Source organism: Ranitomeya imitator, chromosome 1 (assembly GCF_032444005.1).
Source record: "Ranitomeya imitator isolate aRanImi1 chromosome 1, aRanImi1.pri, whole genome shotgun sequence".
Taxonomy (NCBI): Eukaryota; Metazoa; Chordata; class Amphibia; order Anura; family Dendrobatidae; genus Ranitomeya; species Ranitomeya imitator.
Window position 1 is genome coordinate 270,300,895 of NC_091282.1, and position 144,179 is coordinate 270,445,073.

Below are 144,179 nucleotides of genomic sequence, written 5' to 3' on the forward strand. Positions count from 1 at the left end.
AACATTAACAACTACTTAACGAGAGCCTGAAAATGGAATTTCAGGACAGGAAACCAGGAGAACAGCAAGGAGTGGCAGACACCGATAGTAGGCCCCAACCCAACTAGTACGCCAAATGCAGTTGTTCCATTTAACCACAATTTAATGAGAGCCTGAACATAGAAGCTCAGGAAAGGCAACCTGGAGAACACCTTGTAGTGTAACACACCATCTCTCTACACCCCATACCCAATTTGTAGGCCTAATGCAGCGTAGTTTGCAACAACCACTAAACGAGAGTCGGAAGACCGAAGCAATGTGGATGAAACCTGGGGAACACCTTGGAGTGTAACACACCATCTCTCTACACCCCATACCCAATTTGTAGGCCTAATGCAGCGTAGTTTCCAACAACTACTAAACGAGAGTCGGAAGACCGAAGCAATGTGGATGAAACCTGGGGAACACCTTGGAGTGTAACACACCATCTCTCTACACCCCATACCCAATTTGTAGGCCTAATGCAGCGTAGTTTCCAACAACTACTAAACGAGAGCAGGAAGATCGAAGCAATGGCGAGGAAACCTGGGGAACACCTTGGAGTGTAACACACCATCTCTCTACACCCCATACCCAATTTGTAGGCCTAATGCAGTGTAGTTTCCAACAACTACTAAACGAGAGCAGGAAGATCGAAGCAATGGCGAGGAAACCTGGGGAACACCTTGGAGTGGAACACACCATCTCTACACCCCATACCCAATTTGTAGGCCTAATGCAGTGTAGTTTCCAACAACTACTAAACGAGAGCCGGAAGATCGAAGCTCAGGAAAGGCAACCTGGAGAACACCTTGGAGTGGAACACACCATCTCTCTACACCCCATACCCAATTTGTAGGCCTAATGCAGTGTAGTTTCCAAAAACTACAAAACGAGAGCCGGAAGATCGAAGCTCAGGAAAGGCAACCTGGAGAACACCTTGGAGTGGAACACACCATCTCTCTACACCCCATACCCAATTTGTAGGCCTAATGCAGCGTAGTTTCCAACAACTACTAAACGAGAGTCGGAAGACCGAAGCAATGTGGATGAAACCTGGGGAACACCTTGGAGTGTAACACACCATCTCTCTACACCCCATACCCAATTTGTAGGCTTAATGCAGTGTAGTTTCCAACAACTACTAAACGAGAGCAGGAAGATTGAAGCAATGGCGGGGAAACCTGGGGAACACCTTGGAGTGGAACACACCATCTCTACACCCCATACCCAATTTGTAGGCCTAATGCAGTGTAGTTTCCAACAACTACTAAACGAGAGCAGGAAGATCGAAGCAATGGCGAGGAAACCTGGGGAACACCTTGGAGTGGAACACACCATCTCTCTACACCCCATACCCAATTTGTAGGCTTAATGCACTGTAGTTTCCAACAACTACAAAACGAGAGCATTAAGATCGCAGCAATGTGGATGAAACCTGGGGAACACCTTGGAGTGTAACACACCATCTCTCTACACCCCATACCCAATTTGTAGGCCTAATGCAGTGTAGTTTCCAACAACTACTAAACGAGAGCAGGAAGATCGAAGCAATGGCGAGGAAACCTGGGGAACACCTTAGAGTGGAACACACCATCTTTACACCCCATACCCAATTTGTAGGCCTAATGCAGTGTAGTTTCCAACAACTACTAAACGAGAGCAGGAAGATCGAAGCAATGGCGAGGAAACCTGGGGAACACCTTGGAGTGGAACACACCATCTCTCTACACCCCATCCCCAATTTGTAGGCCTAATGCAGTGTAGTTTCCAAGAACTACTAAACGAGAGCCGGAAGATCGAAGCTCAGGAAAGGCAACCTGGAGAACACCTTGGAGTGGAACACACCATCTCTCTACACCCCATACCCAATTTGTAGGCCTAATGCAGTGTAGTTTCCAACAACTACTAAACGAGAGCATGAAGATCGAAGCATTGGTGAGGAAACCTGGGGAACACCTTGGAGTGGAACACACCATCTCTCTACACCCCATACCCAATTTGTAGGCCTAATGCAGCGTAGTTTCCAACAACTACTAAACGAGAGCATGAAGATCGAAGCATTGGCGAGGAAACCTGGGGAACACCTTGGAGTGGAACACACCATCTCTCTACACCCCATACCCAATTTGTAGGCCTAATGCAGCGTAGTTTCCAACAACTACTAAACGAGAGCCGGAAGATCGAAGCTCAGGAAAGGCAACCTGGAGAACACCTTGGAGTGGAACACACCATCTCTCTACACCCCATACCCAATTTGTAGGCCTAATGCAGTGTAGTTTCCAACAACTACTAAACGAGAGTCGGAAGACCGAAGCAATGTGGATGAAACCTGGGGAACACCTTGGAGTGTAACACACCATCTCTCTACACCCCATACCCAATTTGTAGGCCTAATGCAGCGTAGTTTCCAACAACTACTAAACGAGAGTCGGAAGACTGAAGCAATGTGGATGAAACCTGGGGAACACCTTGGAGTGTAACACACCATCTCTCTACACCCCATACCCAATTTGTAGGCCTAATGCAGCGTAGTTTCCAACAACTACTAAACGAGAGCAGGAAGATCGAAGCTCAGGAAAGGCAACCTGGAGAACACCTTGGAGTGGAACACACCATCTCTCTACACCCCATACCCAATTTGTAGGCCTAATGCATAGTAGTTTCCAAGAACTACTAAACGAGAGCAGGAAGATCGAAGCAATGGCGAGGAAACCTGGGGAACACCTTGGAGTGTAACACACCATCTCTCTACACCCCATACCCAATTTGTAGGCCTAATGCAGTGTAGTTTCCAACAACTACAAAATGAGAGCAGGAAGATCGAAGCAATGGCGAGGAAACCTGGGGAACACCTTGGAGTGGAACACACCATCTCTACACCCCATACCCAATTTGTAGGCCTAATGCAGTGTAGTTTCCAAGAACTACTAAACGAGAGTCGGAAGATCGAAGCTCAGGAAAGGCAACCTGGAGAACACCTTGGAGTGGAACACACCATCTCTCTACACCCCATACCCAATTTGTAGGCCTAATGCAGTGTAGTTTCCAAGAACTACTAAACGAGAGCATGAAGATCGAAGCATTGGCGAGGAAACCTGGGGAACACCTTGGAGTGGAACACACCAACTCTCTACACCCCATACCCAATTTGTAGGCCTAATGCAGCGTAGTTTCCAACAACTACTAAACGAGAGCCGGAAGATCGAAGCTCAGGAAAGGCAACCTGGAGAACACCTTGGAGTGGAACACACCATCTCTCTACATCCCATACCCAATTTGTAGGCCTAATGCAGTGTAGTTTCCAACAACTACTAAACGAGAGCCGGAAGATCGAAGCTCAGGAAAGGCAACCTGGGGAACACCTTGGAGTGTAACACACCATCTCTCTCCACCCGATACCCATTTTGTAGGCCTAATGCAGTGTAGTTTTCTACAACTACTAAACGAGAGTCGGAAGACCGAAGCAATGGCAAGGAAACCTGGGGAACACCTTGGAGTGTAACACACCATCTCTCTCCACCCCATACCCAATTTGTAGGCCTAATGCAGCCTACTTTCCGACAACTACTAAACGAGAGCATGAAGATCGAAGCTCAGGAAAGGCAACCTGGGGAACACCTTGGAGTGTAACAAACCCTCTCTCTACACCACGGAAGGGCTGATTCTTAGGAAGGAAGGCTGTCGGAAAGAAGCAGGGCGCGTCCGAGGGTGATTATATTCTTATTAGGTATATACTCACCCTCGGACGCGCCCTGCTTCTTTATTTGTAATGAATGTTTATTTGCAATGTGGTTTTGACTTACTCTATTTTTTTGGTAAATAATGATTTTATTATTTTCATTGTTTTGCATCTTCTTGGCAATAATATAAAGAAGACGTGACAGGACAACACTCGGTGGATGCCATATCTGTGTTTTAAATTGAAAAAAACTTTCAGTTAACTACTTGCAGGAGAAAGTTATTGTAGCTGGTGGCCATTTTTAGTACTGTACCAGATTTTTGTTGTATGTGTTTGTTTTTAATGTTAAAATGTCTGCATTTGATATCTCTCCAGTATTTTCTTTTTTATAAGCAAAATACTTATTTTTATATTTTCTGATGTTGGTTCAAGGGGTACACGGGCAGCAGTAGACAGGTCAGTGGAGGCCTAGTGGAAGGAGGGACCGCAGACAGGCTTCGAAGCCCTAACATAATAAATTGGGCTGGCTGTAGGCAATTTAAAATTGGTTCCAGGGGAACACGGGCGGCAGTAGCCAGGTCAGTGTAGTAGTAGTGGAAAGAACGGGCCGCAGACAGGCTTCGAAGGCCTAACATAACAAAAATTGGACTGTAGGCAATTTAAAATTGGATCCAGGGGAACACGGGCGGCAGTAGACAGGTCAGTGGAGGCCTAGTGGAAGGAGGGACCGCAGACAGGCTTCGAAGCCCTAACATAATAAATTGGGCTGGCTGTAGGCAATTTAAAATTGGTTCCAGGGGAACACGGGCGGCAGTAGACAGGTCAGTGGAGGCCTGGTGGAAGGAGGGACCGCAGACAGGCTTCGAAGCCCTAACATAATAAATTGGGCTGGCTGTAGGCAATTTAAAATTGGTTCCAGGGGAACACGGGCAGCAGTAGACAGGTCAGTGGAGGCCTAGTGGAAGGAGGGACCGCAGACAGGCTTCGAAGCCCTAACATAATAAACTGGGCTGGCTGTAGGCAATTTAAAATTGGTTCCAGGGGAACACGGGCAGCAGTAGACAGGTCAGTGGAGGCCTAGTGGAAGGAGTGACCGCAGACAGGCTTCGAAGGCCTAACATAAGAAAAATGTCAATACAATGGTATTGACAGTGCCAGGCATTGAAGGATGTCAGCGCATAGACTAAACATTGGTGGAGCTGTGAGAGAAAATTTTGCAAGTCGTAGAGCACTGTTTGACCTGGGGGGGGGGACTGTCTTGTGGCCGGCGGTACAGGCCCAGGGCCCCTCATATTACAACGGTGTGTCTGACGTTGGGTGCCAGACACTTTATTGTACTATGAGGGACCTAGTGGCAGTGCCGTCGACCAAAAGCGGGCACACCCACCTCTTCAGACAAACAGTACTCTCACGGGTGCTGGCGCCAAGTGGCGATACCACGGCCCCGTGTGGGGACTTTGGCCATTTAGGGAGGTGTTAACATGTCGGATGCTGGACAATCAGGTGCTGCAAATTACGAGATTGGAAAAGTCGTTCAGAATAGTCCACAGGCAAGACCTTTACATAGGAAAGCTAGGTGTCAGCCGGGCAAGGTGGGGCAAAAGATTTCGAAATCCAGTTGTGGTTCATTTTAATGAAGGTTAGATCATCTACATTTTGGGTAGCCAGACGAGTCCTTTTTTCTGTTAGTATTGAACCTGCAGCACTGAATACTCTTTCTGATAGGACACTAGCTGCCGGGCAAGCAAGCTCCTGCAATGCATATTCTGCCAATTCTGGCCAGGTGTCTAATTTTGATGCCCAGTAATCAAATGGGAATGACGGTTGAGGGAGAAGATCGATAAGGGATGAAAAATAGTTTGTAACCATACTGGACAAATGTTGTCTCCTGTCACTTTGAATTGATGCTGCAGTACCTGTCCTGTCTGCGGTCATAGCAAAATCACTCCACAACCTGGTCAGAAAACCCCTCTGGCCAACGCCACTTCTGATTTCTGCCCCTCTAACTCCTCTGGTCTGCTGGCCCCTGCAGCTCGTGTGAGAACGATCACGGGCGCTGTGTGCAGGGAATGCCAGAAGCAAACGGTCAACAAGAGTTGATTGTTTGGTTGCTAATATTAGTTCCAAGTTCTCATGTGGCATTATATTTTGCAATTTGCCTTTATAGCGAGGATCAAGGAGGCAGGCCAACCAGTAATCGTCATCGTTCATCATTTTAGTTATGCGTGTGTCCCTTTTGAGGATACGTAAGGCATAATCCGCCATGTGGGCCAAAGTTCCAGTTCTCAAATCTGCGGTTGTGCTTGGTTGAGGGGCAGTTTCAGGCAAATCCACGTCACTTGTGTCCCTCCAAAAACCAGAACCCGGCCTTGCCGCGCCACCAATTTCCAGTGGCCCCGGAAAAGCTTCCTCATTAAAAATATAATCATCCCCATCATCCTCCTCGTCCTCCTCCTCCTCTTCGCCCGCTAACTCGTCCTGTACACTGCCCTGGCCAGACAATGGCTGACTGTCATCAAGGCTTTCCTCTTCCTCAGCTGCAGACGCCTGATCCTTTATGTGCGTCAAACTTTGCACCAGCAGACGCATTAGGGGGATGCTCATGCTTATTATGGCGTTGTCTGCACTAACCAGCCGTGTGCATTCCTCAAAACACTGAAGGACTTGACACATGTCTTGAATCTTCGACCACTGCACACCTGACAACTCCATGTCTGCCATCCTACTGCCTGCCCGTGTATGTGTATCCTCCCACAAAAACATAACAGCCCGCCTCTGTTCGCACAGTCTCTGAAGCATGTGCAGTGTTGAGTTCCACCTTGTTGCAACGTCTATGATTAGGCGATGCTGGGGAAGGTTCAAAGAACGCTGATAGGTCTGCATACGGCTGGAGTGTATGGGCGAACGGCGGATATGTGAGCAAAGTCCACGCACTTTGAGGAGCAGGTCGGATAACCCCGGATAACTTTTCAGGAAGCACTGCACCACCAGGTTTAAGGTGTGAGCCAGGCAAGGAATGTGTTTCAGTTGGGAAAGGGAGATGGCAGCCATGAAATTCCTTCCGTTATCACTCACTACCTTGCCTGCCTCAAGATCTACAGTGCCCAGCCACGACTGCGTTTCTTTCTGCAAGAACTCGGACAGAACTTCCGCGGTGTGTCTGTTGTCGCCCAAACACTTCATAGCCAATACAGCCTGCTGACGTTTGCCAGTAGCTGCCCCATAATGGGAGACCTGGTGTGCAACAGTGGCAGCTGCGGATGGAGTGGTTGTGCGACTGCGGTCTGTGGACGAGCTCTCACTTCTGCAGGAGGACGAAGAGGAGGAGGAGGGGGTGCGAACGGATACAGCCAACTGTTTCCTAGACCATGGGCTAGGCAGAACTGTCCCAAACTACTTGCTGTCCCCTGTGGACCCTGCATCCACCACATTTACCCAGTGTGCCGTGATGGACACGTAACGTCCCTGGCCATGCCTACTGGTCCATGCATCTGTTGTCAGGTGCACCTTTGTGCTCACAGATTGCCTGAGTGCATGGACGATGCGCTCTTTAACATGCTGGTGGAGGGCTGGGATGGCTTTTCTGGAAAAAAGTGTCGACTGGGTAGCTCGTAGCGTGGTACAGCGTAGTCCATCAGGGCTTTGAAAGCTTCGCTTTCAACTAACCGGTAGGGCATCATCTCTAACGAGATTAGTCTAGCTATGTGGGCGTTCAAACCCTGTGTACGCGGATGCGAGGCTAAGTACTTCCTTTTTTTAACCATAGTCTCATGTAGGGTGAGCTGGACTGGAGAGCTGGAGATCGTGGAACTAGCGGGGGTGCCGGTGGACATGGCAGACTGAGAGACGGGAGGTGGGAGATGGTATTGTTGCCGCCGGTGCCCTGGATGCAGTGTTTCCTACTACGAAACTGGTGATTCCCTGACCCTGACTGCTTTGGCCTGGCAAAGAAACCTGCACAGCCGGAAGGGATGTTGCGTTGCTGACTAGCTTCATTGGCCGAGGGTGCTACAACCTTAAGGGACGTTTGGTAGTTAGTCCAGGCTTGCAAATGCATGGTGGTTAAATGTCTATGCATGCAACTTGTATTGAGACTTTTCAGATTCTGTCCTCTGCTTAAGGTAGTTGAACATTTTTGACAGATGACTTTGCGCTGATCAATTGGATGTTGTTTAAAAAAATGCCAGACTGCACTCTTTCTAGCATCGGATACCTTTTCAGGCATTGCAGACTGAGCTTTAACCGGATGGCCACGCTGTCCTCCAACAGGTTTTGGCTTTGCCACGCGTTTTGGGCAAGATACGGGCCCAGCAGATGGAACCTGTTGCGATGTTGATGCCTGCTGCGGCCCCTCCTCCTCCGCTTCAGAACTGCTGCCGCCTGCACCCTGTTCCCCCAATGGCTGCCAATCGGGGTCAAGAACTGGGTCATCTATTACCTCTTCTTGTAGCTCGTGTGCAACTTCGTCTGTGTCACCGTGTCGGTCGGTGGTATAGTGTTCGTGATGGGGCAACATAGTCTCATCAGGGTCTGATTCTTGATCATTACCCTGCGAGGGCAATGTTGTGGTCTGAGTCAAAGGACCAGCATAGTAGTCTGGCTGTGGCTGTGCATCAGTGCACTCCATGTCAGATTCAACTTGTAATGGGCATGGACTGTTAACTGCTTCACTTTCTAAGCCAGGGACGGTATGTGTAAAGAGCTCCATGGAGTAACCCGTTGTGTCGCCTGCTGCATTCTTCTCTGTTGTTGTTTTTGCTGAAGAGGACAAGGAAGCGACTTGTCCCTGACCGTGAACATCCACTAACGACGCGCTGCTTTGACATTTACCAGTTTCACAAGAGGAGGCAAAAGAGCTAGAGGCTGAGTCAGCAAGATAAGCCAAAACTTGCTCTTGCTGCTCCGGCTTTAAAAGCGGTTTTCCTACTCCCAGAAAAGGGAGCGTTCGAGGCCTTGTGTAGCCAGACGACGAACCTGGCTCCACAGCTCCAGACTTAGGTGCAATATTTTTTTTCCCACGACCAGCTGATGCTCCACCACTACCACTACCCTCATTACCAGCTGACAATGAACGCCCCCGGCCACGACCTCTTCCACCAGACTTCCTCATTGTTTTAAAAACGTAAACAAACTAACGGTATTTGTTGCTGTCACACAAATTACACGGTGAGGTATAACTTCAGTATGATTTAGCTACCCCTTTACAGGTGAGTGAGACCACAACGAAAATCAGGCACAATGTTACACACTCTGTAGTTGGTGGCAACAAATGAGAGAGATGCCACACACACAGGACTGTCACTGAAGCACAAATGTAAATATTAATCTCCCACTGATTTGATTTTTTTTTTTTTTTTTTTTCAGGGAGACTTTAGGAAAAAAAAATAATAGAATAAAATGATTTTTTCAGGAAGAATTTAGAAACCAAATAAAATAAAATGATTTTTTCAGGGAGAATTTAGAAAACAAATAAAACAAAAAAAGGCTTTCTATGGCCCACTGAGTGAGAGATGACGCACACAGGAGTCAGGAGTGGCACACAAGCCCAGAGGCCAATATTTATCTCCCACTGATTGATGTAGTGATTTTTTCAGGTAGATTTTGGAACCCAAATCAAGCTAAAAAAATAATAGGCTTTCTATGGCCCACAATTGGAGAGAGAGAGAGAGAGATGGCACACCCAGGAGTCAAGACTGGCACACAAGCAGAAAGGGCAATATTAATCTCCCACTGATTTTTTTTTTTTTTTTTTTCAGGGAGACTTTAGGAAAAAAAAATAATAGAATAAAATGATTTTTTCAGGAAGAATTTAGAAACCAAATAAAATAAAATGATTTTTTCAGGGAGAATTTAGAAAACAAATAAAACAAAAAAAGGCTTTCTATGGCCCACTGAGTGAGAGATGACGCACACAGGAGTCAGGAGTGGCACACAAGCCCAGAGGCCAATATTTATCTCCCACTGATTGATGTAGTGATTTTTTCAGGTAGATTTTGGAACCCAAATCAAGCTAAAAAAATAATAGGCTTTCTATGGCCCACAATTGGAGAGAGAGAGAGAGAGATGGCACACCCAGGAGTCAAGACTGGCACACAAGCAGAAAGGGCAATATTAATCTCCCACTGATTTTTTTTTTTTTTTTTTTTCAGGGAGACTTTAGGAAAATAAAATAATAGAATAAAATGATTTTTTCAGGAAGAATTTAGAAACCAAATAAAATAAAATGATTTTTTCAGGGAGAATTTAGAAAACAAATAAAACAAAAAAAGGCTTTCTATGGCCCACTGAGTGAGAGATGACGCACACAGGAGTCAGGAGTGGCACACAAGCCCAGAAGCCAATATTTATCTCCCACTTTTTTTTTTTTTGTTCCAGGGAAAATTTATAAACCCAATAAAAAAAATAATAAATAGGCTTTCTATGGCCCACTATCTGAGAGAGAGAGAGAGATGGCACGCTTAGGACTGGCACACAAGCCCAAAGGCCAATATTAATCTCCCTTTTTTTTTTCAGGGAGAATTTATAAAACCAAAAAAAAATAAATAAATAGGCTTTCTATGGCCCACTATTTGTGAGAGAGATGGCACGCTCAGGACTGGCACACAAGCCCAGAGGCCAATATTAATCTCCCACTTTTTTTTTTTTGTTCCAGGGAAAATTTATAAACCCAATAAAAAAAATAATAAATGGGCTTTCTATGGCCCACTATCTGAGAGAGAGAGAGATGGCACGCTTAGGACTGGCACACAAGCCCAAAGGCCAATATTAATCTCCCACTGATTGATTTATTGATTTTTTCAGGTAGAATTTAGAACCCAAATAAAGCAAAAAAAAAAAAAAAAGGGCTTTCTATGGCCCACTGAGTGAGTGATGATGCACACAGGAGTCAGGAGTGGCACACAAGCCCTGAGGCCAATATTTTTCTCCCACTGATTGATGTAGTGATTTTTTCAGGTAGATTTTATAACCCAAATCAAGCAAAAAAATAAATAGGCTTTCTATGGCCCACTGAGTGAGAGATGGCACACACAGGGATGGCACTCTAGCAGAAATGTCAATCTTAATCTCCCACAAAAAAAAAAAAAAAAACAGGGAGTGTCCTTCAATTACTATCTCCCTGCAGTAATCTCAGCCAGGTATGGCAGGCAGCAATAAGGAGTGGACTGATGCACAAATTAAATAAAAAGTGTGGACAAACAAACAAGATAGCTGTGCAGAAAGGAAGGAACAAGAGGATTTGTGATTTGAAAAAAGCAGTTGGTTTGCACAGCGGCGTACACACAGCAATGCAGCTATCAGGGAGCCTTCTAGGGCAGCCCAATGAGCTACAGCGCTGAGGGGAAAAAAAAAAAATGTAGCTTCCACTGTCCCTGCACACCGAAGGTGGTGTTGGGCAGTGGAAATCGCTACAGCACAACCGGTTTGGTGGTTAATGGACCCTGCCTAACACTATCCCTGCTTCTGACGAAGCGGCAGCAACCTCTCCCTAAGCTCAGATCAGCAGCAGTAACATGGCGGTCGGCGGGAACGCCCCTTTATAGCCCCTGTGACGCCGCAGACAGCAAGCCAATCACTGAAATGCCCTTCTCTAAGATGGTGGGGACCAGGACCTATGTCATCACGCTGCCCACACTCTGCGTTTACCTTCATTGGCTGAGAAATGGCGCTTTTCGCGTCATTGAAACGCGACTTTGGCGCGAAAGTCGCGTACTGCATGGCCGACCCCGCACAGGGGTCGGATCGGGTTTCATGAAACCCGACTTTGCCAAAAGTCGGCAACTTTTGAAAATGAACGACCCGTTTCGCTCAACCCTACCTGACACATGTTTCGATCTTGTACCTTCCTCAGAAGGGCTACATAAAGGGTCATACAGTAGGGGACCTGACTTTCAAATAGTTTGCAGCATATAGTGTGTTATAGAGGCCTGATACAGAAATAATCATTCTGTTCCTAGCGTCATACAGTAGGTGACCTGACTTTTAAATAGTTTGTAGCATCTAATGTGCTATAGAGGTCTCATACACAGGCCACAAACAAAATCTTCTGTTCCTTGTATCATAGAGTAGGGGACCTGACTTTTAAATAGTTTGCAGCATCTACTACTAATAATAATAAATCTACTGTGTTATAGAGGCCTGATCCAGAGGCCACCATAAAATCCTTCGGGTTACCCTCATTGTTACCCAGCCACCAACACAGCATGGGCTTGGACCTCATGGAGTCCGACATATGAGTGCCTTTTTGCTGCATTATCTGCAACATGATCCCCTTATAGTTATGATTAGCAATACTGCTGATTACTGGATTGCCACTCTGTTACATACATGAAATTTTGCCTGATGATCCCTGCCCTGGGAAGGGACCCGCAAACGCTGGAGTATCAAAACACGCTTTTACACAACAATAAGAGAGATATTGCCCAAGACAGCAATGAAGCACACAGTTCGCATCGCAGCTCTGGACTACCATTACCCCAACCCCCAGCAAGTCAATTCAGCAACGCCAAAACATTAGTAGTAGCAGCAGTGGTGGAAGTGGAACAAGCAATTTCTGTGTGTCATTTGAGGCTTTTTTTATACCGACTCTTGGACAGCATGACAGAGTCCATCTTTAGTGTGGCTTCTGTTCCTGCTGTGGCTGCTGCTGATGTTAACACAAATTAGTAGAAGTGTGAACAGTCATGGTTGGTCTATGTCTGCTGGGTTAGCTGTAGTGGAAGATGTTTTGGTCCCAATTATCCTATTTCTAATAGGCTGTAAGCCAGATGCTCTGCATTACCTGTATGTGAATAACGCCGCATACAGATTAGTATCTTTTGTGCACTAATATACCAAACAGCCACCCCCTCCATGGATTGGAAGGTTGACAGTGGCTGTTTCATCGGTATTGCTGCACCTGTGTTGCTGCCGTCTCACTCATGCACTCATGCTGCCCTCATGAGAACTTACTCATTTCACCTCAGTTCACAGTGGCTTTTTCTCATGAGGGAAGGGTGAGTACCAGACTGATGACTGGTGACATCACCGCTCATTAGTATGGCACTTGCGCTGCTCTAGTGAGAACTGCCTGCTGTGAACTGAAGTAAACCTACTGACATTAATTTGTTCACAGCGGACAGGTCTTGTGGAGTACAGCAAGAAAGAGGGCAGTGGTTGCTGCTTCAGTGTATAGAGCTTCATTCTCTGAATGGAGCTCATTATGGGACCTCTATTTGGAATACATGCGGCCCAATGAAATACTTTTTGGGGTCGGAATAAATGGGTAAAAGAGGCTAATTGTCATGGAGTGCTTTTTAGAAATAAAGGACTTTTGTGTGTTTCTTTCTTTTGACTACGAGGTTAGTAATGGGGTTGTCTGACAAATGCCTCTCCATTACTAACCCCTGGTCTTGATGACATGATACCAAAACCATTACCTTGATTGCCACTGCACCAGGGCAATTTGGAAGAGCCAAGTCTAAGCGCCAGAACTGGCATATCTAATGGATGAGGGGACCCTAATGGATGCGCCAGTTCTGGGGTGGATGAAGGCTGGTCTTATTAGGCAGGGAAGGGGCCAATATCCACATTCCTTTCCAGCCTATTAATATCAGCTCCCAGCTGTCTGTTTTGCCTTAGCTGGCTAATAAAAGTAGGGGGGACCCAATGTCATTTTTTTAGGGTCCCCTCATTTTTAAAAACCAGCAAGGGCAAATTAGATGGTGGAGGGCTGATATTAATAGGCTAGAAATATCAATGGATATTGGCTCCTTCCTAGCATAATAAGACTTGTTCACAGCTGTATGCTTTCCCTTGACTGGTAATAAAAACACTGGGACCACACGCAGATTTTAAAATTATTTATTTATTTAGTTCGCAACATTAGGCCCGGTCCTCTGCTGAGCCGGCCAATCACAGCCATCTCACTACTTGCCATGTCTGTCATAGGGCCAAAAGTGCCCATAGTCTTAAAGCTTGCTGATTGGCTGTGCTGCAGACTTTCAACAAGCTTTATTATGTTGCTGAACCAGAACAATTACATGGACATACAGTAGGAAATCCATGTTCGGGGTTCATGTTGGAACGTCCAAATACGTCCCATGCGCATCTTCCGGGCTGATGAGTGCAAATTTGCCTCCAGAATTTTCTGATAACGTGCTGCATTCATCTTTCTTTCAACTTTGGCCAAGTTCCCTGTGCCTTTGTAGCTCTCACATCCCAAAACATCAGAGACCCACCTCTGTGCTTTACAGTAGGAATGGTATTCCTGTCATCATAGGCCTTGTTGACCTCTCTCCAAATGTAACATTTATGGTTGTGGCCAAAAGTTCAATTTTGGTCTCATCACTCCAAATTACCTTGTTCCAGAAGTTTTGAGGATTGTCCCTGTGCTGTTTTGTGCATTGTAGGCAAGATACTTTGTGGCATTTGCGCAATAATGGCTTTCTTCTGGCGACTCGACCATGCAGCCAATTTTTCTTGAAGTGCCTTCTTATGGTGCATCTTGAAAAAGCCACACCACTGGTTTTCAGAGAGTCCAGTATTTCAGCTGATGTCACTTGTGGGTTTTTCTTTCCATATCGAACAATTTTCCTGGCAGTTGTGGACGACATTTTTGTTGGTCTACCTGACCGTGGTTTTGTTTGTTCAGAGCTCCTGATTTTCCATTTGTTAATCACAGTTTGAATGCTTTTTTTCTTTTTGTATCCCTTTCTTGTTTTATACAGTTCAACTACCTTTTCCTATAGATCTGTTGACAATTATTTTGCTTTCCCCATGACTCACAATCCAGAAACGTCAGTGCCTGAATGAAAGATGCAAGAGTCTGCCTGGATCCCAGAAACTCACTCTGCTTTTATGCACACACACCGATTGCAAGCAAACAGGTGACAGGTGAAGATGTTACTTTTAGTAGCAATACAAAACCATTTGTGTCAACTTCTGTGCATATTATCAGGCCAAAATCACAAGGGTATGTGAACTTTGATCAGGGTCATTTGGATGTTTTGGGTTGTCATTATGATTTAAAAAGAGAAAACACAGCAGTTTGACAATAAATGGCTTCACCCAACCACTATCCATGAGTGGAGAAAAGGTTCTGGTGTTATCATTCATATTTTCTGAAAAAAGGCAAAGAAAGCAAAAATTCTGCCAGGGTATGTAAACTTTTGAGCACAACTGTAAATATGGTATTGCTGTAATTGTCCTGAACAGAAGAATAAAGCAGTCTTACCACTTTTATCACACAATGAACAGCATAAAAAAATCAATTCCTGAATTGCTGTTTTTTCTTCATTTTGCCTTTCTTAAGGTGGAATAGAAAGTGAACAAAAATGTTATGTGCCTTAAAATGATATCAATCAAAACTCTGATGCCTCAGATGACTTTGTCGGCAAAGATATAGAAATATTATAGCTCTCAAAGTAGGGCGATGCACAAGTTTTTGCAGAAAAAAATGTGTTAGTGTGTGACAGGAGCCAAACAGAAAAAAACTGTATGTCTGGCATTGCTGTAATTGCACTGACCTAAAGAATAAAGCTATCTAGTAACTTATACTGCCAAAGAAATGGCATAAAAAAAAATAAAACTAATTATTGACCTGCAGTTGATTTGCTCATATTGCCTCCCATAGATCGCAGTAAGGCTCGGTTAACATTTATCCTGTGCACTTACATCCGAGTTTTCATGTAAATCTTTGAAATACGTGATTCAGACAGAACAGCCTCTGAAAGATTCCCTATAATGAGTCATATGAAGACACTGTTAAAGACATCTAACTTATAATCCGGTGGTGTCCACAGTTTTGATCACCGCTGAACAGAGGCCAGATAGTCAAGAGCAACTCTGCTGCTTCATTATGGTGATTCAATCTATCAGGAGATTCATCTGTATCATGTCATTCGGTGATTTACAGTAGATGAAAATATGGTTGTAAGCGCTCAGTGTAGAGCGCAGGATAAATGTGATCCAAAATGATATGTAAAGTGTTCCGAATAAACGCTGCAACTCAATCTACAAGGAAAGCAAGTCCCCACTCAGGTTTGTCAACAGTAAACTAAAATAAAGGGGACTTCCACATGGCTGGTAACACAAAGGCTATGATGAAGCTAAATGGCTTGCCCCAACAATAAATTCAGCAAATCTTGCCCTCGAAAATCCAAATACCCCTCCCTCCCTTCTGAGTCCCAGTGTTCTTAAACCACATTTAGTATCCACATGATTATCAGTACTGTACCGATGAGAGCGCACTTAATTATGGAATGCACGTCTTCAGAAGCATGAGCTGGGCACAATGTACAGGCACTACAATGTATTGGCCACTACAGTGTAACATGCACTACAATGGTAGATTTGCAGTTGTCATTCAAAACATCTACTGATATTTGATTCTGGCAAACACCCACGGAGTCAAAATCATCACTACACATTGTTATGGTTGGCGGTACGCACTAAATAAATATGAAAATAAAGTGCATTCGCAGCTAGGAGACAATGGCGAATACAAGCAGCAAGCAAAAGTGACTCGCACTGAGTTAATGTCACTCAGTGGAGAAACACGTGGCTATGCCAATTACGCACAGCGATGGAAAAGGAACTCTGCTTTAGCACTGTGTTTATTGGCACACAGCCACAGAAAAATAAAGCGCTAAACGCGCACCCTGTTAACTCCACAGGAGTGCTCAAGCCCCACTGGGGCAAGCTGACTCCAATCACTCACAGAACTCCTCTCCGGAGGAGCCAGAATTCTAAAGGCACTAGCACCTGCCCTGAATTCAACCACGCAATCTCCTCTCTGGAGAAGCCGGAATTCTAAAGGCACTGAGCCTGCCCTGAGCACCAGCAGCAGAGTCCACACTACTGTTAGGTTCCTCACACACCAAACATAAATGATCTTAGCGCACCAATGGGCACAACAAAGATCCTTTTATAGTTTCTGTCAGTCTGACAGGACCTTGCTTACTGGCCAAACCAGAGCCGGACCAGGACCTAAGCATGTGACGGGCGAGCACCAACGAGTCGTCCCATGAGCATGCTCAGTAGAGCGAAACCAGGACTTGGACTCAGGAGTAATCGCTCACCGCAGCCTATTATGTGCTACTAAAGCAGATCTTGGGAAGGTAGTGGTAACCATGCTCGCAGACTGAGTCTGAGCAATATGCCAAGATTGATGCCTTTGCTAAGCAGCATCCATTGCGGTTGGAACTGAATGGGAGACTGCAGAGGAAGATACATCCTGTGCAGATGGAGAATCCTGGCACCTGGCACACATGTAAATAAATTCAAAAAGGTGTGTAGTTTCCAAAATGGGGAATCTGAATCTGAATGGGTGATTCTGCTGTTCTGGAACATAAGGGCCCTGCATATGGAGTCCTAGTTACATAGGTTGAAAAAAAGTCCTAGATCTATCAAGTTCAAACTTTCTCCACCAATTAGATATTTTTTTCACTAAATTATTTATAACCCACAGTGCTATATGTACTGAGGAAATCATCCAGCCCTTTTTTAAAAAGTTTTTATAGTATCAGCCATTACTACCTCTTGTGGTAGGGCAATACGCAGTTTGACTCCTCTAACTGTAAAGAACCCTTTCCTATTTATCTGCTGGAATCAACTATCTTACACCGTAATGAGTGCCCCTTGGTCCTTAGTATGGTGTTTGGAAGAAATTATTCATGAGATGAGATGTCCTCTGAGACATCTTTTTTCTAAACTAAACAAGCCCAACTTTTGCATCCTCTTATTATAAAGGATGCCTTCCATCCCTCATAATAATCTAACTTTTGAATATCTTTTTTAACATGTGGAGCACAAAACTAGATCCCATATTCTAGATGTGGCCTTACAAGTGAATTATAGAGGAGTAACAATACATTGGGATCACAGATTGTATCTCTTTTTATACACACTAAAATCTTGTTTTCTTTTGCAGCTACTGCTTGACATTGAGAACAGATGCTTAGTTTACTTGTAACCAGAATACTCAAGTCCTTTTCCTGTTCTGTAGTCCCAAGTATACTCCTATTTAATGTAAATTCAGCAATAGGATTACTCCATCCTAGATCTGCAAACAATTCTAGGAAAATCTGTGTTCCAAGAGTCAAATGGCGCTTCTTCCCTCCTGAGACTCTCCATGTGGCTAAGCAGTACTGCACAGACGCATATGGGGTATTGCCACGTTCAGCAGAAATTGAGTGAAAAATATTTGTGTAATTTTTGCTGATTTTTCTGCATGAAAAGTGTGAAATTTGGGGCTTGTGTCGTAATGTAATTATTTTTTCTTCACCGTCCAATGGTATAAGGTTCTGTGACACAGCTGCAGTGTGATTTTGATCACTGCACCCTTATATGACTTCATGGAGGAATATAGTTTTTAAAATGTGGTTATTTATGGATTTGTTCTGCTGTTCTGGAACCTCTGGAGCTCTGCCAAGGTGACATGACACCCGCAAACCATAACAGCAAAATCTGCATTATAATATGGTGCTACTTCCCTTCAGAGCTTTGTACTGTGCCTCAAAAGTAGTGTTTGACCACATATGTGGTACTGGCATGCACAGGAGAAATCATGCAACAAATAGTACAATTTCTTATGTTTACCTTTGAAGAAATGGAAAATGCTAAATTTGAAGGTAAAGCAACATTTCGTAGCTCAACAATATTAAATTCTTTAAAGCATCTGTGAGTTCAAGGTGCTTAACACACCTCTAAATAAATTCCTTAAGGGGCGTAGTTTCCAAAAAGTGGTCATTTGTTGGGAGTATCTGCTGTTTAGGCACATCAGGGGCTCTACAAATGTGACATGATGTCCACGAACTATTCTAGCCAATTTTGCTCTCCAAAGGTCAAATGGTGCTCCTTCCTTTCTGAGCCCTGCCGTATACACAAATATTAGTTTTCCACCAAAAATGGGCAAATGGTGTACTCATGATTAATTGCACAACAAATTTTGGGGGTCCATTTTCTCCTGTTACCGTTGTTAACATTAAAAATTTGGGGCTAAAACAGCATTTTTATGGGGAAAAGTCTTAATTTTCATTTTGACAGCTCAATGTTATCAAATTCTGAGAAGCACGTGTGGGTTCAAAGTGCTCATAACACATCTAGTTAAATTCCTTGAAGGATCTAGTTTCCAAATTGAGGCTATTTGTGTGGAATTTCCACTGATAAGGCACAATAAGGACTCTGCAAACACAAAATGATGTCCGCTAACTGTTCCAGCCAATTTTGCGCTCTAAAAGTGAAATGGTGCTCCTTCCCTTCAAAACCTTGTCATGCACCCGAACAGTGGTTTTCCCCCACATAGGGGATATTAGTATACTCAGGAGCAAATACACAACACAATTTGGTGTCCAAATACTCATTTCACCCTGGTGAAAATGAAACATTTTGGTGACAAAATTTTAAAGTTTCATTTTTTCCTTCCACATTGCTTTCATTCCTGTGAAGCACTTGAAGGGTTAATAAGCTTACTTAATGTGGTTTTGCGCACATGGAGGCATGCAGTTTTGAAAATGGTGTCACTTTTGAGTATTTTCTGTCACATAGGGCCCTCAAAGTCACTTCAAACATGATATGGTTCCTAAAAAAATGGTTTTGTCAATTTTGTTGGAAAAATGAGAAATTGCTGATGGACTTCTAATCCTTTGAACTTCTTAATAAAAAAAATGTTTAAAAAATTATGCGGATGTAAAGTAGACATGTGGTAAATACACTGCACAAATAAATAAATGGAACACTACAATCCCATATCCTAGATATCACTGAATGAAATATTCCAGTTGTAAATCTTTATTCATTACATTATGGAATGTGTTGAGAACTATAAAACCTAAAAATTATCAACGTAAATCACAACAAATATCCCACGGAGGTCTGGAGTCTGGGGAATGAGCGAGCCAGTCCATGCCATCATCTTGCAGGAACTGCTGACACACTCCAGCCACATGAGGTGTGGCATTGTCCTACATTAGGAGGAACCCAGGACCAACCGCACCAGCATATGGTCTCACAAGGGGTCTGAGGATCTCATCTCGGTACCTATTGGCAGTCAGACAACCTTTGGCGAGGACATGGAGGCCTGTGCGGCCCTCCAAAGAATTCCCACCCCACACTGACTCACGGCCAACCCGGTCATGCTGAAGGATGTTGCAGGCAGCAGATCGCTCTCCACAGCGTCTCCAAACTCTGTCATGTCTGACATATGTGCTCAGTGTGAACCTGCTTTCATCTGTGAAGAGCACAGGGTGCCAGTGGCGAATTTTCCAATCCTGGTGTTCTGTGGCAAATGCCAAGTGCCCTGCACTGTGTTTGGGCATTGAGCACAACCCTCATCTGTGGACGTCGGGCACTCAGATCATCCTCATGGAGCCGGTTTCTAACCATTTGTGCAGACACATGCACATTTGTGGCCTGCTGGATATCATTTTGCAGGGCTCTGGCAGTGCTCCTCCGGTTCCTCCTTGCACAAACACTGAGGTAGTGATCCTGCTGCTGGGTTGTTGCCCTCCTACGGCCCCCTCCACATCTCCTGGTGTACTGGCTTGTCTCCTGGTAGCACATCCAGCCTCTGGACACTACGCTGACAGACGCACCAAACCTTCTTGCCACAGCTCACATTGATGTGCCATCCTAGATGAGCTGCACTACCTGAGCCACTTGTTTTGGTTGTAGAGTCCGTCTCATGCAACCAGGAGAGTGAAAACACAACCAACATTCAAAAGTGACCAAAACATCAGCCAGAAAGCATTGGTACTGAGATGTGGTCTGTGGTCCCCACCTGCAGAACCACTCCTTTTATTGAGTGTTTCTTGATAATTGCCAATAATTTCCATCTGTTGTTTATTCCATTTGCACAACAGCATGTGAAATTGATTGTCAAACAATGTTGCTTCCTAAGTGGACAGTTTGATTTCACAGAAGTTTGATTTACTTGGAGTTATATTCTGTTGTTTAAGTGTTCCCTTTATTTTTTTGAGCAATGTATTATATATTTACTGTGATATAACTCTCTGTTTTAAGGGCATTAGAATTTAAAGTTTGAAAATTGCTACATTTTCAACATTTTCCAATATTTTCACAAATAAACACAAAACATATCGACCTAAACTTACCACTACCATAAAGTACAATGTGTTGCATAAAAACAGTCTCAGAATCACTGGAATATGTTGATATGAAAATTGCCTCTTCAGAGAAAAAAGAGGACTTAAACTCTATAGCGCCACCTGTTGGAAGTAGCGATCCTACAAGTCACAATCAACCCTTTAACGAGTCGTGCAATATGACTCAGGATAAAAGCCAAATCAGTATCTCAATTCTCAGACACAGTGTTTCGGGCTGTTGGCCCTCGTCAGTGCGAAGCATGAGAACTAATTTGGCTAGGTGAGAGGCTCTGGACTGGGGTTAAAAGGGTAAGGTTTCTCCTTGTGGAGAGTGACATGGAATATGCTGAAGCATTTCAGACTTATTACCATATTACCACATAAAGAGACACTTTAAAATAAAATATACTATATTTTTAATACTATAAAAATATGAAAATTTGGAGTAGTAAAGAAGGTGAAAACAGGTTCATGGGTGAAGGGGTTAAAGAGTAGCCATCGCATTCATTTTTTTATTTCATAAATCAATAGTACACATTAAATTAAGATACTTTGTAATATGTTGTATCTGAGAAATTTGCTATTTTCTCTGCCAGAATTGGACATTCATGATCAAAATTCTCAATGCTGATCTGTATTCAGTGAAGATAGACTTCCGATTACTGAGATAGATGGCACTTGGTATGTATAGAATTAGATATATAATTGCCTAGAATACTACTTCCTGCAATTTGTGCCAACTTCCGTGGCTTTGTCCGGAGCTAATGTCCGGAGCTAATGTCCGGAGCTAATGTCCGGAGATAATGTCCGGAGCTAATGTCCGGAGCTAATGTCCGGAGATAAGTGACGTCAACAGTGTCCAGTGTCTGATTGGTTGCCGCCTGCTGCGAGCGACCAATCAGAAACGTGCCGTACTGTGACACACTCCGCCCGCCATTTTGGTGTGATTTTTGAATTTTTACCTCACAGCAAGTTTCTACTGCGTGGAGGCGGGCCCAGTGACGTTGCTCTTCAAGCTCCTGCCGAATTTCGTCAAAAAAATGATAATACCATATACCAAAACTATATATATTTAGTTGTGAAGTGGTTCAGTGACATTTTCACACCAATTTTGAACTTTTGTTTGGTGTTTTCTCCATATACTGCCTATTATTTTTGTTCTTTCTTACTATTATTTATTAATTGTATTATTCTTACATTTGAATAAATAAAGTATATATGGATTCTAGACTCCCGATTCTTTAGAATCGGGCTGCCATCTAGTTTTATATAAATAGGAGTGGTAGAAGGACAGAAGAGCTCTGTTACTTCCTACTACATAGAATTTTACCAGTACCATTGCCATCTCCTATCTCAGTAATGGGAAATTTATCTTGACACATCTTACCACAGTACTGAAAATTTTGATAATGAATGAACATTCCAGAAGAAGATAATTTCTCTGGTAACATATATTACAGAGTTGCATATTTTCATGTATACTATTGATTTATGAAATAAAAATCCCTTTATCTTCCCCTTTTTACCTCTGTATTCCCCCTTTCCTTCTCCTTTCTAGCTTCATATCTCCTTTCGATCAATTTTATCCATCTATACTGCACCTTTAACTTCACATTCGGTCCATGTTTCTCCTCTTCTTTATTTACAGTACTCTGTTGCAATGTGTCTACTGCGTACAGTATGTCCATGTTGTGCTCAGCCTTCTCTGTCTTTTTCCACCCAACCTCATCATGGGTGCAAATGCAGTAGGTATTCCCCCTCACTTACAGTGATACTGTGATGCGATCTTAGCGTTGCCAGGTTTTTATATAAGGCGTTGTTTCCTGACCCATAATTTTTACATCAGTGCAACTACTGTAGCTCTGCTTTGTCCATTATGCAACCTCTCTACATACAGGTACTATCTTCCCTGCCACAATCCCTCCATTCTCCTCCATGTTTGCCACTACTACTGATTATGCTCTATGTCTACTAATACTACTTAAAATATTCTCAGCACCAATCCTCATGCCACTTCCAACCCTTTACATGAATCCTATTACCCTTCTTCATGCCACTACCAACCGTTTATTACTTAAACTCCCCATGCCTTATATAATATATTTTACATTAGCTTCTCATATTCCTTACTCCACTCTCTTTTACATTGATTGATATCATTTCTTTGCAGGACTTTTCCTTACACCTGTTTATTTAGGACTCATGATCTCAGAAATATCTCCTTTATAAACATAACGAAAATTCCATATTTTTTAAAATATATTCAATCAAACCTCATTAATTATCTTCTATAACCTTCATAATTTTCTTGGCATATTTTTTTCTGTGCATCTACTATATAATTGTCTAAGGGTCACTTCCGTCTTTCTGTCCTTCTATCTGTCTGTCTCTCTGTCTGTCACTGATATTCATTTGTTGCGGCCTCTGTCTGTCATGAAATCCAAGTCGTTGATTGGTTGCGGCAAAACAGCCACGACCAATAAGCGACGGGCACAGTCCGGAAGAAAATGGCTGCTCCTTCATCCCTGCAGTCACTGCCCAGTGCCCTACGCCCGCATACTCCCCTCTGGTCACCGCTCACACAGGGTTAATGCCGGCAGTAACGAACCACGATATGCCATGGGTAACGCACTCCGTTACCCCCGCTATTAACCCTGTGTGTCCCCAACTTTTTACTATTGATGCTGCCTATGCGGCATCAATAGTAAAAAAATGTAATGTTAAAAATAATAAAAAAACATAAAACCTGCTATACTCACCCTCCGTAGTCCGCCGAGCCGCTCGCGCCTGCTGCCATCTTCCGTTCCCAGCGATGCATTGCAAAATTACCCAGAAGACTTAGCGGTCTCACGAGACCGCTAAGTCATTTGGGTAATTTCGCAATGCATCCTGGGAACGGAAGATGGCGGCTGCCACGCGCTCATCGTCTGTGTCAGAGCCTCGCTGGATTCGATCCCGGCAGGTGAGTATATAACTATTTTTTATTTCAATTATTTTTTTTAACAGGGATATGGTGCCCACACTGCTGTATACAACGTGGGCTGTGTTAGATATCTTGTGGCTCTGTGCTGTATACTACATAGGCAGTGTTATATACTGCGTGGGCTGTGTGATATACTCCGTGAGCTGTGCTAGATATATTGGCCATTGTTATATACTGCGTAGGCAGTGTTATATACTACGTGACTGGACAATATACTATGTGGCTCTGTGCTGTATACTACGTGGCTCTGTGCTGTATACTACGTTGCTGGGCAATATACTACGTGACTGGGCAATATACTATGTAGCTGGGCAATATACTACATCACTGGGGAATATACTACGTGACTGGGCAATATACTACGTGTTTGTGCTGTATACGACGTGGCTCTGTGCTGTATACTATGTCGCTGTGCAATATACTACGGAGCTGGACAATATACTATGTGACTGGGCAATATACTATGTGACTGGGCAATATACTACGTGGCTGGGGAATATACTACGTGACTGGGCAATATACTACGTGGCTGGGGAATATACTACGTGGCTGGGCAATATACTACGTGGCTGGGCAATATACTACGTGGGTGGGCAATATACTACATGGCTGGGCAATATACTGCGTGGCTGGGCAATATACTACGTGACTGGGCAATATACTACGTGACTGGGCAATATGCTATGTGGCTGGGCAATATACTACGTGGCTGGGCAATATACTACGTGACTGGGCAATATACTACGTGACTGGGCAATATACTATGTGACTGGGCAATATGCTATGTGGCTGGGCAATATACTACGTGGCTGGGCAATATACTACGTGGCTGGGCAATATACTACGTGGCTGGGCAATATACTACGTGGCTGGGCAATATACTACGTGGCTGGGCAATATACTATGTAGCTGGGCAATATACCACGTGACTGGGCAATATACTATGTGGGCTGTGCAATATACTACGTGGACATGCATATTCTAGAATACCCGATTCGTTAGAATCGGCCACCATCTAGTAATTGTATAAATGTATATGCAAATATTTTGTTTGACGTTTTACGCGGACACAAGTTCAGTTATTGTCTTATTATTCATATCTAGATAAACTGAATAAAGACCAGAAATGGTCAAAACATGGAACCTTACATCTGAAATCACCTGTTGGATCTAATAAAACATCACTTAGTTCATTTCCTACCATTTTAGGCTTCTAAAGGAAGACTTGATATTTCAATGTATTGTCCCTATGCCCAGCCACACAAGAGTTATCTTTCCACCTCCTCGGATATTGCATCGCATGTTAGATTTCTATATCATTGTTCACTCTCACCATCAAATGCACTTCCTTCAGCTCTAAAAACCTTTTCTATATATAAGATATTTAAGAGTTGCTCCCCCACTCCTTCATTATTTTTACTGTAGAACTAAAAGCATTTTTATTAAAACTGATAATCGTATTTACGGTAGACCTACCATCTTCATTATTTCTTATCAGTTAACTGTGTGTAATATAAGAAGTTGTCACATTGCCAAACCAATTTCTTCCATAACTTGAACAAATGGCTTTAATTTCTTCATCTGATGTGACATAAATTATAGTAGCTGATCTATAAAGAAACCACCAATAAATAATATTTTAACAGGACACATTAAGTGCTAGCAGTGTACTATTTGCCCACTTTCGTTAAAGGACATGTGGGAAAGAAACATTTACCAGCCGCTCTGTGTATTGCTCTCTCCACATATCACCAGACAACACATCCATTAATCCATTATGTTTTTTTCTGTTCTCTTTATAAATGTAACATTGCTTTTTAACTCTGAAGTGAAAATGTATTAAGACATTTTCTGTATAATTTATGTGTTTAATGTTTTGTTCTCTCCTTTATGTTGCTTGAAAGAAGCAATGAAATTCTTACACATTACAGATACATTGAGAATCAATGTGAATGGAAAATTAGACAAAGGTCTTGCAATTCATTCATAGTATGTTACCTCTGGTTCATTGTTCTGCTTGGTTAGACTTAGCCCTTAGAGAGAGATAGGAATAAATATTAGATTCTTTCCTTGCACTGCTCTATCACTATTGTCATTGTCAATTTTCATCTATCCCCTATGCACGTGATATATCGAAACATCAATATTGCCTTGTGCTATTAAATATATAAACAGCTTTTAGATTGTACCCATTCTTACAACACTGCAATTTAGCTGATAAACTATGTAACGTTTTCACCATAGAGACATCTTTTCTGACCCAGGTCTTCTGTACAATGTGTTCTGTGTTTAATGATCTGCTCATATCACCTACAAAGGGAACATGCCTTCAGGGCATGCAACATGTTGAAAGTATGATTACACCCTCAAAGCAACATATAGCCATTAACTAAAGTATATTTGGATGGCTGAATATGTTCATATTAAGAATATGTATGTACAGTAGATGTTTCTGCAGGCAAAGTTGCAATATCTGATAGTTTATTTGCTGATATACCTAGATGGAATCAGCACAGTCGAAAAACACTTTTCAAGAGTGTACTGTACAATCGCGCACATACAATACAGTAATGCATGAATGATGTCTACATATGAACTCCTTTTGAAACCACAGCATAGCGATGAAACGCGCGTCGAGGTTGTGTTTACACCACATACAGAATAAGATGTCTCAAGGTATATTTAGGAGGTTTTTATTATTTTGATTGATGCATAGACATATAAAATGTATTCCTATTACAGTGACTTGAAAAAATTTTGATACCCCTTCCATTTCTCCACATTTTTCCATGTTACACACACAAACTTAAATGTTTTTCATTCGGATTTTACGTGATATAAGAACACAAAGTAGAAAGTATTTGTGAAATGTAAAGCAAATATATACAGTAGAGACCAAAAGTTTGGACCCAACGACTCATTTAAAGATTTTTCTGCATTTTCATGACTATGAAAATTGTACATTCACACTGATGGCATCAAAACTATGAATTAACACAAGTGGAATTATATACTTAACAAAAAAGTGTGAAACAACCGAAAATATGTCTTATATTCTGGGTTCTTCAAAGTTGCCACCTTTTGCTTTGATGACTGCTTTGCACACTCTTGGCATTCTCTTGATGAGCTTCAAGAGTTAGTCACCGGGAATGGTCTTCCAACAATCTTGAAGGAGTTCCCAGAGATGGTTAGCACTTGTTGGCCCTTTTGCCTTCACTCTGCGGTCCAGCTCACCTCAAACCATCTCGATTGGGTTCAGGTCTGGTGATGGTGGAGACCAGGTCATCTGGCGTAGCACCCCATCACTCTCCTTCTTGGTCACATAGCCCTTACACAGCCTGGAGGTGTGTTTGGGGTCATTGTCCTGTTGAAAAATAAATGATGGTCCAACTAAACGCAAACCGGATGGAATAGCATGCCGCTGCAAGATGCTGTGGTAGCCATGCTGGTTCAGTATGCCTTCAATTTTGAATAAATCCCCAACAGTGTCTCCAGCAAAGCACCCCCACACCATCACACCCCCTCCTCCATGCTTCACGGTGGGAACCAGGCATGTAGAGTCCATCCGTTCACCTTTTCTGCATCACACAAAGACTCGGTGGTTGGAACCAAAGATCTCAAATTTGGACTCATCAGACCAAAGCACAGATTTCCACTGGTCTAATATCCATTCCTTGTGTTCTTTAGCCCAAACAGGTCTCTTCTGCTTGTTGCCTGTCCTTAGCAGTGGTTTCCTAGTAGCTATTTTACCATGAAGGCCTGCTGCACAAAGTCTCCTATTAACAGTTGTTGTAGAGATGTGTGTGCTGCTAGAACTATGTGTGGCATTGACCTGGTCTCTAATCTGAGCTGCTGCTAACCTGCGATTTCTGAGGCTGGTGACTCGGATAAACTTATCCTCAGAAGCAGAGGTGACTCTTGGTCCTCCTTTCCTGGGGCGGTCCTCATGTGAGCCAGTTTCTTTGTAGCGCTTGATGGTTTTTGCCACTGTACTTGGGGACACTTTCAAAGTTTTCCCAATTTTTCGGACTGACTGACCTTAGTTTCTTAAAGTAATGATGGCCACTCGTTTTTCTTTACTTAGCTGCTTTTTTCTTGCCATAATACAAATTCTAACAGTCTATTCAGTAGGACTATCAGCTGTGTATCCACCAGACTTCTGCACAACACAACTGATAGTCCCAACCCCATTTATAAGGCAAGAAATCCCACTTATTAAACCTGACAGGGCACACCTGTGAAGTGAAAACTATTCCCAGTGACTGCCTCTTGAAGCTCATCAAGAGAATGCCAAGAGTGTGCAAAGCAGTCATCAAAGCAAAAGGTGGCTACTTTGAAGAACCTAGAATATAAGGCATAATTTCAGTTGTTTCATACTTTTTTGTTAAGTATATAATTCCACATGTGTTAATTCATAGTTTTGATGCCTTCAGTGTGAATGTACAATTTTCATAGTCATGAAAATACAGAAAAATCTTTACATGAGAAGGTGTGTCCAAACTTTTGGTCTGTACTGTATATATTTTAATTATTTAAAAAATATAATTCTGAAAATTATGACATGCATTTGTATTCAGCCCCCATGAGTCAATACTTTGAATGACTACCATTGGCTGCAATTATTGCTTCAAGTCTTTTGGGGTAGCTCTACCAGCTTAGCACTTCAAAAGGCTGAAATTTTGACCATTCTTCATTGCAAACTAGCTCTGGCTCAGAAAGATTGAATAGAGAGTGTGTGTTAACCTTAATTTTCAAGTCTTGCCACATATTCTCAATTTGATTTAGGTCTGGCCTTTGACTAGGCCATTCAAACACATGAATATGTTTGACTGAAGCCATGTAATTCTGGCAGGATGTATAAGGACATTATCCTGCTGGAAGGTGAATCGATGCCCCAATCTCAAGTTTCTTGCAGCCTCTAAATGATTTGCCTTCAGCACTGTGTTTTATCAAGACCAAAGTCAGCACAGCTGTCAACCAGGGAATTTTAAAGCACTTCATGCTTCCCTCTGCTGACAAGCTTTTTGGGGATGAAATGTCATTTTCCAGCAGGACTTGGCACCTGTCCACACTGCCAAAAGTACCAATACCTGGTTTTTAAACAACATTATCACTGTGCTTGATTGGCCAGCAAACTCATCTGACCTTAATCTCATAAAGAATCTATGGGATATTGTCAAGAGGAAGATGAGAAACACCAGATCCAAAAGTGCACATGAGCTGAAGGCCGCTATCAAAGCAACCTGGGCTTCCATAGCATATCAACAGTGCAACAGGCTGATCGCCTCCATGCCACACTGCATTGATGCAGTAATTCATGCAAAAGTAGCTCTGACCAAGCATTTAGTGCATTTATTGAACATACATTTCAGTAGGCCAACATTTTAAGGGTAGGTTAATTTTAACATTTAGAGATAGAATATCAAAAATAAAATCCAGAAAATCACATTGTATAAATTATATAAATTTATTTGTATTTTGCATTGAGAAATAAGTATTTGATCCCCTACTAACCATTAAGAGTTCTGTTTCCTACAGACCAGTTAGACGCTCCTAATCAACTTGTTACCTGAATTAAAGACAGCTGTCTTACATAGTCACCTTTATAAAAGACTCCTGTCCACAGACTCAATTAATCAATCAGACTCTAATCTCTACAACATGGGCAAGACCAAAGAGCTTTATAAGGATGCCAGGGACAAGATCATAAACCTACACAAAGCTGGAATGGGCAACAAAACCATAAGTAAGATGCTGGGTGAAAAGGAGACAACTGTTGGTGCAATGGTGAGAAAATGGAAGAAATATAAAATGACTGTCAATCGACATCGATCTGTGGCAGCAAGCAAAATCTCACCTCGTGGGGTATCCTTGATCATGAGGAAGGTGAGAGATCAGCCTAACACTACACAGGAGAACTTGTTAATGAACTCAAGGTAGTTGGGACTACAGTCACCAAGAAAACCATTGGTAACACATTACGCTGTAAAGGTTTATAATCCTGCAGTGCCCACAAGGTCCCCCTGCTCAAGAAGGCACATGTGCAGGCCCATCTGAAGTTTGCGAATGAACACCTGGATGATTCTGTGAGTGATTGGGAGAAGGTGCTGTGGTCATATGAGACAAAAATTGAGGTCTTTGGCATTAACGCAACTCGCCATGTTTGGAGGAAGAGAAATGCTGCCTTTGACTCAAAGAACACCATCCCCACTGTCAAGCATGGCAGTGGAAGTATTATGTTTTAGGGGTGTTTTTCTGCTAAGAGCACAGGACTACTTCACCGCATCAATGGGAGAATGGATAGAGTCATTTACCGTAAAATCCTGAGTGACAACTAGTGTCGAGCCACCTCCCTAGTGTACGGGTTTGGTTCGGTTCGTCGAACAGGGACTTGTTCGTCGAACTGTTCGCCGAATGTTCGACAAACACCATCAAACCCCATTGAAACCAATGGCAGGCAAACACAAACACATACAAACACATGGAAAACTGTTATGAACAGGTAATTCAGAACCACAATGGACCTTGAAGTTCAGAGCACACAAGGTGACCTGACATTTACCAAAAACATAGGACAAGCTCTGAGACGTGGAAACTCTGCTGACCGCAATCCCTAATCCTAACACACCACACTAGAGGTAGCCGTGGATAGCGCCTAACGCTCCCTATGCAACTCGGCACAGCCTGAGAAACTAACTAGCCCTGAAGATAGAAAAATAACCCTACCTTGCCTCAGAGAAATTCCCCAAAGGAAAAGGCAGCCCCCCACATATAATGACTGTGAGTAAAGATGAAATACAAACACAGAGATGAAATAGATTTAGCAAAGTGAGGCCCGACTTACTGAATAGACCAAGGATAGGAAAGATAGCTTTGTGGTCAACACAAAAACCTACAAACAACCACGCAGAGGGGAAAAAAGACCCTCCGCACCGACTAACGGTACGGAGGTGCTCCCTCTGCGTCTCAGAGCTTCCAGCAAGCAAGAAAAAACCAATATAGCAAGCTGGACAGAAAATATAGCAAACAAAAATAACACAAGCAGAACTTAGCTTATGCAGGATAGAGAGGCCACAGGAACGATCCAGGAGGAAGCAAGACCAATACTAGAACATTGACTGGAGGCCAGGATCAAAGCACCAGGTGGAGTTAAATAGAGCAGCACCTAACGACTTAACCTCATCACCCGAGGAAGGAAACTCAGAAGCTGCAGTACCACTCTCATCCACCAAAGGAAGCTTATAGACAGAACCAGCCGCAGTACCACTCACGACCACAGGAGGGAGCTTGGCCACAGAATTCACAACAGTACCCCCCACTTGAGGAGGGGTCACTGAACCCTCACCAGAGCCCCCAGGCCGACCAGGATGAGCCACATGAAAGGCACGAACCAGATCGGCAGCATGGACATCAGAGGCAAAGACCCAGAAATTATCTTCCTGACCATAACCTTTCCACTTAACCAGATACTGGAGTTTCCGTCTCGAAACACGAGAATCCAAAATCTTCTCCACAATATACTCCAATTCCCCTTCAACCAAAACCGGAGCAGGAGGATCAATAGATGGAACCACAGGTGCCACGTATCTCCGCAACAATGACCTATGGAACACGTTATGGATGGAAAAAGAAGCCGGAAGAGTCAAACGAAAAGACACAGGATTAAGAACCTCAGAAATCAGGTCCAATGAAATACATGGACCAATGAAACGAGGCTTAAATTTAGGAGAGGAAACCTTCATAGGAATATAACGAGATGACAACCAAACCAAATCCCCAACACGAAGTCGGGGACCCACACAGCGCCTGCGGTTAGCGAAACGTTGAGCCTTCTCCTGGGACAAAGTCAAATTGTCCACTACATGAGTCCAAATCTGCTGCAACCTATCCACCACAGTATCCACACCAGGACAGTCCGAAGACTCAACCTGCCCTGAAGAGAAACAAGGATGGAACCCAGAATTGCATAAAAACGGCGAAACCAAAGTAGCCGAGCTGGCCCGATTATTAACTCAGCCAAAGGCAAAAAGGACACCCAATCATCCTGATCAGCAGAAACAAAACATCTCAGATATGTTTCCAAGGTCTGATTGGTTCGTTCAGTCTGGCCATTTGTCTGGGGATGGAAAGCCGAGGAAAAAGACAAATCAATGCCCATCCTAGCACAAAAGGCTCGCCAAAACCTCGAAACAAACTGGGAACCTCTGTCAGAAACAATGTTCTCTGGAATGCCATGTAAACGAACCACATGCTGAAAAAACAATGGCACCAAATCAGAGGAGGAAGGCAATTTAGACAAGGGCACCAAATGGACCATCTTAGAGAAGCGATCACAAACCACCCAAATGACCGACATTCTTTGAGAGACGGGGAGATCCAAAATAAAATCCATAGAGATATGTGTCCAAGGCCTCTTCGGGACCGGCAAGGGCAAAAGCAACCCACTGGCACGAGAACAGCAGGGCTTAGCCCGAGCACAAATCCCACAGGACTGCACAAAAGAACGCACATCCCGCGACAGAGACGGCCACCAAAAGGATCTAGCCACCAAATCTCTGGTACCAAAGATTCCAGGATGACCAGCCAACACCGAACAATGAACCTCAGAGATAACTCTACTAGTCCATCTATCAGGGACAAACAGTTTCTCCACTGGGCAACGGTCAGGTCTATTAGCCTGAAATTTTTGCAGCACCCGCCGCAAATCAAGGGAGATGTCAGACAAAATTACCCCCTCTTTGAGAATACCCGCTGGCTCAGACAAACCCGGAGAATCAGGCACAAAACTCCTAGACAGGGCATCCGCCTTCACATTTTTAGAGCCCGGAAGGTACGAAACCACAAAGTCAAAACGGGAGAAAAACAGCGACCAACGAGCCTGTCTAGGATTCAACCGTTTGGCAGACTCGAGATAAGTCAAGTTTTTGTGATCAGTCAAGACCACCACGCGATGCTTAGCTCCTTCAAGCCAATGACGCCACTCCTCGAATGCCCACTTCATGGCTAGCAACTCTCGATTGCCAACATCATAATTTCGCTCAGCAGGCGAAAATTTCCTGGAAAAGAAGGCGCATGGTTTCATCACCGAGCAATCAGAACTTCTCTGCGACAAAACAGCCCCTGCTCCAATTTCGGAAGCATCAACCTCGACCTGGAACAGAAGCGAAACATCTGGTTGGCACAACACAGGGGCAGAAGAAAAACAACGCTTCAACTCCTGAAAAGCTTCCACAGCAGCAGAAGACCAATTGACCACATCAGCACCCTTCTTGGTCAAATCAGTCAACGGTTTAGCAATGCTAGAAAAATTAACGATGAAGCGACGATAAAAATTAGCAAAGCCCAGGAACTTCTGCAGACTCTTCAGAGATGTTGGCTGAGTCCAATCATAAATGGCCTGAACTTTAACAGGGTCCATCTCGATAGTAGAAGGAGAAAAAATGAACCCCAAAAATGAAATCTTCTGAACACCAAAGAGACACTTTGACCCCTTCACAAACAAAGAATTAGCACGCAGGACCTGGAACACCATTCTGACCTGCTTCACATGAGACTCCCAATCATCCGAGAAGACCAAAATATCATCCAAGTATACAATCAGGAATTTATCCAGGTACTCTCGGAAGATGTCATGCATAAATGACTGAAACACTGATGGAGCATTAGAAAGTCCGAATGGCATAACCAGGTACTCAAAATGGCCTTCAGGCGTATTAAATGCTGTTTTCCATTCATCGCCCCATTTGATACGCACAAGATTATACTCACCACGAAGATCTATCTTGGTGAACCAACTAGCCCCCTTAATCCGAGCAAACAAATCAGACAGCAGCGGCAAGGGGTACTGAAATTTGACTGTAATTTTATTTAGAAGGCGGTAATCAATACAAGGTCTCAGCGAACCATCCTTCTTGGCCACAAAAAAGAAACCCGCTCCCAATGGCGACGATGACGGGCGAATATGACCCTTCTCCAAAGACTCCTTCACGTAACTCTGCATAGCGGCGAGCTCAGGTACAGATAAATTAAACAGTCGACCCTTAGGAAACTTACTACCAGGAATCAAATCGATAGCACAATCACAATCCCTATGCGGAGGTAGGGCATTGGACTTGGGCTCATCGAATACATCCCGGTAATCAGACAAGAACTCTGGGACCTCAGAAGGGGTGGATGATGAGATAGACAGAAATGGAACATCACCATGTACCCCCTGACAACCCCAGCTGGACATAGACATTGATTTCCAATCTAATACTGGGTTATGGACTTGTAGCCATGGCAACCCCAACACGACCACATCATGCAGATTATGCAACACCAGAAAGCGAATATCCTCCTGGTGCGCAGGAGCCATGCACATGGTCAGCTGGGTCCAATACTGAGGCTTATTCTTGGCCAAAGGCGTAGCATCAATTCCTCTCAATGGAATAGGACACTGCAAGGACTCCAAGACAAACCCACAGCGCCTAGCATACTCCAAGTCCATCAAATTCAGGGCAGCGCCTGAATCCACAAATGCCATGACAGAATAGGAAGACAAAGAGCAGATCAAAGTAACGGACAAAAGAAATTTCGACTGTACAGTACCAATGGTGGCAGACCTAGCGAACCGCTTAGTGCGCTTAGGACAATCGGAGATAGCATGAGTGGAATCACCACAGTAGAAACACAGCCCATTCTGACGTCTGTGTTCTTGCCTTTCAGCTCTGGTCAAAGTCCTATCGCACTGCATAGGCTCAAGTTTATGCTCAGATAATACCGCCAAATGGTGCACAGATTTACGCTCGCGCAAGCGTCGACCGATCTGAATGGCCAAAGACATAGACTCATTCAGACCAGCAGGCATAGGAAATCCCACCATGACATCCTTAAGGGCTTCAGAGAGACCCTTTCTGAAAATAGCTGCCAGTGCACATTCATTCCATTGAGTGAGCACGGACCACTTTCTAAACTTCTGACAATAAATCTCTATCTCATCCTGACCCTGACACAGAGCCAGCAAATTTTTCTCTGCCTGATCCACTGAATTAGGTTCGTCGTACAGCAATCCGAGCGCCAGAAAAAACGCATCAATATTACATAATGCAGGATCTCCTGGCGCAAGGGAAAATGCCCAGTCTTGAGGGTCGCCACGTAATAAAGAAATAATGATTTTAACTTGTTGAACTGGGTCACCAGAGGAGCGGGGTTTCAAAGCCAGAAACAGTTTACAATTATTTTTAAAATTCAAAAACTTAGCTCTATCTCCAGAAAATAACCCAGGAATAGGAATTTTAGGCTCTAACATAGGATTCTGAACCACTAAATCTTGAATGTTCTGTACTCTTATAGTGAGATTATCCATCAAAGAGGACAGACCCTGAATATCCATGTCCACACCTGTGTTCTGAACCACCCTGATGTAAAGGGGAAAAGAAAGACAGAACACAGTGCAAAGAAAAAAAATGGTCTCAGAACTTCTCTTTTCCCTCTATTGAGAAGCATTAGTACTTTGGGCCTCCAGTACTGTTATGAACAGGTAATTCAGAACCACAATGGACCTTGAAGTTCAGAGCACACAAGGTGACCTGACACTTACCAAAAACATAGGACAAGCTCTGAGACGTGGAAACTCTGCTGACCGCAATCCCTAATCCTAACACACCACACTAGAGGTAGCCGTGGATAGCACCTAACGCTCCCTATGCAACTCGGCACAGCCTGAAAAACTAACTAGCCCTGAAGATAGAAAAATAAGCCTACCTTGCCTCAGAGAAATTCCCCAATGGAAAAGGCAGCCCCCCACATATAATGACTGTGAGTAAAGATGAAATACAAACACAGAGATGAAATAGATTTAGCAAAGTGAGGCCCGACTTACTGAATAGACCGAGGATAGGAAAGATAGCTTTGCGGTCAACACAAAAACCTACAAACAACCACGACTAACGGTACGGAGGTGCTCCCTCTGCGTCCCAGAGCTTCCAGCAAGCAAGAAAAAACCAATATAGCAAGCTGGACAGAAAATATAGCAAACAAAAATAACACAAGCAGAACTTAGCTTATGCAGGATAGAGAGGCCACAGGAACGATCCAGGAGGAAGCAAGACAAATACTAGAACATTGACTGAAGGCCAGGATCAAAGCACCAGGTGGAGTTAAATAGAGCAGCACCTAACGACTTAACCTCATCACCTGAGGAAGGAAACTCAGAAGCCGCAGTACCACTCTCATCCACCAAAGGAAGCATATAGACAGAACCAGCCGCAGTACCACTCACGACCACAGGAGGGAGCTTGGCCACAGAATTCACAACAGAAAACACATAGATAACACTTTAAAAGGTGTCCAAAAGCTGACAAACTGCTCAGAAGACACAACAAACACATGGAAAAATCACAACTACATATAGTCAAGCAAAAAGAAAAGAGGTGGAGGAGTAAAAGGAGGAGGAGACACAGATATAGGCATGTCATGTCCTTCTAAAATCTGTACTTAGGTAAACAGGTGGTGTAGCTTGCTTCATGGGTGGGGTACACTGCTGAATAGCACTAAATTCTACTATGCTCAAAAGGATTTCCTGGGCTAGATGCCATTAAAAAATAGTACTTAGATAAACAGGTGGTGCAGCTTGCTTCATGGGTGGGGTACGCTGCTGAGTAGCACCAAATTCTACTAGGCCCAAAAGGATTTTCCTGGGCTAGATGCCGTTACAAAATAGCAGTTAGGTAAACATGTGATGTAGCTTGCTTCATGGGTGAAGTACGCTGCTGAGTAGCACCAAATTCTACTAGGCCCAAAAGGATTTCCTGGGCCAGATGCCATTAAAAAATAGTACTTAGGTAAACAGGCGGTGTAGCTTGCTTCATGGGTGGGGTACGCTGCTGAGTAGCACTAAATTCTACTAGGCCCAAAAGGATTTCCTGGGCTAGATGCCGTTAAAAAATAGTACTTAGGTAAACAGGCGGTGTAGCTTGCTTCATGGGTGGGGTACGCTGCTGAGTAGCACCAAATTCTACTAGGCCCAAAAGGATTTCCTGGGCCAGATGTCGTTAAAAAATAGTACTTAGGTAAACAGTTGGTGTCACTTGCTTCATCGGTGGGGTACTGTGCTGAGTAGCACAAAATGCTATTAGGTACAAAACGATTTCCTTGGCTAGATGCAGTTAAAAATTAGTAATTAGATCAACAGGCGGTGTAGCTTGCTTCATGGGTGGGGTACACTGCTGAATAGCACTAAATTCTACTAGGCCCAAAAGGATTTCCTGGGCTAGATGCCATTAAAAAATAGTACTTAGGTAAACAGGTTGTGCAGCTTGCTTCATGGGTGGGGTACGCTGCTGAGTAGCACCAAATTCTACTAGGCCCAAAAGGATTTCCCGGGCCATATGCCGTTAAAAATAGTACTTAGGTAAACAGGCGGTGTATCTTGCTTCATGGGTGGGGTACGCTGCTGAGTAGCACCAAATTCTTCTAGGCCCAAAAGGATTTCCCGGGCCATATGCCGTTAAAAATAGTACTTAGGTAAACAGGCGGTGTATCTTGCTTCATGGGTGAAGTACGCTGCTGAGTAGCACCAAATTCTACTAGGCCCAAAAGGATTTCCCGGGCCATATGCCGTTAAAAATAGTACTTAGGTAAACAGGCGGTGTATCTTGCTTCATGGGTGGGGTACGCTGCTGAGTAGCACCAAATTCTACTAGACCCAAAAGGATTTCCCGGGCCATATGCCGTTAAAAATAGTACTTAGGTAAACAGGCGGTGTATCTTGCTTCATGGGTGAAGTACGCTGCTGAGTAGCACCAAATTCTACTAGGCCCAAAAGGATTTCCCGGGCCATATGCCGTTAAAAATAGTACTTAGGTAAACAGGCGGTGTATCTTGCTTCATGGGTGGGGTACGCTGCTGAGTAGCACAAAATTCTACTAGGCCCAAAAGGATTTCCTGGACCAGATGCCATTAAAAAATAGTACTTAGGTAAACAGGCGGTGTAGGGTGTAGCTTGCTTCATGGGTTGGGTACGCTGCTGAGTAGCACCAAATTCTACTAGGCCCAAAAGGATTTCCTGGGCCAGATGCCGTTAAAAAATAGTACTTAGGTAAACAGGTGGTATAGCTTGCTTCATGGGTGGGGTACTGTGCTGGAGATACTCTTGTGCCATCCTCTCTAGGCGTTGGCTGTGCGTCAGAATTCTTGTCTCCTGTGGCCTTGCAAAGGATGGTCTAAAAAAATCTTGAAACAATTGGAAAAAATTGCTGTTACTACCAGATACGATGTTACTGTTACGGTTTGAGTGATGACTCGATAGTCCCACGGTTGGCAAGTTAGAACTCAGAGATTGACTACGTGCACCACTTTGTGGAAAAGTAGATGTTACATTCTGTAACAGACTCTGCTGATACTCCTGCATGTGTGAATCCCTTTCTATGGCAGGAATTATTTTGCCAAATTTGCTTTTGCACCGGGGATCTAATAGTGTGGCAACCGAGTAGTCGGCATTACTTCGGATTCTGACAAACCGAGGGTCATGTTGCAGGCAGTGCAGCAAGAAGGCACTCATGTGTCTTGCGCATCCAGGAGGACCAAGTCCTTGTTGTCTTGGTGGTGGCGAGGTGAGAATCATGCTTCCTTAGTCTGCCCTCTCCCCCCAACCTCGCACAACAGAAATTTAAGCAAGGTCTCCCTCATCTGATGAGTCTTCCATGCCCAGCGCCAGTTCGTCCTCCACTTCTTCCTCGCCTCCTGCACCTTCCTCAACAGTTTGGCTGCTACCATGCGCCCTTGGTAATCCCTCTACCCCAGCCTCCAATGCCAGCCGCCTTGGTGCTGCCAACCTTCTTGGTGTTGGAGATATGATCCCTTCCGCATAAGACTCCTCCTGTTCCTCCTCCTCCTCTTGTTCCACCACCTGACTCCGAACACTGTGTAAGGTGTGTTCCAGCATGTAAATCACTGGAATGGTCATGCTGATAATGGCATCGTCAGCACTAAACATCTTCGTTGCTATTTCAAAACGGTGCAGAAGGGTGCATAGGTCCCTGATCTGAGACCACTCCTGCAGTGTGATTTGCCCCACCTCTTGATCTCGTAGGCCCAGGCTATACATCATAAGGTATTGCATCAGGGCTTGTCGGTGCTGCCACAGTCGCTGCAACAAGTGCAGAGTTGAATTCCACCATGTGGGCACATCGCATTTCAGCTGCTGAACTGGCAGGCCCAAAGACTTCTGTAGAAATGTAAGTCGTTAAGCTGTGGGATGCGAACGGCGGAAGTGAGCACACAGCGACCGTGCCCTCTGCAGAAGCCCATCTAGTCTGGGATAGTGGGATAAAAATTGCTGGACAACCAGGTTCAAAACGTGAGCCATTCAAGGCACGTGTGTGACATTGCCCCAGCGAAGGGCCGCACCCAGGTTTGCAGCATTGTCGCACACAGCCTTCCCTGGCTGCAGGTTGAGTGGAGACAACCATTGATGGAACTCAATCTCCACAGCTGACCACAACTCCTCAGCTGTGTGACTCACATTTCCCAGACATTTCAATGTAAACACTGCCTGATGCCATTGAGCCCTGGTGACAGCATAGTGAGGAGGTGTGAACACACTCACAGAAATAACATGGATCCCACATAACACATCCAAAAATTTAGATAGATGTCCGGTTCTATCCATGTAAATACTTGGGGACAATAACGTATACTCCCAATACTTGAAACAACAAAGAAAAAAATGGAGTTCCATGCAAAAGTAATAAATATAAATATATTTTTTATTAAAGTTACATAGAAAAAATATATAATAAAGATAACAAAAGGAAGCAAGGAGACCCTAGTAAAAAGACATCCTGATCCCAGGTACAGACATAGGTACAGTCACCATGGTATTAGTAGCAAAAGCACCTATATTAATATATAAAATGAGATATGGTGTATTTCCATATATATCTGGCTAGCAATAGCATATAGTGTGGAACACCCTATCACAATAAGCAGCAATTGTTTCCATGTGGACAAGTGTCACCATAAACAAAGGAAACAAAAACCATTTAAGATACATATAGGAGGCACACTGTCTTACCCATGGTGTAAGTAATCAGCGCCTGGGACCCTGGAGCGGCCCCCTAACGCGCGTTTCGCGTAGCTTTCTCAAAGAGGGAATAGAGGAGTTTCCCAAAGTGAGCGTTTTTATAGTGGCACCTATTTGCCAGCGTCTCTAAGGTGTGCAAGCGCGCCACAACCCCTACCGGAAGTGATAATCGATCACCGGGCATTCACCAGGAGCCCACGTCAAGGGGAAATCCCCAGTTGACGTCACAGACATGCGCACCTGGAGGTCTGAAGCCGGGGATGCGAGGACACCCAGGTAGGTGTGGAGCGCGTGCGCATGAGAACAGTCCGGCGTACCGCACATAGTATGCCCCGCAGTAGCGATAGCCCTGCCTACTTCTAAGTCTAGAGCCGCAGATGAAAAGGACTCAAGCAGGTTCTAAAGCACATGTGCAAAAGGGACATAAGATCCGCAGCGCTATACTACGACCAGGGGGCATACAAATTAAGGAAATATACAATAACAAACTGATGAGCGAGTCATTAACCCCATAGTGCCCAGCATAATGCTAAAATGTGAGTAATACCAGATGACTCACTAAATATATATGAAGAGATATAAAAAACTGAGTGCTCACAAATATGTGATACATACATGAGTTATGTGTAAAAATAAAAAATAAAAATAAAAAATACATATAAATATCATGATTGCTGTGAATGATACAATAGTGTATGATAACATTGAATTTTCATGAAAAGTGCATACATATATACAAAAAATAAATAAAAAGAAAAGAAAAAACAAAGAAAAAAACTCCAGAAGAAGCTTCTTCAATGTAGTGATGTATCATCTTCAATTAAGAGCCGCCAATACAGTTTGATGGTGTTATTATCCTCATTTTCCATTATTTTATACCACTAAAGATGACCACAACGCACAGAATTTGGGAAAACAATTCTAGGGATGTAAAAGATGAAGAACGTAAATTAACAGAAAAAAACATGCAAATACTAACTATTTAAAAAAAAAAATAAAAGCAAGATTGTTTATCCCCGTCTGCACACAGCGAGAGGACGTGGGGAAGAGGACTCTCATAGGAAAGGGGCAAAACTAATTTTCTCATTTAATCCCACAGGGGACATGGAATCCAATTTCACGATCCATTTACATTCCACCTGTGCTAACAAGCGTTTGATGTTTCCACCTCTATTACCACCATGTACCTGATCGATCCCAATGATCCGTAGACCAGTGGGATCACATCCATGAAAAACATGGAAGTGTTTGGGGATGGTCTTTAGGGCACTCACGTCCTCAGCTTTATGTGCATTTTTGATGTCTCTTACGTGCTCTCTCACACGGACATGAAGCTGACGAGACGTGAGCCCAACATATATTTTGGAGCAAGGACATGTGGCCAGATATATGACAAAAGTACTGCTACAGCTAATATGATGTCGAATCTGGAATTTTTTCCTTGCTCCTGACTAGGGTTGAGCGAAACGGATCGTTCATTTTTAAAAGTCGCCGACTTTTGGCAAAGTCGGGTTTCATGAAACCCGACCCGACCCCTGTGTGGGGTCGGCCATGCGGTACGCGACTTTCGCGCCAAAGTCGCGTTTCAATGACGCGAAAAGCGCCATTTCTCAGCCAATGAAGGTGGACGCAGAGTGTGGGCAGCGTGATGACATAGGTCCTGGTCCCCACCATCTTAGAGAAGGGCATTGCAGTGTTTGGCTTGCTGTCTGCGGCGTCACAGGGGCTATAAAGAGGCGTTCCCGCCGACCGCCATCTTACTGCTGCTGATCTGAGCCTAGGGAGAGGTTGCTGCCGCTTCGTCAGAAGCAGGGATAGCGTTAGGCAGGGTCCATTAACCACCAAACCTCTTGTGCTGTAGCGATTTCCACTGTCCAACACCACCTTTTGTTTGCAGGGACAGTGGAAGCTACATTTTTTTTTCCTCAGCGCTGTAGCTCATTGGGCTGCCCTAGAAGGCTCCCTGATAGCTGCATTGCTGTGTGTACGCCGCTGTGCAAACCAACTGCTTTTTTCAAAGCACAAATCCTGTTGTTCCTTCCTTTCTGCACAGCTATCTTGTTTGTTTGTCCACACTTTTTATTTAATTTGTTCATCAGTCCACTCCTTATTGCTGCCTGCCATACCTGGCAGAGATTACTGCAGGGAGATAGTAATTGTAGGACAGTCCCTGTTTTTTTTTTTTTTTTTCCCTAAAAAAATAAGTTGTAGGAGATTAAGATTGGCATTTCTGCCAGAGTGCCATCCCTGTGTGTGCCATCTCTCTCACATAGTGGGCCATAGAAAGCCTTTTTATTTTTCTGTTTTTTTTGTGGGGTTTATAAATTCTCCCTGAAAAAAAAAAAAACAGTGGGAGATTAATATTATCCTTTGGGCTTGTGTGCCAGTCCTGAGTATGCCATCTCTCTCTCAAATAGTGGGCCATAGAAAGCCTACTAATTTATTTTTTTTTTTTGGTTTCTAAATTCTCCCTGAAAAAATAAGAAAAAATCAGTGGGAGATTAATATTGCCCTTTCTGCTTGTGTGCCACTCCTGACTCCTGGGTGTGCCATCTCTCTCTCTCAAATAGTGGGCCATAGAAAGCCTATTTTTTTTTTATTGGGTTTCTAAATTCTCCCTGAAAAAATAAAAAAAAAATCAGTGGGAGACTAATATTGCCCTTTCTGCTTGTGTGCCACTCCTGATTCCTGGGTGTGCCATCTCTCTCTCTCAAATAGTGGGCCATAGAAAGCCTATTTTTTTTTTATTGGGTTTCTAAATTCTCCCTGAAAAAATAAAAAAAAATCAGTGGGAGATTAATATTGCCCTTTCTGCTTGTGTGCCACTCCTGACTCCCGGGTGTGCCATCTCTCTCTCTCAAATAGTGGGCCATAGAAAGCCTATTTTTTTTTTATTGGGTTTCTAAATTCTCCCTGAAAAAAAAAAAAAATCAGTGGGAGATTAATATTGCCCTTTCTGCTTGTGTGCCACTCCTGACTCCTGGGTGTGCCATCTCTCTCTCTCTCAAATAGTGGGCCATAGAAAGCCTTTTTTTTTTATTGGGTTTCTAAATTCTCCCTGAAAAAATAAAAAAAATCAGTGGGAGAATAATATTGCCCTTTCTGCTTGTGTGCCACTCCTGACTCCTGGGTGTGCCATCCCTCTCTCTCAAATAGTGGGCCATAGAAAGCCTATTTTTTTTTATTGGGTTTCTAAATTCTCCCTGAAAAATTAAAAAAAATTCAGTGGGAGATTAATATTGCCCTTTCTGCTTGTGTGCCATTCCTGACTCCTGGGTGTGCCATCTCTCTCTCTCAAATAGTGGGCCATAGAAAGCCTATTAATTATTTTTTTTTTGGTTTCTAAATTCTCCCTGAAAAAATAAAAAAAAATCAGTGGGAGATTAATATTGCCCTTTCTGCTTGTGTGCTACTCCTGACTCCTGGGTGTGCCATCTCTCTCTCTCAAATAGTGGGCCATAGAAAGCCTATTTTTTTGTTTTTTAATTGGTTTCTAAATTCTCCCTGAAAAAATCATTTTTTTTTATTTGGTTTCTAAATTCTTCCTGAAAAAATCATTTTTTTTTATTTTGTTTCTAAAGTCTCCCTGAAAAAATAAAAAAAATCAGTGGGAGATTAATATTGCCCTTTCTGCTTGTGTGCCAGTCTTGACTCCTGGGTGTGCCATCTCTCTCTCTCAAATAGTGGGCCATAGAAAGCCTATTAATTTTTTTTTTTTTTTTTGGTTTCTAAATTCTCCATGAAAAAATAAAAAAAAATCAGTGGGAGATTAATATTGCCCTTTCTGCTTGTGTGCCACTCCTGACTCCTGGGTGTGCCATCTCTCTCTCTCAAATAGTGGGCCATAGAAAGCCTATTTTTTTTGTTTTTTATTTGGTTTCTACATTCTCCCTGAAAAAATCATTTTTTTTTATTTGGTTTCTAAATTCTTCCTGAAAAAAAATCATTTTTTTTAAATTTTGTTTCTAAAGTCTCCCTGAAAAAATAAAAAAAAATCAGTGGGAGATTAATATTGCCCTTTCTGCTTGTGTGCCAGTCTTGACTCCTGGGTGTGCCATCTCTCTCTCTCAAATAGTGGGCCATAGAAAGCCTATTTTTTTTTTATTTGGTTTCTAAATTCTCCCTGAAAAAATAAAAAAAAATCAGTGGGAGATTAATATTGCCCTTTCTGCTTGTGTGCCAGTCTTGACTCCAGGGTGTGCCATCTCTCTCTCTCAAATAGTGGGCCATAGAAAGCCTATTAATTTTTTTTTTTTTGGTTTCTAAATTCTCCCTGAAAAAATAAAAAAAAATCAGTGGGAGATTAATATTGCCCTTTCTGCTTGTGTGCTACTCCTGACTCCTGGGTGTGCCATCTCTCTCTCTCAAATAGTGGGCCATAGAAAGCCTATTTTTTTGTTTTTTAATTGGTTTCTAAATTCTCCCTGAAAAAATCATTTTTTTTTATTTGGTTTCTAAATTCTTCCTGAAAAAATCATTTTTTTTAATTTTGTTTCTAAAGTCTCCCTTAAAAAATAAAAAAAATCAGTGGGAGATTAATATTGCCCTTTCTGCTTGTGTGCCAGTCTTGACTCCTGGGTGTGCCATCTCTCTCTCTCAAATAGTGGGCCATAGAAAGCCTATTAATTTTTTTTTTTTTTTTTTGGTTTCTAAATTCTCCATGAAAAAATAAAAAAAAATCAGTGGGAGATTAATATTGCCCTTTCTGCTTGTGTGCCACTCCTGACTCCTGGGTGTGCCATCTCTCTCTCTCAAATAGTGGGCCATAGAAAGCCTATTTTTTTTGTTTTTTATTTGGTTTCTAAATTCTCCCTGAAAAAATCATTTTTTTTTATTTGGTTTCTAAATTCTTCCTGAAAAAAAATCATTTTTTTTAAATTTTGTTTCTAAAGTCTCCCTGAAAAAATAAAAAAAAATCAGTGGGAGATTAATATTGCCCTTTCTGCTTGTGTGCCAGTCTTGACTCCTGGGTGTGCCATCTCTCTCTCTCAAATAGTGGGCCATAGAAAGCCTATTTTTTTTTTATTTGGTTTCTAAATTCTCCCTGAAAAAATAAAAAAAAATCAGTGGGAGATTAATATTGCCCTTTCTGCTTGTGTGCCACTCCTGACTCCTGGGTGTGCCATCTCTCTCTCTCAAATAGTGGGCCATAGAAAGCCTATTTTTTTTGTTTTTTATTTGGTTTCTAAATTCTCCCTGAAAAAATCATTTTTTTTTTATTTGGTTTCTAAATTCTTCCTGAAAAAAAATCATTTTTTTTTATTTTGTTTCTAAAGTCTCCCTGAAAAAATAAAAAAAATCAGTGGGAGATTAATATTGCCCTTTCTGCTTGTGTGCCAGTCTTGACTCCTGGGTGTGTCATCTCTCTCTCTCAAATAGTGGGCCATAGAAAGCCTAATTATTTTTTTTTATTGGGTTTCTAAATTCTCCCTGAAAAAATAAAAAAATATCAGTGGGAGATTAATATTGCCCTTTCTGCTTGTGTGCCAGTCTTGACTCCAGGGTGTGCCATCTCTCTCTCTCAAATAGTGGGCCATAGAAAGCCTATTTTTTTGTTTTTTATTTGGTTTCTAAATTCTCCCTGAAAAAATTATTTTTTTTTATTTGGTTTCTAAATTCTTCCTGAAAAAATCATTTTTTTTAATTTTGTTTCTAAAGTCTCCCTGAAAAAAAAAAAAATAAAGTGGGAGATCAATATTGACATTTCTGCTTGAGTGACAGTCCTGCGTGTGTGGCATCTCTCTCATTTGGTGCCACCGAAAACAGAGTGTGTAACATTGTGCCTGATTTTCCTTGCGGTCTCACCCACCTGTAAAGGGATATCTAAATCATACTGAAGTTATAGCTCACCGTGTAAGTTGTTTGACAGCAACAAATACCGTTACTTTGGTTACGTTTTTAAAACAATGAGGAAGTCTGGTGGAAGAGGTCGTGGCCGTGGGCGTTCATTGTCAGCTGGTAATGATGGTAGTGGAGCATCAGGTGCTCGTGGAAAAAAAATATTGCACCTAAGTCTGGAGCTGTGGAGCCAGGTTCGTCGTCTGGCTACAGAAGGCCTCGAACGCTCCCTTTTCTGGGAGTAGGAAAACCGCTTTTAAAGCCGGAGCAGCAAGAGCAAGTTTTGGCTTACCTTGCTGACTCAGCCTCTAGCTCTTTTGCCTCCTCTTTTGAAACTGGTAAATGTAAAAGCAGCGCGTCGTTAGTGGATGTTCACGGTCAGGCACAAGTCTCTTCCTTGTCCTCTTCAGCAAAAACAACAACAGAGAAGGATGCAGCAGGCGACACAACGGGTTACTCCATTGAGCTCTTTACACATACCGTCCCTGGCTTAGAAAGTGAAGCAGTTAACAGGCCATGCCCATTACAAGTTGAATCTGACATGGAGTGCACTGATGCACAGCCACAGCCAGACTACTATGCTGGTCCTTTGACTCAGACCACAACATTGCCCTCGCAGGGTACTGATCCAGAATCAGACCCTGATGAGACTATGTTGCCCTGTCACGAACGCTCTACCACTGACTTACACGGTGACACAGACGAAGTTGCACACGAGCTAGAAGAGGAGGTTATAGATGACCCAGTTGTTGACCCCGATTGGCAGCCTTTGGGGGAACAGGGTGCAGGCGGCAGTAGTTCTGAAGCGGAGGAGGAGGGGCCGCAGCAGGCATCAACATCGCAACAGGTTCCATCTGCCGGGCCCGTAGATGGGACAAAACGCGTGGCAAAGCCAAAAACTGTTGGAGGACAGCGTGGCCATCCGGTTAAAGCTCAGTCTGCAATGCCTGAAAAGGGATCCGAGGCTCGAAAGAGTGCAGTCTGGCATTTTTTTAAACAACATCCAATTGATCCGCACAAAGTCATCTGTCAAAAATGTTCAACTACCTTAAGCAGAGGTCAGAATCTGAAAAGTCTCAGTACAAGTTGCATGCATAGACATTTAACCACCATGCATTTGCAAGCCTGGACTAACTACCAAACGTCCCTTAAGGTTGTAGCACCCTCGGCCAATGAAGCTAGTCACCAACGCTACATCCCTGCCGTCACTGTAAGGCCACCATTTTCCGCACCACCTGCAGTATCTGTGCAGGTTTCTTTGCCAGGCCAAATCAGTCAGGGTCAGGGAATCACCAGTTTCGTAGTAGGAAACACTGCATCTAGGGCACAGGTGGAAACAATACCGTCTCCAACCGTCTCTCAGTCTGCCATGTCCACCGGCACAACCGCTAGTTCCACGATCTCCAGCTCTCCAGTCCAGCTCACCCTACATGAGACTCTGGTTAGAAAAAGGAAGCACTTATCCTCGCATCTGCGTACACAGGGTTTGAACGCCCACATAGCTAGACTAATCTCGTTAGAGATGATGCCCTACCGGTTAGTTGAAAGCAAAGCTTTCAAAGCCCTGATGGACTACGCTGTACCACGCTACGAGCTACCCAGTCAACACTTCTTTTCGAGAAAAGCCATCCCAGCCCTCCACCAGCATGTTAAAGAGCGCATCGTCCATGCACTCAGGCAATCTGTGAGTACAAAGGTGCACCTGACAACAGATGCATGGACCAGTAGGCATGGCCAGGGACGTTACGTGTCCATCTCGGCACACTGGGTGAATGTGGTGGATGCAGGGTCCACAGGGGACAGCAATTTCGGGACAGTTCTGCCTAGCCCACGGTCTAGGAAACAGTTGGCTGTAGGTGTTCGCACCCCCTCCTCCTCATCCTCCTCTTCGTCCTTCTGCAGAAGCGAGAGCTCGTCCACAGACCGCAGTCGCCAAACCACTCCATCCGCAGCTGGCACTGTTGCACACCAGTTGTCCCATTATGGGGCAGCTACTGGCAAGCGTCAGCAGGCTGTATTGGCTATGAAGTGTTTGGGCGACAACAGACACACCGTGGAAGTTCTGTCCGAGTTCTTGCAGACAGAAACGCAGTCGTGGCTGGGCACAGTAGATCTTGAGGCAGGCAAGGTAGTGAGTGATAACGGAAGGAATTTCATGGCTGCCATCTCCCTTTCCCAACTGAAACACATTCCTTGCCTGGCTCACACCTTAAACCTGGTGGTGCAGTGCTTCCTGAAAAGTTATCCGGGGTTATCCAGCCTGCTCCTCAAAGTGCGCAGACTTTGCTCACATATTCGCCGTTCGCCCGTACACTCCAGCCGTATGCAGACCTATCAGCGGTCTTTGAACCTTCCCAAGCATCGCCTAATCATAGACGTTGCAACAAGGTGGAACTCAACACTGCACATGCTTCAGAGACTGTGCCAACAGAGGCGGGCTGTTATGTTTTTGTGGGAGGATACACATACACGGGCAGGCAGTAGGATAGCAGACATGGAGTTGTCAGTGTGCAGTGGTCGAAGATACAAGACATGTGTCAAGTCCTTCAGTGTTCTGAGGAATGCACACGGCTGGTTAGTGCAGACAACGCCATAATAAGCATGAGCATCCCCCTAATGCGTCTGCTGATGCAAAGTTTGACGCACATAAAGGAGCAGGCATCTGCAGCCGAGGAAGAGGAAAGCCTTGACGACAGTCAGCCATTGTCTGGTCAGGGCAGTGTACAGGACGAGGTAGCGGGCGAACAGGAGGAGGAGGACGAGGAGGAAGATGGGGATGAGTATTTTTTTAATGAGGACGCTTCTTCGGGGCCACTGGAAATTGGTGGCGTGGCAAGGCCGGGTTCTGGGTTTCTGAGGGACACAAGTGACGTAGATTTGCCTGAAACTGCCCCTCAACCAAGCACAACCGCAGATTTGACAACTGGAACTTTGGCACACATGGCGGATTATGCCTTACGTATCCTCAAAAGGGACACACGCATTACGAAAATGATGAACGATGACGATTACTGGTTGGCCTGCCTCCTTGATCCTCGCTATAAAGGCAAATAGCAAAATATTATGCCACATGACAACTTGGAACTAATATTAGCAACCAAACAATCATCTCTTCTTGACCGTTTGCTTCAGGCATTCCCAGCACACAGCGCCCGTGATCGTTCTCACACGAGCTGCAGGGGGCAGCAGACCAGAAGTGTTAGAGGTGCAGAAATCCGAAGTGGCGTTGGACAGAGGGGTTTTCTGACCAGGTTGTGGAGTGATTTTGCTATGACCGCAGACAGGACAGGTACTGCTGCATCAATTCAAAGTGACAGGAGACAACATTTGTCCAGTATGGTTACTAACTATTTTTCATCCCTTATCGATGTTCTACCTCAACCGTCATTCCCATTTGATTACTGGGCATCCAAATTAGACACCTGGCCAGAAGTGGCAGAATATGCATTGCAGGAGCTTGCTTGCCCGGCAGCTAGTGTCCTATCAGAAAGAGTATTCAGTGCTGCAGGTTCAATATTAACCGAAAAAAGGACTCGTCTGGCCACCCAAAATGTTGATGATCTAACCTTCATTAAAATGAACCACAACTGGATTTCGAATTCTTTTGCCCCACCTTGCCCGGCTGACACCTAACTTTCCTATGAAAAGGTCTTGCCTGTGGACTACTCTGAATGACTTTACCAATCTCGTAATTTGCAGCAGCTGATTGTCCAGCATACGACATGTTTACACCTCCCTAAATGGCCAAACTCCCCACACGGGGCCGTGGTATCGCCACTTGGCGCCAGCACCCGTGAGAGTGCTGTTTGTCTGAAGAGGTGGGTGTGCCCGCTTTTGGTCGACGGCACTGCCACTGAGTCCCTCATAGTACAATAAAGTGTCTCTGGTGGTGGTGGTGCGCACCCAACGTCAGACACACTGTTGTAACATGAGGGGCCCTGGGCATGTACCGCCGGCCACAAGAGAGTTCCCCCACCCCCAGCTGAAACATTGCTCTACCACTTGCACAATTATCTCTCACAGTTCCACCTATGTTTAGTAGTGTTGAGCGATACCGTCCGATACTTGAAAGTATCGGTATCGGATAGTATCGGCCGATACCCGAAAAATATCGGATATCGCCGATACCGATATCCGATACCAATACAAGTCAATGGGACATCAAGTATCGGAATGTATCCTCATGGATCCCAGGGTCTGAAGGAGAGGAAACTCTCCTTCAGGCCCTGGGATCCATATTAAAGTGTAAAATAAAGAATTAAAATAAAAAATATTGTTATATTCACCTCTCCGGCGGCCCCTGGACATCAGCGGGAGGATCCGGCGTCCGGCACGGCTTCTTTCTTCAAAATGCGCGCCTTTAGGACCTGTGGAATGACATCCCGGCTTCTGATTGGTCGCGTGCCGCCCATGTGACCGCCACGCGACCAATCAGAAGCCGCGACGTCATTCCTCAGGTCCTAAAAGGCGCTCATTCTAGGACTTTAGCTGAGGAATGACGTCGCGGCTTCTGATTGGTCGCGTGGCGGTCACATGGGCGGCACGCGACCAATCAGAAGCCGGGACGTCATACCACAGGTCCTAAAGGCGCGCATTTTGAAGAAAGAAGCCGTGTCGGACGCCGGTTCCTCGCGCAGATGTCCAGGGGCCGCCGGAGAGGTGAATATAACAATATTTTTTATTTTAATTCTTTATTTTACACTTCCGATACCGATACCCGATATCACAAAAATATCGGATCTCGGTATCGGAATTCCGATACCGCAAGTATCGGCTGATACCCGATACTTGCGGTATCGGAATGCTCAACACTAATGTTTAGTCTATGCGCTGACATCTGTAAATTCCTGCCACTGACAATACCATTGTGTTGACATGTATGATGGTACTTAACATAGTCAGGGGCAGTGTCCTATATTTACCCAAGTAAATACTTTGTGCCAAATTACTAGGTCTGAAATTACGCAGAGGAGCCCACCCCTGTACCTAATGATTGCACCCTTTTGGTTTTTCTTTTTGTTGTAATGCGAGACATAAACATGTATTTATTTTTGGGACTACTAACTGACAGACACTTATTACAATCGGCCGCCGCTGACAACACCAATGGTGCCCAACACCAATGGTGCCCACTGCCTGTGTACCCCTGCAAGAGAATTAAAAGTGCCTACAGCCCAATTTTATTATGTTAGGCCTTCGAAGCCTGTCTGCGGTCCCTCCTTCCACTAGGCCTCCACTGACCTGTCTACTGCTGCCCGTGTTCCCCTGGAACCAATGTTAAAATGCCTACAGCCCAAATTTATTATGTTAGGCCTTCGAAGCCTGTCTGCGGTCCCTCCTTCCACTAGGCCTCCACTGACCTGTCTACTGCTGCCCGTGTTCCCCTGGAACCAATTTTAAAGTGCCTACAGCCCTAATTTATTATGTTAGGCCTTCGAAGCCTGTCTGCGGTCCCTCCTTCCACTAGGCCTCCACTGACCTGTCTACTGCTGCCCGTGTTCCCCTGGAACCAATTTTAAAGTCCCTACAGCCAAATTTTATTATGTTAGGCCTTCGAAGCCTGTCTGCGGTCCCTCCTTCCACTAGGCCTCCACTGACCTGTCTACTGCTGCCCGTGTTCCCCTGGAACCAATTTTAAAGTGCCTACAGCCCTAATTTATTATGTTAGGCCTTCGAAGCCTGTCTGCGGTCCCTCCTTCCACTAGGCCTCCACTGACCTGTCTACTGCTGCCCGTGTTCCCCTGGAACCAATTTTAAAGTGCCTACAGCCAAATTTTATTATGTTAGGCCTTCGAAGCCTGTCTGCGGTCCCTCCTTCCACTAGGCCTCCACTGACCTGTCTACTGCTGCCCGTGTACCCCTGGAACCAATGTTAAAATGCCTACAGCCCTAATTTATTATGTTAGGCCTTCGAAGCCTGTCTGCGGTCCCTCCTTCCACTAGGCCTCCACTGACCTGTCTACTGCTGCCCGTGTACTCCTGGAACCAATTCTAAAGTGCCTACAGCCATATTTTATTATGTTAGGCCTTCGAAGCCTGTCTGCAGTCCCTCCTTCCAATAGTTCTCCACTGACCAGACCAATGCTGGCCGTGTACCCCTGGAACCCAGCTGAAAGTGCATGGAGCCTCCTTTTTTTCTTTGTTTTATATTTAGAAAGCCCAGATGAACTACGCTGTACCACAGTTCAAGCTACCCAGTCGACATTTCTTTTGCGAGAAAAGCCATCCCAGCCCTCCACCGGCATGAAAAAGTCTGCATTGTCATAGCACTCAGGCAATCAAACAGTAGAAAGGTGCACCTGACAAGAGACGCATGGACCAGTAGGCATGTCCACAAATAGTTACGTGTCCATTACGGCGCACTGGGTTAATGTGTTGGATGCATGGTCCACAGGGGACAGCCTACAAAGTCTGTTTGCAGTCCCTAATTCAAATTGTCCTCCGCTGACCACACCACTGCTGCACGTGTACCCCTGGAACCAATTTTAAAGTGCCTACAACCAAATTTTGTTATGTTAGGCCTACTACGCCTGTCTGCGGTCCCTCCTTCCAATACTCGTCCACTGACAACAACACTGCTGCCCGTGGACCCCTGGAACCTATTTTTAATTGCATAGAGCATCCTTTTTTTAATAGTAGGCGTACAAAGTCTGTCTGCGGTCCACTATTGAAATTTTCCTCCACTGACCAGAGCAATGCTGCCTGTGTACCCCTGTAACCTTTTTTAAAATGCAGTGAGCCACATTTTTGGTTTAAGGCCTACTACCTGTGTCTGTCTGCGCCACTCAATACAGCTGTCCTCCTTTGAAAAAAGCAGAGCGTCAATAGTCTTGTTTTCAGCCTCTAGGAATTTGAAAACTGCATTGGGGCTACTACTTTGGTAGGGCCTACTAACGGTGTCTGCCGCTCCAAGGTGTTCCCCAGGTTTCCTCTCCATTGCTTCGATCTTCCGACTCTCGTGTAGTAGTTGTTGAAAACTACACTGCATTAGGCCTACAAATTGGGTATGGGGTGTAGAGACGGTGTGTTCCACTCCAAGGTGTTCCCCAGGTTTCCTCTCCATTGCTTCGATCTTCCGACTCTCGTTTAGTAGTTGTTGAAAACTACACTGCATTAGGCCTACAAATTGGGTATGGGGTGTAGAGAGACGGTGTGTTACACTCCAAGTGTTCCCCAGGTTTCCTCTCCATTGCTTCGATCTTCCGACTCTCGTTTAGTAGTTGTTGAAAACTACACTGCATTAGGCCTACAAATTGGGTATGGGGTGTAGAGAGACGGTGTGTTACACTCCAACGTGTTCCCCAGGTTTCGTCCACATTGCTTCGATCTTCCGACTCTCGTTTAGTAGTTGTTGAAAACTACACTGCATTAGGCCTACAAATTGGGTATGGGGTGTAGAGACGGTGTGTTCCACTCCAAGGTGTTCCCCAGGTTTCCTCTCCATTGCTTCGATCTTCCGACTCTCGTTTAGTAGTTGTTGAAAACTACACTGCATTAGGCCTACAAATTGGGTATGGGGTGTAGAGACGGTGTGTTCCACTCCAAGGTGTTCCCCAGGTTTCCTCTCCATTGCTTCGATCTTCCGACTCTCGTTTAGTAGTTGTTGAAAACTACACTGCATTAGGCCTACAAATTGGGTATGGGGTGTAGAGACGGTGTCTTCCGCTCCAAGGTGTTCTCCAGGTTTCCTCTCCATTGCTTCAATCTTAAAGCTCTTGTTTAGTAGATGTTGAAAACAACACTGCATTCGGCCTACAAGTTGGGTCTGGGTTGTAGAGACGGTGTCTTCCACTCCAAGGTGTTCTCCATGTTTCCTCTCCATTGCTTCAATCTTCATGCTCGTCTTAAGTAGTTGTTGAAACAACACTACATTAGGCCTACAAGTTGGGTCTGGGTCGTAGAGACGGTGTCTGCCGCTCCAAGGTGTTCTCCAGGTTGCCACATAATCGAAACTGCATAGAGCCTATTTTGTAATTTTACGCCTACAAAGTCTTTCTGCGGTCCCTCCCTCCAATTGTCCTCCACTGAGCACAACAATGCAGAACGTGTACCCATGTAACCTTTTTTAAACCAGCGTCGAGCCAACTTTGTGGTTTAAGGCCTACTTGTAGTGTCTGGCTGCGCCACTCAATACAGCTGTCCTCTTTACAAAAAATGACCTACAATTATCTGGTTTTCAGCCTATCGGAATTTTAAAACTGCAGTGGGCCTACTAGTTGGGTTGGGGCCTTCTATCTGTGTCTGCCGCTCCTTGCTGTTCTCCTACAGTGAACAAAGCTGTGCCGCCTGTTTACTACTCTTGCCAATTTTGAACTGCATTTAGACTACTTACAGATTTGGGCCTACTCTCTGTGTCAGCCTCTCATTCCAGTTGTCCTCCACTGAACAAAACAATGCCCCCTGGTTAGTCCTGTTACCAATTTTGAACTGCATTTAGCCCACTTTATTCTTTGGGCCTATATCTGTGTTTCCTCCTCATCCTGCCCATTGCCCAGCCAGTGATAGATGAGTCTGCTGGTACATTGACCCATAACGTAACATTCCCCGTGCACGCTACACTGCAAGATTGTGACCCTGCTGAAAGTCAGGTCCCCCTTCCCGCATACCATACCACCTTACACGGGGACAAAGAGGAAGGTGCAGATGAAGGTGTAGGTTCCTTCATCAGGTGGGGGGAGGAATACTCGTTGCTGGCGACGTCACTGGCACTGGGCCCCTCATAGTACGCAAAAGTGTTGCTGCCGGTGGGAGGCGCCCCCGCCATGCAAACACACCGCTGTACTTTGAGGGGCCCTGTGCCAGTGCCAATGCCAACGAGTGGGCCCCCCCTGCTTGCTCAGGATCACAGCACTTGCAAAGTTGAAATACTTACCTCTCCCTGCTCCACTGCCGTGACGTGGTCCAGATTTACTGGGCCCACTAATTACTTGAACCAGCCCTACCCCCCACAACTTTAGCCAAATGACCCCCAATTTCAAATGCCTTCCAATTATTATAAGCTAAATTACGATTGACAAGCTTCTGTAACAAGAATGGATGTTTTTGCCATTAAAATGGGCAGTGTAGGTGTTTTCCTGGCCTCCACTCACTGCCGACTATGCTCCCCCATTGACTTGCATTGGGTTTCGTGTTTCGGTCGATCCCCGACTTTTCGCGATAATCGGCCGATTCCACTCGACTCGACTTTTAAGATAGTCGGGATTCGCGAAACACGGCTCGACTCTAAAAAGGTCAAGGTCGCTCAACCCTACTCCTGACGACGCAAAATGAGTGCCCCTTATCAAATTCTTTTCCCTGCAGGCCAAGCAATCGCCACAAGGATAGCAACCCCAAGTTGGACCTCTATTGGTTGGGTTAAGGGGATTCGTAGTTTTTGCCACATAGTGACTTTTTGCAAGTAAGTCTTTCAGACTTTTACCCCGTTTTGATGTAAAGCATGGTTTTTGAGGGATGCTTGATGCCAAAACAGAGTCAGTGAGAAGTACTGGCCAGTGTGTATTAATTATCTCCTGCATACGTTTCCAGTAGCAGTTATACGTTGAGATAAATCTGATATTGTTGTCAGATGTACTCTTCTTCTCCTTTTTATATAACAACTGGTATCTCTCTGTTTTTTGGCTCTACTGTATCCTTGTTTAATACAGCGATTGCTATAGCCGCGGACTTTGAATCTATTCTTAAAATCTTCAGATTGAGCCTCAAACTTCTGCTCTGTAGAGCAGATCCGCTTCATCCTGAGGAATTGGCCAACTGGGATGGCTTTAATAGTATGTGTGGTATGAGAGGAGGATGCATGCAGCAGGGAATTAACCGAAGTGGCCTTTCTAAATACATCTGTATGCAGCATCCCCGCCTCATCCACCTCTATACAGATGTCCAAAAAATCAATTTTCTGTTTATGTGCCTTGTATGTTAGCTTAATGTTGATAACTTGATTATTTTGAAAGTCCATTACGTCTCTTTGAAACTTTTTTGTCTTGGTTACCTTAATGTCTTCTTCCCATTTAAAGAAATCCTTTTCCAAATCCTCATTTACTTTTTTAATGGCTTCAGATGTTAAATCTTTTTTCAAAGAGAAAGATTTAACATCTGAAGCCATTAAAAAAGTAAATGAGGATTTAGAAAAGGATTTCCTTAAATGGGAAGAAGACATTAAGGTAACCAAGACAAAAAAGTGGAACATTTTTTTCTTTGTTGTTTATAGTGAGGAGGTGTGCAGGATTCCTTCTGCGCAATTACAACACGGGTGGCATTACCAGACAGACTTTGGGAGCAGGTGGAGGTCCGAGAGGAGGTTGAGGAGGCAGAAGCAGTGGAGGAACTTCTAGAGGATCAACGAGCAACTCGTGGGGATGGCAAGACTTGGACAGCAGCCCCTTCTCCTGATGTCGCCGTAGTTACCCAGTGCCCGACATGTAATGCCCCCGTGTATGTCTGCTCGTCCAAGTGTCTGTGGTGAAATGCACCCTGTCACACACAGAGTTTCTCAAGGAAGCGGGGATGTTGTGTGCGACATGCTGGTGTAGCGCAGGCACAGCTTTCTTTGAGAAGTAGTGGTGACTAGGCATCTGGTACTAGGGCACTGTGACGGACATAAGGTCTCAAAAATCCTCTGTGTCCACCAGGCGGAAAGGCAGCATTTCTGTAGCCAACAGCTTGCAGATGGAGAAATTCAACCTCTTAGCTTTGTCATGGCAAGGAGGAAATGGTCTTTTACTTGTCCACATCTGAGGGACTGAGGGCTGGCTGCCGTGCTTAGACGGAGTTGAGTAGGGTGTCCCCGGCAAACTGCTGGTCTGTGAGGAAGGTGCAGGCAGAGATGTTATGTTGCCCTGATCAAAATGTGGTGTCAATGTCGGAGAGTGCTCAACACCAGCAGGTGTTTCCACTTGCACATGTCCTGATGACCTGCCAATCACACTGGCTGTGGAAGAGGTGGAAGGTCTGAATCCAAAATCATGTGCGACTGCTGTCCCCACAGTCACAGAGGATGAAGAGGATGTGAATGCACTTGATGGGGCAGACGGTGGTTGACCCGGCCCACTAGGCCGCATTGTAGCACAGTGAGCTTCCCACTGCAACTTATGCCTCATATCCATGTGATGGTTCATGCATGAAGTACTCAAGCTAGTGATTTTTTGGCCTCTACTGAGATTTTGTTGAAAAATCTTACAGACAACATGAGTTGGGTCATCCTTTGCGATGTCAAAAAATGCCCAGGCTATGCAAGGCTTAGAGCCCGTGCGACCTGACCTGAAGAGCCACCACGACTTCTGCTCTGAGGCACAGTTGGGGTTGAGGATGCAGTTGTTGACGTGCTTCCAGTACTCCGTTTCTGTCCAGGAAGGTGCACCGTTACCTCATCGTCAGACTCGTCACTAGCATCCTCCTCAACCTCCTCTGCTGACCTCATGGACTGGTGGACTGGGGGTTGACAGTAAGTGGGGTCTACAACCTCGTCATCATCATCCTGTGTGTTCTCACACCCGTCGTCCTCAGAGCCAACCTCTTCCTGCCCCGACCGAAAAGTCAAGTTTTCGTTCCAATCAGGTATCTCAGTCTCATCATCATCTTCCTCATTGTCTCCACCAACAGGAGTTACAGTTTAGGAAAGAGGGTCTACATTATTTTCAGAACTTTCTTCATCTGGGCCTGGATCCGACTCACAAAGATTCTGGGCATCAGTGCAGATCATTTCCTGGTCTGGATTCACAGAAGCTCTGGAGCAGACCTCTGATTCCCAGGCTATAGTATGCTTAAACAGCTCTACAGACTCAACCATGTGTGTTACCCCATGCTCAGACGGGCAGCTTGAGACTTGGGAGCTGTGAGGAAGCAAGAGCGATTGGGGTGACAACTCTGAGGACTGGAGTAGTTGTGATGTTGAAGTTGACATGGAGGAGAGCCCGCTTGAACGAGCACTTGATATCCATTCAAGCACCTGCTGTTTTTGCGCCTCATCTGGAATTTTTGGCGATGCTTGTAGTGATTGTCGTAAGAAAGGGCTTATATCAGATTGTCCACAAAAAGAAGTAGACATCTTACTTTGGCTGGAAGATGGTCTTTCTTCTGCAGATGTTACTGTTGCTTTACCACCTACCCCACAGACACAACCTTTTTTTCCCTTTCCAACACGCCTATTCCCCTTTCTACCAGCAGCAGGCCTTTTGCCACTCATTTTAGTGCTTAACTAATTGGCAACTCTGTATCTGTAGTTGTTGGAACAACAACCGATGGATGAAAACCGAGCAGAACTGAGTGGCCAAACTGTGGTACTAGGCCCAAAACTATTAACTGGATTAGATGCAGTGATAATTGATATACACAGGCGGTGTAGTTAGTTTCACAGGCGGGCTACTCTGCTGATGTGCAGACACTGCTCCTACGCCCTAAACTATTAACTGGATTAGATGCAGTAAAAATAGAGATACACAGGCGGTGTAGTTAGTTTCACAGGCAAGCTACTCTGCTGACGTGCAGCCACTGCTCCTAGGCCCAAAATTAATAACTGGATTAGATGCAGTGAAAATTGAGATTCACAGGCGGTGTAGTTAATTTCACGGGCAGGCTACTCTGCTGATGTGCAGAAACTGCTCCTAGGCCCTAAACTATTAACTGGATTAGATGCAGTGAAAATAGAGATACACAGGCAGTGTAGTTAGTTTCACAGACGAGCTACTCTGCTGACGTGCAGACACTGCTCCTAGGCCCTAAACTATTAACTGGATTAGACGCAGTGAAAATATAGATACACCGGCGGTATAGTTAGTTTCACAGGCGGGCTACTCTGCTGATGTGCAGACACTGCTCCTACGCCCTAAACTATTAACTGGATTAGATGCAGTGAAAATTGAGATACACAGGCGGTGTAGTTAGTTTCACAGGCGGGCTACTCTGCTGACGTGCAGACACTGCTCCTAAGCCCAAAACTAATAACTGGATTAGATGCAGTGAAAATTGAGATACACAGGCGATATAGTTTGTTTCACAGGCGGGCTACTCTGCTGACGTGCAGACTCTGCTCTTAGGCCCTAAACTATTAACTGGATTAGATGCAGTAAAAAATGAGATACACAGGCGGTATAGTTTGTTTCACAGGTGGGCTACTCTGCTGACGTGCAGACACTTCTCCTAGGTCCTAAACTAATAACTGGATTAGATGCAGCAAAAATTGAGATACACAGGCGGTGTAGCTAGCTTCACAGGCGGGCTACTCAGATGACTATCAGACAATGCTACTAGCCCAAAAGGATTGACTATGCTAGATTACACCAAATGCTGTGACAAACACTTGCACAGCACTGGCACAGACCTGCCTGGCAAACAGTGCTATGAACTGCTGTAACCTACCCTGAAAAGGGCTTATATTAGAACTAGTCCCATCTCCTCCCGACTACCTAATTCTATCTCTCTGACAATTTGCTCCAAAAAAACACTCTTAGTCTGCATAGCGCCCACAGCAGCAGCGGTGCCGTCTAACACTAAGCTTCAGCAGTGAGGAAATGGTGGTGATGGGGCAAATGGCTGGTTCTTATAGGGCAAGAAAATGTGACATACACAGACATTGACACATGCCCTTGCTTGTGTGCATCACATGCACATTGCTGTGTGTGTGCACACTGCGGATAGGCTGAGAGACTGCACCGCCCCACTGTAAATGCAGGAAAGAAAAAAAAATGGAGATTGGCGTCATTTCAGCACAGATCTATCCCCCCCCCGCCCACTATACACTGAAACAGTCTATTAACAATGATAAACTGTTTTAATGTGCAAATCAAGCTAGGCTTTTGGTGAACGAACAGTTATCGAACAGAAACTTGAACAGCCGAATTTTAAGCAAATTGTTCGGGTTCGTCGAACGACTCAAACACTGCCCAAAACAGCTTGAATTTGAAATTGGCGAACAGTTCGACTCGAACACTGCTCACCTCTAGTGACAGCCTCCTTTCCTCTGCCAGGACATTAAAAATGGGTGGTGGCAGGGTCTTCCAGCAAGACAATGACCCAAAACATACAGCCAAGGCAACAAAGGAGAGGCCAAAAAGAAGCACATTAAGGTCATGGAGTGACTTAGTCAGTCTCCAGACCCTAATCCCATAGAAAACTTATGGAAGGAGTTGAAGCTCGGAGTTACAAAGCAACAGCCTCAAAATCTTAATGATTTAGAGCAGGGGTCCCCAACTCCAGTCCTCAAGGCCCACCAACATGTCATGTTTTCAGGATTTCCTTAGTCTTGCCCAGGTAATAATTGCATCACCTGTGCAATGCAAAGGAAATCCTGAAAACATGACCTGTTGGTGGGCCTTGAGGACTGGAGTTGGGGACCTCTGATTTAGAGAACATCTGCAGAGAGGAGTGGACCAAACCTCATCATCAACTACACAAAATGTCTGACTGATGTGCTTGCCAACAAGGGTTTTGCCACCAAGCATCAAGTCTTGTTTACCAGAAGGATCAAACACTTATTTCTCACTGCAAAATGAAAATAAATGTATATAATTTACACAATGTGATTTCTAGATTTTATTTTTGATATTCTATCTCACAATGTTAAAATTAACCTACTCTTTAAATTATAGACTGTTCATGTCTTTGTCAGTAGGCAAACTTACAAAATCATCAAGGGATCAAATAATTATTTCCTTCATTGTATGAGTTTCACTTTTTGTTTTGAAGAACTGAAATAAATTAACTTATTCTAATTTTGTGAGACGCTCCTGTATTATATGTACTGAAATTTACATAAATGGAAGACAAGTGAGAAAAAGAAAATTTTGTGCCATGGATTTGTTTAAACTGGGATTTTTTAGTGTCTGTCATAGGCTGTAGTCTCAAAAAGGCTACCTCAAACAGACTTGGCACTGGTCATTCCATTTGACAGATTCCAGAGGAATCCTGATCTTCACTCTTTAGCCTCTGTACAGGAATCTAGTCTTACAACAGGCTCTATTTGATTGGAAGGGCTGCTGGATGGAGGAGTGAACCAGAAGCAAGGTAGCCTTATCAGATCCAAGAGGGAAGTCCAGGTATAAAATCAGAAGACAAAGAAGGTCAGAAAATAGGCTGCAGTCAGACAATAGAAATTCAATAAGCAAAGCAGGAATATATAGAACATGACAAAAATTGAGGAAAACTTTAACTGGCAGTGAGATTCTGAGGTTTCAATGATTTAAATAGATGACAGCCCAGCCAAAGGCTCACTTAAATGAGCTTCATGGCACCCAGACTGAGCAGCACGAACAGACCTAGGAATTAAATGGAACTGCTGCACCGCCACTCCATGTCACCTGCAACAAAAGTGCGCCACCTCTCAGTGACCGAAGAGGAAACAGAGGGGACAGCCATTCACCTGAATGTTACAGGTTACACTAAAGGAAGGAGACAGCCTATCTAACGCATGGAAAGATTTTGTTTTGTCAGTGGGTCATTTTCTTATTACTTATCAGACATTTCAATCAACAGCAGTTTTCCTATATGAAATATGGTTTAATCAAAATTTACAGCTTGTCAATAAACCAAAAAAATGTTTTGCACTCACCCATATGTTCTTCAAAAGACATTAGGTGAATCTGAATTAAAAAAAAAACTGTTTATGCTGGCTCTTATTCTGATTGCTTTGTTCATTGTTCCAGCTCTTAGTCACAGACTTTACATACTTGGATGACTTGGTAATATATTTTAGAGTCTGATGGAATTTAATTAAATTTAGCACTGAGATTGCATCCATGTGTACAGTCTATGAAGTGGACACAAAAATCTTTTTAAAGTATCGGTTTAAAACTTCAGATTTTCTATATTTTGACAACTTTTTCTCTATTTTCCATTGGTTTACTATTTTTCTGTTACAATTGGCACAACTATATGCAGTAATATGCTAATACAATTATTAATTGTGTATTTGATGTGTAATTAAGGTTGAGTTTTATTAATTCACTGATTGGTTTGAATTTTTTCACAAATGTAATTCTGGGATCTGTAATTGCAGTAAGATTCTTAAATAGCAACTTCACTTTTTATTTCAAAGATCAATAGTACAAGCAAAGATAAGACACTATGTAATTAGTGATGATAGAATAGTGAAATATTCGGATTCGGGAAAATTGACACAAATAGTTTCTAATATCTGTGTATTCGTACCGAATAACGAATCCATTGCAAGTCAATGGGAAAGCCGAATATTTTTCTGCTGGACCCAACAAACAGGTCTGGAGACATGGGAAAAAAACTGAAATGGATGGGAAAAAGCTAAAACTAAATGGGAACAGCATGAAGAAGATGCCTGCCTGTCTTTCTGACTCACATATGGTATCTGGGAATAATGTTAGACTATTGCACCGGTTTTACAGATTTTTAAAAAGACCTACCAAACCAAAACATTTTTTTAAAGGGAAAAATGCTAGGGAACATTTTTTCCTTCATAATTACATGTATATAATGCTAATTAAAAAAAAAAAAATCTTCACCTCCTCTTTAGCATATGTTCACACAGAGCATTGTGGCTTTAGTTCTTCCTTTAACATTTGTCAGGGCTCTCACGCCTATATTTGAAAGGTCCCTTCTTCATGCCAAGTAGTTAGAAAGATAGTGGAAAACATATTCCCCATCCCTTTACAATGCCATTTCAAACATGCCCATTTCAATTTTGGTCTTTTCCTGCCACCACCACCATGTCCACCGCCATGTCATTATGCGGCCCTCGCTTACAATTTGCAGAATGCCAGCAGGTACTTTGAAACCTGAGTTTGGTAAGGACCCTCAGGTGGCCCTGTATCATACATTTGGGAGAGCTCTCACTCCTACATTTGGGAGGTCTCTCCCTCATGCCAAATAGATAGCAAAATAGTGGAATACATATTCCCCAGCCCCTCACAATGTCATTTCAAACATGCCCATTTGAATTTTGGGCTTTGCCCATCACCACCATGTCCACTGCCATGTCATTATGTGGCCCTCGCTTTTAATTTTCAGAGGGCCACCAGGTGCTGTGAAACCTGCATTTTGCAATGTCCACAGTTCATTTTTGCCACCGGATCCCAATAGAACCATTGTCATAGTGGTGAAGTCACTATAAGGTGAATATAATGCAGGAGTTGAGGGAGCTGTGTGATCAATGTCAGGAAATGGGATTCTACCAGACAACAAAAGCATTAGAATTAAATTCTGAATACAGTGTATGCAAGCAAGTGTTGTGACCTGGTGGTTAAGAGACCACACTGAAATGACCTGGTGGCTAAAACGCAACATGGAACATGCTCTGAGAAGGTGGTATCTCTACTGACCGCAGTCCCTAATCCTAACAACACAACTAGAAATAGCCGTGGGATGTTCCTGACACTCCCTAGACACCTCATCACAGCCTAAGATATAACTACCCCTAAAGAAGGAAATAGAAAGCTATCTTGCCTCAGAGAAAGCCTCAAAAGGAAAGATAGCCCCCCACAAATATTGACTGTGAAAGGAGAGGGAAATGATGAACACAGAAATGAAATTAGAATTCAGCAAAGGGGAGGCCAATACTAAACTAGATAGACAGAGAGCAAAGGATAATGTGCGGTCAGTATTAAAAACTACAAAATCCACGCAGAGTTTACAAAAATGAACTCCACACCGACTCATGGTGTGGAGGGGCAAATCTGCTTTCCCAGAGCTTCCAGCTAGCCTAAATAAGACATAGTGACAAGCTGGACAAAAGAGACAAAATGCAAAGCAATAGAGTCCAAACAAATGGACAAACAAACTAGCAAAACTTATCTTTTGCAGACAAGGACTGGCCATATGAGAAATCCAAGGGAAGAATCAAATCCAACCAAGAACATTGACAGCAGGCATGGACTAAAGCCCAGAGCAGGTTTAAATAACAAACCCAGGCAAGGCGATTAGTGAAGGCAGCTGCTACAGCTACCTAACGGAGCAGCAGTTCCACTTGAAACCACCAGAGGGAGCCCAAGGGCAGAACTCGCAAACATACCATTAGCAACCACAGGAGGGAGCATATTAACCCAGTCTCTTAGATGTACTTAAGATATACAGAAACAGGCCAATACCCCATCACCATTTTTTATAGGACCCAAATGTAGAAAATGTAAGGGAATGTGATGCGCCCCCTGCTGGATGTCCTCATATGACCTCGAGCCTGGGAACTTTTCCCACGCTCCAGGGACATCCAGCAGGGGGGGCATCACCGCGAATGAAGGTAACTACAGGTCATTGACCTACATTACCTTCATTTGCTGGGGTTTACAGCCACGAGCAGCGCTGCATTAGCAGAACTCCTGGCTGTAAAATATTTTAACCCCTTCAGATGGATTTACAACGTGGGACGTTACAGATCTACGGAAGGTATGTATATTGTTGGTTTATTATTTTTTATTTGTTACAGAACGAGGGTCTTCAGCCAGTGGATTGAGCGTACAATAAAATATTAAAACAAACGGTGTGTTTATTTCATTAAAATACTTTTTAATAATGTGTTTGTGTTTTTTTTTAACTCTTTCATACAATTGGATTAATAATGGATAGGTGTCAGAATTGACGCCTCTCCATTATTAATCTGGCTTAATGTCACCTTACAATAGCAAGGTGGCATTAACCCTTCATTACCCCATATCCCACCGCTACACGGGAATGGGAAGAGAGTGACCAAGTGCCAGAATAGGTGCATCTTACAGATGAGCCTTTTCTGGGGTGGCTGGGGGCAGATGTTTTTGGCCAGGGGGGGCCAATAACCGTGGACCCTCTCCAGGCTATTAATATCTGCCCTCAGTCACTGGCTTTACCACTCTGGCGAAGAAAACTGCGCGGGAGCCCACGCCAATTTTTTCCGCGATTTAACCCTTAAATTTAAGAGCTAGAGCGCCGAAATTTTGCATATACACACAACTAACATTAGTTTTGTGGAATATGCAAAAAAAAATGGGGATATGACATGGTTTACTGTATGTAAACCATGTCTCATATCATGTCGGGTTTTGGCAGGAGAAATGAAAGGCCGGTAATTGAATTACCGGCTTTTCTGCTATATCGCCCTGAAGAAAATATTAAAAAAAAAAAAAACAGACTTTCATTGGGTTTTGAGTTTCGGCCGATCCCCGACCCCGACTTTTCAATAGGATCGGACGATTTCACTCGACCCGACTTTTGAGAAAGTCGGGTTTTGTGAAACCCGACTCGACCCTAAAAAACTAAAAGTCGCTCAACCCTACTAACTACTATACAACACAGTGGAAAATAGCAGAGATCTGCAGCATGTACTTGCAATGATGAGAACACCCAGGTGCCTATCTTTCACCCTACCTCCTATTAAATCTGTCCCTACTTAAATCCCCACCTAACAAAGTGATCTCTTCACAATCTTCAGCTCTTAAAAGAGCTTTTGGAATAAATAACACTCACCATATCCTCCTATCACTCTCACTACGCTTGTTTCACTCTCCAAAAGATGAAACTATGCTCTACCTATGCTGTTTCCAGCTGCAATGCGCGCAAGATGATGCTGGCAGCCTTTAAATAGTCCATATGATGCTGGAAGGCCAGCCAATCACAGTAATGCCACACCAAAGATGGTTCATGTTCATTGGCTACAAATAAAGCACCAAACATGCTGGACGGGTCACTGGAATATTCCGAGGCGAATACATAATTACTCTTCTAGTAAGAAATAGCCTGAATACTGTACTATTCGTGCGAGTAATGAATAGTACCGAATGTATTCGCTCATCACTATTTGTAATGCCTTTTACTATAGAAAACAGCTCTTTTCCCACTTAACTGTCACAAAGTTGTCTTACACTGATCATTTACTCTTAAAAATTGCTCCAATATGTCTACAAATTACACCAGATGTTCATAGAGGTCTATGAATATGGGTGAGTTTGAGCTGAAAAGAGACAGAAGCTGATAGAAGCAAAGTCAAAATGTTGCATCTTCAAGTGACTAGAGCCTACAGAGGGGAACACTGGTAAAAAATGCAGGATATATATTACAGAATGAAGGGGCAGACACAGACAGGAGAGGGATCCTGAGCGAGAACAGGACCCTTTGTAGTCCAATAGTTCATCTTAATGGATGCTATACATATTTATGACCAGAGCTGCTTGCAGCTTTGGAAGTATAAGTGGGTCCCCTTACCACTTTGGCCCCTGTACAACTTCACATGTTGCACTATTGGTATGTCCACCATGGCTAAAAATAGTTTTATTCTTCGTTATAGCTTATTTTGGAAAATTAAATAAAATGTTACACTTTAACTGTGCCATTTTTGAAGTAAAACAAATGATGTTTGGAATGAACCATTTTGGATTTCTATGGTGGTGCCTAGAAAGTTGATTTTTGTTTTTGAGTGGTGCAATGTCAAGTTTATGGTAGGATGAAATTTGTTGAATTTGTCATGGAAATGTAGAAGTTCTTGGGCGGACTCAGTCCAGATTATTAAGTTGTCATAGATGTAATGGAAATAGGCAATGGGGTTTGATGGAGCAGGATGTTAAAAAGTCATTTTTCAGTTTAGCCATGAAGAGGTTGGCGTACTGGGGTGCCATTTTACTTCTCATAGCAGTGGCGGTTACTTGTAGATATAGCTCCTCACCAAAAGAGAAAAAGTTGTGTGTGAGGATGAATCTGGTAAGTGTTATTACAGACTTGGAAGAGATCCCATTGGCCTCAAGCAAAATTCGACAGGCGGTTAGTCCATTTCTGTGTGGGATGTTAGAATATAAGGATTCGACATGCATGGTGGCTAAGATGGTGCTGTCAGGGAGTGGACCTATCATGGATAGCTTATTCAACAGGTCTGTAGTGTCCTATATATAGCTGGCTGCATTCCTTACCAGTGGCTTAAGGATGTTTTCTACCCACCTTGAGATTTTTTCAGTGAGTGCTCCCACCCCTGAGATGATTGGCCTCCCTGGGTTGCCTGGCTTATGAATCTTGGGAAGCATATAGAAAGTTCCCATTCTTGGATTCTCAGGTATTAAGTCCATAAGGTTTATGGAGCCTGTACACAGACATTTGATGACTCTTTTCAACTCCCTCAGATATTTTGGAATTGGGCCATCATCCATTTTGGTGTAGTACTGTATATCCATCATTTGTCTGTGTGCCTCTTTGATGTAGTAGGTTGTATTAACCCATTCATGACCTTGGGATTTTCCGTTTTTCAGTGTTCGTTTTTTGCTCCCCTCCTTCCCAGAGCCATAACTTTTTTATTTTTCTGTCAATTTGGCCATGTGAGGGCTTATTTTTTGTGGGACGAGTTGTACTTTTGAACGACATCATTTGTTTTACCATGTTGTGTACTAGAAAACGGGAAAAAAATTCCAAGTCTGGTGAAATTGCAAAAAAGTGCAATCCCACACTTGTTTTTTGCTTGGCTTTTTTGCTAGGTTCAATAAATGCTAAAACTGACCTGCCATTATGATTCTCCATGTCATTACGAGTCCATAGACACCTAACATGACTAGGTTATTTTTTATTTAAGTGGTGAAACAAAATTCCAAACTTTGCTAAAAAAAAAAAATGGTGCCATTTTCCGATACTAGTAGCGTCTCCATTTTTCGTGATCTGGGGTCGGGTGAGGGCTTATTTTATGCGTTTTGAGCTGGTGTTTTTAATGACAGCATTTTGGTGCAGATACGTTCTTTTGATCGCCCGTTATTGCATTTTAATTCAATGTCACGGCGACTAAAAAAACGTAACTCTGGCGTTTTGAATTTTTTTCTCGCTACGCCGTTTAGCGATCAGGTTAATGCTTTTTTTTGATAGATCGGGCAATTCTGAACGCGGCGATACCAAATATGTGTAGGTTTGAATTTTTTTTTTATTGATTTATTTTGAATGGGGCGAAAGGGGGGTGCTTTAAACTTTTATATTTTTTTTATTTTTTTCACAGTTTTTTTTACTTTTTTTTTACTTTTGCCATGCTTCAATAGCCTCCATGGGAGGCTAGAAGCAGGCACAACGCGATCTCCTCTGCTACATAGCAGCGATCTTATGTTCGCTGCTACAGTGGGGCAAAAAAGTATTTAGTCAGTCAGCAATAGTGCAAGTTCCACCACTTAAAAAGATGAGAGGCGTCTGTAATTTACATCATAGGTAGACCTCAACTATGGGAGACAAACTGAGAAAAAAAAGTCCAGAAAATCACATTGTCTGTTTTTTTAACAATTTATTTGCATATTATGGTGGAAAATAAGTATTTGGTCAGAAACAAAATTTCATCTCAATACTTTGTAATATATCTTTTGTTGGCAGTGACAGAGGTCAAGCGTTTTCTGTAAGTCTTCACAAGGTTGCCACACACTGTTGTTGGTATGTTGGCCCATTCCTCCATGCAGATCTCCTCTAGAGCAGTGATGTTTTTGGCTTTTTGCTTGGCAACACGGACTTTCAACTCCCTCCAAAGGTTTTCTATAGGGTTGAGATCTGGAGACTGGCTAGGCCACTCCAGGACCTTGAAATGCTTCTTACGAAGCCACTCCTTCGTTGCCCTGGCGGTGTGCTTTGGATCATTGTCATGTTGAAAGACCCAGCCACGTTTCATCTTCAATGCCCTTGCTGATGGAAGGAGGTTTGCACTCAAAATCTCACGATACATGGCCCCATTCATTCTTTCATGTACCCGGATCAGTTGTCCTGGCCCCTTTGCAGAGAAACAGCCCCAAAGCATGATGTTTCCACCACCATGCTTTACAGTAGGTATGGTGTTTGATGGATGCAACTCAGTATTGTTTTTCCTCCAAACACGACAAGTTGTGTTTCTACCAAACAGTTCCAGTTTGGTTTCATCAGACCATAGGGCATTCTCCCAAAACTCCTCTGGATCATCCAAATGCTCTCTAGCAAACTTCAGACGGACCCGGACATGTACTGGCTTAAGCAGTGGGACACGTCTGGCACTTCAGGATCTGAGTCCATGGTGGCGTAGTGTGTTACTTATGGTAGGCCTTGTTACATTGGTCCCAGCTCTATGCAGTTCATTCACTAGGTCCCCCCGCGTGGTTCTGGGATTTTTGCTCACCGTTCTTGTGATCATTCTGACCCCACGGGGTGGGATTTTGCGTGGAGCCCCAGATCGAGGGAGATTATCAGTGGTCTTGTATGTCTTCCATTTTCTAATTATTGCTCCCACTGTTGATTTCTTCACTCCAAGCTGGTTGGCTATTGCAGATTCAGTCTTCCCAGCCTGGTGCAGGGCTACAATTTTGTTTCTGGTGTCCTTTGACAGCTCTTTGGTCTTCACCATAGTGGAGTTTGGAGTCAGACTGTTTGAGGGTCTGCACAGGTGTCTTTTTATACTGATAACAAGTTTAAACAGGTGCCATTACTACAGGTAATGAGTGGAGGAAAGAGGAGACTCTTAAAGAAGAAGTTACAGGTCTGTGAGAGCCAGAAATCTTGATTGTTTGTTTCTGACCAAATACTTATTTTCCACCATAATATGCAAATAAATTGTTAAAAAAACAGACAATGTGACTTTCTGGATTTTTTTTTCTCAGTTTGTCTCACATAGTTGAGGTCTACCTATGATGTAAATTACAGACGCCTCTCATCTTTTTAAGTGGTGGAACTTGCACTATTTCTGACTGACTAAATACTTTTTTGCCCCACTGTATGTAGCAGAAAATCAGGTGTGCTATGAGCGCCGACCACATGGAGCCCGCATCAAAGCAGGGCTTCTGACCTCGGACGTACTATCCCATCCGAGGTCAGAAAGGGGTTAAGGAGAACTATGGCACCACCTTTATCTGCAGGCCTAATAGTGATCTCCCTTTCTCTACTGCAAGCTGATATTATATGCTTCCTTTGCTTTTTTATCCCTTATCGTGGACTGCACTGAATGTCTAAATGAGTCAATATATTGGTCCAAAATGGTCCAAAATCATTAGAGATTCATTCTCACACACAACTTTTTCTCTTTCGATGAGGAGCTATATCTACAATGCACCAGCACTGCTATGGGAAGTAAAATGGCACCCCAGTATGCCAACCTCTTCATGGATAAACTGGAAAATGACTTTTTAACATCCTGCTCCATCAAATCCTTTGCCGATTTCCATTACCTTGATGGCATCTTAATAATCTGGACTGAGTCCGAACAAGACTTTCTAAATTTCCATGACAAATTCAAAAAATTTCATCCTACCATAAACTTGAAATTGCACCACTCAAAAACAAAAATCAACTTTTTAGACACTATGGGGACTGGCAGAATGCACAGAGTGAATATGGACGTTGTAATTGGTGCGTTCGCAGCCTAGGGTCCACCATGCAGGAGACAACCTGCTGCTAGAAAATGACAGCACTATATGGCGGTATAAGAGAACTCAGTTGCTTCACTGAGTCACACAGAAAAGAACACGCTGTGCCCTGTTAGCGTTACAGGGGAACACAGCTAACTGCTGAGCTGATGGCAGTCAGTGGTCACGCACACAGAGAAGCACACAAAAGCTCCTCACCGGAGGTGCCGGTATTCTAGGGGCTTATTTCAGTCGGGTCCCAGAATACAATCATACAAACTCCTCACCGGAGGTGCCGCTATTCTAGGGGCTTATTTCAGCCGGGTCCCTGAATACAATCATACAGGCGTGACCACAATTAGCAAGCTCATAACATGAAGTGATACTAGCGCATGGCCGTGCAGCCATGCAAATCTTTTATAGCTGCAACAGCTTCAGGACCTTCCTAGAGCACCAATGGAAGCTGCTACAATACCAGAGCAACTTCAAGACCTTCCTAGAGGACCAATGGGAGCTGCAGCAGTACCTGAGCATGTGACACCTGACCTCCAATGAGAGGTCTTACCTTGAGCATGCTCAGAAGGGAAAAAGCAGGACTTAGTCCCAGAGACATCTGCTCACCGCTGACCAGTACTGGCTACAATGGCTGAGCCTGGGAAAGCAGCAGAAACCATCCGCACAGTATCAGGCTGAGCCAGATGCTGGGACCGACGTCTCCGCTGAGCAGGCTCCACTGCAGCTGGAGAGGAATGGGAGACCGCAGAGGAGATGGCACGAGATTCCCCCTGTGCAGAGGCGGGAACTCGACCCCTAACAGACACCACCATAAAAGTCCAAAATGGTTCGTTCCAAATATCAGTGTATCAGAAATCAATTGACCATCCCACATACCTCAGATGGGACAGCTTCCATCCTAAACACATTAAAAAATCAATTATCTACAGACAGGTCCTCAGATACAATCGTATCTGTTCCAGTCTTAAGGACAGGGATGAACACCTAACCCAGCTTAAAATGTCATTTTTAAATCAAGGTTACCATCCCACCTCCATTGTTGATCAGATCAATAGGGCCACAATGATCCCAAGAAGTCAAATACTTCAATACAGAAAAAAAGAGGAAAATCATCATGTACCTCTGGTAGTGACCTACAACCCACAGTCTGAAATACTGAGGAAAACAGCTAACTTCACCATATCCTACACAAGGATGAGTGGTTAAAAATATTATTCAAATACCCCCCATTGCTATGTTTGTTATGATCTGGTGGTCTAGGAGCAACATGGGACGAGCTCTGAAGGAGGTGGTACCTGTACTGACCGCAGTCCCTAAGCTCAACACAACACTAGAAGTAGCCGTGGGATGCTCCTGTCACTCCCTAGGCACCTCGTCACAGCCTGAGAACTAACTACCCCTAAAGATAGAAACAGGAAAACTATCTTGCCTCAGAGAAAATCCCCAAAGGATAGATAGCCCCCCACAAGTAATGACTGTGAGTGGAGAGGGAAAAGACATACACAGAATGAAACCAGGATGTAGCACAGGAGGCCAGTCTAGCTAGATAGATAGGACAGGATAGAATACTGTGCGGTCAGTATTAAAAACTACAAAAATCCACACAGAGTTTACAAAAATCTCCACACCTGACTAAAGGTGTGGAGGGTAAATCTGCTTCCCAGAGCTTCCAGCTTAACTGAATTAATTCATACTGACAAGCTGGACAAAACATAGAATGCACAGAACGAATAAGTCCACAACATGTGGACAGAAAAGAGCAAAGCAAGGACTTATCTTTGCTGAACTGGTCAGGATATCAGGGAAATCCAAGAGAGATGTCAATCCAACCAGGAACCATTGACAAGTGGCACTGGCTGAAGGGAAGAGCCAGGCATAAATAGCCGAGCAGAGAGACAATCAGTGGAAGCAGCTGCAGACTGCTAAATCCAAGGAGCAGCCATACCACTTAAAACCACCGGAGGGAGCCCAAGAGCAGAACTCACAAAAGTGCCACTTGCAACCACCGGAGGGAGCCCAAGATGGAATTCACAACATATGTTACAGGCAACCTCCTAATTTAAGAAACAACATGATGACAAGTTCAATGCCCTCAGATTCACCAAGAGGGACACATTCTTGCAATGGGAGGAGATGCAAAACCTGCATTCATATAGAGACCAATGACAAGATCCAAATCCCCAACACACAGCAGGACCATAAGATCCCTAGGACATTCACATGTTCCTCTTCCAATGTGGTAATTAATTCCATGCAATATACGTCCTGTGGGTGGCCTCTATGTTGGAGAAACAGGACAGAGACTGAGAGCAAGGACGTCATTTGCAGACAAAAAAAAACATTTACCTGTGCCCAAACATTTCTGTGGTCCAGGACACAACATAGACAATATGAAAGTTGTCATTTTGAAAGGCAATTTCAAATCACAGAAACATTGCAGGGTCTGGGAATACAAATTCATTACCATCTTTGATTCTGTTCACAAAGGAAATCAATTTGTCAGGAGTAGAGTTGAGCGACTTTTACTTTTTTTGGATCGAGACGGGTTTCGCGAAACCCGACTTTGCCAAAAGTCGGGTCGGGTGAAATCGGCCGATTATTTCGAAAAGTCGGGGGCCGACTGAAACAAGAAACCCAATGCAAGTCAATAGGGAATCAAAGTCGGCAGTGAGTGGAGGACAGGAAAACACCTACAGTGCCCATTTTTATGCCAAAAACATCAATTCTTATTACCTAAGCTTGTCAATCTTAATTTACTTTATAATAATAGTTAGACACTGAAAACTGGGGGTCATTTGGCTAAAGTTGTGGGGGGTAGGGCTGGCTCAAGATTTTCGTGGGCCCAGAAAATGCAGAATACATCCCGGCGGTGGAGCAGGGAGAGGTAAGTATTTGAACTTTGCAAGTGCTGTGATCCTGAGCAAGCGGGGAGGGGGGCACTCGTTGGCACTGGCACATGGCCCCTCATAGTACGGCGGTGTGTTTGACGGCGGGTGGCGCCTCCCACTGGCAGAGACACTTTTGCATACTATGAGGGGCCCTGTGCCAGTGATGTCGCCAACGAGTATGCCCCCCTCCATCTGATGAAGGAACCTGCACTTTCATCTGCACCTTCCTCTTTGTCCCCGTTTAAGGTGGCATAGTGTGCGGGAAGGGGACTTTCAGCAGGGCCAGATTCTGGCTGTGTAGAGTGCAAGGGAAATGTAGTGGTCTGGGTCAATGTACCAGCAGACTCATCTAGCAGTGGCTGGGCAATGGGCAGGATGAGGAGGAAGCACAGATATAGGCCCAAATAATAAAATAGGCTAAATGCAGTTCAAAATTGGTAACAGGACTAAACAGGCGGCATTTCTTTGTTCAGTGGCGGACAACTGTAATGAGTGGCAGACACAGTTAGTAGGCCCAAATAATAAAGTAGGCTAAATGCAGTCCAAAATTGGTAACAGGACTAAACATGCGACATTGCTTTGTTCAGTGGAGGACAACTCTAATGAGTGGCATACACAGTTAGTAGGACCAAATAATAAAGTAGACTAAATGCAGTTCAAAATTGGTAACAGGACTAAACAGGCAGCATAGCTTTGCTCAGTGGAGGACAACTGTAATGAGTGGCAGACACAGTTAGTAAGCCCAAATAATAAAGTAGGCTAAATGCAGTTCAAAATTGGTAACAGGACTAAACAGGCGGCATTGCTTTGTTCAGTGGAGGACAACTGTAATGAGTGGCAGACACAATTAGTAGGCCCAAATAATAAAGTAGGCTAAATGCAGTTCAAAACTGGTAACAGGACTAAACAGGTGGCATAGCTAGGTACAGGGGTGGGCTCCTGTGCTGAGTAGCAGACAGTGGTAGTAGGCGCAAAGTATTAACTGGTCTAAATGGAGGCCAGGGCCCCTGTATATTTTAACTATCATCTATCATTTCAACAAATTTGTATTGGCAGTGCCATTGAAGGATTTAACAGCACAGACTACACAGTGGTGGAGCAGGGAGAGGTAAGTATTGCAAGTGGTAGAGCACTGTTCGAGCTGGGGGGGAACACTCTCTCGTGGGCGGCGGTACTGGCACAGGGCCCCTCATATTATGACAGTGTGTCTGACGTTGGTTGTGCACCACCTCCGTCAGGGACACTTCATTGTACTATGAGGGACCCTGTGCCAGTGCCGTCGCCCAAGAGTGGACACACCCACCTGTCCAGGCAAACAGCACTCACACGGGTGCTTGCGCCAGGTGATGACCACGGCCCTGTGGGGGGAGTCAGCCCATTTAGGGAGGTATAAAAATGGCCTATGGTGGACATTCAGCAGCTGCAAATGAAGGAATTGGAGAAGTCAGTAAGAGGACGCCAAAAGCAAGACATTTTTCAGGCAAGCTACGTGTCAGCAGGGGAAGGTGGGGCAAAATAATTTGAAATCCATGATTGGTTCATTTTAATGAAGGTTAGATCATCCAGCTTTAAAAGCCGTTTTCCTACTCCCAGATAAGGGAGTCTTCGAGGCCTTGTGTAGCCAGACGATGACGCTGGCTCAACACCTCCAGCCTTAGGTGCTATTGTGCTTTTGCCACTACCACCAGATGCACCACCACCACCAACAGTACCAGCTGGCAACCACCGCCCACGGGCTCTTCCACCAGACTTCCTCTTTTTGGAAAATCTAACCAAAATAACAACCGTTATATGGTACTGTAAAACAAGGTAGAAGGTGTATATAAACTTGTTGAGAATTTAAATCTCCCTTTTTTGGGGGGGAGACTGAACCAAAACTCAGGCCCAGTGTATAAAACAACGCAATCTAAGTGGCAGAAAGTGGCTGGCTGATATACGACAAGCTAACAGGACTGAAGTATATCCACTTTGTGAGGATTTGAATCTCACTTTATTGGGGGGAGACTGAACCAAAACTCAGGCCCAGTGTACAAAACAACGCAATGTAAGTGGCAGAAAGCGGCTGGCTGATATACGACAAGCTAACAGGACTGAAGTATATCCACTTTGTGAGAATTTGAATCTCCCTTTTTTTGGGAGACTGAACCAAAACTCAGGCCCAATGTATATAACAATGCATGTATGTTATCAAGGCCAGCGGCATTTAAAGGTATAGTCACCATTTTTAATTTACTCTTGGGAACATCTATATATATTTAGCACCAGCACTTTGTGTACTATTGAACTCGCAAGCACATGTCACTTTTTTAATGTATGAATTGGTTTGCACTTGCACCTTATTTGTATATTACCCCTTCTCTATATACATCTACTAATACAGCAAGATGTAAATTGATCTATTTACACTAGTGCAGTTTTAATCTGTTACACATTTGTCACATATTGTTAGAAATTATATTTTTTTAACTAAATTAATTTTTTGGTGCTTTTAATTTCTAAATATATATATGGATTTGTGATATTACCTTATCCGTTGAATGCAAATTGGTTTCTTATACATTCATTTTTTTTAATATATTATTAATTATTTACCCTTTGCAAATTTTACCTTGACACACGCACATCAATTATATGTTGTTTTTGTCAATTTAATTATAAATAAAGTGATATTACCTTTTACATTTCCTGCCTTGGTGATCTCTTACCTTTTAACCAGTTTGGTGCATGGATTAGTTCTCTATTTTGAATGGGTTCCACTTGTCCTTCTTTACAAACTGGTGTCTCCTTGGTATTTATTGATATTTGAAAATAGGCTTTAATTTCCTGTTATTATTTTTTATTTTTTACTTTTACCTTGGATAATATCCTTTGTGTTACTTACTGTGCTCTATACTGTATATAATTGGGTTTCTTCAAATATTTTGTTATGCCAGCCTGATGAAGAGACGTAAGCAGTCTCGAAAGCTTGCTTTGTAACATCATTCACTATATTTTGTTAGCCATTAAAAGGTATCACACCCACAAGATTCCTATTCTGGTTCTCCCACTGAGAGCACTCTATACCATTTGTGAAGTAAAAACATCGTGTGATCTAGTTGACTAAACAGAAACAGAAAAGTGTTTTTTTATCCCCTCTTTTGACATGTTCGGGATCACATAATTCTACAGGTTAGTCTAACTCTAAACTTAATAGGTTTCTCAAAGTGAGAGGTACGCAAGATTCTGTCAATGCTCTTGTACCAATGCTTCATTTGCATCCCATATAGCTAAAACGCTGACTAAAACACCATAGGGTATAAAGTATAATTCTTACAAAATACTGAACTCAATCTAGCAATGGGATTCATTTTGATAAAATCAGTATTTAGATCTACATTCCAATTTCTTGTACTTGGTACAAGAAACCAATTTATTGAAAGAGCTCAAAAGTGCAGAATGCATTATGAATGTTCATAGCATGATGAGATAAGTGAAGAGCCTTACTGTTAGTAATAATGTATTTTAAATAGAACAAGATATTGAGAATCGTCGCCGCTTTTCTTGGCAAACGATGTTCTTGGCGAATCGGTCTGCTCCATCGGGACACATTTAACCACGTGGATGGAAAAACCTGCACTTAGTCCTATGAACTTGTAATAGTCACTGAGATCTGGAGGAAATCTCAAGGGTGCTATTAGCAGTACAGTGATTTATGAATAAAGAATTGCCTACTTTATAAATCCTGGAACAATCCCATCTATGCAAAAAAGTCACAGACATTAATATTTTCTTTTTACGGGAATTAAGACAAGGCTACAATCTTGGAGATGACAATATGAAAATAACGTCAAAACTGCTTAGGTAAAATAGAATGTCTTAAGTTCATATATGTCTACCTAATTCAGAAACTGGGCATGGGGTGATTTAATAAAATTAATGTAAAAGTAATGTTATCTATAACAACCAATCAGATTGCAGCTCTCATTTCATAAATTATATTTATAAAGGCTCCTCTATTTTTCCTTCCTTGTATTAAAAATCCTACTATGTCTGTGCTACTTTCCTCAAATTTTGACAAAGTCTTCAATTTCTGAAGATAAAAATTTTGTAAACTATTGAAAAATCATCTTTATACAGTTTTCAAGTGCAATAAACATCAAATCACTGGTTTGCTACATATAAACATATATAACATAAACAACACCCAACAGAATATACCTAAATCCTGCTTATTTTTCAAAGCTAGTCTTATCCAACCACTCAGCACAGATATGTTGAGTGAGGAGGAAAGGTACAGAAGGACACATTGATAGAAAGATAGATAGATAGATAGATAGATAGATAGATAGATACCACTCAGTGATGCAAGTGAATCATTTGTTCTTAAACCAATGGGAGAGATTACTCCATATCTATAGCTTCTATTTCAGCTGTTTAGCCATATAAACTGAGGATCTCTGACATAAACGTGAGGGAACGGTTTCCCTGAAGAATAATGGTGACCATACACATAGTGTGCTTATTGCGCATGCGCAAATCCCTTTGGGAGCTCTGGACAAAGGGATTGGCTAGACGATTGTGACATTGTGGACATGCCCAGTAACGCAGTTCCGGACGCGGATGTGCGGCACTTGTATACTATACAGTAGAATGGTTTAACATAAGTGGGTGAATCAATATCTCTATTAAAAGCACATGTTTTTAATACACTGTAGCATTATGCACTTTATGCACAAGCACTAATGAATTAAATTAATTGTAATAAGGTTCATGTTGTAATAATATGTACATACACTAGTATGAACCATAAATGAGTAACGTAATTATGCACTTGTATTTTATATGTAAAATTTCACTAATGAATTTATCACTTGATGATGATGTGATTTACCATATATATATATGATATTTATATCTATTCACTGCTTGAGAAAGGCTGGTCACAGCCTAAACGTTGCCACCCCATATGGGCTAATAAAGTCCACTTTTTTCATCATTTATTGGCATGACATCTTCTTTTCTCCTTTATATTATTTCTAAAAATGGATATTTGTGTGGAGGGCTCTGCACACTAAATTCCCTTTAACAGTGCTGTTCCACTTTTTCTCCTAGATGATAGATAGATAGAATTAAATATTGTTTACAATTCCTCAAGGATAGGATAATCAATTATTTTCTGCTTCTAATCAACAATCACCCTAGCATACAATAAATAATCAGTCTCTCCTTTCTTCCTCCTCTTCTCTCTCTATGGCTGGAGTCACACTAGAGAGGAATACAGATGAGTGCTATGCGAGAAAAAATCACATTACACTCGGACCAATGTTAATCTATGGGGCAGCTCCCATCATCGTTTTTTTTCTCTGCCATATTATACGTGCAAGTGAAATTGCACTCGCCAATGAAAGTCTATGGGTGCGAGAAAAATTCGCACACCACATGGACCATCAGTGTGACTTGCGAGAAATACGCACCAGTGTCCTTTAGAAAAGCCGGCAATTCAGTGCGGTGTACAGTAAAATCGCACTGACAGGTTAAAATAGAATAGATCGAATAAATGTCTACACATAGTATAGGCATATATATATATATATATATATTTATATATATATATATATATATCATTGACACACATACAGTATATATATATATCTTTATATTTCATGGAGAGATAGATAGCAGAAAAGCTGGTAATTCAATTGTCGGGTTCTGTAAAATCATTACAGAACCCGACAGGATATGAGAAATGGTTTACATACAGTAAACCATTGTATATCTGTTAGTTTTTTTATATGATTCTCACTAATAATGTTAGTAGTGTGTGTGTGTGTGTGTGTGTGTGTGTGTGTGTGTGTGTGTGTGTAAAATTTTGGAGCTATAGGTGTTAAATTAAAGGATTAATTCACGGAAAAAACTGGCATGGACTCCCACGCAATTTTCTCTGCCAGAGAGGGAAAGCCAGTGACTGAGTACAGATATTAATAGCCTAGAGAAGGACCATGGTTATTGGCCCTCCCCTGACTAAAAAAAACTGCCCCCAGCCAACCCGGCACTTAGCCTCTCTCTTCCCATTGCCCTGTAGTGGTGGCATATGGGGTAATAAGGGGTTAATGTCACCTTGCTATTGTAAGGTGGTATTAAAGGGAACCTGTCACCCCGTTTTTTGAGATTGAGCTATAAATACTGTTAAATAGGGCCTGCGCTGTGTGTTCCTATAGTGTATGTAGTGTACCCCGATTCCCCATGTATGCTGAGAAATAGCTTACCAAAGTCGCCGTTTTCGCCTGTCAATCAGGCTGGTCAGGTCGGGAGGGCGTGGTGACATCGCTGGTTCTTCCTCAGCTTTACGTTGGTGGCGTAGTGGCGTAGTGGTGAAGACACAGCGCGCGATCTGCGCTGTCATCCCTTTCGTCGGTGGGGGCGGCCATCTTCCTGGGGCCGCGCGTGCGCAGATCGAGTGCTCTGCTGCACGGGGCTTCAGGAAAATGGCCGCGGGATGCCGCGCGTGCGCATTAGAGATCGCGGCGGCCATTTTCCCAAAGCCGAGTTTGCATCTCGGCTTTGGGAAAATGGCCGCCGCGATCTCTAATGCGCACGCGCGGCATCCCGCGGCCATTTTCCTGAAGCCCCGTGCAGCAGAGCACTCGATCTGCGCACGCGCGGCCCCAGGAAGATGGCCGCCCCCACCGACGAAAGGGATGACAGCGCAGATCGCGCGCTGTGTCTTCACCACTACGCCACTACGCCACCAACGTAAAGCTGAGGAAGAACCAGCGATGTCACCACGCCCTCCCGACCTGACCAGCCTGATTGACAGGCGAAAACGGCGACTTTGGTAAGTTATTTCTCAGCATAGGTGGGGAATCGGGGTACACTACATACACTATAGGAACACACAGCGCAGGCCCTATTTAACAGTATTTATAGCTCAATCTCAAAAAACGGGGTGACAGGTTCCCTTTAAGCCTGGTTAATAATGGAGAGGTGTCAATAAGACACCTATCCATTATTAATCCAATAGTATGAATGGGTTAAAAAATACACACGCATTAAGAATAAAGTCTTTTAATGAAATAATTAAGCACACAGGTTTACCATCTTTATTACACTTTCAATCCAAGCGAAGCCCTTGTTCTTCTGTAAAAAAAATCCAAAATAAAAAAGCAACATTATCCCATACCTGTCCACCATACAGTCAACTCTCACGCTGCAATCCATGTCAAGGAGTTAAATCGTTTACAACCCGGAGCCGTACTAATGCTACCGGCCTCGTTGTAAACCATGGTGGAATGAATGAAAAGCTGCCTGTGCAGCCTCCCCGCCTGACCGGACATGAACTCATTAGTGTGGAAAAGTTTTTGAACATTTTCCCATGCTGTCAAGTTCACCTCCGGTCAGGCGGGGCCGACTACCGCTGATGTCACTGAGCATGCGCATACTCACAGCCTGACTTGAAGGGAACCTGGCAGCGTGGGAAAATGTTCAGAAATAATAAGTTGTTTTTGTGGCCTGATCATATTTTTAATCATGTTGTGTTAGGGCTTGTGCTGACGCTGTATTATTGGTCTGAGTGCGATCCGTGAGAAAAAACATTGGATCTCACTCGAACCAATGTTTGTATAAGGGGGCCCTGCACATGCTCAATATTTTCCTCAGACAGACGAAGCCAGTCTGAGGAAACCATTGCTGTATGCCCGAGTCTGATCCGATATTCCGATCACACTCGGTCATGCAATTCAATGAGTGCGTGGAAAACATCGGACTGCGCTTTGATGACACAATGGAGAATATTTTGTTATCCATCTTTTCCTCAGTGTTCTCTGATTCTCTCATCCTAGACCGGCGGACCACACTATGCTGACACTCAGGTCAGAGCTTGATCCAAGTGTTAGCTGTACAGTATAATTGGCCGATTCTCTGAAGTGAGAGAATATATAAGGCCGTCTGCACCGGCCCTTAGAATGATTCTCGTACTCAGCGTTTGCAGGGTGCGGTAGCCTAGTGTTCGTATCTGTGGTATGTGCACACAATGTTTTATTTCAGGTGGCAGAGCTGCTTCAGGAAAGCGTCTTAAGTCTTTTTCCTGAAGGCGCCATTTTTTTTGTGCCACCATCATCTTTTTCTTGATAGTTTCTATTATACAGTAGTTGCAAGTGACAGAATGTGCTACTTCTTTTAATGGCTTCAGTTTCAGAACACTGAAGCAGTTAAAAGAAGTAACAACAGATGGAGCAGGTACAGCAATGTCGTTTTACATTGTTGTGCACTAAGTTCATGTTTAGTGGCAGGTTTATGGTGCTTTATCACGTGGGGGGTGCCTAAAAAAGTGTGCACATACCCTTACCTTGGTTCTGCAGCCACAAAATACATGCATCCCAGCATGAAAACAATATGTCCAGTCTTGCTTTTTAGAAGCTACCTCTGCTGCTTCTGTAAGGAAGGGAAGGCAGCGGTAAACTAGTTAATGAGTTACTACACATGGGCCAGTAATGTGTGCTTGCCCCCAAACTGAAACTTGCCAGCAAGTACCTGGTTTTTGTCATCAGTATTTAATTTATGATTTTCATGTATGATAAAAATAAATGAATGAAAATCTTCTCCTATACATTACAATGTTATTCATGAACCACGCCGAGTGTGCACTGGTGCTATCTGTGCTGTCTGTGATTATCAAAGGTTCATAAATAGAAGAACCTGGCACTCAACTTAATGCTTTGTGAAAAGTTTATTTGTAGTACCAACAAACGTTTTGGTCCCCAAGTAAGCTGGAAAAATGTAAGAGACTGTTCCGATCCGTGCTCTTTGTATAGAGGTCAGTTGAGAGGGACCCATTGGGACTGAGTATGACCATGGTGTCAAGGAAACTTATTTGATGACTGTCATGTGACATGGTGAAAGAGATACCTGGCCATTAGGAATTAAAAAATTCAAAAAACAACGCCAGGGACTCCAATGTGCCCCCCAAATGCAAAAGATGTCATCTATGCCTATTGTACATAGGTGAAACCACACAACCTATACGCGATCGGATCTCAAAACACAAGTCTACAATCCGTTGCAAAACTCTCCTCCTACCCATCCCTTTTCATTTTGTCAACAGGGGACATAATTTCACCCACCTGAAATTTCAGGTTATCAATCACGTTCCTTCTCTGAGACGAGGTGGGGGGGTGGGGGGGTGATAGGATAACACTTTTTAAATGCTGGGAAGCATTCTGGATTCACACGTTGGAAACTCTCCATCCAAAAGGCCTGAATAGGGACTATGATCTAGCATCATTTATATGAGGCCCTTGTCATCTTGCATATTGGTGTTTTGCCTCCTGTGATACTATGACATTTTGTTACCTAGTTATTATTTCAAATCTATACATTATTTGTATATGTTTCACATGATATCTTTGTGCATCTAATATACCTCTCTTTCCCTGCAGAGTCCATTATATTGATGCTACAATATCTCTGGATTAATGGGCACAACAGTCTCCCACTGGAACTACATCACCGGACTTTATCACTTTCCTCTGTAATAATTCACTATTCATATAATCTGCCTCCACACCCCAGTACCTCCCCCTCTCCTCCCACAAACATGTGACCGCACTGTTTCTCAAGCCATGGGCCCCATATACTTTGACATTGGGTGAAACGCACGGTCATACTGCTTCCTGCCGATGTCACTTACGGTCTCCGGACACCGCACTCCTCGGATTAACCCCTTCATGACCCAGCCTATTTTGACCTTAATGACCTGGCCGTTTTTTGCAATTCTGACCAGTGTCCCTTTATGAGGTAATAACTCAGGAACGCTTCAACGGATCCTAGCGGTTCTGAGATTGTTTTTTCAAGACATATTGGGCTTCATGATAGTGGTAAATTTAGGTCAATAAATTCTGCGTTTATTTGTGATAAAAATGGAAATTTGGCGAAAATTTTGAAAATTTCGCAATTTTCACATTTTGAATTTTTATTCTGTTAAACCAGAGAGTTATGTGACACAAAATAGTTAATAAATAACATTTCCCACATGTCTACTTTACATCAACACAATTTTGGAAACAAAATTTTTTTTTTGCTAGGAAGTTATAAGGGTTAAAATTTGACCAGCGATTTCTCATTTTTACAACGAAATTTACAAAACCATTTTTTTTAGGGACCACCTCACATTTGAAGTCAGTTTGAGGGGTCTATATGGCTGAAAATACCCAAAATTGACACCATTCTAAAAACTGCACCCCTCAAGGTGCACAAAACCACATTCAAGAAGTTTATTAACCCTTCAGGTGCTTCACAGCAGCAGAAGCAACATGGAAGGAAAAAATGAACATTTAACTTTTTAGTCACAAAAATGAACTTTTAGCAACAATTTTTTATTTTCCCAATGGTAAAAGGAGAAAATGAACACGAAAGTTGTTGTCCAATTTGTCCTGAGTACGCTGATACATCATATGTGGGGGTAAACCACTGTTTGGGCGCACGGCAGGACTTGGAAGGGAAGGAGCGCCATTTGACTTTTTGAATGAAAAATTGGCTCCACTCTTTAGCGGACACCATGTCGCGTTTGGAGAGCCTCCATGTGCCTAAAAATTGCAGCTCCCCCACAAGTGACCCCATTTTGGAAACTAGACGCCCCAAGGAACTTATCTAGATGCATAGTGAGCACTTTAAACCCTCAGGTGCTTCACAAATTGATCCGTAAAAATGAAAAAGTATTTTTTTTTCACAAAAAAATTATTTTAGCCTCAATTTTTTCATTTTCACATGGGCAACAGGATAAAATGGATCCTAAAATTTGTTGGGCAATTTCTCCTGAGTACACCGATACCTCAAATGTGGGGGTAAACCACTGTTTGGGCACATGGTAAGGCTCAAAATGGAAGGAGCACCATTTGACTTTTTGAATGAAAAATTATCTCCATCGTTAGCGGACACCATGTCACGTTTGGAGAGCCCCTGTGTGCCTAAACATTGGAGCTCCCCAACAAGTGACCCCATTTTGGAAACTGGACCCCCCCCAAGGAACTTATCTAGGTGCGTAGTGAGCACTTTAAACCCTCAGGTGCTTCAAAAATTGATCCGTAAAATGAAAAAGTACTTTCTTTTCACAAAAAATTTCTTTTCGCCTCAATTTTTTCATTTTCACATAGGCAATAGGATAAAATGGATCCTAAAATTTGTTGGGCAATTTCTCCCGAGTACGCCAATACCTCATATGTGGGGGTAAACCACTGTTTGGGCACACGGCAGGGCTCGGAAGGAAAGGCGCGCCATTTGACTTTTTGAATGGAAAATTAGCTCCAATTGTTAGCGGACACCATGTCACGTTTGGAGAGCCTCTGTGTGCCTAAACATTGGAGCTCCCCCACAAGTGACCCCATTTTGGAAACTAGATTCCCCAAGGAACTTATCTAGATGCATATTGAGCACTTTAAACCCCCAGGTGCTTCACAGAAGTTTATAATGCAGAGCCATGAAAATAAAAAATAATTTTTCTTTCCTCAAAAATTATTTTTTAGCCTGGAATTTCCTATTTTGCCAAAAGTAACAGGAGAAATTGGACCCCAAATGTTGTTGTCCAGTTTGTCCTGAGTACGGTGATACCCCATATGTGGGGATAAACCACTGTTTGGGTGCATGGCAGGGCTCGGAAGGGAAGGCACGCCATTTGGCTTTTTAAATGGAAAATTAGTTCCAATCATTAGCGGACACCATGTCACGTTTGGAGAGCCCCTGTGTGCCTAAACATTGCAGATCCCCCACAAATGACCCCATTTTGGAAACTAGACCCCCAAAGGAACTAATCTAGATGTGTGGTGAGCACTTTGAACCCCAAGTGCTTCACAGAAGTTTATAACGCAAAGCCTTGAAAATAATAAATAAGTTTTCTTTCCTCAAAAATAATTTTTTAGCCCAGAATTTTTTAATTTTCCCAAGGGTGACAGGAGAAATTTGACCGCAATAGTTGTTGTCCATTTTTTCCTGAGTATGGTGATACCCCATATGTGGGGGTAAACTACTGTTTGGGCACATGCTGGGGCTCGAAAGTGAAATAGTGACGTTTTGAAATGCAGACTTTGATGGAATGCTCTGCAGGCATCACGTTGCATTTGCAGAGCCCCTGATGTGGCTAAACAGTAGAAACCCCCCACAAGTGACCCCATTTTGGAAACTAGACCCTGAATGGAACTTATCTAGATGTGTGGTGAGCACTTTGAACCCCCAAGTGCTTCACAGAAGTTTATAACGCAGAGCCGTGAAAATAATAAATACGTTTCATTTCCTCAAAAATAATTTTTTAGCCCAGAATTTTTTATTTTCCCAAGGGTTACATGAGAAATTGGACCCCAAAAGTTGTTGTCCAGTTTCTTCTAAGTGCGCCGATACCCCATGTGTGGGGGTAAACCACTGTCTGGGCACACGTCGGGGCTCAGAAGGGAAGTAGTGACTTTTGAAATGCAGACTTTGATGGAATGGTCTGCGGGCGTCACGTTGCGTTTGCAGAGCCCCTGATGTGCCTAAACAGTAGAAACCCCCCACAAGTGACCCCATTTTGGAAACTAGACCCCCCAAGGAATTTATCTAGATATGTGGTGAGCACTTTGAACCCCCAAGTGCTTCACAGACGTTTACAACGCAGAGCCGTGAAAATAAAAAAACATTTTTCTTTCCTCAAAAATAATGTTTTAGCAAGCAATTTTTTATTTTCACAAGGGTATCTGGAGAAATTGGACCCCAGTAATTGTTGCGCAGTTTGTCCTGAGTATGCTGGTACCCCATATGTGGGGGTAAACCACTGTTTGGGCACACGTCGGGGCTCGGAAGTGAGGGAACACCATTTGACTTTTTGAATACAAGATTGGCTGGAATCAATGGTGGCGCCATGTTGCGTTTGGAGACCCCTGATGTGCCTAAACAGTGGAAACCCCTCAATTCTACCTCCAACACTAACCTCAACACACCCCTAACCCTAATCCCAACTGTAGCCATAACCCTAATCACAACCCTAACCCCAACACACCCCTAACCACAACCCTAACCCTAACCCTAACCACAACCCTAATTCCAAACCTAACCCACGTTGCGGATTCGTGTGAGATTTTTCAGCACCATTTTTGAAAAATCCGTGGGTAAAAGGCACTGCATTTTACCTGCGGATTTACCGCGGATTTCCAGTGTTTTTTTGTGCGGATTTCACCTGCAGATTCCTATTGAGGAAAAGGTCTAAAACGCTGCGGAATCCGCACAAAGAATTGACATGCTGCGGAAAATACAACTCAGCGTTTCCATGCGGTATTTTCCGCACCATGGGCACAGCGGATTTGGTTTTCCATAGGTTTACATGGAACTGTAAACCTGATGGAACACTGCTGCGAATCCGCAGTGGCCAATCCGCTGCGGATCTGCAGCCAAATCCGCACAGTGTGCACATAGCCTAATTCTAAATGTATGTGCACACACTGCGGAAAACGCTGTGGATCCGCAGCAGGTTCCCATGAGTTTACAGTTCAATGTAAACCTATGGGAAGCAAAAATCGCTGTACACATGCTGTAGAAAAACTGCACGGAAACGCAGCATGTCACTTCTTTCTGCGGATTCCGCAGCGGTTTTACAACTGCTTCAATAGTAAACTGCAGTTGTAAAACCGCAGCGAAATGCACAGAAAAACCGCGGTAAATCCGCGATAAATCCTCAGCGGTTTAGCACTGTGGATTTATCAAATCCGCTGCGGAAAAATCCGCAGAGGACCAGAATACGTGTGCACATACCGAAACCCTAACCCTAACCCTTAGTGGAAGAAAAAAAATTTTTTATTTTATTATTGTCCCTAACTATGGGGGTGACAAAGGGGGGGGGTCATTTAGTATTTTTTTATTTTGATCACTGTGAAAGGTTTTATCACAGTGATCAAAATGCACTTGAAACGAATCTGCCGGCTGGCAGATTCGGCGGACGCACTGCGCATGCGCCCGCCATTTTGGAAAATGGCGGCGCCCATGGAGAAGACGGAGGGACCCCGGGAGGCTCGGTAAGTATGATGGGGTGGGGGGAGCACGGGGGGGTGGATCGGGGGGCGGGGGGTGGATTGGAGCGCGGGGGGGTGGATCGGAGCACGGGGGGTGGATCGGAGCACGGGGGTGGGTCGGAGTGCAGGGGGGTGGATTGGAGCACGGGGGTGGGATTGGAACCCCGGGGGGGAGCGGACAAGAGCACAGGGGGAGCGGACAGGAGGACGGAGGGGAGCGGAGCAGTATAAAGGACAGATCGGTGGCTTGGGGGGGCGATCGGTGGGGTGGGGAGGGTGCAGACCAGTGTTTCCAGCCATGGCTGATGATATTGCAGCATCAGCCATAGCTGGATTGTAATATTTCTCCAGTTTTAATAGGTGAAATATTACAAATCGCTCTGATTGGCAGTTTCACTTTCAACAGCCAATCAGAGCGATTGTAGCCACGGGGGGGTGCCACATAGGCGTCATGGGTCGGATTGGCACCGACTTTCATGACGCCTACGTGCCGTCACGGGTCGGGAAGGGGTTAAGGTACCGCCCCCAATCTATTTTTAGGCGCGCAGTTCCCTGGCTCCACAGACAAGCGGTGGATACCGCGTCTGGGCCAGAAGCACATGACATGCACGCAGCTTTAAGGTATTTATTCAGCGACTCACCACGCCACAGCCACCCTCTGTTGTATCATGACTACTCACTGTTAGTCGCATACCTCAGTGATTTAGCCATTCATATGATCCCATCATATTGTCTTCACAACACATTTCTATACAGCCTTATACCAGGTAACCGGTATATACTCCACAGGCTAATCATAGAACCTGCTATGTGCCCTATGGTATTACATGGGCTCACAACCATGTTTTTATACCTCTAGCCCTGCATACAGACGCAGTTTGTTTTATTCCTGGCCCCCTTTCCCCAAAAGTCTACGAGTATGGTATGTTCTTCTCCATCCTGTTCTCCAACACACGTACCTTGATACCACTGTGGTTGACTCTGCACTTCTACACTTTATCTAATTCTCCTTATGACCATCATTGTTGTGAATTCTGTGGCCAAGCTCCCTCCTGTGGTCGTGAGTGGTACTTCGGCTGGTTCTGTCTATGAGCTTCCTTTGGTGGATGAGAGTGGTACTGCGGCTGCTGAGTTTCCTTCCTCAGGTGATGAGGTTAAGTCGTTAGGTGCTGCTCTATTTAACTCCACCTGGTGCTTTGATCCTGGCCTCCAGTCAATGTTCTAGTATTGGTCTTGCTTCCTCCTGGATCGTTCCTGTGGTCTTTCTATCCTGCATAAGCTAAGTTCTGCTTGTGTTACTTTTGTTGCTATATTTTCTGTCCAGCTTGCTATATTGGTTTTTCTTCCTTGCTGGAAGCTCTGAGACGCAGAGGGAGCACCTCCGTACCGTTAGTCGGCGCGGAGGGTCTTTTTGCCCCTCTGCGTGGTTGTTTGTAGGTTTTTGTGTTGACCGCAAAGCTATCTTTCCTATCCTCGGTCTATTCAGTAAGTCGGGCCTCACTTTGCTAAATCTATTTCATCTCTGTGTTTGTATTTTCATCTTTACTCACAGTCATTATATGTGGGGGCTGCCTTTTCCTTTGGGGAATTTCTCTGAGGCAAGGTAGGCTTATTTTTCTATCTTCAGGGCTAGTTAGTTTCTCAGGCTGTGCCGAGTTGCATAGGGAGCGTTAGGCGCAATCCACGGCTACCTCTAGTGTGGTGTGATAGGATTAGGGATTGCGGTCAGCAGAGTTCCCACGTCTCAGAGCTCGTCCTTTGTTTTTGGTAATTGTCAGGTCACTTTGTGTGCTCTGAACTTCAATGTCCATTGTGGTTCTGAATTACCTGTTCATAACAGTACTGGAGGCCCAAAGTACTAATGCTTCTCAATAGAGGGAAAAGAGAAGTTCTGAGACCATTTTTTTTTCTTTGCACTGTGTTCTGTCTTTCTTTTCCCCTTTACATCAGGGTGGTTCAGAACACAGGTGTGGACATGGACATTCAGGGTCTGTCCTCTTTGATGGATAATCTCACTATAAGAGTACAGAACATTCAAGATTTAGTGGTTCAGAATCCTATGTTAGAACCTAAATTTCCTATTCCTAAGTTATTTTCTGGAGATAGAGCAAAGTTTTTGAATTTTAAAAATAATTGTAAACTATTTCTGGCTTTGAAACCCCGCTCCTCTGGTGACCCAGTTCAACAAGTTAAGATCATTATTTCTTTATTACGTGGCGACCCTCAAGACTGGGCATTTTCCCTTGCGCCAGGAGATCCTGCATTATGTAATATTGATGCGTTTTTTCTGGCGCTCGGATTGCTGTACGACGAACCTAATTCAGTGGATCAGGCAGAGAAAAATTTGCTGGCTCTGTGTCAGGGTCAGGATGAGATAGAGATTTATTGTCAGAAGTTTAGAAAGTGGTCCGTGCTCACTCAATGGAATGAATGTGCACTGGCAGCTATTTTCAGAAAGGGTCTCTCTGAAGCCCTTAAGGATGTCATGGTGGGATTTCCTATGCCTGCTGGTCTGAATGAGTCTATGTCTTTGGCCATTCAGATCGGTCGACGCTTGCGTGAGCGTAAATCTGTGCACCATTTGGCGGTATTATCTGAGCATAAACCTGAGCACGCCGCTATGCGGAGTTACGTGAAGGAGTCTTTGGAGAAGGGTCATATTCGCCCGTCATCGTCGCCATTGGGAGCGGGGTTCTTTTTTGTGGCCAAGAAGGATGGTTCGCTGAGACCTTGTATTGATTACCGCCTTCTAAATAAAATTACGGTCAAATTTCAGTACCCCTTGCCGCTGCTGTCTGATTTGTTTGCTTGGATTAAGGGGGCTAGTTGGTTCACCAAGATAGATCTTCGTGGTGCATGTAATCTTGTGCGTATTAAACGGGGCGATGAATGGAAAACAGCATTTAATACACCCGAAGGCCATTTTGAGTACCTGGTTATGCCATTCGGGCTTTCTAATGCTCCATCAGTGTTTCAGTCCTTTATGCATGACATCTTCCGAGAGTACCTGGATAAATTCCTGATTGTATACTTGGATGATATTTTGGTCTTCTCGGATGATTGGGAGTCTCATGTGAAGCAGGTCAGAATGGTGTTCCAGGTCCTGCGTGCTAATTCTTTGTTTGTGAAGGGGTCAAAGTGTCTCTTTGGTGTTCAGAAGGTTTCATTTTTTGGGTTCATTTTTTCTCCTTCTACTATCGAGATGGACCCTGTTAAAGTTCAGGCCATTTATGATTGGACTCAGCCAACATCCCTGAAGAGTCTGCAGAAGTTCCTGGGCTTTGCTAATTTTTATCGTCGCTTCATCAATAATTTTTCTAGTATTGCTAAACCGTTGACTGATTTAACCAAGAAGGGTGCTGATGGGGTCAATTGGTCTTCTGCTGCTGTGGAAGCTTTCCAGGAGTTGAAGCGTCGTTTTTCTTCTGCCCCTGTGTTGTGCCAACCAGATGTTTCGCTTCCGTTCCAGGTCGAGGTTGATGCTTCTGAAATTGGAGCAGGGGCTGTTTTGTCGCAGAGAAGTTCTGATTGCTCGGTGATGAAACCATGCGCCTTCTTTTCCAGGAAATTTTCGCCTGCTGAGCGTAATTATGATGTTGGCAATCGAGAGTTGCTAGCCATGAAGTGGGCATTCGAGGAGTGGCGTCATTGGCTTGAAGGAGCTAAGCATCGCGTGGTGGTCTTGACTGATCACAAAAACTTGACTTATCTCGAGTCTGCCAAACGGTTGAATCCTAGACAGGCTCGTTGGTCGCTGTTTTTCTCCCGTTTTGACTTTGTGGTTTCGTACCTTCCGGGCTCTAAAAATGTGAAGGCGGATGCCCTGTCTAGGAGTTTTGTGCCCGATTCTCCGGGTTTGCCTGAGCCGGCGGGTATTCGCAAAGAGGGGGTAATTTTGTCTGCCATCTCCCCTGATTTGCGGCGGGTGCTGCAAAAATTTCAGGCTAATAGACCTGACCGTTGCCCAGCGGAGAAACTGTTTGTCCCTGATAGGTGGACAAATAAAGTTATCTCTGAGGTTCATTGTTCGGTGTTGGCTGGTCATCCTGGAATCTTTGGTACCAGAGATTTGGTGGCTAGATCCTTTTGGTGGCCGTCTCTGTCGCGGGATGTGCGTTCTTTTGTGCAGTCCTGTGGGATTTGTGCTCGGGCTAAGCCCTGCTGTTCTCGTGCCAGTGGGTTGCTTTTGCCCTTGCCGGTCCCGAAGAGGCCTTGGACACATATCTCTATGGATTTTATTTTGGATCTCCCCGTCTCTCAAAGAATGTCGGTCATTTGGGTGGTTTGTGATCGCTTCTCTAAGATGGTCCATTTGGTGCCCATGTCTAAATTGCCTTCCTCCTCTGATTTGGTGCCATTGTTTTTCCAGCATGTGGTTCGTTTACATGGCATTCCAGAGAACATCGTTTCTGACTGAGGTTCCCAGTTTGTTTCGAGGTTTTGGCGAGCCTTTTGTGCTAGGATGGGCATTGATTTGTCTTTTTCCTCGGCTTTCCATCCTCAGACAAATGGCCAGACTGAATGAACCAATCAGACCTTGGAAACATATCTGAGTTTTTTTGTTTCTGCTGATCAGGATGATTGGGTGTCCTTTTTGCCTTTGGCTGAGTTCGCCCTTAATAATCGGGCCAGCTCGGCTACTTTGGTTTCGCCATTTTTCTGCAATTCTGGGTTCCACCCTCGTTTCTCTTCAGGGCAGGTTGAGTCTTCGGACTGTCCTGGTGTGGATACTGTGGTGGATAGGTTGCAGCAGATTTGGACTCATGTAGTGGACAATTTGACTTTGTTTCAGGAGAAGGCTCAACGTTTCGCTAACCGCAGGCGCTGTGTGGGTCCCCGACTTCGTGTTGGGGATTTGGTTTGGTTGTCATCTCGTTATATTCCTATGAAGGTTTCCTCTCCTAAATTTAAGCCTCGTTTCATTGGTCCATATAGGATTTCTGAGGTTCTTAATCCTGTGTCTTTTCGTTTGACTCTTCCAGCTTCTTTTTCCATCCATAACGTGTTCCATAGGTCATTGTTGCGGAGATACGTGGCACCTGTGGTTCCATCTATTGATCCTCCTGCTCCGGTTTTGGTTGAAGGGGAATTGGAGTATATAGTGGAGAAGATTTTGGATTCTCGTGTTTCGAGACGGAAACTCCAGTATCTGGTTAAGTGGAAAAGTTATGGTCAGGAAGATAATTCCTGGGTCTTTGCCTCTGATGTCCATGCTGCCGATCTGGTTCGTGCCGTTCATGTGGCTCATCCTGGTCAGCCTGGGGGCTCTGGTGAGGGTTCGGTGACCCCTCCTCAAGGGGGGGGTACTGTTGTGAATTCTGTGGCCAAGCTCCCTCCTGTGGTTGTGAGTGGTACTTCGGCTGGTTCTGTCTATGAGCTTCCTTTGGTGGATGAGAGTGGTACTGCGGCTGCTGAGTTTCCTTCCTCAGGTGATGAGGTTAAGTCGTTCGGTGCTGCTCTATTTAACTCCACCTGGTGCTTTGATCCTGGCCTCCAGTCAATGTTCTAGTATTGGTCTTGCTTCCTCCTGGATCGTTCCTGTGGTCTTTCAATCCTGCATAAGCTAAGTTCTGCTTGTGTTACTTTTGTTGCTATATTTTCTGTCCAGCTTGCTATATTGGTTTTTCTTCCTTGCTGGAAGCTCTGAGACGCAGAGGGAGCACCTCCGTACCGTTAGTCCGTGCGGAGGGTCTTTTTGCCCCTCTGCGTGGTTGTTTGTAGGTTTTTGTGTTGACCGCAAAGTTATCTTTCCTATCCTCGGTCTATTCAGTAAGTCGGGCCTCACTTTGCTAAATCTATTTCATCTCTGTGTTTGTATTTTCATCTTTACTCACAGTCATTATATGTGGGGGCTGCCTTTTCCTTTGGGGAATTTCTCTGAGGCAAGGTAGGCTTATTTTTCTATCTTCAGGGCTAGTTAGTTTCTCAGGCTGTGCCGAGTTGCATAGGGAGCGTTAGGCGCAATCCACGGCTACCTCTAGTGTGGTGTGATAGGATTAGGGATTGCGGTCAGCAGAGTTCCCACGTCTCAGAGCTCGTCCTATGTTTTTGGTAATTGTCAGGTCACTTTGTGTGCTCTGAACTTCAATGTCCATTGTGGTTCTGAATTACCTGTTCATAACACATCATGTCCTAAAATCGGACGCAGTTTATTTTCTTCCTGGCCCTCTTTCCCCAAAAGTCTACTAGTACGTAACTGATGAAGGTCCCAAACTTAAGGACCAAAACGTTTGTTGGTACTACAAATAAACTTCTCACAAAGCATTAAGTTGAGTGCCAGGTTCTTCTATTTATCACGAGGTGTGGGAACCTACCTGAGCACCACCATTAGTAGTGCACACGTATTTATCTTCAGTATCACAGGTTCATAGACCTGTATAGGTGATTGTGTGTGATGCCGATAAAAAAATGTCTCTGATTTTTATTTAGGGAAACACAGTCTGAAAAAACATGGGCCTGTGAACAGCACCATAGACTATAATGGAAAAGAAATAATGAAAACCACAGATAGAACATTTACGTTAGAAATGGACATCTGAATGAGACTTTACTGTCACTACTGTGTTATAGCATGTACATGACCACCGACCAGCTATATACACCTCAGTCAGCATCACACACAGCCTATTCACACAGGAGGACAGACTCCTCTGTGCATACAGTGACTGTTATTATGTTTTGTGCATGTAGAATGTCCTCTTCTCGGGAGTGCATGTCCTGTTTACGGGGAGCAATGTGCTACCAAGGACCTTGATTTTGAAGCCGGCTAAAAATCGTTGCACATGATTAATCATTTTGCTCTTACATCAGGTGATTACTGACCTATTTAAATGAGCCAATAATCAGGAAGATGTGCTCTTACAATCACCCATTTCATGATTATTGGCTCATCTAAATTGGCCATAAATCAGTGGCTGTTGGCTATGCAGGTCCGAAACACAAAATATTTTGATTGCATGCTGCTGACCTGTACTCAGACTATCTAGAGCAAGGTTACAGAAGTTAGAAGATGCGGGCCTGTGTTCTTAAAAATGCCAGGGCCAGGGGCGCCGCTACCATGTGGCAAGTTTAGAACTTTGCCTCAAGGGGCACTGCCTTCAATGGAGAGAGAGGGCAGCAGATTCTGCCTCTATAGTAAATGAATTTGCATTCTGAATCCTTCCTTCCAGCCCTCCCTGCCACACGTGACCGGTCACGTGATCGTGACATCGTCACAGGTCCTGAAGCTGAAGTTGCTCCTCTCCTGCATCTGCTTCTGCTGCTGCAGTTCTGGTTTCTGTGCACACACGACCTGTGATGAGGTCACAGGAGGGGGAGGAGTCAAGGGTCACATGATCAGTGGCCTCGGTGCATGCAGGACTCTGCTGTGCTGGTTGTCTTGCTGCAGGATGAGGGGAAGTTTATGGGGTCAGGAGGGGTTTACAGTGTGGATGTAGCGGAGCTGTGTGTATGAGGTGAATGGAGCGAAGCCGCATCTGTACAAGGTGTACGGAGCAGAGCCGTGTGTGTGCGAGGTGTATGGAGCAAAGCTGTGTGTGTACGAGATGTACGGAGCGGAGCCGCATGTGTACGAGGTGTACGGAGCAGAGCCGCATGTGTACGGGGTGTATGGAGTGGAGCTGCGTGTGTATGGGGTGTATGGAGCGGACCCGTGTGTACGGGGTGTACGGAGCAGAGCCGTGTGTGTACAGGGTGAACGAAGTGTATGGAGCTGAGCCATGTATGTGTACGGAGCAGAGCAGAGCCGTGTTTCTACGGGGTGTATGGCACGGAGCCGCACAAGTACGTGGTGTACAGAGGGGTTTGGAGCGGAGCTGTGTGTGTACTTGGTGTATGGAGCGGAGCCATGTGTACGGGGTGTAGAGCGGAGCCGGATCTGTATGGGGTGTGCGAAATGGAGCCCTGTGTGTACGAAGTGTACAGAGCTGAGCCATGTGTGTACAGAGCGGAGCACAGAATTGTGTGTATGGCGCGGAGCCGCTTAAGTACAAGGTGTATGGAGCAGAGCCGCATGTGTACAAGGTTTACGGAGTGGAGCCATGTGTAGACGAGGTGTACGTAGTGGGGCCGCATGTGTACAAGGTGTACGGATCAGAGCCGCATGTCCACTGAGTGGAGGCATGTGTGTGCGTGAGGTGTACGGAGCGGAGCTGTGTGTGTACAAGGCATACAAAGCGGAAATGTGTGTGTATGAGGTGTGCGGAGCCGTGCGTGTACAAAGTCGGTGAATGGTGAGGAGTAGGCTTGAGCGAAACGGATCGTACAAATTCAAAAGTCGCCGACTTTTGCCAAAGTCGGGTTTCGTATGACGCGTTTGGCGCCATTTTTTCAGCCAATGAAGGAGCGTGGGCAGAGTGATGACATAGGTCTTAGGGGCATGCACGCCTATTGCTATCTTCTCGCTTGTGCGCTGTAGCGATTTGCAATGTGTAACACCAGCTTTTCTGTTCAGGGACAGAGAGAGAGAGAGATGACTTGCATTGGGTTTTGTGTTTCGGTCGATCCCCGACTTTTCGCGATAATCGGCTGATTTCACTCAACTCGACTTTTGAGATAGTCGGGTTTCGCAAAACCCGACTCGACCCTAAAAAGGTAAAAGTCGCTCAACCCTAGTGAGGAGCAAATTTTAAAACTCCCAACCATCCTGGATCCAGCAGAATAGTCCTGATTTTGAGAGTCTGCCCCGCTGTCCCGGCCGGGAGTTTACTTTTCCCACGGACACAGGAGTACACGGCAGAGCCGCAAGGACCACTTTAACACTCGCACGTGATGTGATGTGCTGGAAGCTGACAGGAAATGAGGTAATTTCGGGAGGAGATTGTGACAGAACCAATGAGGCACTTCAGGGAATGATTCAGATCCATCACCATCTCCTCCGACATCGGGATCGCCTTGGAATCGGGGATGCCGGCCATGTGAGTGGATCATGATATGTCCTGCATCGGGAGGCTCAGGTGGGCATTACAATGGGAGCCAAGCTGCTGTAGTATCTTTATAGAATCTTTCTTTCTCTCTCTGTTTCTTTCTCTCTCTGTTTCTCTCTCTCTCTCTGTTCTTTCTTTCCCTTTCTAATCTTTCTTGCTCTCACTGTTCTTTCTTTCTCTGTTCTTTCTATCTGTGTTCTTTTTTCTTTTTCTGTTCTTTCCCTCTTTTTCTTACACGCTCTGTTCTTTCTGTCTCTCTGTTGTTTTTTCCCCTCTCTCGCTCTCTCTATTTTCTTTCTTTCTCTGTCTGTTCTTTCTTTCTTTTCCCTCTTTCTTTCTCCCTGTTCTTTCTTTCCCCTCTTTCTCTCTGTTCTTTCTTTCTCGCTCTATTCTTTTTCTTTCCCCTCTTTCTATTTCTTTGTTCTTCCTTTCTCTCTCTGTTCTTCCTTTCTCTCTCTGTTCTTTCTTCCCCCTCTCTTTCTCTCTGTTCTTTCTTTCCCCTCTTTCTTTCTTTCTTTCTTTCCCCTCTTTCTCTCTCTCTGTTCTTTCTTTCGCGCTCTGTTGTTCTTCTTTCCCCTCTTTCTTTCTCTCTGTTCTTCCTTTCTCTCTCTCTGTTCTTTCTTTCTTTCCCCTCTTTCTTTCTCTCTCTGTTCTTATTTTCTCCTTTCTTTCTCTCTGTTCTTCCTTTCCCTATAACAACTATAGTCATTTTGCTATCAGGTCAGATTAATATTGAGGATCTGAGAGGCCAGTGGTACCTTTTTAAACAACCTCCCCCCCTTTTTTTTCTGTTCGTTGGTTATAGGGCACTTCCTTCACTGTGGTACCCCTTTGTTTTTGTTTGACTAATTTGGCTTTTTACACTTTTACCTAATAAAGGATAAGTTTTAATATGCACCTTTCTACACAGATAATCTATTTTGCGGATTGTTCAATTCCTGATTTATATACTAATTGAGGGATATTATTACTGCAATGATTATTTATTTTATTTTTTTGAGAATACTGTTTTAAATAAGGGAGGCGGTCCTGTTAATGTGCAGAGCAACACTGTCACTTTTTTTCTTCATCTGGTGTAGTTTAGACTTTAGGATAAAATTAAGTAATGTGTTCTGGAAGTGGTGCTCTAGAGCAGAGGTCCCCAACTCCAGTCCTCAAGGCCCACCAACAGGTCATGTTTTCAGGATTTCCTTAGTCTTGCCCAGGTACTAATTGCATCACCTGTGCAATGCAAAGGAAATCCTGAAAACATGACCTGTTGGTGGGCCTTGAGGACTGGAGTTGGGGACCTCTGCTCTAGAGAACTTTGTTATTTCCTGCAGAGATGAGCCCTGGCTGGAAGACGTGATGGCGGTCTGTGCTGGATGAAGATTAAAAGAGAAGACGAAGCACTTCACCTAGAGATGTCACTGGTAAGTTAGTGTATTACATGTACACACACACTATACACTGCATACTATATACAGCGGTCCGGTGTACCGTATTTTTCGGACTATAACGCGCACTTTTCTCCTCAAAAAAATGTGAGGAAAATGGGGGGTGCGTCTTATAGTCATAATGCAGGCTTACCGGCAGTGGTGTGGTGGCAGTGGCAGAGGTGCGGGGATGATGAGAGGTATGGCATGAGCAGTGTCCCTTCCTCAGGTGAGGTGATGCAGCGGCCCGGTATCCAATGTGAGCAGCAGAGCCGGGTTAATCACCGGTTTCTCGGTGATGATCTCTGTATTACCTGTACACTGACACTATATACAGAGCTCCTGTGTAAGTCACTGGTGATCACTGTATTACCTGTACACTATACACTATATACAGAGCTCCTATGTATAATGTCACTGGTGATCACTGTATTACCTGTACACTGACACTATATACAGAGCTCCTGTGTATGTCACTGGTGATGACTGTATTAGCTGTCCACTATACACTATATACAGAGCTCCTGTGTATAATGTCACTGGTGATCACTGTATTACCTGTACAGTGACACTATAGACAGAGCTCCTGTGTATAATGTCATCAGTGATCACTGTATTACCTGTACACTGACACTGCATACTAAGTACAGATCTCCTGTGTATAATAGCACTTAAGGTAATATTAGTATTGTGTTTTTTTGTTAATGATCAGTATTGTAGTATGCAGTCACCATGTGGTGGTAATATGTTGTCCGGCTATGGTGTGGCGTTATTTGTTCCTTGTAGGTGGTGGTAATATGTGGTTTGTTCATGGTGTGGTGGTATTTGTTCTGTTATGATAAGGTAATTCAGTACCACAATGGACATAGAGGTCAGAGCACATACAGTGATCTGACAATAACCCAAAAACATTGAACGAGCTCTGAGACGTGGGAACTCTGCTGACCGCAATCCCTAATCCTCTCCAACCACACTAGAGGCAGCCGTGGATTGCGCCTAACGCTCCCGATGCAACTCGGCACAGCCTGAGAAACTAGCTAGCCTAAAGATAGAAAATAAGCCTCCCTTGCCTCAGAGAAATACCCCAAAGGAAAAGGCAGCCCCCACATATAATGACTGTGAGTTAAGATGAAAAGACAAACACAGAGATGAAATAGATTTAGCAAAGTGAGGCCCGACTTTCTGAAAAGAGCAAGGATAGGAAAGGTAACTTTGCGGTCAACACAAAACCCTACCAAAACCACGCAAAGGGGGCAAAAAGACCCTCCGTACCGAACTAACGGCACGGAGGTACACCCTCTGCGTCCCAGAGCTTCCAGCAAGCAGGAAAAAACAAATATACAAGCTGGAAAGAAAAAAACAGCAAACAAAATAGCAAAGTGGAACTTAGCTATGCAGAGCAGCAGGCCACAGGAACGATCCAGGAGGAAACAGGTCCAATACTAGAACATTGACTGGAGGCCAGTATCAAAGCACTAGGTGGAGTTAAATAGAGCAGCACCTAACGACTTCACCACATCACCTGAGGAAGGAAACTTAGAAGCCGCAGTACCACTTTCCTCCACCAACGGAAGCTCACAGAGAGAATCAGCCGAAGTACCACTTGTGACCACAGGAGGGAGCTCTGCCACAGAATTCACAACATTGTTCCTTGTATGTGGCATTATTCTGTCACTGAGGTGGTAATATGGTGTCTGGACATGGTGTGGTGGTGTTTGTTCCTTTGTATGTGGTATTATAGGTCACTATGTGGTGGTAATATATGGTTTGGGGGCACCATTTTGCAGTTCGCCTCAGGTAGCAGAGAGGCTTGGTTCACCCCTGGCCAGGGCTGAATTTCATTCCCAGTCCGGCCCTGGATGCACCTCATCTTCTATTCACTTGCACTGGATAAAGATGTGGTATTCTGCTTCATAGATTACCTATATCCAACCACTGCTGAACAGATATACTCAGATCCTATAGAAAGGTCATCAATATGTTAGGCCAAGACAACAATTTTCATAGTAGTTGTAATAAAAAAAACAGTATGACTTGGAAGATGAGTTATTGCTGAAAGATGAATTATTTAATGCAGAAATATTTAACTTTTTTTAATTACTAAGTGTGAATGTGAATGTTGGCTTAATTCATAAAACATACAACTGGGAGATGATGCTGTTTTCATCAAGAACCAAGACTAAAGTGATAAATGCTCCTCAATAATCCCACCCTCCATGACTTATGTATTTACCTGGTGCATGATTTAATGGCAGCTTCTATGATTTCATATCTAGCCATGAGTTACGGTTACATTCAAGCAAAGTCATATTTTTAATCTCAAATAAACCTGTTGGGGCTTAATTTTAATTCGTCATATTCTCTCCTTTTTACAGTTTGTTTTACTGAAAAGACAATAATGAATAGATTTCGGAAACTTGGAAATATCCGGCCTCCAGGGACAGTGAGGTGGAAGAGTTGATTCAGTCCTTTGCTTTGTTTCTCTTACAACAGAAAGTCCTTTTGTTTGCATTTGTAGGTAAGGTATCCAGTAATGAGTAGCTTAATAAATGCTGTGTTAGGATGAATGTGTCATGTCCACAGAATAGACAAATGGTGTGTGCTTGCAAATCCCATGCTAACAGTCTGATTTACCCATTAAAGCTGACCTCACTGTGCTCTTTGTTAGGACCCCTTGTTCTGTATTATGTTGCTAATTAATCAAATGGCAACCATTGTACATGCTCTATGGCAATTATTGTATTTATCTTAGTAATACATAGTATCTAATTAGTTTGTCGTCTATGTGACATCGGAGGAGTGTGACACTGCCTATAGATCCATCCTTTACAGTATTGAGATTAAAGAGCAAAGATGAAATGCAAGTACATTTTTACTGCTGTACGTCCATTCATTGTACAATTACTTGATAAACTATATTTTCTGTTCATGGGAATCTGATTGGCCACCCTCATTGTTATTAGTGATCTGATAACTGTTTGTTCATCGTGATATGAATGTACATAATAATAAGTGCCAGACAAACAAACCATTGTGTGGCATATCATCGAAGAAGTATAAGAGTGGTGCATCGGTTTACCCCAGCTGCAGTGTGCACCAGGTTCATTGAGTAGCTGTAAGATCAGACATGGAGGGCTTTTTTCTAATACAAAAAAATTTAATTAACACAAAACTTAAAATAAAGATTAAGAAACAACCACAAGACGGATTTAGTCAACCAAGGTATCATTTTATTCAGTATAACGGCGCCAACCTGACACTGTAGGTTACTGTGCACAATCCTACTGACAGGTTCCCTTCAACTAAAAAAGAACCTAGACATGTTTGGTGTCTATGAACTCGTAATGACCCGGAGAATCATAATGGCAGGTCAGTTTTAGCATTTAGTACACATGGTAGAAAAAAAAACAACTGTGGAATTGCACAGCACTTTGAATTTCTTTTCCCATTTTCCAGTACACGATATGTTAAAACCAATGGTGTCGTTCAAAAGTACAACTTATCCTGCAAAAACAAGCCCTCACATGGCCATTCTGATATTAAAAATTAAAAAAGTTATGGCTCTGTGAAGAAAGGGAGCAAAACACAAAAACGCAAAAGTGGAAAATGGCCCGGGGGTTAAGGGCTTACATATTTTTAAAAACTTATTTTTTATTTGTGTCAATAGTCTCCATAGGAGACTTGAATCTGCGATATTCTGAGCGCTTGTGCTACACATAGCAGAGCTGCAGCCCTGCTATGTGTAGCAAAAATGCTCATCCGCTATGAACACCGGCCACAGTGTGACGCTCATAGCAGTTCGGCAATGCCAGCCACAGGAGTCTCCTACACAACCGGGTTGCACAAGTTAAATGCCACTGATAGAGATGATAACAGCTGCTGTTGGATTGCGATTCCACCTGTGGCTGTTAGGGGCAAATGGCAGCTTATTAGATTAGCTGTCATGTTCCAGAAAAGGTGCAGGAGCCCCCACCAAAGATGTGCAGGCGACCTATGACTTACCTACACATCATAGATTGTAAAAGGGTTAAAATGGACTGTGCACGGCTCAAAAGTCTGCATCTTCAATGGTATCGGGTTACACTAGTGTTTATGGAATGGAAAAAACTGAAAAATTGAGTTTAATTTGAGTTGGTATACATGCAGCACATAAATGCATGATCGCATTGGCCATAAAGTGTACAAAACCTTCAAGAAATAAAATGAGCTAAAATTCTGCTGTAACTAAAAAAGTAAACAGCAAAACTGCATTTAAATAACACAGAGTTCTTAGTAATACTGTTTTTGATCAAAAATATCATAAAAGCCATCTCACCGTCATCAAGGTGCCCCTGATCGGGATGGAACCTACACTGTCTAATATTAAAAACCTTACCATGAATCAGAGTTGACTTCAGTGTGTGAATAAGGGCAAACAAAAGGACCGGATCCCAACCAGTGGACTCCAGTCTTGGGAAGCCTATAAGGCCGGGGTCACACTGGCGACTTAAACGGACGAGTGCAATGCGATAATAAATCGCATTGCACTCGGACCAATGTTGTACTATGGGGCAGCTCCCAGCAGCTGATTTTTTGTCGGCTGTTTTCCTCGGTCTGAGACAATCACAGACTGCTGCGATTGTCACGGACACTCGGCCGACTCTTGGCTCACTCACACCTATATAAGCCTATGGATGTGAGTAAGACAATGCACATCACTCGGATATCATCCGAGTGATGTGCGTTAAACGCTGACCCTGGCAATGGAGGAGATGGAGAAATTAGTTTCTCCGCCTCCTCCGCAGCGGTGCTCCGATCCTCCCTGTGCAAGAGGCTCGGAGCACAGACGCATGACACTCGGCTCCCGCTCTCAGCTTTGTTGGGTTTATAATCTGAGAGATTAATGACACAGTTAGATGCTTTTGTGTCTGGAAGGGAGTGGTTTCAAATTGCCCTTGGACTTTACTCTTTATGCTGTAGCAGACATGCAAAAGATGATTCCTTAATCTCTCAGAAGTCCTGTGACACAGGTTTTGTGCAAAATGGTTATTGTAGGTATGAAGAATTGGGTTTGTAATCCTGAGTCCTTTGGGAATTAGATTCTCCTTTTTGCATTTAGATAGGAAAAAAAATGTTGCTGTCCATTTGTGCACGTTTCTTCAGAAGTGGTTTTAGTTCCATAACTTTCCATGTCTTTTCATGAAGAATTTATAGAAGTTTCCTTACCAGTAAGGGCAGGATTACCATGACAGGTAACAACTCTATGCATAGCTACACAGGATCCACCAATTACTATAGGTGATGTCACAGCTGACACTTCGCCCTCTCACTTCACAATGACTTTTGAACACACTCATCACATTCTTCAATACAAAAGATGGGGCCAGAATCTGTTTATTGACACTAATGTACATGCGGATTTCCTGAAACTACAGGAAGTTAGAGTGTGGAAATTGAAAGAGTGCACATCATATTGTCCTACACAATACACACTGGACATCTGGACATCTAACCATCACACTTAAAGAAGCACTCCCAAAGGCACTGCCTCTGTCTATTTTGAGGACTGTTGGCACATAGGGAGGTGAGTTACTAAAGATAGGGACCATTCTGATTGGGTACATCTTTATGCCGTGGAGTGGTTTTTATGCTTTTTTGATCAATAAAATGTCAACTAAGTACCATTTTTTTACATGTTAATATTTTTTATGTACTGTAGTGTTTCTATGCAATGTTTTTATTTTAGGTCATGTTAGTCCATCAGAAGTGGCTGTACTCCTGGACATTCACAAGCTCTTCGTTATAGATCTAGTAAGCAATGCCCTGAAGCTGCCGGATCACGGATTTGGTGCCTTTGTACTGGTCTGAGGTTGCAGAGGCAAAGCTGCCTTTGTTATCACCATTGGAAGCATGCAGTTTTAACCAGTGGCACAACTATTCATCCAGCCTGAACTTTCAATCTGTAGGAGTGTACTGCTAACCAACAAGAAGGAGGCTGGGAAGTGGTGCACTCCTATAAATGTTGAGAAGATTCTTGTAAAGAGCGCTAAACTCCACAGACCAATTATCTGTAGCCCCACCACTGAGATCCACAATAGTAATGGGAGACGTTTGTTTCCATTGTCTAGCAATAAGTCAACGGGTAGCATATATTAGAATAGCATAATGGTCCTTCTGCCAATGAGATTGGGAAAAACATTTTATAGATATGGAAGTAGCTCCAGAAGTATATCAAAAATGCTCCATCGCAAAATTCTGACTGTGTCCCAAAGGGACAAGATCAGTTGGCATTGTCAAAAAAATTGGAATAGAGTGCCTTGCTGTGACTCGTAGTTGGACTAAGCCTATACAGAAGATCTGGAGCATGATAACAATCAATAATTTGTATTTTTTTTGATAACACAAAAGGATGTTTTTTTTACTCTATTCCAAATAAATTCCATGGCCCATCTGCTAAAGTCCTACACAAGAACTCCTCCCGCCTGGTCATATGCAGTTGAAACTAGAAGTTTACATATACTGTATAGAAAGACACATTCATGTTTTTATCAATATCTTTCCTTCCTTAGTGGTATGATGGCTGGACCTTCTCATCTTGTTTGTACTTGTGTATTATTGCTTGTGCAGATGAACGAGGCACCTTCAGGTATCTTGAAATTGTACCCAAGGATGAGCCAAATTTGTGCAAGTCCACAATTCTCTTCCTGATATCTTGGCTGATTTCTTTAGACTTTGCCATTATGTTTCAGGTGTGTATTAAAATACATCCATAGTCGTGCCTCTAATTAACTCAGATTTTGCCATAAAGCCTAGCATAAGCTTCGAAACACATGACATCATTATATGGGCAGTTCCGAATTGATTACAGGCATGGTAATCTTAGTGTATGTAAACTTTTGATTTTGCAGTAAATTTTAAAAATTCCTTAAAACATTCTCTCTCTCTCATTATTTTGGCATTTGGCAAATATTAATAACTAGCTGAAGAGCCCGGCGTTGTCCTGGCATAGTAACTAACTGTGGTTAGTTATAAAAAATTATAATGATTATCCTCCATTGCATAGTCCCATGCCCATATACACATCATACATATCCTCCATCTCATAGTCCCGTGCCCATATACCCATCATACATAACCTTCATCACATAGTCCTGTGCCCATATACCCATAATACATATCCTTCATCAAATAGTCCCGTGCCCATATACCCATCACACATCCTCCATCCCATAGTTCTGTGCCCATATACCCATTATGATATCATCTTCACCATGGCAACCATTCTAACATCATCATCACCATGGCAACCTATTATGACATCATCGTCATCATGACCACCTTTATGACATAACCGTCACCATTACAACCTATTATGACATCATCATCGCCAACCATTATGACTTCATTGTTGATCCACACACACATACACGTGTTAGGTGTCGAGTTCCTACAACTATAAAAGGCTTGCATGGCCACACGGCCATGCGCTAGTATCAATTATGTTTGGCTGTTGCCAGTGGATACTCTACCACTCAGTCATATGTGGAAAGTCTGTTTTGCTCTGGTACTGTACACTCTGGCAGGCAGCTAGCGTCAGTGGGAGCAATTGGCCTTGGCTTAGCATGTGGTTCCTTCATGTGCGCGGTTAGCACAGAAGGGTTCCAGAGCAAGCACAACCCTAGTTAGGGTAATAGTTTTCTGTGTACAGCGTGACTCTGTGAAGCAACAGAGGTTGCTTACATTTCACACGGGGTGAGGTTAACCCATGTGTGAGCTCAGTGTCCATCCGCCATTACAGGTATCTCTGCACGGTATCTCTGCACCTCGTATCTATCTCTCATTACTCGGTGCGTTCCGCTAGCCCTGACAGTATACTAGTGCCATGGTCTGGCTAGTAATGGTGGACAAACAGCAACTGCTGTGGAACATCTAGTAGCTGGAGAGAAGGATGGTGGCTCTCGAGCGCACAACCTCATCTGTGGATGTTACCGCCGTAGCTGTTCAGGCTGCTAGTGTGGCTGCAGCAAGTTTGTTCACTGCCACCCCTGTTCCGACATTATCTCGCCTCCTGCTGCCAGATAAATACTCTGGTGATAGTAAAACTTGAAGGGGTTTTGTGAGCCAGTGCGCAATACACCTCGGGCTCCTGGCTGCACGCTTTCCCCAGAGCGGACAAAAGAGGAATTTATTATATCTCTCCTGTTGGACAGGGCGTTGGAGTGGGCTACGCTGCTGTGGAAGCGTGGCGATCATGTGGTGCAGAGTGCTCCGCTGTTCTTGAGCACTCTGAAGCAGATCTTTTTAGGACCTCGAGTCACCCATGACACGGCACTCCAACTGTTGGCACTGACTCAGGGCTCGTCCATGGTCAGCCATTTTGCTGTCCACTTCCGGACTTTAGCTTCTGAGCTGGAGTGGTAGGATAAAGCCCCCATCCCTGTATTTTGGAGAGGGGCTGGCTGACCATGTGAAGGACGCTTTGGCCACTAGGGAGATCCCCGCCACACTGGAGGAGCTAATAGCCGTAGCTACTCGCATAGATCTTCGTTTTAACAAACGAAGGTTGGAGGGAGCCCAGTGTAGGCAGAAGTTTCGGCTGGCTCCCACTTTCGCCAAAGCAATATTGGCCCCATGCGGACATGTTCTCCAAAAGGGCTGTGGAGACCCTTCCACCTCACCTCCCCTATGACTGTCTTATTGACCTCTTGCCTGGTGCTGAGCCTCCCCGGGGTCGAGTCTACCCATTTTCTCTCCCGGAGAGGGAGGCAATGTCTCAGTATATCCAGGAGAATCTGGCAGAGGATTCATTAGGAAGTCAGTGTCACCTGCAGGGGCAGGGTTCTTCTTTGTGCAGAAGAACGGAGAATTACATCCATGCATTGATTATAAGGGTCTTAACGCCATCAACGTTAAGAACAAGTACCCACTGCCCCTGGTATCTGAGCTCTTTGATAGGCTTCGGGGAGCAAGTGTATTTACTAAATTAGTTCTGCGGGGTTCTTACAACCTTATTCACACCTGTGAGGGGGATTAATGGAAGACGGCTTTTAACACCAGGGATGGGCACTATGAATATCTGGTGATGCCCTTTGGGCTCTGTAATGCCCCAACCGTTTTCCAAGACTTTGTGAATGATATCTTCCGGGATATGCTGTCCACCTTGGTTGTAGTCAATCTGGATAATATCCTCATCTACTCTCCAGATACAGACTCACACCAGAGAGATGTTTGAAATGTCTTCGACCTCCTATGGGCAAACTCCCTCTATGCCAAGTTCGAGAAGTGTGTGTTTGAGCAGGAGTCTTTGCCTTTCCTGGGCTATATCATCTCGGCCCAAGGATTGGCTATGGATCCTGCCAAGCTACAGGCTGTTAAGGACTAGAAAGGACCCCATTCTCTCAAAGTGGTGCAGAGCTTTATGGGGTTCATCAACTCTTATCGCCAGTTCATTCCACACTTCTCAACTTTGATAGCTCCTCTGATTGCCCTCACCAAGAAGGGAGCAAATCTCAAATTGTGGTTGGAGGAGGTCTCCAAGGCCTTCCTCTCTATTAAGTCACATTTTGCTAGCGCTCCCATTCTACATCGCCCAGATGTAGATAAGCCGTTTATATTGGAGGTGGATGCCTCATCTGTCATGCAGGAGCAGTCCTCTTCCAAAAGAATGCTCAAGGTCGGAAGCATCCTTGCTTCTTTTTCTCTTAGACCTTCTCAACCGCGGAGAGGAATTACTCCATCGGGGACAGGGAGTTGATTGCTATGAAGTTGGCTTTTTCAGAATGGAGACACCTTCTGGAAAGGGCTTGCTATCCCTTCCAAGTCTACACCGACCACAAGAATTTGTTATATTTGCAGACAGCCCAGCAGCTGAATTCTCACCAGGCCAGATAGTCCCTGTTCTTCTCCCGGTTCCACTTAACCCGTCATTTCCTATCTTTGGAGATGAACATTCATGCTGATGCTCTCTCCCGCTCCGTGGTATCGTCGTTGTCGGAGGAGGAGCCTCGGCTAATTGTTCTCTCTGAGAGTCTGAGAAGTGTTGCTCCGGTGTCGCTAGAGTGTGTCCCTTCGGGAAAGACTTAGTGCCATCAAATTTGCGACTGAAGATTTTCTCTTGGGCTCATTCATCCAGGGTGGGTGGACATTTTGGGATCCAAAGGACATCTGAGCTTCTGGAGAGGACATACTGGTGGCCGCACATGGCCTGTGACATTGAAGACTATATTCAGGCGCGCGTCTCCTTCGCCAAGAATCGGTCTTCTCGGCAATGGCCTGCTGGGCTACTTTACCCCCTCCCAGTGGCAGACAGGCCCTGGGAGATGGTAGGGATGGACTTTGTGGTGGGCTTACCCAAGTTTCGTAGCTGCACCGTTATCTGGGTAGTCACTGATCATTTTTCTAAAATGGTGCACTTGGTGCTTCTTCCACGGTTACCTTCTGCACAGGCCTTGGCAGCGTTGTTCATTAAACATGTTTTCCATCTACAATTTGTTTTGAACAATGCCATAGCCGACTCTACCGGGCAGACTCCATTTCTCCTCAATTATGGCCAGCATCCGCGTGTCCCTGTGCCCATGCCCGTGTCATCCACCAATTCTAGGGTGGCAGACTGGGCGGTGGAGGCACGTGACATTTGAGACCATACACAGGATGCCATCCGAGCCTTCAAGGAGAGAATGAGGGTTTCTGCTGATACACACCGGCGCCCCGCTCCGGCCTTTGCTCCTGCGACTTAGTGTGGCTCTCCGTCCGTAACACCAGGCTGCGAGTTGAGTCCACTAAGTTTGCGCCTCGCTACATAGGCCCTTTCAAGGTTCTGGAACAGGTTAGCCCTGTGGTCTACCGTTTGGCTATTTTTCTGCGCCTAGGTATCACCGACACTTTTAATGTATCACTCTTAAAGCCCATCTATATGTCCCGGTTTTCTGAGTCATCTGCTGAGACATCAGGTTTGTCCACGGATGAGTACGAGGTGAACTCTATCTTGGGGTGCAAGGTGGTATGTGGCAGAAAATACTATCTGGTGTACTGGAAGGGTCACGGCCCTGAGGACAGAACCTGGGAACCTGTGGAGCACATTCGGACTCCTCTGATCATTGCGGCCTTTGAGCATAGTGAGGCCCAAGGAGGGCCGGCCATGTTAGGTGTCGAGTTCCTGCTGCTGCACGGGGGGAATCTCGAACCATGTCCGCTGCCGTCTCCCATTCTTCTCCAGCTGCAGTGGAGCCTGCTCAGGGGAGATGTCGATCCCAGCGCCTGGCTCAGACAGATACTGCATGTTTGGTTACTGCTACCCTTCCAGGTTCAGCCACTGTAACCAGTACTGTTTGGCGGCGAGCAGGCGCTCCTGGGACTAAGCCCTGCTTTTCTCCTTCTGAGGGAAGACCTCTCAATGGAGGTCGGGGGTCACACGCTCAGGTCTTGTAGTGGCTTCTATTGGTCCTCTAGGAAGGTCCTAAAGAGCTACAGCTATAAAAGGTTTGCATGGCTGCATGGCCATGCGCTAGTATCAATTGTGTTTGGCTGTTGCCAGTGGATACTCTACCACTCAGTCATATGTGGAGAGTCTGTTTTGCTCTGGGGTTGTACACTCAGGCAGGCAGCTAGCTTCAGTGAGGGCAATTAGCCTTGTCTTAGCATCTGGTTCCTTTATGTGTGTGGTTAGCACAGAAGAGTTCCAGAGCAACCCCAACCCTAGTTAGGGTAATAGTTTTCTGTGTACAGCGCGACTCTGTGAAGCAACAGAGGTCACTTACATTTCACATGGGGTGAGGTTAACCCACGTGTGAGCTCAGTGTCCATCCGCCACTACTTAGCAGCAGGTATCTGCACGGTGGACCCTGGGCTGCGAACGCACCTCGTATCTATCTATCATTTCTCGGTGCGTTCCGCTAGCCCTAAGATACACATATACTCATTTATCTACTATATAATCGTCTAAGGGGCACTTCCGTCTGTTTGTCTGTCTTTCTGTCTGTCTGTTTGTCTGTCTGTCATGGAAATCCCAAGTCGCTGATTGGTTGTGGTAAAACGGCCACGTCAAATCAGCGACGGGCACAGTCCGGCGGCGAAATGGCCGCTCCCTACTCCCCTGCTATCAGTGTCCCCTCCAGTCAGCGCTCACACAGGGTTAATGGCTGCATTACACCATGTTATGCCGCGGAGTAAAGCACTCCGTTAATGCTGCTCTTAACCCTGTGTGACCAACTTTTTACTATTGATGCTGCCTATGCAGCATCAATAGGAAAAATATCTAATGTTAAAAATAATAATAATAAAAAAAAACATTATATACTCACCCACCGTCGGCCCCCCAGATGCATCCCAGTCCTTTCCCGCTCCTCGCGACGCTCCAGTGACCGGTCCATGCATTGCGGTCTCGTGAGATAATGACGTAGCGGTCTCACAATGCACTCTTGGGACCGCAACGTCACGAGGAGCATCGGTAAATGCCTGGGCTGGATCTGGGGGGCCGATGGATGGTGAGTATATAACTATTTTTTATTTTAATTCTTTTTTTTAACAGGGATATGGTGCTCACGTTGCTACATACTACGTGGGCTGTGTTAGATACGGGGTAGGCTGTGTTATATACTACATCTCTGTGCTATATACTATATGGGCTGTGCTATATACTACGTGGATGTGGTATATATTACGTGGCTGGACAATATACGACATCGCTGTGCTCTATACTACGTGGCCTGTGTTATATAATCTGCATGGGCACTGTTATATATTTTGTCTCTGTGCTATATACTACGTTGCTGTGCTATATACTATGTGGCTGCGCAATAAATTACGATGCTGAGCAATGTACTATGTGGCTGGGCAATATACTACGTGTCTGTGCCATATACTACGTGTCTGTGCTTTATACTATGTGTCTGTGCTACATACTACGTGGCTGGGCAATATACTATATGGGCTATATGCTACTTGGCTGTGCTATATTTTTCTGCTGTATCTGTGCATCATGAATTGTGGTATGTGTTAAAGGGGAAGCCCACAGAGACTATTTCGCCCGGGGCCCTCAAAAACCTGGAGCCACCCCTGGCTTCACTGATTGTTCGCGGCCAGGCATGGCCAATCAGCGACAGGTGCAGTCCGCCTGTGAATTGGTGCAGAATTTGAACCACGCTTCGCTAATTGGTCGCGGACGGCCTTCTCTGTGTATTTTGATAAAGCGCTAACATATTCCGCAACGCTTTACATACATTATCATCACTGTCCACATTGGGGCTGTAAATTCCCTATCAGTATGTCTTTGGAGTGTGGTAGGGAATCGGAGTCCCCAGAGGAAACCCACGCAAAAATGGGAGAACATACAAACTCCTTGCAGATGTGTGTGTATATATATATATATATATATACATATATATATATATAAACAAAGAAAAAAACCAACCAGCACTCCCAATGTGAACACATGCAAGCTGCAAGCTGTATCATATAGATATAAAGAAACACAGCAGCACATGTATATGAATCTAGGCCATGTGAAAACACAGACAAATATTCGATATGAATCATACTACTCAAAAATATTTTTTCATAAAAAATGTTTTAAAAAATTTTTTTTCATAAAACTTACAGTTATAGATAAAATGAAGATTCTTAGCGCATAAATTGGCCAATTCATGTGTGCCCATCAACAGCGGCAAGGTGATCTCCCTCTGATGGGTCCTACTCTACTCTACATGCCACTCTTGGGCCACCAGCCTACAACTTAAGGTACCTTCACACATAACGATATCATTAACAATATCGTTGCTATTTGTGACGTAGCAACGATATCGTTAATGAAATCGTTATGTGTGACAGCGACCAACGATCAGGCCCCTGCTGGGAGATCGTTGGTCGCTGAATAAAGTCCAGAACTTTATTTTGTCGCTGGACTCCTGCTGACATCGCTGGATCGGCGTGTGTGACACCGATCCAGCGATGTCTTCACTGGTAACCAGGGTAAACATCGGGTAACTAAGCGCAGGGCTGCGCTTAGTAACCCGATGTTTACCCTGGTTACCATGCTAAAAGTAAACAAAAACAAACACTAGATACTTACCTACCGCTGTCTGTCCTCCAGCGCTGTGCTCTGCTCTCCTCCTGTACTGTCTGTGAGCCGGAAAGCAGAGCGGTGACGTCACCGCTCTGCTTTCCGGCTCCCAGACAGTACAGGAGGAGAGCAGAGAAGCAGAGCACAGCGCTGGAGGACAGACGGCTGTAGGTAAGTATGTAGTGTTTGTTTTTTTTTACTTTTAGCATGGTAACCAGGGTAAACATCGGGTTACTAAGCGCGGCCCTGCGCTTAGTTACCCGATGTTTACCCTGGTTACCGGCATCGTTGGTCGCTGGAGAGCGGGTCTGTGTGACAGCTCTCCAGCGACCAAACAGCGACGCTGCAGCGATCCGGATCGTTGTCGGTATCGCTGCAGCGTCGCTTAATGTGAAGGGGCCTTTAGGACAAACATGTCACTCTGGGCTAAACCTACAATTTATGGGCAAGTAGAGATGATTACCGCCACCTGCAAGGTCAATGGGAGGAGTGCAAGATCAGGATGGATGCAGCCACATCCATACACTAAACAAAGAAAAAAAACCAACCAGCACTCCCAATGTGAACACATGCAAGCTGCAAGCTGTATCATATAGATATAAAGAAACACAGCAGCACATGTATATGAATCTAGGCCATGTGAAAACACAGACAAATATTCGATATGAATCATACTACTCAAAAATATTTTTTCATAAAAAAATTTTTCAAAAATTTTTTTTCATAAAACTTACAGTTATAGATAAAATGAAGATTCTTAGCGCATAAATTGGCCAATTCATGTGTGCCCATCAACCGCGGCAAGGTGATCTCCCTCTGATGGGTCCTACTCTACTGTACATGCCACTCTTGGGCCACCAGCCTACAACTTAGGACAAACATGTCACTCTGGGCTAAACCTACAATTTATGGGCAAGTAGAGATGATTACCGCCACCTGCAAGGTCAATGGGAGGAGTGCAAGATCAGGATGGATGCAGCCACATCCATACACTAAACAAAGAAAAAAAAAGAAAAAAAACCAACCAGCACTCCCAATGTGAACACATGCAAGCTGCAAGTTGTATCATATAGATATAAAGAAACACAGCAGCACATGTATATGAATCTAGGCCATGTGAAAACACAGACAAATATTCGATATGAATCATACTACTCAAAAATATTTTTTCATAAAAAAATTTTTCAAAAATTTTTTTTCATAAAACTTACAGTTATAGATAAAATGAAGATTCTTAGCGCATAAATTGGCCAATTCATGTGTGCCCATCAACCGCGGCAAGGTGATCTCCCTCTGATGGGTCCTACTCTACTGTACATGCCACTCTTGGGCCACCAGCCTACAACTTAGGACAAACATGTCACTCTGGGCTAAACCTACAATTTATGGGCAAGTAGAGATGATTACCGCCACCTGTAAGGTCAATGGGAGGAGTGCAAGATCAGGATGGATGCAGCCACATCCATACACTAAACAAAGAAAAAAAACCAACCAGCACTCCCAATGTGAACACATGCAAGCTGCAAGCTGTATCATATAGATATAAAGAAACACAGCAGCACATGTATATGAATCTAGGCCATGTGAAAACACATGTTTTCAAGTTGTGTGTGTTGAGTTGTGTGTGGAGACATGCATGTAGCGACTTTTGTGAGATGAGTTTTGTGTGGCAACATGCGTGTAGCAACTTTTTGTGTGTCGAGTTGCATGTGACAGGTTAGTGTAGCAAGTTGTGTGCAGCAAGTTTTGCGCATGGCGAGTTTTGCATGTGGTGAGTTTTATGTCTGGTGCCTTTTGAGTATGTGCAAGTTTTGTGTGAGGCAACTGTTGCATGTGTTGCAAATTTTGTGCATGTGGCAATTTTTCCGCATGTGCAAGTTTTGCGTGTGGCGAGTTTTCCATGAGGTGAGTTTTGCACTTGTGGCGAGTTTTGCGTGAGCCTATTTTTTGCATGTGGCGAGTTTTGCGCGTGGTGAGTTCTGAGCGGCGACTTTTGTGTTTCGACTTTTATGTGGCGAGGTTGGTGTATGTGTGGTGAAATGTGTGCTGAGGGTGGTATATGTGTTCAAGCTCGTGGTAGTGTGTGGCGCATTTTGTGTGTGTGTTCATATCCCCGTGTGTGGTGAGTATCCCATGTCGGGGTCCCACCTTAGCAACTGTACGGTATATACTCTTTGGCGCCATCGCTCTCATTCTTTAAGTCCCCCTTGTTCACATCTGGCAGCTGTCAATTTGCCTCCAACACTTTTCCTTTCACTTTTCCCCATTATGTAGATAGGGGGAAAAATAGTTTGGTGAATTGGAAAGCGCGGAGCTAAAATTTCACCTCACAACATAGCCTATGACGCTCTCAGGGTCCAGACGTGTGACTGTGCAAAATTTTGTTTCTGTACCTGCGATGCCTCCAACACTTTTCCTTTCACTTTTTTCCCCATTATGTAGATAGGGGCAAAATTGTTTGGTGAATTGGAAAGCGCGGGGTTAAAATTTCACCTCACAACGTAGCCTATAACGCTCTCGGGGTCCAGACGTGTGACTGTGCAAAATTTTGTGGCTGTAGCTGCGACGGTGCAGATGCCAATCCCGGACATACACACATACACACACACACACATTCAGCTTTATATAGTAGATATACTAGCTATTGAACCCATTCTACGCCCGGGTGGCTAGCATCTATATTGGTATATGGTCTCCATCCTGGTATGTGCTGCTCCATCCTGGGTCCCCATCCTGTCATGAGCTGCTCCATCCTGCGTCCCCATCCTGACATGTGCTGCACCCATCCTGCACCCCCATTCTGACATGTGCTGCTCCATCCTGCATCCCCATCCTGTCATGTGCTGCACCCATCCTGCGCCCCCATCCTGCCATGTGTTGCACCCATCTTGCGCCCCCATTCTGTCATGTGTTGCACCCATCCTGCGCCCCCATTCTGTCATGTGCTGCTTTCATCCTGCGCCCCCATTGTGACATGTGCTGCTCCCATCCTGCGCCCCCATTCTGACATGTTCTGCACCCATCCTGCGCCTCCATTCTGACATGTTCTGCACCCATCTTGCGCCTGCATTCTGTCATTTGCTGCTCCCATCCTGTCATGTGCTGCTCCCATCCTGTGCCCCCGCTCTGTCATGTGCTGCTCCCATCCTGTGCCCCCCTTCTGTCATGTGCTGCTCCCATCCTGTGCCCGTTTTGTCATGTGCTGCTGCCATCGTGTGCCCGTTCTGTCATGTGCTGTTCCCATCCTGCGCCCCCATTCTGTCATGTGCTGCTCCCATCCTGTGCCCCCTTTCTTTCATGTGCTGCTCCCATCCTGCGCCCCTGTTCTGTCATGTGCTGCTCCCATCCTGTGCCCGTTCTGTCATGTGCTGCTGCCATCCTGCGCCCCCGTTCTGTCATGTGCTGCTCCCATCCTGCGCCCCCGTTCTGTCATGTGCTGCTCCCATCCTGCGCCCATTCTGTCATGTGCTGCTGCTATCCTGCGCCCCCATTCTGTCATGTGCTGCTGCCATCCTGTGCCCCCGTTCTGTCATGTGATGTTCCCATCTTGTGCCCCCATTCTGTCATGTGCTGCTCCCATCCTGCGCCCCTGTTCTGTTACATTGTGCTGCTCCCATCTTGCGCCCCGTTCTGTCATGTGCTGCTCCCATCCTGCGCCCCCGTTCTGTCATGTGCTGCTCCCATCCTGTGCCCCCTTTCTTTCATGTGCTGCTCCCATCCTGCGCCCCTGTTCTGTCATGTGCTGCTCCCATCCTGCGCCCGTTCTGTCATGTGCTGCTGCCATCCTGCGCCCCCGTTCTGTCATGTGCTGCTCCCATCCTGTGCCCCTGTTCTGTCATGTGCTGCTCCCATCCTGCGCCTGTTCTGTCATGTGCTGCTGCCATCCTGCGCCCCCGTTCTGTCATGTGCTGCTGCCATCCTGTGCCCCCGTTCTGTCATGTGATGCTCCCATCTTGCGCCCCCATTCTGTCATGTGCTGCTCCCATCCTGCGCCCCTGTTCTGTCATGTGCTGCTTCCATCTTGCGTCCCCATTCTGTCATGTGCTGCTGCCATCCTGCGCCCCCGTTCTGTCATGTGCTGCTACCATCCTGCGCCCGTTCTGTCATGTGCTGCTGCCATCCTGCGCTCCCGTTCTGTCATGTGCTGCTCCCATCCTGCGCCCCCGTTCTGTCATGTGCTGCTACCATCCTGCACCCATTCTGTCATGTGCTGCTGCCATCCTGCGCCCGTTCTGTCATGTGCTGCTCCCATCCTGCGCCCCCGTTCTGTCATGTGCTGCTCCCATCCTGCGCCCCCGTTCTGTCATGTGCTGCTCCCATCCTGTGCCCGTTTTGTCATGTGCTGCTGCCATCGTGCGCCCCCGTTCTGTCATGTGCTGTTCCCATCCTGCGCCCCCTTTCTGTCATGTGCTGCTCCCATCCTGTGCCCCCGTTCTTTCATGTGCTGCTCCCATCCTGCGCCCCTGTTCTGTCATGTGTTGCTCCCATCCTGCGCCCCCGTTCTGTCATGTGCTGCTCCCATCCTGCGCCCCGTTCTGTCATGTGCTGCTCCCATCCTGCTCCCCTGTTCTGTCATGTGCTGCTCCCATCCTGCGCCCATTCTGTCATGTGCTGCTGCCATCCTGTGCCCCCGTTCTGTCATGTGCTGCTGCCATCCTGTGCCCCCGTTCTGTCATGTGATGCTCCCATCTTGCGCCCCCATTCTGTCATGTGCTGCTCCCATCCTGCGCCCCTGTTCTGTCATGTGCTGCTCCCATCTTGTGCCCCCATTCTGTCATGTGCTGCTGCCATCCTGCGCCCCCGTTCTGTCATGTGCTGCTACCATCCTGCGCCCGTTCTGTCATGTGCTGCTGCCATCCTGCGCCCGTTCTGTCATGTGCTGCTACCATCCTGCGCCTGTTCTGTCATGTGCTGCTGCCATCCTGCGCCCGTTCTGTCATGTGCTGCTCCCATCCTGCACCCCCGTTCTGTCATGTGCTGCTCCCATCCTGCGCCACCATTGTATTATATGCCCCCCATAAGATCCTCCATTGTATATGCCCCGTATGCTGCTGCCATATATATATTAAAAAAAAAATACCATATTCACCTATCGTCGCTGGGCGCCGAGTGCTGGGGGCCTGAGCAGGCGGGGACACCGGCGCGCTGTGGGGGTCAGGTGCCGGTATCACCGCTAGCTCAGGCCCCCAGCACTTGCTATACTCACCTGTCTGTCCCGTTCCAGCGCTGCGCGCCGCCATCTTCCGGCTCCTCTGGCTGTGACTGTTCAGTCAGAGGGCGGCGCCGGCGCACATTAAGCGCGTCATCGCGCCCTCTGAACTGGGAACGTCACAGCAGAGGACCCAGGAGACGGAGCCGCACGCAGCGCTGGAACGGGGGACAGGTGAATATACTTATCCTCCTGGCGGTCCCTGACTCTCCGGTGGAGATCGAGGTGTGCGTTCAGTGTTTACGCATACCGCGATCTCCTGGGAGCGTCACTCTTTAGGGCCCAGACTGCGCCGACGCTTGCGCTTGCGCAGTCTATAAAGGCTTCGGACAGAGTGACGCTCCCAGCGTTATATTATAGATATATATATACTGTATATATATAGATTATGGCAATCCTAATTGACCCAAAAATGGGGAAAGGTTTATTCTGATTTCATGTCAAATATTGAGAAACACATGCAGATGTGTCTTTTCATGTAGTGTGAACTTCAACTGCATATACAGTTGTGCTCAAAAGTTCCCATACCCCGGCAGAATTTTTGCTAACTCATTGTTAGTGGTTGGGTGAAGCCATATATTGTCACACTACTGTGTTTTCTCTTTTTAAATCATAATGACAACCCAAAACATTCAAATGACCCTAATCAAAAGTTCACCTACCCTGGTGATTTAGGCCTGATAACATGCACATAAGTTGACACAAATGGATTTGAATGGCTACTAAAGGTAACATTTTCACCTGTGACCTGTTTGCTTGCAATCAGTGTATGTGTGTAAAAGCTGAGTGAGTTTTGGGGATCCAGACAGACTCTTCCATCTTTCATCCAGCCATTGACATTTCTGGATTGTGAGTCATGGGGAGAGCAAAAGAATTATCAATGGATCTATGGGAAAAGGTAGTTGAACTGTCTAAAACAGAAAATAGGGATACAAAGAGATATCCAAGGAATTGAAAATGCCAGTCAGCAGCGTTCAAACTGTGATTAACAAATGGAAACTCAAGGGCTATGTAAAAGCAAAACCACAGTCAGGTAGACCAACAAAAATGTCATCCACAACAGCCAGGAAAATTGTTCGAGATACAAAGGAAAACCAACACATAACATCAGCTAAAATACTGGAGTCTCTGAAAACTAGCAGTGTGGCTGTTTCAAGATGCACAATAAGGAGGCACTTGAAGAAAAATGGACTGCACGGTCGAGTCGATAGAAGAAAACCATTACTGCACAAATGCCAAAAAGTATCTCCCCTACAATACGCAAAACAGCACAGAGACAAACCTCAATTCTTCTGGAACAAGATAATTCGGAGTGATGAGACCAAAATTTAACTTTTTGGCCACAACCATAAATGTTACATTCAACAAGGCCTATGATGAAAGGAACACCATTCCTACTGTAAAGCACAGAGGTGGATCACTGATGTTTTGGGGATATGTGAGCTACAAAGGCACAGGAAACTTGGTGAAAGTTGAAGGAAAGATGTATGCATCACAATATTAGCAAATACTGGAGGCAAATTTGCACTCACCAGCCTGGAAGCTGTGCATGGGATGAGCTTAGATGTCCCAACACAACAACGATCCAAAACACAAAGCCAATCGACCTGTCATTGGCTACAGCAGATCAAAGTGAAGGTTCTGGCGTGGCCATCTCAGTCTCCTGACCGCAATATCATTGAGCCACTCTGGTGAGATCTCAAGCATGCAGTTCATGCTAGACAGCCTAGGAATTTACAGGAACTGGAGGCTTTTTGCCAACATGAGTGGACAGCTTTACCATCTGTGAAAATAACGATCCTCATCCACAGCTACCACAAAAGACTTCAATCTCTCACTGATGTTAGAGGGGGCACTAAATGGTATTATGAAATAGGGTATGTAATTTTTTGATCAGGGTCATTTGGATGTTTTGGATTGTCATTATGATTTAAGAAGAGAAAACAAAGTACTGTAGTTTGACAATAAATGGTTTCACCCCAAAACTAAGCACGAGTGGAGAAAAGGTTTTGGCATTATCATTCATATTCTCTGAAAAAAGGCAAAGAAAACAAGAATTCTGCCCAGGTATGTAAACTTTTGAGCACAACTGTATGTCTCATTAATCTCTCTGGATTGGGATCAATTAGAATAGGGTACATGTCTAATACAAGGTCTTTCATCAAATTGAACTATCTACAAAGCAACTCAAAGACTGAAGGCACAGATACATGTGCAGCGCCCCAGAGTCCTGGTCGTTGCAGTAATGTCGCTCTGCCACTAAGGGGAGTGATGTTATGTCTGATTGCACTAAAGGAGTTCACCTGACCAGTTATCACAGTCACACATTACACTTCACACTCCGGCCACCAGGGGGAGCAAAAGGCACTATGTATTAAGCCACTCCTCACACTCTGGTAAAACTGGGGGTTGGACAGGAAGTTAGGGAGAATGCAGCCTGGGAGAGCTCCAGGGAGGACCTGTCAGGGGTGGGTTCCTGGCAGGTACCTAGCAGAAAGGACAGAACGTACGGAGCCGTGCCTGCACTACCTTGCAGCGGCATCCTAAGGAAGGACACGAAGCGAAGGATATTGTGGAGAAGTGAGAAACGAAATCGCAGCACAAGGAGATAAACCAGTAGGAGTCGTGCCCCGAGATCGGCAACATCCTACTGAGGCGTGTAGCCGGTGGCCGGAACGCCGAGGAAGTAACAGACTTCAAGCATTACTTCAAACAGCGGCAGGACAGTTGATTATAGGTTGGCTGTCTACCTTACATCACCTAAGCAGACATATGGGGCAAACGTGGAGAGGGGCATCTCTAGGGTCCCAGAATAGCTCCGAGCCTACCCGTCATACGGGTGCGTCCTATCCAGATAAACTTGGGGGACGGAGAAGAGAACGAACGAATACGAAAGTTGTGAGGACTATCCCGAATGTTCAGCAGGGAAGGACTACAACACACAGGCGCTAGTTGGTAGGCACTGATTTCCACCTGCAAAGGGAACTCTGGATGTGCCTTCAGACCGGCCAGACTCAGCCAGCCCAGTTAGCAGTGCTCTGGATTGCGGATCCCGAAGTCTTCAGTAAAAAGGTAAAGAGACTGCAACCCTGTGTCCTCGTTATTAACTGCGCCTCACATCACTACTGGGAAGCCCGGGGGATATACCTCACCTGTGGGAAGGGATACCATATTCCATCACCCCAGTGGACCCTTAAGCAGCGTCGGTCACCCTGACCGAATACCACAGGTGGCGTCACAAACCCTTGACAAACTTTCATCACCCTTTCATTGGACGCCCCTTAGCAGGGTCACGGACCGGGTCCAGCCACCGTGACAACCCCAGCACCGAGACCGAGAGGACCGGTACTGAGTACCCCGCGGCCCTCCGTCTGGGGGCGCTCCACATGAAACCTTCACAATAAAGAATGAGAAAAGCATTTGATTTGGAGGTAATGAAATAAATATTGGGACTTGAGTCTGATTTTTTTTACAATTTTAGCTGGCAGTGGGAGTGGTTGTTCATTACTGATATCACAGATTTATCCGAAGAAGCTAGATTCTCATAATAACAAATGGTTAAGTTTGAGTCATCAGGTTGTAAGTAAATTAATACTTCCGTTTGTTATGTAACCAATGACAGATGCATTATAATACGTAGGATGAGAATAAAAATTTTAAATGACGTCTGAGCTATAGAAGTTCATTCTTAACGCTGCTGAGATTACTTTAGCATCTGTGATGTAATCTTTGGAGATTAACCTATTTTTGAAGTATAATCTGATTTCATAAGCCACATATTTTTGAACTTCTCTATAACGTCTTAGTTTCCTGTGTTTTGTCCGGTAATGACAAGCTCAGTTCTCCAGCTAGCTCAGATTTATTGTCTCAGAATTATTTAATCGTCATTATTGTCAATACAAGGACACTTTTTTCATCTTGTGTTTCTTGTTTGCAATGCAAAATAAACCTTTGTAGTTCAGTCCTTGAATACTTCATCCGTCAGTTCTTCTTTTCTTACATATTTCAGCCAAATCACACGCTGTGCAGACACTATAGAAAAATATGATTTTCAATATTAAGATCCAAATAACAAGTAAAAATCAAGTCATGTTCATCATAATGCATAGTACATACTGTATTTACATAGTACAAACGAGCAGGACAAAGGAATGATATATACATGAATGAATGAATATACTTACAGAGCCTTTCTAAGACAATAGTAGTCCTAGTGTGAATTTTTGGTTTGTGCCATTTCTACACATTGAATAAAACATCATAACAACAATTTTATCTGTAACTGCAGTTTTTAGACACTCTAGTAGAAAATGTTAGGATTCATAGGTTGTGTGTTCTCTAATTGGAATTTTTAACTCTTCCTTTTCTTTTCTATCCAGCCCAAACCGTCATCATTTTTCCAGCTATGACTCGATAGTGCCTCTGAAAACAATAGTTCCAGATAATTAGAAACCATAACCGCAATAGTGGCATGGTAATAATGACTCATACATAGTAACAGTACAATAGGGGCCTTTCTCAGATGCCAATAGCCAACTACGTGGATGGCTGTGGCCTACTAAAGAGAATGGTATAAATGATGACTATGCTATGCCATAGTTTTCAACAGCATATGTGTCTTGAGGATGCAGCTACAGTTAAAAGTGATGTGTCTACCAGGGGCATTGGCTCTATGGTTAAAGTAGCACAAAAGAGTTACTGTAGTCTGAATAGTCAGTTTGCGGCACAAGCCCTTTATCTAAATGTCCTGAACAAAGCAAAATTGGCACATCCCCACTATCTTGGTAGAAAGGCAATCTTGCTTTTGAGTAATTTTTAATGTAAGAAAGAAGAGTAATTTTGTTTAACAAGTAACTTCTAAACTTGGAATTACTGGAGGAAATCGCTAATAAATATGTTGTGCCATTTGACAAGATGGTAGTGTTGCATAATGTTTTCTAATAGATTTACAGATGTGGAGAGAAAAGGAGCTGCTCATTTAATGAACTGTGTTTCAGGGATATAGTGAGGTCCCGAAATCCATGTGGGATTGAATCCGTAAATGCTAAAACAACAAGCTGTTCAAAAGAGTATGCACAAGCCATACAAGGGAAAATACTGATGCTTTTAGGAGGCTTGGTGACCTTTGCAGTCATTTTTTTTCTTTACTTAAATCCATGTAATTGGGGCTAAAAATTATGTTTTGTAATTAGGATTCATTAAAATTTGTGTACATATATCCTTTGTTTCCTGAGGTTTTAAAAAAAGCTTTTGTATTGCCGCCGTTTGCTATGCAAATGAGGGCTCCGACTAGTTGATGGGATGTTAGTTGCCCCAGACTAGTCAGCTCTCTTTCCATGTAATAACGACCCTTTAGGCATGATAACATAATTTGCACATCAGCGTTATTGCCACTCATGCAAATCTAGGCTATGCGTGATCCTCATTCTGGCTGCGTCACTGCGTCTCTGAAGTAGGGTGTATGCTGCGCATGACTGGAAGCTTTCTTCTAAACTTTCGGATATGCGTAATGCATGCCTGTGAAACAAGTAAGCATACACCCAGCTTCAGAGGAGCACTGCGCATGACCGGAAGTTCAGAAGATGGCTTCCAGTAATGCGCAGTGAACGCTTCTGAAGCCGGGAATCTGCTGTAATGAGCGTTACGCATGCTCTAGACTTGCATGAGTGCTGAGGGCTGATTAGTCCGGGCAACTAACGCCCCATTGACTAGTCAAAGCCCTCATTACCATATGAAACAGGGGCAATATAAAAAAAGTTTTGAACCCCATTTGTACAGAAATACATTATACAGGAATAGTTAGGCAGGGAATTCACTAATAAATAAGTAAATGCTGCTAGGTTGGAGGGCATGGGGGACCTGACACAATTGCACAAGTGAAGTGGACAACCCTTTAAATAGGTTTTGGCATCATAACTCCAAGAATAAACTAGAAAACTTTACTAAAAGTATCTTTTAGAATTACTATAGTTAATTGGAGCAGTTCAGCAAAGCTTCAGGAGGCTAATTTGCATATTCCAGGTGCCTTCTGGGAGAAGCGAAGTCTCCCTAAGCTAGAAGATCGTTGGGTACAGCCGGGACCAGCTGCTTCGAAAGCATCACCAAACCAGGGATTCAAGCTTCAGGAGGCTAATTTGCATATTCCAGGTGCCTTCTGGGAGAAGCGAAGTCTCCCTAAGCTAGAAGATCGTTGGGTACAGCCGGGACCAGCTGCTTCGAAAGCATCACCAAACCAGGGATTCAAGCTTCAGGAGGCTAATTTGCATATTCCAGGTGCCTTCTGGGAGAAGCGAAGTCTCCCTAAGCTAGAAGATCGTTGGGTACAGCCGGGACCAGCTGCTTCGAAAGCATCACCAAACCAAACCATTTTTGCCTGTAGGACATTATTGAAAGAGAGCTTGGCTGAGTAGATTACACAAGAAGGAAAACACACAGCAAGTCAGCAGGATCTAGGAGCAACATGGCAGATGTGACAACCTACATGGTGAGCTGCAGCATGTGCTACATGTTCACAGATCGACCAGAAGAAGAATCCAATTTCACCTGTCAGAAGTGTAGACTAGTGGCCCTTTTAGAAGAAAAGGTGCGGGGTCTGGAAGAAAGAATAGCAACTTTGAAACTCATCAAAGAGAATGAAGACTTTCTAGACAGAACAGAAGCATCTCTACTGGTCACAGAAGGTGCAAAAAGTGTCAGAGAACCTCCAAAAGCAGATGAGTGGAAGCATGTGACCAAAAGAAGCAAGAAGACCATGGAGAAATCACCAACCACACAACTGAAGAACCGATATCAAATCTTTGTAGAGGATGAAGATGGCACACCTAAGAATGAAGCAATACCAGCAAGCAAAAAAGAAAAGGGCACACAGCAACAAGTGACAGCAAAAAGTACAGCCAAGAAGCAACGAAGAGTGGTGGTGGTGGGAGACTCACTACTGAGAGGCACAGAAGCAGCCATCTGCAGACCGGACATAACTGCAAGAGAAGTATGCTGCCTTCCAGGTGCGATGATCAAGGATGTGACCGATAGGATACCAAAGCTCTTCAGCTCCAAGGACGTCCACCCATTTCTTCTGATACATGTTGGCACCAATGACACGGCAAGGAAGGACCTACCGACAATCTGCAAGGACTTTGAAGAGTTGGGGAAGAAAGTAAAGGAACTGGATGCACAGGTAGTTTTTTCTTCTATCCTTCCAGTAGATGGGCATGGCACCAGGAGATGGAACAGGATCCTTGATGCAAACAACTGGCTAAGACGATGGTGCAGACAACAAGGATTCGGATTCCTGGACCACGGTGTGAATTACTTGTACGATGGACTCCTCGCCAGAGACGGACTACACCTCAACAAACCTGGGAAACACACATTCGCCAGAAGACTCGCTACACTCATCAGGAGGGCGTTAAACTAGAAGAAGAGGGGACGGGAAGAAAAACATTAGACTCGAACAAAGACGACCCAGGAAAACATACTCAGAAGGGAGGTAAGAACATTTCTAAAACAATCCACAGTGAGGAGATTGGAACAAAACAAAATCCTCTAAACTGCATGCTCGCAAACGCCAGAAGCCTGACAAACAAGATGGAAGAACTAGAAGCAGAAATATCTACAGGTAACTTTGAAATAGTGGGAATAACCGAGACATGGTTAGATGAAAGCTATGACTGGGCAGTTAACTTACAGGGTTACAGTCTGTTTAGAAAGGATCGTAAAAATCGGAGAGGAGGAGGGGTTTGTCTCTATGTAAAGTCTTGTCTAAAGTCCACTTTAAGGGAGGATATTAGCGAAGGGAATGAGGATGTCGAGTCCATATGGGTTGAAATTCATGGAGGGAAAAATGGTAACAAAATTCTCATTGGGGTCTGTTACAAACCCCCAAATATAACAGAAACCATGGAAAGTCTACTTCTAAAGCAGATAGATGAAGCTGCAACCCATAATGAGGTCCTGGTTATGGGGGACTTTAACTACCCGGATATTAACTGGGAAACAGAAACCTGTGAAACCCATAAAGGCAACAGGTTTCTGCTAATAACCAAGAAAAATTATCTTTCACAATTGGTGCAGAATCCAACCAGAGGAGCAGCACTTTTGGACCTAATACTATCTAATAGACCTGACAGAATAACAAATCTGCAGGTGGTTGGGCATTTAGGAAATAGCGACCACAATATTGTGCAGTTTCACCTGTCTTTCACTAGGGGGACTTGTCAGGGAGTCACAAAAACATTGAACTTTAGGAAGGCAAAGTTTGAACAGCTTAGAGATGCCCTTAATCTGGTAGACTGGGACAATATCCTCAGAAATGAGAATACAGATAATAAATGGGAAATGTTTAAGAACATCCTAAATAGGCAGTGTAAGCGGTTTATACCTTGTGGGAATAAAAGGACTAGAAATAGGAAAAACCCAATGTGGCTAAACAAAGAAGTAAGGCAGGCAATTAACAGTAAAAAGAAAGCATTTGCACTACTAAAGCAGGATGGCACCACTGAAGCTCTAAAAAACTATAGGGAGAAAAATACTTTATCTAAAAAACTAATTAAAGCTGCCAAAAAGGAAACAGAGAAGCACATTGCTAAGGAGAGTAAAACTAATCCCAAACTGTTCTTCAACTATATCAATAGTAAAAGAATAAAAACTGAAAATGTAGGCCCCTTAAAAAATAGTGAGGAAAGAATGGTTGTAGATGACGAGGAAAAAGCTAACATATTAAACACCTTCTTCTCCACGGTATTCACGGCGGAAAATGAAATGCTAGGTGAAATCCCAAGAAACAATGAAAACCCTATATTAAGAGTCACCAATCTAACCCAAGAAGAGGTGCGAAACCGGCTAAATAAGATTAAAATAGATAAATCTCCAGGTCCGGATGGCATACACCCACGAGTACTAAGAGAACTAAGTAATGTAATAGATAAACCATTATTTCTTATTTTTAGTGACTCTATAGCGACAGGGTCTGTTCCGCAGGACTGGCGCATAGCAAATGTGGTGCCAATATTCAAAAAGGGCTCTAAAAGTGAACCTGGAAATTATAGGCCAGTAAGTCTAACCTCTATTGTTGGTAAAATATTTGAAGGGTTTCTGAGGGATGTTATTCTGGATTATCTCAATGAGAATAACTGTTTAACTCCATATCAGCATGGGTTTATGAGAAATCGCTCCTGTCAAACCAATCTAATAAGTTTTTATGAAGAGGTAAGCTATAGACTGGACCACGGTGAGTCATTGGACGTGGTATATCTCGATTTTTCCAAAGCGTTTGATACCGTGCCGCACAAGAGGTTGGTACACAAAATGAGAATGCTTGGTCTGGGGGAAAATGTGTGTAAATGGGTTAGTAACTGGCTTAGTGATAGAAAGCAGAGGGTGGTTATAAATGGTATAGTCTCTAACTGGGTCGCTGTGACCAGTGGGGTACCGCAGGGGTCAGTATTGGGACCTGTTCTCTTCAACATATTCATTAATGATCTGGTAGAAGGTTTACACAGTAAAATATCAATATTTGCAGATGATACAAAACTATGTAAAGCAGTTAATACAAGAGAAGATAGTATTCTGCTACAGATGGATCTGGATAAGTTGGAAACTTGGGCTGAAAGGTGGCAGATGAGGTTTAACAATGATAAATGTAAGGTTATACACATGGGAAGAGGGAATCAATATCACCATTACACACTGAACGGGAAACCACTGGGTAAATCTGACAGGGAGAAGGACTTGGGGATCCTAGTTAATGATAAACTTACCTGGAGCAGCCAGTGCCAGGCAGCAGCTGCCAAGGCAAACAGGATCATGGGGTGCATTAAAAGAGGTCTGGATACACATGATGAGAGCATTATACTGCCTCTGTACAAATCCCTAGTTAGACTGCACATGGAGTACTGTGTCCAGTTTTGGGCACCGGTGCTCAGGAAGGATATAATGGAACTAGAGAGAGTACAAAGGAGGGCAACAAAATTAATAAAGGGGATGGGAGAACTACAATACCCAGATAGATTAGCGAAATTAGGATTATTTAGTCTAGAAAAAAGACGACTGAGGGGCGATCTAATAACCATGTATAAGTATATAAGGGGACAATACAAATATCTCGCTGAGGATCTGTTTATACCAAGGAAGGTGACGGGCACAAGGGGGCATTCTTTGCGTCTGGAGGAGAGAAGGTTTTTCCACCAACATAGAAGAGGATTCTTTACTGTTAGGGCAGTGAGAATCTGGAATTGCTTGCCTGAGGAGGTGGTGATGGCGAACTCAGTCGAGGGGTTCAAGAGAGGCCTGGATGTCTTCCTGGAGCAGAACAATATTGTATCATACAATTATTAGGTTCTGTAGAAGGACGTAGATCTGGGGATTTATTATGATGGAATATAGGCTGAACTGGATGGACAAATGTCTTTTTTCGGCCTTACTAACTATGTTACTATGTTACTATGTTACCCATTCTAATTATGGAAGACAATAAACCATGGATTATATTCTAGTAGGTTTTTATGGATTCAAGTATGATACGCAGAATATCGTGCTACAATATTTATTACAAAATATGAAGAGTTGACTACTAAAATATTTTAAAGACATGACCTAACCATTAGCAAAGTCTGAATTTTGTTACAGAAGGTACTTTGGGAACATTTTATTTCATTGTGTTCTTGACTCATGGAACTTTTATTTTGTTATTTTTCCATATAATAATTCATAGCAAAGCTATAAATTGATAACAAGCAAAAGTCAAAATTAACAATAGCACTCCCACTATAGATATTGTAGGGGTGGATCGCTCTGGTTGTTGTTTAAGTTATTATGTTTAAATATTGAGTGGTTAATTAACAAATCCATACGCCGATAATGCTCACAAAAGTAAAAAACAGCCTTTACTCAGCATAAAGGTAAAAATATCAGGAACAGTTCTCTTTATTACAGACACGTGCTCACCGGTGTAGAGCAAAACTCTCTCAGTCAGTGTTTTACAACAGACTGCCCAGCAAATCACAGCTCCTTACCTCCTTTGATACACAGACCCTGACTGGGGCAGCTGAGCTGCCTTAAATGGGCCACACAAAGCCTAGAATTGGATATATGGGAACTGCCAGTCCCACGCAGCTCTTCTGGCTATTCCTAAAACAAGAACCCAAAATCCGGGCTCATTAAAAAAAACCCTCACAGCACAACATGTTAGGGCATGTTAGGTTAGGCTATGGGTTGAACTAGATGGACTTAAAGTCTTCCTTCAACCTTAATAACTATGTAATAACTATGTAACTATGTAACTATGTAACTATCCATGCTGGTTGCTGGAGCCTGTTTTTTTGGGCTTCACATTACCAAGGCTAGCCAACTTGGTGACACATATTTCCTGTTTAGGACCTGTCCAACTGCCAAACTACAATATACAGTGGGGCAAAAAAGTATTTAGTCAGTCAGCAATAGTGCAAGTTCCACCACTTAAAAAGATGAGAGGCGTCTGTAATTTACATCATAGGTAGACCTCAACTATGGGAGACAAACTGAGAAAAAAAAATCCAGAAAATCACATTGTCTGTTTTTTTATCATTTTTTTGCATATTATGGTGGAAAATAAGTATTTGGTCAGAAACAAACAATCAAGATTTCTGGCTCTCACAGACCTGTAACTTCTTCTTTAAGAGTCTCCTCTTTCCTCCACTCATTACCTGTAGTAATGGCACCTGTTTAAACTTGTTATCAGTATAAAAAGACACCTGTGCACACCTTCAAACAGTCTGACTCCAAACTCCACTATGGTGAAGACCAAAGAGCTGTCAAAGGACACCAGAAACAAAATTGTAGCCCTGCACCAGGCTGGGAAGACTGAATCTGCAATAGCCAACCAGCTTGGAGTAAAGAAATCAACAGTGGGAGCAATAATTAGAAAATGGAAGACATACAAGACCACTGATAATCTCCCTCGATCTGGGGCTCCACGCAAAATCCCACCCCGTGGGGTCAGAATGATCACAAGAACGGTGAGCAAAAATCCCAGAACCACGCGGGGGGACCTAGTGAATGAACTGCAGAGAGCTGGGACCAATGTAACAAGGCCTACCATAAGTAACACACTACGCCACCATGGACTCAGATCCTGCAGTGCCAGACGTGTCCCACTGCTTAAGCCAGTACATGTCCGGGCCCGTCTGAAGTTTGCTAGAGAGCATCTGGATGATCCAGAGGAGTTTTGGGAGAATGTCCTATGGTCTGATGAAACCAAACTGGAACTGTTTGGTAGAAACACAACTTGTCGTGTTTGGAGGAAAAAGAATACTGAGTTGCATCCATCAAACACCATACCTACTGTAAAGCATGGTGGTGGAAACATCATGCTTTGGGGCTGTTTCTCTGCAAAGGGGCCAGGACGACTGATCCGGGTACATGAAAGAATGAATGGGGCCATGTATCGTGAGATTTTGAGTGCAAACCTCCTTCCATCAGCAAGGGCATTGAAGATGAAACGTGGCTGGGTCTTTCAACATGACAATGATCCAAAGCACACCGCCAGGGCAACGAAGGAGTGGCTTCGTAAGAAGCATTTCAAGGTCATGGAGTGGCCTAGCCAGTCTCCAGATCTCAACCCTATAGAAAACCTTTGGAGGGAGTTGAAAGTCCGTGTTGCCAAGCGAAAAGCCAAAAACATCACTGCTCTAGAGGAGATCTGCATGGAGGAATGGGCCAACATACCAACAACAGTGTGTGGCAACCTTGTGAAGACTTACAGAAAACGTTTGACCTCTGTCATTGCCAACAAAGGATATATTACAAAGTATTGAGATGAAATTTTGTTTCTGACCAAATACTTATTTTCCACCATAATATGCAAAAAAAGTGATAAAAAAACAGACAATGTGATTTTCTGGATTTTTTTTTCTCAGTTTGTCTCCCATAGTTGAGGTCTACCTATGATGTAAATTACAGACGCCTCTCATCTTTTTAAGTGGTGGAACTTGCACTATTGCTGACTGACTAAATACTTTTTTGCCCCACTGTATATATCAGTTGATATGTTGCTTACAAAAAAAACCCCAAGCACATAAAAGTAGTAGGTGGCTCTTAATTGTGTCTGCACACTTAATATTACTAACAACAAAATAAACCTGATGAGCCCAATTCATCAAAGCTTTTTTACATTTTAAAGGAAATCTGTCAACAGATTTTTGTTATGTAATCAGAGGACAGCATGAAGTAGGGGCTGAACACAAATTTCAGTGATGTGTCACTTATTAGGCTGTCTGCTATTATTTCCATACAATGAGTGCTTTTATCACTACCTAGACTCTAGTCTAGTCTTTGAGTTAATTTTCTTACCCAAAAAATTAATAACGTATCTAGGATAAAAAAATATATTTTTTTGGTTAAAATTAGTGATAGGCGAGCACTAAAATGCTCGGGTGCTTGTTGCTCGGGTCGAGCAAATTGGAATACTCCGGTACTCCGAAAGAACAACGAGCACAATGTAAATCTATGGGAGACCCGAGTATTTTTACCGTGATCTCCCCCGAGGGTCCTGTTAAGGTCTAAAAACGTCTGAAAATGATGGAAACCCTGCTCAAATGACACAGGGACCTCATGGGAATCGCCCCTGGAAGCATTCCTGACTCCTAGTTCACAGTTTTAATCGTTTTTTTTCCGAGATTCATGAAATTTTTACCAGGTGCCACAAAAAACACATTAAACCGAAACCAAAATGGTTTTTGCTTGGAAATATGTCAAGGTACATCTGCAGCGCCCCAGAGACCTGGTCGTTGCAGTATGACGCTCTGCCGCTAAGGGGAGTGATGGTACGTCTGATGGCACTAAAGGAGTTCATCTGACCAGGTAACACCAGCACACATTACACTTCACACCCCGGCCACTAGGGGGAGCAAAAGGTTTTATTTACTAGGCCACTCCTCACACTGGTAAAACTAGGGGTTGGATAGGAAGTTAGTCAGAAGTTGACTGGGTTTTGTCCAGGCAACATCCCGTGGCAGGGGGTGTTGCGGGGAAGATTCAGGGGGGTCCCTGTCAGGCATGGGAACCTGGCAGGTACCTAGTGACTAGAACAGAACATTACAGAACAGCGCCTGCACACCCCGCGGCGGTATCCTAAAAAAGAGACATGAAGCGAAGGATATTGTGGACAGTGAGAAACGAGATCAAGCACAAAGGAGAGCCAGTAGGAGTCGTGCCCGGAGAACGGCAACATCCTACTGTGGCGCGTAGCCGGTGGCCGGAACACCGAGGAAGTAACTGACTATGCCTTACTTCAAACTCCGCAGGACAGTAAATTATAGGTTGCCTGTCCACCTTACATCACCTAAGCAGACATAGGGGGCAACGCGTGGAGAGGGGCGTCTCTAGGGTCCCAGAAGAACTCCGAGCCTACCCATCAAACGGGTGCGTCCTAGCCATAACATACCTGGGGGACGGAGAGCTAGAAAGAACTGGAACGAATTAGAAAGAACGAGAATAGAAGTTGTGAGGACTATCCCGAATGCTCAGCAGGGAAGCACTACAATACACAGGCGCTAGTGGTAGGCAACGATTTCCACCTGCAAAGGGAACTCTGGATGTGCCTTCGGACCGGCCGGTCTCAGATAGCCCTGTTAACCGTGCTCTGGATTGAGGATCCTGAAGTCTTCAGTAAAGAGGTAAAGAGACTGCAACCTTGTGTCCTCGTTATTGTCTGCACCTCACACCATCACCATCCACCTTACTGGGAAGCCCTGGGGACATACTTCACCTGTGGGAAGGTATACCATCTACCTGCCATTCCATCACCCCAGCAGACCCCAAGCAGCGTCGGTCGCCCTGACTGAACACCACAGGTGGCGTCACGAACCCTTGACAAACTACCATCACTCCTTTTATTGGACGCCCCTTAACAGGGTCACGGACCGGGTCCAGCCAGCGTGACAACCCCAGAATGAGGCACCATATCTTGGTTCCCTGCTAGATGCTGACCATTGTTGTGCATATTCTATTGTGTTGTGACCTTTGAACTCCTTGTTATAGTACAATATATACTTTTCAATATGACTGTACCATTTTGTTTGTGTACATACTTTGTTTTCTTTTTCTTTTGTTTAACATTGAGTGATGTTAACTCATATTGTTTTCTTTGTTATCTTGTACATAGTTACTGAGGAAGGCAAACATAGGCCGAAACGTTTATTTTTTTTCTCTCTTGCAAATAAATCCCAAGAGATTCACCATAAGTTGAGTGCCGGGTTTATTTTATATTGATATATGGTGTGGAATCCTACCCGGGCACCCTCACAGGGTAGTGCATATGGTTTTCTTCCCTATAAGCTTACCCTTACGTATAGCACACCCCACGGTCATGACCTCCGCAGTTTTCTCGTATAACGCTGAGGAGACCTCAAATATCATTGCACAATCTACCATCTCCAGTGACTTTCTTAAAATCCCCCCCAGGGAAACCAGGGGTAGGGACTTGGAAAGAGAACAACGTCACTTAATTAATATAGAATTGCAGTGCGCAACACTTACTGAGTATCTACGGGTCCAGCGCATCCCACGTGGCCTGAGAGTCCCTCCTCATCCCACTCTCTTTAGTGACTCTACGGAATATTGCTGTAAATTTGAGAAAATACTCAATATATGTTCTTTCGATTTAATTACTCTAACCATAGAACATCTCCATAAGGAGATTGAATCCAGCTCAGCCCGGATCCAGAGTATCGAGACGCAACTGTCCTCGGCCAATACTGATGAGGAATTAAGTACCTTGAAATCCCAGATTCAGACTGTCTTGGACTTACATCGGAAGGATACAGAAAGCAAGAAAAGAAACAAATTCGCCAGAGATACTGAGGACTACGACTTGGACCGAGTCTACAAATGGCGCAGCAAACCCTCCACAAGGTGGGCCTCAAACAGAAATGTCTCGAGATCTTCAGTAGACTTTTCCACCTCGGGGTCCGAGCCAGAGAGGAGAGAACCAGCACCCACAAGCCATTTTTTACTGAGAGGCCACAGACAATACAGACGAAGAGGACCAGACGAGGCCAGAGGCACAGGCAGAGACAACACACTACAACGAGTGACCCGTTCCCAGGTAATTGGCCATTAGTTTTCAATATTTCTTCCAGGACTCTGGGGATAGCTGAACACAATGTACTGCAAAAGGGTTTATCCTATTGCCCATCATATAGATGCAGGACATTTGAACTTGAAATGGACCTATTGAAATTTTTCCGTCGACTTAGACTAAAAGCATACTTTTCAGAGATTCCTTCCCAGATTACACCCACAGCACCCAGCGGGTCTGTCCCCAGATTATTAACATCAGAGAGCCTGGGCCTGAGACCTAAGAGTTCATTCAGACCCCCACGGAGCTCACATACACTGGAATCACTCATTGACTTAGTACATAAATCGTTCCAAGATCTATGCACAAACATTAATAACGGCCAGCTACATTTTGCCCCTAACCTCACAGCCCTTGACCAACAGGCCCTAAGATCCCTACAAGATGACCCCAATCTGGTCATTAAGCCCGCTGACAAAGGGGGAGCCATTGTGATAAGGAAGAAAACTGATTACGTTAGGGAGATATTGAGGCAACTTGATGATGCAACTATATACAAGGAACTTCCAAGGGACCCTACCAATGAGACCAGGACACTCATAACAGAGACCCTACAGAAATACATAGATTTGGGGGTATTATATTCCAAAACATGCGAATTCCTCACTGAAAAACACCCCATTATCCCGGTATTCTACACCCTCCCAAAAATTCACAAGAATCTACAATGTCCCCCGGGCAGACCCATAGTGGCCTCAACTGAATCTATTTTATCCCCTTTATCAGTTTTCCTTGAAAAGATAATTACACCTCTAACCAAAAATGCACCCTCCTTTATTTTAGACACGGGCGATTTTCTATCCCACATCAGACAACTTGATAACATACCCAATGGAGCTTTTCTAGTATCCTTCGATGTGAAGGATTTGTATACCTCCATCCCACATATGGAAGGTATAGACACAATACCTCGGCTCCTTCGCTCTTCCGGTATGGTTGGTGATCAGGTCAATCTCTGTACTGATCTGCTCACACTTGTACTCACACGGAACTTCTTCATGTTCCAAGACAAGTTCTTCCTACAAATACGGGGGACAGCAATGGGGTCTAACGTCGCACCCCCTTATGCCAATAGCTATATGGCAGATTATGAGGCTACACTCATTTACACTCACCCCCTTTACCACAACCATATACGGACATGGAAACGTTTCATCGACAACATTTTTTGCATCTGGGAGGGTCCACTGGAATCTCTACAGACTTTCCACCATTTTCTCGATACCTCATGGCCGGGTCTATCCTTCACCATGGCCTATGACCTTAAAAAACTCAGTTTTCTGGACACATTGGTCATAAAGGAGGATGATGGATCACTTTCAACAGATCTGTGCACAAAAGAGACAGATAGAAACAGCCTACTCCATTTCAACAGTTTCCATCCCAAATCAATGAAAACCTCAATACCTAAATCACAGATCCATAGGATCAACCGTATAGTGTCTAATGATACTATACGCCCAGCTAGGGTGGAAGAACTCCACACCAAGTTCCGTCAACGTGGTTACCCCAACTCAGTTCTACAGAACATAAGCCATACACCATCCATCAATAGGGCAGGTGGGTCTAATAGGATCCCTTTTGTACACGCCTATCATCCTTATGCCTACATACTCCACCGAACCATCCGTAGACATTGGCATCTGTTACAGGAGGCACATCCTAAAGTTCCCAAGTTTCGCACACCATTTCTCCCCTGCTTCAAGAGAGCACCTAACATCAGAGACAAATTAGTTAAAGCAGACCTTGTCCCTCCTAATACTACCCTACGGCAATCATTTCTACAGAATCCGAGATTTGGTACATTCCCTTGCCTCCATTGCAATCAATGCAGCAATGTTATCAGAGGTGATTCATTTCATCATCCTCATTCAGGCAAACGTTTTAATATATGGGGATACTATACATGTAACACAGCTTTTGTCTTGTATCTCATTAAATGCCCCTGCGGCCTGATGTATATTGGTGAGACGACACAGCCAGCAAAGGACCGAATATCTAAGCACAAATCCACAGTACGTTGCAAGAACCTCCTTCTCCCCATACCTGAACATTTCATTTCACATAATCATAACGTTTCTCAATTGAGATTTCAGATTATTGAGCATGTACCACAACCACGGAGGGGTGGTGACCGCATTCAAAGGTTGAAACAACGTGAGGCATATTGGATTCACACACTAGGGACCCTCTACCCTAGGGGTCACAACAGAGAGTATGATCTGTTATCTTTCCTATAGAGTTATTTACAATAGTATGCCTTATTCTTCATTAACCGTTTACTATTTTGATTTGGATTTATTATCCTGTGTAATATGCATATCTGTGTTTCATGTCATGTTCTAACTGTATGTCTCCCTTGCAGAACCGCCGCTTCTGACCTTCTGCCACCTAGGATCCATTATACTATGCACGGTCCCTCCTTTCACCACTTGGACCAGATCCGCTTCTGACACTACCTCTCTGAGCCACCGTACTCCTGTGGAACGCATGATGTAGTCACTGGAACGCACTCTGTGCGCACGCCCAGCTTTTGCCCTCTCTCTATGTGTAGGCACACATTCCTAGCCTCGGACTTTAGCCACGCCCACTTCCTGTTATAGTCACCGCGCGCCGCACATCCAGGCAGACAAGCGGTGGACTCCGTGTCGCCAGGACATATCTGTACCATAGCTCCTCTCAGGTCTGGTATCCTTCCTCTTTTTTGGTCTCACCACCATTATATTTAGTTCTATTACCCATCATGCGCTCCTTATACAGGCCACCCACGTTACTCCAGACCCTGTCTCAGTCGGATCCTGTGAGCCTGCATTTATCTTCTTCCTGGTAGGACTATGGAACTTCACCACCACTATTACCTTCCATATATTGGGCTTTATCTATCCCACTGCCATACATTAATTGGGACTATTTTTTCACTACTCCTATAGAACTTACAACACTGGCAGAATTTCACTGCCTCACCATTCACCGCTCCAGTAGGCAGCACGGTATGTTCCTCTGTCCACCCTTGTACCATTCTTTGTTTATTCTAATGTGGCCCTTAGTAGTGCTGTGCGAGTCTTATCATTATGAGGCACCATATCTTGGTTCCCTGCTAGATGCTGACCATTGTTGTGCATATTCTATTGTGTCGTGACCTTTGAACTCCTTGTTATAGTACAATATATACTTTTCAATATGACCGTACCATTTTGTTTGTGTACATACTTTGTTTTCTTTTTCTTTTGTTTAACATTGAGTGATATTGACTCATATTGTTTTCTTTGTTATCTTGTACATAGTTACTGAGGAAGGCCAACATAGGCCGAAACGTTTATTTTCTCTCTTGCAAATAAATCCCAAGAGATTCACCATAAGTTGAGTGCCGGGTTTATTTTATATTGATATATGGTGTGGGATCCTACCCGGGCACCCTCACAGGGTAGTGCATACGGTTTTCTTCCCTATGAACACCACAGGTGGCTTCATGAACCCTTGACAAACTACCATCACTCCTTTTATTGGACGCCCCTTAGCAGGGTCACGGACCGGGTCCAGCCACCGTGACAACCCCAGAGCTGAGACAGAGAGGACCGGTACCGAGTAACCGGTGCCCTGTGTCTGGGGGCGCTCCACATCCTTTGCAGGTTAATGACTTGCCTGTAAGGCCAAATATTCAACTCCAGACTGAAAATTTCCTCTCCCACTTAGGCTTAGTTCAGATGCTGCGTTTTTGAAGCATTTTTCAACTTTAACATTGCTTTCAACCACTACAAATGCATTCCCTGGGAAATGTCATTGTAACATTTAACAACCCTAGCTGGCCATGTGGTGTGTGACACATAAGCAGACCCATCTTGTTTCATGTACGAAGGAGGGACTCTTAAAGTCACAGAGCCTATTTTTACTGGTGCATCAGGCGGCATTGATCTTCTTAAAGGGCCATTATGAAATAGTGGGTCTCCTAAGCTGTTGTAGTCTATGCTGTGAGTGGATGGGCTGCCAAGAATTACGATGCACCACAATACCCCTGTCATAAGATGTCCAGGGGGGACTCCTGAAAATGTGTTGCGTTGAATTCAAGGCCAGCCCTGCTGCATAGTCATATGCACCCCATTAGGCCTTGGAACCCACATAGTGGATGGGCCTATGAAAATCCACTCGTATTTTGTACTGGTATGATGGTACCCTCGTTGCACAATTATTTACAGGAGAATTTTGCAATTTTATGCGCCTTGCTGTTAACACTAAGCTTCAGATACGGCTTTAAAAAAGGCTAATACTTGCAATACAACACAATTTTATTGCTAACAACAAAAATTAAGGAATAGTATGATCGAATAGTGTGAGTGTGTACACTTTTGTACATGTTAACATACAAAGGTTAATAAGTACATATAAGGATTAAATAAATATAGTGATTATGTATTTATGAAGATTAACTACATACAGTATAGTTAGATCATCCACAAGAGGCGTTTAAACATCATCCGTCTGGAATATCAGAGAAGCAACACCAAGACAGAGAACCCCTGGGAGATTACCTATACTGCATGAGCATCCCCAATTATGCAGGTATCAGCACACTGCACATGTAGAGGTACCCCAGTTTTGGCATCTGTCATAGTCATGTTTCTCTGGTCTTATAGTTTCACCCAGACCTTCAAGTGGCCACTTTTCAAGGTTGGATTAAACTGAGATATCATGGAGTCATCAGACGAGGGGTCATAAACCCCTTGAAAATAAAAGCCACAATGATTTAGATCAAACCTCCACCGGCATAGTTTCAGTAATCCGTAATGTTTTACAATGACAAACAGCAAACATATAGAGGCTTAGAACTGTTTGTGAAGTGAATAAACAAACGTGTATCAAGATTGTGTCACTATGAGCATTGTATGTCACATCTGTAAATTATTTACAAGAAATGCAGCTACAGTGGGGCAAAAAAGTATTTAGTCAGTCAGCAATAGTGCAAGTTCCACCACTTAAAAAGATGAGAGGCGTCTGTAATTTACATCATAGGTAGACCTCAACTATGGGAGACAAACTGAGAAAAAAAAATCCAGAAAATCACATTGTCTGTTTTTTTAACATTTTATTTGCATATTATGGTGGAAAATAAGTATTTGGTCAGAAACAAACAATCAAGATTTCTGGCTCTAACAGACCTGTAACTTCTTCTTTAAGAGTCTCCTCTTTCCTCCACTCATTACCTGTAGTAATGGCACCTGTTTAAACTTGTTATCAGTATAAAAAGACACCTGTGCACACCCTCAAACAGTCTGACTCCAAACTCCACTATGGTGAAGACCAAAGAGCTGTCAAAGGACACCAGAAACAAAATTGTAGCCCTGCACCAGGCTGGGAAGACTGAATCTGCAATAGCCAACCAGCTTGGAGTGAAGAAATCAACAGTGGGAGCAATAATTAGAAAATGGAAGACATACAAGACCACTGATAATCTCCCTCGATCTGGGGCTCCACGCAAAATCCCACCCCGTGGGGTCAGAATGATCACAAGAACGGTGAGCAAGAATCCCAGAACCACGCAGGGGGACCTAGTGAATGAACTGCAGAGAGCTGGGACCAATGTAACAAGGCCTACCATAAGTAACACACTACGCCACCATGGACTCAGATCCTGCAGTGCCAGACGTGTCCCACTGCTTAAGCCAGTACATGTCCGGGCCCGTCTGAAGTTTGCTAGAGAGCATTTGGATGATCCAGAGGAGTTTTGGGAGAATGTCCTATGGTCTGATGAAACCAAACTGGAACTGTTTGGTAGAAACACAACTTGTCGTGTTTGGAGGAAAAAGAATACTGAGTTGCATCCATCAAAAACCATACCTACTGTAAAGCATGGTGGTGGAAACATCATGCTTTGGGGCTGTTTCTCTGCAAAGGGGCCAGGACGACTGATCTGGGTACGTGAAAGAATGAATGGGGCCATGTATCGTGAGATTTTGAGTGCAAACCTCCTTCCATAAGCAAGGGCATTGAAGATGAAACGTGGCTGGGTCTTTCAACATGACAATGATGCAAAGCACACCGCCAGGGCAACGAAGGAGTGGCTTCGTAAGAAGCATTTCAAGGTCCTGGAGTGGCCTAGCCAGTCTCCAGATCTAAACCCTATAGAAAACCTTTGGAGGGAGTTGAAAGTCCGTGTTGCCAAGCAAAAAGCCAAAAACATCACTGCTCTAGAGGAGATCTGCATGGAGGAATGGGCCAACATACCAACAACAGTGTGTGGCAACCTTGTGAAGACTTACAGAAAACGTTTGACCTCTGTCATTGCCAACAAAGGATATATTACAAAGTATTGAGATGAAATTTTGTTTCTGACCAAATACTTATTTTCCACCATAATATGCAAATAAAATGTTAAAAAAACAGACAATGTGATTTTCTGGATATTTTTTTTTCTCAGCTTGTCTCCCATAGTTGAGGTCTACCTATGATGTAAATTACAGACACCTCTCATCTTTTTAAGTGGTGGAACTTGCACTATTGCTGACTGACTAAATACTTTTTTGCCCCACTGTATGTGATTGTCTGAATGCATTCGGTATACAGTCTTTAAATCTTGGTTACAAATCGCCATTTGTATATTTGCCATTTGTACATTTGAGGCAGCCAAACTTATGCCTCTCAAGGAGAGAAACTAATGTATTCGACAAAGAAATATTTGTTATGAACTACTGAGCCAAACTAACAGCATTGCTTTATCAAATTTATATGAAGTGTATTGTGTCCAATGTGAGCAACCAGGCAACACAAAAAGGAGCTTTTTAAGGGAGCTCTTTAAGGTACACAAATGTTATGAAGTCTTTGCCAACAAGGATGTGTTTTCACCAATGTTGGGTACCTTTTTCAAAAATATATTAGTGCCATCACAGGCCCTTTGCCCAAGAACAGGAGCTACTTTCATGAACTATAGATGGATGTGTTTGCAGTACCGTCTATAGCGCATGAAAGTAGCTCCTGTTCTTCCTCCTCCTCCTCATTGCTTACCAATCCATGTTGAGAAGACATGAGGCTGGGCTGAGTGTCATCCCCCTGTATGTTTCCTTGCTCCATGTCCTCATTCTCCGCCTGCAATAAGGCCTCTTTGATTATGAGCAGAGAGTTTTTCAGAATGCTGAGAAGTGCAATGGTGATGCTAATTATGGCATCATCACCGCTCACCATCTTGGTGCAGTCCTCAAAGTTTTGGAGGATGTTACATATGTCTGACATCCATTTCCACTCCTGAGGTCTTATGTGTGGATTCTGACCTGAAATTCAAAGACCTTGTTGATGTTGGTAGTCAACAACGGCCCCCTTCTGCTCACAAATCCTTTCCAACATATGCAGCGCAGAGTTCCAGCGCGTGGGAACATCACACAACAGTCGGTGAGCTGGAAGCTGAAAACGCTGCTGAAGCACGGCAAGGGCGGGTGAAGCTGTAGCTGTCATTTTAAAATGGGCAGACACACGGCATACTTTCACTAGCAGATCCGGCAGCTCCGGGTAGCTTTTCAGAAAATGTTGAACCACGAGGTTAGCACATGGGCAAGCAAGGTACGTGTGTGAGCTCACCTTGCCTCAGGGCCGTCTCCAGGTTACGGCCATTGTCACACACGACCATGCCTGGCTGTAGGTTCAGCGGTGTCATCCAAACATCTGACTGCTCTTTCAGCGCTGTCCACAACTCTTCTGCATTGTGCGGTTTGTCACCTATGCAGATTAGCTTCAGCACATCCTGTTGCCGCTTGGCTGAGGCAGTGCTGCAGTGCTTCCAGCTTCTGACTGATGTGTTGGTTTCAGAGATGGAGGATGAAGAGGAGGAGGAGGAGGTGCAGGAGCTGTAGACTGTGGGGGCAACCCTGATTGATGTAGGGCCAGCAATCCTCGGCATGGGGAGGATTTGTTCCATCCCAAGGTCCGACTGGGTCCCGGCTTCCACTATGTTAACCCAGTGTGCTGTCATTGAGATGTACCATCCCTGCCCACAAGCACTTGTCCATGTGTCTGTGGTTAGGTGGACTTTCACGGTAACAGCATTGTTGAGGGCACGGGTAATGTTGTGGGACACATGCTGATGTAATGCTGGTACGGCACACCGGGAGAAATAGAGGCGACTGGGGACCGAGTACCTTGGGACAGCCGCCATCGTCTCAACAAACCTAAAAGGCACCAATTTTTGCGCAAGCAGAAAAGAAATATTAGAATTGAGAACTGTGGCCTGTGGGGCGTTGGCTCGGTATTTCCGCTTGCGTTCCAAAGAGTGGGTTACAGACAACTAAACGCTGTGCTGGGTCAAGGACGTGGACAGGCTTGCCGATGGTGCTGCGTGACTGTGGGCCATAACAGGTGCAGGGCTAGAGGTATTTTCACATGCATGGTGTACTGGTGATTGGCTTCTACGAAAAACAGTGGAAGAAGCGGTGGTGTGACCAGCAGGCAGTGGTCCTGGAGCCTGGGGTTCGGCCCACAAAGTCGGGTGCTTTGTTTACATGTGCCTGATCATGCTGGTGGTTGTCAGGCTGGTTGTTTTGCAACCCCTGCTGATGTGGGCATGGAAGGTGCTGCAAATGGCCTTTTTGGGGTTATCAGTCTTTATAAAATAGCCAGACTCGGGATGATCTCACAGGTAGAATGGCAACTTCACTCATGTTGGTGTTACGGGGAACGGATGCATGCCTTCTGTATGTGGCCACCACACTGCTTCTTCCTGCCTGTTGGGGGGTATGCCTCCTTCCCCATTTGTGCTGCTCTCCTCGCTATGCATGTCCTCCTGTCATCATGGGTCAGTAACTTTGTCATCCACCACCTCGTCTTCCACATCTGCACCCTGCTCCTCCTCCTGACTTTCTGGCCATTGTGTCTCTTCATTGCCCACCTCTTGTGACACTTTCCCACCATCGCCTCCGTGTGACTGGGGCTGGTCAAAGCTTTGGGCAGCTCTACATGCGATATAATCTTTTCCCACTTCAAGTTGACTGGCAGAGATTTCTGAATCTTGAAATGGAAAACTGAACAGCTCTTCAGTGTGTCCAAGTGTGGGATCAGTTGTCTCAGGGCACTCGGCATGGTGTGAGGAAGGAGGATCAGGGTGAGGAATATCCTGGCCACACTCACAGCTATTCAGACTTAACCGTGTGGAAGACAAGGGGGTGGTGGTGGCTAAGTGACTGGAAGCATTATCCGCTATCCAACCAACAACCATTTCACACTGCTCTGGCTTCAATAGTGGTGTGCTGCTGTCCCCTAGCAACTGGGACAGGAAGGTCGAGCAAGAAAATGCCGGTCTTTGTTGTTGCCCACTTTCACCTTGCGCACGGCCTCATCCTCTGGATGCACCATCAGCATCGCGTCCACTTCCCCGTCCCTTGCCCCTTGCCGTAACTATTGTAAATGGACTACTGCACTATTTAAATGCTCAACACAAATGTCTTTATTAGTAGTGAAATAATATGTGATCAGTAGGCCTGCAAATCTACGATTTTTCAAACCCAAACACCAGGCAGGCCTCAGCCTGACCTAGCAGACTGTATTCAATATTTATTTATTTTTTAAGTTAATTTATGCAAAATAGTGCTGTATAGAATTTGATTATCACACAGCCAAAAAATAGGACACTGGCCTCCAATGCCCAAACTTGGAGCACAGAGATATATGACGGCTGTAGCAGAAATACCACACTAGTCTACAGAACAAACAGTTACTAATACAGGCATGTATCCATCAAACACTGTATACCTACAAATATGAAACACACCCAATGTATTTTGAAAAGTATATACACCGGCTTACAATATCCAAACTTGGAGCAGAGATATATGAGGGCTCTCACAGAAATACCACACTGGCAAATCTGTGGCCTTGGAATTTTTTTCGATGCTAAATAGTGCTGTATGGAATTTTGAGTATCAGACAGCCAAAAAATAAGTACACCGGCCTCCAATGCCCAAACTTGGAGCACAGAGATATATGACGGCTGTAGCGGAAATACCAAACTGGCAAATCTGTGGCCTTGGAATTTTTTTGATGCTAAATAGTGCTGTATAGAATTTGAGTATAGCACACAGCCAAAAAATAAGTACACCAGCCTCCAATGCCCAAACTTGGAGCACAGAGATATATGACGGCTGTAACGGAAATACCACACTGATAAATCTGTGGCCTTTGAATTTTTTTTATGCGAAATAGCGCTGTATAGAATTTGAGTATCACACAGCCAAAAAATAAGTACACCGGCCTCCAATGCCCAAACTTGGAGCACAGAGATATATGACGGCTGTAACGGAAATAGCACACTGGCAAATCTGTGGCCTTGGAATTTTTTTGATGCTAAATAGTGCTGTATAGAATTTTAGTATCACAAAGCCAAAAAATAAGTACACCGGCTTCCAATGCCCAAACTTGGAGCACAGAGATATATGACGGCTGTAACGGAAATATGACACTGGCAAATCTGAGGCCTTGGAATTTTTTTGATGCTAAATAGTGCTGTATAGAATTTGAGCATCACACAGCCAAAAAATAAGTACACCCGCCTCCAATGCCCAAACTTGGAGCATAGAGATATATGCCAGGTGTAACGGAAATACCCACACTGGCAAATCTCTGGCCTTGGAATTTTTTTTTATGCTAAATAGTGCTGAATAGAATTTTAGTATCACAAAGCCAAAAAATAAGTACACCGGCCTCCAATGCCTAAACTTGGAGCACAGAGATATATGACGGCTGTAACGGAAATACCACACTGGCAAATCTGTGGCCTTTCAATTTTTTTTCATGCTAAATATCGCTGTATAGAATTAGAGTATCCCACAGCCAAAAAATAAGTACATTTGACTCCAATGACCAAACTTGGAGCACGCAGACATATAAGGTCTTTTTCGGTAAATTTAAACACCAAAAAAAACAGGGGGCACTATGCTACGTATGCCTGACAAACTATAACTTTTCAACAGACCTCAGTCTGACAGAGCAGACTGTAAATTTTTTTTTTGGGGGGGAAATTTTTGGAAAAAAAAATATAGGTAAATAGACAGTAAATAAGCTGCAGCAGCAGCAGGCAGTTATAGAGCCTTTGGAAGGATGCAGTGGGACCAATGGACGCACATACAGTGCCTGCAGACCTTGCACTGATGTGGATATGCTGTGCCCTGCCTACCTAGCGCTGCAATATCGGGACCCACGAATTAGCCCTAAAAAGGACTTTTGGTTTCTGAGGAGCTGTGGAAGTAAGAGTTGCAGACCTACACTAACTCTAAGGCTAGTTTCACATTTGCGTTTAAATCCGCAGCGTTTAAAACGCATCCACAAGTGGTGGGAAAAAACGCATATAAACGCGTACAAACGTGGCATTTTTTAGACGCATGCGTTGACGCATGCGGTTAAAAAATGCCGCGTTTGTACGCGTTTACATGCGTTTTTTCCTGCGTTTGCGTTTTTGGTGCGCATGATGAGAAATTTCACAAGAGAAAAATCAAGGTAACCAGACACCGCCAATGGGACTACAGAGGGCGTGTATTATGGGATCTCTATATATAGACCCTAGGGCTACTGAAATTTTAACAGTTTTCTACTGTATCCTGTGTCATGATGGATCTTCGCATGGAGAGCTTTTATTTCAACCTGGATTTAAGCATCAAGCTGTTTCTTGCCTGTGCTTTTGCTTGGGAGCAAGACAGAAATCGCGAAAG